Below are 116,875 nucleotides of genomic sequence, written 5' to 3'. Positions count from 1 at the left end.
ACACACATACTTGAAAGAGCTCCCAGGTGAGGTGGGGTATTATTGTAATATTTAAGCAGAGTATTGACATGAAATCTACCAACAGTTGTCCATAAGCATTGTCATTGTTGTGCTTGATGAACTTTTTCAACTATAATACGTGTATTTCTGCGTAATAGTGATTTACACTGTTCAACCTCCCTGGTTGTACACGTGAACTGTGTTACCTGTGGAACACGTACATTCCTATACACGCCTATACTGCATGCCTAGTGTATACCATTTAGTATCGTATGGCCGGCAAATTTTCAACGCCATCTACAATTTCCAAACGCAAAATTGAGGAAAGTGTAAGCCCCGACTCATTAGTAGCAGGTGCCCCAGTGTCGAGTCGTAGGAGATCGTCCCTACCCGATTTGCCCAGCATGACCTCTACAATTACTAATGAGAGTGATCCTATCAACCTAACTGAACTTATTCATGCCTCGGTCACGTCACCTACATTTATAAGCGCGCTCGTCCCGAGCCTGGCTACTGCTCTTGGACCAGCTATCAGCCAACAAATTTCTTCTGCCATGGCCCCTTATACTGAACAAATCAAAACTCTAACTGATCAACTGAATACGGTGACCCAATGTAATCGCCAACTTACAAACAAAGTTCAGCAGTTGGAAACCACAGTTAAGCATCTGGAGTCCTCTTTAGAGGATCTTGAGCAGTATGGGCGCCGTACCAGCCTCCGGTTTCATGGCGTACCCTTACGGGAAAATGAAAAACAAACCACCGATGCGAAGGTCGTTGAGATTTGTAAACGTATTGATGTAAATATCTCTACCGATGACATCAACAGATCTCACGTGATTGGTGACATACGTAATGGAAAGTCTCAAATCATATGTAGATTGCGCAACTGGAAAATCAAGAACAGTATATACCAGTCGCGTCTCAAATTAAAGAATCTCCAATCCGACCAGTTTCGTGTTTTTATAACTGAAGACCTGACATCATTCCGACAAAAGATCATCGCGGGTTTGTCAAAAGCCAAAAGAGAGAAGAAAATCCACTCATTTTGGACGAACGACGGTCGAGTATTCTACAGGGCTACATACAATTCCGCGAAAATCCTAGTGAAGCAGTACGAGGATATATCTCACTTGACTTCCTCTAGTTGAGCCAATTCATATACAAGTACATTGTACCTGACATCACGTGTCTATCATCATGTGGACATTCTATTGTGTTAATAAGTAACAATGTCTTCTGGAAATAAGGCTAACCTTGATTATACATCACTTTGAAAAAATTGAAAGGAAAAACGAGTACACATACCTATACTGAATATATTCATGCAATTAATGCCCATTATGCCATTATGCGTATATATCTATTTGTATTTACAAGTACCAAACTTGGTCTTCTGGTGACAAGTTTAACTTTATATGCGTACATTACTCTCATGCTTCTGTTTTTTTTTTTTTTAGTTATTACACTTTTGTACAAGTGCGCTTACGAATGCATACGTAATACAAATATATACTAAATATATACTTACCATCTGTGTTCATTCGGCGTACTTTACTCACATGTTAAAAATAATCAAAAAAGTTTTTTTTTTTTTTTTTTTTTAATCATGAATACGGAGTGATATTTTTGTACATGAGCGCTTACGAGCGCATACAATATACTATACATATACTGAATATATAAATACCATCTGTCTTCATTCTGCATACATTTATCACACGATAAGAAAAATCCAAATGCTTTTTTTGAATCATGAATATGGAGTTATTACATTTTTGTACATGTGCGCTTACGAATGCATACATTATACTATATTCATACTGAATATATACATACCATCTGTGTTCATTCAACGTACATTCCTCACATGATTAAAAAAAAAAAAATGTTTATTCTTTTTTTTTTTTTTTTTTTTTCCCTTTTGAATCATGGCTATGGAGTTATTTTTTCGTTCATGTGCGCTTACGAATCCATACATTATACTGTATATATACTTACCATGTGTTCATTTTGATTCCTCACATGTTAAAATAATCAATTGTTTATAGTGTGGTATTATTAATACGAACTATATTTATACATGTGTGATATTCATCGGATGGATATATACTTTGCGCATATGCGTTTTTCTAATGTAACCCATGTATATAGTTTTGCCTTTAGTATTACCAACTATTCCTTACGGATATCCAGTATATAAACATACAATTTTGTTATATGTCTTTACATACGTTAATATACCCAATACCTACCCCTCATTCCTCGGTATTCGACATGATACTTATCTGTTTCATTGTTATACCTTCCCTTTGCTGTCTACTATACTATAGCTTCATCTTTCCAATGGCGCATTGTCATCCTCCCTCTCCACAGTTATTCTCTTTTCTTGATTCCTCCCCAACCTTAGGATATGTCTGTGCACCCCTTTTTTCGTTGGTAGTCCTCCACCTATTTCTATTTTTTGTCAACTTCCAACCTCCATGACAGGTAACGACGTGTGTGCATGGAGGGCTGCCATAGGTTGTTTTTATAGTAAATTATCGTGTATTTCAATCACCTTTGTTCTTAAAGTTAAAAATTGTTTATTTTTATTTCTAGCATTGCTCTCCAATCTAAATTGCCTCCATCGGATCTATCTTTTGCTTTTGCAGTTGTCCCATTGCATCCACAATCCTTATAATTCAGCTTTAATTGTTTTATTGATAGCGGGCGATATTCATCCAAACCCCGGACCTAGTTCTAATAGTAGTTCATCTATCAGTGCTCTTAGTATATTACACCTAAACATTCGTAGCTTACGTAACAAATTAAATTATATGTCCTCACTAGTAGACGATGTTGATATTTTAGCCATTACTGAAACACATCTCGACAACTCTGTACCAAACTCCGACATCATAATTGATGGTTTCTCTGAACCATTCCGGAAAGATAGGAATATGTTCGGTGGTGGAGTTGCCATGTATTTTTCTGAATCCCTTATCGCCAAGCGTAGAACTGATCTTGAATTTGGAAACTCTGAAATGATATGGTCACAAGTCAAACTCCAAAATTTTCTTTATTTAATATGTAATATTTACAGACCTCCCTCATCCAACGCCAATGTCTTATGGCAGCATCTTCGACATTCAGTTGATATAGCACTCGAAGAAACACCAAACGTAATAATTACAGGTGATTTAAATATCGATTTTTTGAAAAATGATAGAGTTGATCTAAGTAATATTCTTTCCCAATATAATCTAACAAATGTTATTACCGAACCAACCAGACGTACTGATACTTCTTCTACACTCCTTGACCCCATTATTGTTAGTGATACTGTAGATGTAGTTTTCTCTGATGTGATCGAAATTGAGCGAGCAATTAGTGACCATGATGCTGCTTTCGTCGTCATTAATATTCCTGTAACAATTAAACACAACTTCAGAAGAAAAGTATGGCTGTACAATCAATCCAATGTGGACGAACTTAAAAATATGATCAATAGTATTCCGTGGCTAGAAAATTTCACCCATATGTTAAACGTTTACGAAATGTGTAATTATTTCACCGAGAAATTCTTAAATGCTGTAAATACGTGTATACCCTCGAGAGAAGTATTAGTGCGTGATGGTGACAAGCCCTGGATGAATGGTCTGCTAAGACGCAATATCAGAAAAAGGGATAGACTTAAAAGAATAATGTTTAATAATAGTACTGAGCGTAATAAAAATAATTATAAGTACATGAGAAACAGAGTAAACAATATGATTAAAAGAGCCAAGGAATTATTTTATGAAAATGTAAATACGGTGATTGACAAAAGTAATAGCAATCCCAAAACGTATTGGAAACTTCTACGAAGTATTCTTAAGGGCAAAACAAATATTGAAATTTCCCCCCTACTAGACTCTTTTACAAACGAAATTTTATATGACAATGACAGTAAATGTGAATTGTTGAATAACTATTTTAGTTCTGTATGTAATCTATCAGAAAATGACATAGACAAAGATTTACCTTTTTTTGAACGGCGCACCAACTCCGTTTTATCTGAAATCCATATAGCTCCTGGTGAAGTTGAAGATATTATAAATATTCTTAATTTAAATAAAGCAACAGGTCCTGATGGTATAAGTCATAAAATGCTCAAACTTGTAGCCAATGAAGTTTCTGTACCACTGTCTATTATATTTAATCGATCACTATCTTCCTCTGTATTTCCTGATTTGTGGAAAATTGCCCACGTAATGCCCGTATTTAAAGCTAACGATCCAAGTGTCACTTCTAATTATAGACCAATTTCACTCATAAGTTGTATAGGTAAACTGTTTGAACGTGTGATATATAAGCACATCTACAATTTTTTGATTGAAAATGATCTTATTTACAAGTATCAGTCAGGATTCCTACCTAATCATTCCACAACTCATCAACTAATTGAGTTATATCACTCTATAATTACCTCCTTAGAAAAATTTGAACATTCTATTTTAATTTTTTGTGACTTTTCCAAGGCGTTTGACAGAGTCTGGCACAAAGGCCTTATATTTAAACTAAACAACTACGGTATTTCTGGATCACTTCTCCGATGGATAACCAGCTATTTGTCTAACAGAAAGCAGGCCGTCTTTATTAAGGATTCATTATCCTCGTTCAAGACTATTAATGCTGGCGTCCCTCAAGGTTCTGTACTAGGCCCTCTCTTCTTCTTAATATATATAAACGATATTTCACATAATCTTTCTTCTTTATCTAGACTTTTTGCTGATGACACTTCCCTCTCATATTCATCACAAGACTTAATCTATATTGAAAATGTAGCCAAATCTGATTTGAGGAAACTTGAAATTTGGTCCAAAGATTGGCTTATGTCCTTCAACCCTAAAAAAACTGAAGCAATGATTATCTCTAATCGGCAACTTCCTTTTATCCCATCCCTTACCTTTGATAACACCCCAATTCAAATTACAAATCAACACAAACACCTCGGAGTTATTCTTTCTAACGATGGTAAATGGAATGCCCATATTCAGTATATTCTAAGCAAAGTAACCAAATATGTAGCAACCCTCCGAAAGCTTAAACTTATTTTAAATAGAAATAATTTGGAAAAGTTGTATCTTACCTATATCCGTCCCTTACTTGAATATTCATGTGAGCTATGGGACAACTGCGGTGTAGTAAATTCTTTAATTCTGGAAAATATCCAACTAGAAGCTGCAAGAATAGTCACAGGGCTGCCCATATACACAAAAATAGATTTTTTATATCAAGAAACTGGATGGGTTCCTCTTTCCAAAAGACGAGAAGCTCGAAAACTTGCTCTATTTTTCACTATTATTAATAACACAGCACCGAATTTTCTAATAGACTTATTGCCAAATACTGTAGGAAATGCTACTCCTTATAATCTACGTAACAACCATCTACTCAGAGAACAGCCTCTTCGTTTACAACTATCACAACTTTCTTTTTTTCCTTCTACATCAAAACTTTGGAACGATTTAAATGTTACTATCAGAAATTCTCCATCCCTTAACTCATTCAAGAATAATGTTAAAAAATCCATACTAATAGATACTAATATCTGTAAAACTTTTGTAAATCATGGTCCTAGGAAACTAAGTATTCTTCATTGTAGACTCAGAAATCGAGCAAGTCCCCTAAATTATGACCTTTTTAGAGCCAATTTACTAGCTAGTGCTGAGTGCCGTTGTGGGCATCCCTGTGAAGATTCCTATCACTTCTTTCTAATCTGTCCTGTTTATGCCAATCTGCGTCGATCTCTATTAACAGAACTAGCATGGTTTGAAGGTAATATTACAATAGATCTTCTATGCAAAGGTGACCCGAATATATCTGATGTTAATAATGCAAAAATTGCAAAGGCTGCACAGCATTTCCTCAGCAGGTCGGGTAGGTTCGACTGATATATAATTATACTTCTATATACAAAATAAGGAGTTTCTCTCTCTCTCCCTCCCCCTCTTTTCCCGTCTCTCCCCCACCTCTCTCCCTCTACCTCTCGCCTCTCTCTCTCCCTCTCTCTCATTATCAATATTATAACTTAAGTGGCTATTCAATTAGTTTTTTTCATCTCTTGTGTATGATAAGCATTCATTTATATATGCCACCATGTGACTTGTTTTTGTACTTTATTGTATATATATTGTTGGGAGAAGTCGTCTATAAGTTGGCAAAACTTACTGACCAATCCCTTTGACTTTTCTTTGTCAATAAAATATGTTTAAACTAAACTTTAAACTAAACTATAGGTTAAAATTGGATCTTATTCTATTTAAAGACCTATCAACATCTATGCTCATTAAACGATGACTTCTCTGTGTATGCGAATCGAGTGTACGAGCTGAATGTATGTGTTTGTGATAAACTCATTCAAGTTTCTTAGTGAAAATTCAAGACTGATGCCGAATTTCTGGTGCTATAACACTAACGTTTATTATCCGCAAGGACCATGTCCCATCTGGTCACGTTAAAATCGATAACAATACATCAGGTACTTTTTAGATATGTATTTCACTTTGTTTTTTTCTATTAGTAATAATTATCCAGTTAATTTTTCGTTAATTACAAAAATGAGAGACTAAACGAATAATTGCATTTAATATATTTCGAAGAAAATTTTTGATAATGCATATTCGAACAAGATTGGAGGCAATTGGTAAATCTCTCTTTCAAGTTTAAAAACAATTCCCAAATGAGATCAGGGGATTATAGTCAATCAAAATGATGAGTTTACAATGATCAACGAAAACAAGAATTACAATGGGAAAAAAAACAAAAATCAAAATGAATATCGAGATGTGAATCGAAGTGAAACAACGCGTCTTAGAAATAACAGAAAAGATACTTTCTAGAAATGATATCCAATAATACTATAAGTATGAAACGGCTCTAGAGAACTGCACTTAATATACACACGTGGAGAAGATCTTTTAATACAGCGACATCTAGAGTAAGATAAGTTACAACCACGTTGCTCTTAATACAAGGTTTCTATTCCGGAACGATTTTTATCGTTATATGTCGTTCGACTAGTTCATCAACGTTGCTTAGGAGATAATAAAAAATTTTGAAAACAACAGAAAAAATTCAGATTTTGAATTGAAGTGAGGTTAGATAAATTGCTGCTTGGTTTCAAAACATTTCTTGTTCACAGTTACATTTATAACGGGAAAATATGTTATAGATACCTTCAGATAGTGCTAAATCGGTCAGTTGAGATGGTAATCCTGCTAAAAAACTGAAAATTTCTAATAAAAATGTGATGAACCTAAATCGGTCAGTTTAGATATTCATTGTGCTGAGTTAATGGAAATTTCAAATAAAAATATTATGGCGACTGTAACTCGTATTTTTTCTTTGTTTTTATGCATATTGTCAAGCACTGTGCCTTCGTGGTTATATTTGTCAAGAATTACTTTACATAAAAAGGGCGTAACATTAGATATCGATAATCAAAGGCCGATATCGAACATTCCAATTACTAAAAAATCATTAAAACATCTTTACTTCCATGGATTTCATCAAAATGTCTTTTGGGCTGTTTATCCACTCCGTGATGAAATAATTTAATACATTAAACCGCAGTCTCATTTAAGTCAACTAAATTTACATTTCATGTTTTTTTTTTTAATTAAGCTGCCGATGAAACTTGCTCACTATGTTAAGATCAGAATAACAACTTTTCGTGGTGTGTTGCAGCATATTTTTCCTTATCGTGAAAGGCCAAGGTTAACATCAATGAATCATGTGACCTGAGTTACAAATTGAAAAGATCATTTGCATTTTTTACAGAGTTCAGCAACTACACAGTCTTGTCAATGTAAGTCTCAGTCATGCGTGGCGCAATTCTAAATCAATTTAATAAAGTCCACAAATGTGGTGTTTTTTTTTTTGTAAATTGGTTGAAAGAGGACAATTTAATGTTCCTGTTCGCCCTATTGTATTAGCGTCGACAAAATCTTTTCAAATTGTGCTATAGTTTTTTTATCTCTAGGAGTAACACATCCATGTTGTTTGAAAGTATCAGTACTCCGTGATACACTCTATATATAGTATCTCATGTAAACATTTTCCTATGTCGTTAGTAAATGCTTGCAGACCTTAAGAACTAGGCCAAAACGTTGTGTACAAAAATGCCTGTTAGAGTAGACTGTTTGTGCAAAACGTAGCATACGAATATATATACAACGCTACCGACCGGAACTTTAAATATTAAAACAGATGTAAATGCAGTAGTGATAGCAAGAACAATTATGAAAATAACAAGAAAAGAGCAAGATATCAAAGTTATTATAACCCAAACTCAAATTCAATTAAACTAGGGCAAATTATGAACAAGGAAAGATGTACTAAGTGACTCCTGAAGTAAAAGAAGTAGGAGATTAGGACTAGGTGTTCCGGAGGAGTAACGTCTTCTGCTTTATTGGCGACATCTGCCATGTTAATTTTGATCAATACAAGTAAGTAACACACTCACAAATGAGAACAAAGTATACAAAATAGGAACCAACTTGTAAACTAACGAGCATAAAAATATCCAGTTTCATATTTCTATATGTGATAACTATAACGACCATAAACTGTTTCCGTAAAATTTAAAAAGCATTATGAGTTTGTCCCTCAGTTGCCGACTTGTTGAACAAACATCATGAACAGAATCGTGAGAATTGGAACAGGCCCTTGAATATCGGATCAACTGCGACAAGAACTTCATGGGTTGGAGATACTGACATGTTGCCATACAAAAATGGAAACTGACAATAGGAAACTTGAAATCGTCACGCTTATCATACTCATGCTCATCAGCTTAAATTCCAAACGATTTTGGCGGTTGTTTCTTCACATATAACTTTGAGGTTTCTCGTTTTCACAACATGGATTCACATTTTTTCTTTAAATAGAACAAACGCAATAGCGGATGAACACTAATTTTTTACTGCAGTTGTATAACGTTAAGGCTTCCTATGTACCAGACGTAACGTTTACCGAAGTGTAATCATCAATTTTGTTGGTAAGACAAAATAGGGAATACAGACAGGAAATGAAAATATGTGTGTGACCAAAAACATGACCAGCATGACAAATCCTTGTGTATAACAGTCAAACAGCAGTGCCAACCATCTGTTATATCTAAGATTGTAGTAAAGCACACTTGTGAATAGTATCTTTCAGTTTAATTTAGAATTAGACACAGCAGAGTCATATGATAATGTATGAAAATGGATCGTTCTCTTGTTCCGTCCTGCTATCCTCGTAAATGATGCTCAGGGCCTAAAATGTGAAACCGAGGCAATGAATGAGAAAAAATATTGAAAGAAATGTCAAAATATTAATATGGGAGGAATATTTACCCTACTCTAATAAACATTAAAATATCAAGCGTGCAATGCTCGCATTCTCTTAAGTAATCACTTTGTTTTAACGAGAACACTTCTCTTTGAACCTGATATAAAGCGAAATGATTATATCGTAATGCTTGAATACCATGGCAACCTTGACCTAAATCAACTCGTCAATCAATTACTCCTTGAAATGTGACAATCAATATCAAAAATCTAAGACTATAACCTTGCTATTTTTTTCCTATAAATTAAACAAAATCAATATAAAAATACTATGAAATCCATACAATGGACCAAATTCATTATAATCATTCGTGTATTGACATTTTTCTTTGAAATAAGGTATGGCACAGATTCATTCCCGATGTCCTGATTAACGAACTCACCAAGATTGAAGATAACGCTTTCCTAAGTAGTAAAAATTGATTCAAAAACGGTTTATCAGAGAAATTACGAGATCGCCTTGATTATTCATTCACATCCTCCATGCTTAACATTACAGTTGGTCCGAGATGATAACTGATCTGCATTTATCATTGGATCAATAGACTTGGTCAGCACTCTGTAATCAACATAAATCTTATTATGAAAGAGGCTATAAACGACATGTGATTGACCGTCTATCTTTTCTCCGTCTTGAATACACCAATCATCACTGATTTCCTTCTCTATTGAAGATTAGATCCAACAAATATGGTCATTAAAGGACTGGTGCATTCCTGCCTGTGTGTAATGTGTGCCGTACCTGTTTTATGCATGCTGCAATATGGTGGCTCTTGTTAGCCTCCAGGCAAAAAAAGTCGGCATCAGTTCCATACCCTCACAAGGGGACTTACACGAATATATCTCAATCTATAAACGTCAACACTTGTATTGCATACAATTATTGTAAGTCAACCACTTAAATTACTGAAATTGTTGCTAGAACGTTGAGAAATAAAAAAAAGTTCTTGCCATAGTGCTGAGTCAAAACGAGGAATCACTTTAGAATCCTTCTGTATGGTATACTTTCGGATGTCATAATGTTACGCGATGTTTAAATACGGTTTGTACAATGTGCGGACGATTTTTGCTCGATATGTATGTATGTCTTGGAGGTTATAAAATTCAACAGGTAGATACAAAATTACTTCATCTTTTTGCATGTACTCATTTCTATACTGTCTAATGCACACATGCACGCTTTAACACTCAAATACGCATCCATTTGTACACTACTAAAGACAGAAATATGTCGCATTCTGTATCCTAGCCATTATCATAACTTTTTTCTAAATTCTTTTAAATACATGAATAATACAAGATACTGCCTTGAGATAACTACTTTATATTTGCAAGATATGATTGAATGTATTAACTTTGTGTCTCTAGAAGACAGATGAAGACATGACCTACACTGTGCAGTATCAATAGTTATTAAAGCATGTTATTAAGTTGTTGTGAAAATAAGCAAAAAGATCCGAGAAGGATCTTGGCATCAACCTTTGTTTGACCTTCATTTATTCTTTAAAAATGGGCTCTATTTACCCTTATTTGCTTATAGTAAGTAAACTCGAGAATTCCTCTCACGAAATGGCAATAGTAATTTTTAATTATCGGAAAAAAAATTGGTCGCCCGTCTGTATTTTGTTTTTCCTTACAGTTACAAAATCAATAGAGCACATGGGACCACACAGTTCTTCTCAAGAAAAAAGTGATAAAAATATTGTGAATTTTCCGTTTCTGGATAGCAGTATTCCTGGCTCTCCAACCTATGGTATTTACACACAGTTCGATATTCAAGGGATTGCTCCCATTACCATGAAGTTGTCAACTGATAGACAAACTCGTAACACAGAGGTGCATAAGAAGCAGGTTGATTAAAAATATGGGGAAGTTTTATGTTCTCTGTAGTGATCTCATTGAAAAATAGTTTATTTCTTTTTGTGATATGAAGCTGGGCGTGTTTCATGCTCGTCCAGTTGCCTGCTGGTTCGATTGTTGCATACCGTGTTCCATTTGAGAAATAGGAACCACGGGAAAACTGCCATATCTGTTTAAGTACTTCTCAAGGCATAGTGACAATCAATTTTCATAGTCATGATCCCAGATAACCATATGTCATCAAACTTGTATTTCTGACTAGTTCCAAAATCATCAGGGGACAACAAGGTACAAAGGAAACCTAGATATGAAATTAAAAACGCAATATTGTCCATTTGGTTTTCTATCAGTCTTAAAAAAAATGGAATGAAGCTTGAGAATGATCTATTCGACACTTCCACAGAAATACCAATAACAAATACTCAATGTGAGATCCAAGCTGACCACCCATTGTTTCTCGAATCAGTCCGGAAATCAAAATAACTAGGGACCACGAGGAACTTATATATGAAATTTTAAAAGGGTCCAAGGTTCTAGGAGAGACAGGCAACGGACGCAGGGCGATTTTGAAAGTCAACCATCTGATCTAGGTGAGTTAAGAATCTTATAATGCTTGTACTATTGTTACAAAAATTAACCATACTTGGCTGAAAAAGATATACATCCAATTTTATTAGTTTTGTTTTTTCTTATTTAAATATATCGAGGAAGTAATTTTTTATGATATACACGTCCATGTGTATGTCGTACTCCGAATTGTATTTCAGAAAAGGTCAACAGTGAACTTTATTATTGCCGGGTGGCACTGTGATAAAGCCTTCGCCTCTCACCTAGATGTCTCGGCTTCCTTAACTCTCCTTGACTGCGGCCGATGATGGAAATTAACGTCGTTAACAATAATCAGAATACACAATTAAAATCGACAATTAAAATGGCATCATTTACAGGTGAAATGCTGGACGCTAATTTCGTTTCATACTGAAGTGTCGAAAGTCACGCTCGATGCACATTTTTTTTTTCTTTTTCCAGTTTAAAAAACAATTATAAATGATGTAAATTGAGTTTTACAAGTAACTCTCGTCATTAACTCAGTTGGGTTTCAGGAAATGTCTTTTTTTAAAATAAATATCCCGTGAAGATATTGACTTTTTATATTATAATATTTATTTTTATCTTGCACTTGAAAAGTGTATGATTCACGTAATCTTAGACTTAATACGACTGTATTTTGACAAAATCTGTTTAGAAGCATCCTTAAGGAAAGAGGAACCCATTTATCGGTCCAAGGACACGAAATGTGGTACCCTATAAGGATGCATTAGAAAATTCTATAATATCTTTCTTCTTCAGGTATGACGACATTTATCAAACATAGGTCATTAGCATCCTTTGGTGAAAAGAAATATATTCTGTTGGTAGCTTGACGGGGCCAGATAGGGGAATTGCATGAATTCCTGATGTTGAAAAAATGGGATTTTGTGTTCATCGTTTGGTGAAGGGGAACCAATTTTGTTGAAATGACTCCGAATGCCCTATCGGGAGAAATTAAGCAAATACGTTAAAATCTTTTTTTTTTCAAAACGTCAGGATTTGTCTGATTTTCTCTTTCGAGATCAAGAAACTAACTTCGGGACGACGATATTTTGACCATATTTATTAAAATTCATCTTTTTGTGAAGGGAAAGTAAATGTATTTAAATGGCGGGTCTTGAATAAATAATGCCTTATGGTGCCTGAGGATTGGATCTTTGTAGTGGACATCTAGCAAGTTCATAAATTTGCTTCTTCAGTTAAAAAATGACAGTATTTGATGGAAGCATAGTCCTTAAGGGAATTCTATATTGTATTGTAGGTCTCACCCTCTTGAGACCTGAGGGACGTGGTCCAATAGAGTTATAATGGGAAACAGTGGTCGAAGTGTGAAATTAGTTTTAAACTTGAAGATACCTCATGTCAATATAATTGTAAATAAATATGGTTTGAAATGAAAGATGTAAAATCCAGATTACTTATACAGGGCCTCTAGCCCTCTTGTTGGAAAACGTTTTCTGATGGATATCGCACCATGCCATAAGCCCAACTGGTCCAAAACAGCTAACAAGACTGAGATGCGCAGCTTTCGGCAACCACTTGGTTGTATTGACTACAGCCCTTACGTAGGTTAGTGCTCGGCTTATGACAAAACTGGTGCGCGGTTCACAGTAATTCTTCAGGATATGAAAAAAAATAAAGTTAGTGCGCTCATCGTGCATAAATCGTCGACACACACGCACTATATATAATCTAGTGCACATCATCGCGATAGGATCGCACATTTGTGGCAGTTGTGTAAAAATAGCTTATCAACATTACCGATTGAAAATTAAACAGAAAACCCGTGTAGTTATGACTAAATAGCGACCGTAGTGTGATTGGTGATGATAAAGGTTATTTTCAATATGACAGTTATCGAAATACAACCAGTACGTACCTGTGTTAATAAATAGTCTCTGTAGTGTATAGATTTCACGCCTCAGAGTGTGGCGAGTGGCATGCCCCAGTCAACAAAAACTACTTGTGTAAGTGAAACATTTGTACTGACTAGGTCCACAGTGAACAAAGTCAACACTTAAAACTTACTCGAGTAGATATTTTATCCTTTACAAAACGGTACACAAAATTAGAGTTATAAGGCAGGAATGTAAATGAAATTTCCTTTTTGGAGCTTTTCCCATTTCGTGAAAACGTTTGACTGGTGAACATATGTATACGGCTTGTTTATTGTGATCAACATCCATTTCCTATTGTCATAGAATCAGTCATTGGGGTTGTACCCTAACATTCTGAAATAGTTGATAAACAAGGTTAACCAGTTCTAACTTTGTTTTCTCACAAGACAACGCTGTTAGCCACTATCTCAAGTGGTTACTAGGAGCCAAGGGCATGTCACGCAGCAGTATTAAGTCGAAGCATTTAATACGCTTTAGCTTCGGTACAGACAATGTGGCACTTGCATCTAGTCTAGAACATTAAAACTATGTAAAACGCATATAAAAGCTCTTCTCGAAATCCTTTGATTCTTGAACATTAACCAGTGGTCTCCCAAGTGGGGTATCAGTAACATTATTTGTTAATCTTGAAACTGACGTTCGAGTGCATGCTATATTCTCTTGCAATGCTTTCCTTAAGTGGAAATGTAGGATGAAGCCAGAACGAAATAAACAGAAAATACCAAAATGTCAACATAATCTCAACCTACACCCAAAAGTAATAAAACTAGGCAGAATATGAAAAACATTACACGAAGACTCCTGAAAAAGGTACTAGGAGAGTAAGACCAGGTGTTCCAGAAGAGACGCCTGCCATGTAAACCTTGGCCAATCCAAGTAACAAATGTGACGTTCTCAATAGAGAACAACAAATATCACAACAAACCCAAAACGCAAACTAACAACCATCAAACACGTCCAGTTTCATATGAAAACAACAGAAATAGAATGTTTTTAATTAGATCATTATGACGACCGTCAGGCTTCCCCATAATATTATAATTCAATTACCAATACCATTTAAAGGCGCAAGAAAGTATGCAAGTATATATACATATTATAAATAAGCATTGAATTTCAATAAGAAAATAATTAAACAGTAAGCATTTAATTTCAATTATTTTATTTTGTCGAACATGAGTTTATTAGTATCGGGACAAAATACGTCAAGTCATGAATAGAACATTCCTCGGGGACAGCTCTTTTAAATTTGAACTCCTCATGTTAATTAGTTGTATGTTTATGGATTTATTTGTAAAAATGGAGATCCCAAGCTAAGATGTAAGGATATGAACATGCAGTGTTTTCCCAAGTGGGATGCTACCGTTTCAAGATCATATCATTCCAATGTTATGGTACTTAAAAACTTAAATAACAGCAGTTTTATATGAGTGTCCTGGTGAAATATATGGTTATGATACTAACTGTAGTTTGCCTTGTCTGTTATCTGTATAATGTGGCTGGGTAGAATACCGGACATTTTCGGTATTTTACAAGTCCGCGCTATCACAAGTAGGTTTACAGGAATATCTATGTCGGCCTCTTACAAACACATATGTCATACGTGCACTCTCCCCGCATTCATACTCAATAAAGAAATCTGAAAGACAATTAAAGGAATGTTTTGCCTGCATTTTTTTCAAATTTTTCACTAAAGACGGGCCAGTTACTTTGCAACAGTACAGCTAATACAGCTAAAACTAATAAAAAAAAATATTTTGACAATCTATATTCTATTATTTCCCTTGCTGGTTCTCCGTCCGGTTCTTTTTGAGGAAAAAATCATTACGTGCTTTTCCAGCGATCGTTCATCCTCTCTCGCCTGATACCTGGCGTTGACGAAGCAGTGTTACATGTGCGTCCTTATCTCAGCTAGTCATTGACTCTTGTGATTTCGAGTGAACAATTTAGGATGTTAAAAAGGAAATGCATATTCGACCTGCCTTCAGCAGCTGGGTCGATAATAAGAACTCTGAATTTCAGCCCTGGCAATCGGTTAAAAAGATTCCAATCAAGCAATCATGTGGAGGTAAAGACGTGCAAAATGGTTATATAATTCAAATCAAACTGACACAATGTGCTGATTGGAAACTCGCATTGTCAGGAAATTTTACAATTTTATATAACCTAACAACAAATTTTGCAACCTGCTACTTTGTGCTGAGTTTTAAAAGGTCGTTTTGAAGAATTATACGAAAGTCGTGATTAGTACCTTTCAGATATTGTAATATCCCGCATAACCAAACGAAGGATGTAGTTGTATCATGTATAATGATAACATACTTGAACAGGAATAGGGAAAATCCAAATGCATTGATGAAAATTATTTTTGACATTAATGTTGATCTCTTGTTGGACCCAGAAGGGCAGATGAGGAGCAACTGATTCTCTTAATGATAACCGTTAGAAATTGCCTTGATCTGAACATAGCATACGCAGACTGAACGTTAAGATGGCGGCATGGAGACGTGTATTCAAAGGTCAGTCAACAATGTCAAAACTTTTTTCATATATATTTACTATTTGAGAATTTAAATGATAATTTTGTATTATCGTGTCCACTCCATAGATATTTGATAACTCCATTCATACAGATTTACAATGAATTTAAGATGATAATTATTTGAATACGACCATCTTAAAGTATTATCGAACTTAGCTGTAAAAATAATTTCATGCCGAAGATTTACTGAAAATAATTTAAATAATCAGTCTTTTCGATAGGCAAGAAATCGTTGCGAAATATTCTAAATTAAATGGTAAATAATTCCGAATATCAATTTATCTAATATTGCCTGTATTATGCCCTGAAACCTTATGATAAAGGCGACCCAAGCTATGAGACCGTCGTTGTAGCTGGCGTTTTCAAATTAAACAAAAGGGTGTCATGATTTTGGTTAGAAACTATTCGACTTTCACTTCGTGTCAATTCACTTATTGTCCTAAGCGAAACTACAATTTCAGATGACCCATCTCTCTACAAAATAGAAACTGGTGAAACTGCAGATGATGTAGTGAACCAGGATTTTGCAGACGTAAGATCAAAGCAGATCAAAGCAAGTCCTTACTCTTTTTACAAAGACAAAAGTCGACGGAGATTGGATTGAAGAACATTTCCAGTTTACATTATAGCGCCTTAATGATCAAATACAATCCGTGTGGAGTTCATTAATCGATTCTACAGACTTACCAATATAAGAACAAATGCCAGGTCTAACTAATGCCATCTGGAATGATTGGAGTATATAGTGCAAAGTATAAGTGTCATCGACGGCGGGTACCGCTTCAGAGAACAAAATAGATTCCGGGAGCATCATGCAGCGTAGCAGGGAAACACATTTCAGAAGAATAGCAGACTTTGGTGAGAATATGTCAAGTAAAACGAAGAAGGAGACTTTCCTATATAATCCTATATAATCAGAAAACAAGCTAGACTTTATCAATCTACTCAGTTCCAAGTTCAAGGAAAATGAAAGGGGCTGTAGTATCTTGTGCATGAAGGCAGCCTGTTGAGGAGATTGGAGTGAATATCAATATTCCTGTCCGTTTATGTTTCCATGCAAACTATTATAGAAGCAAAACATTACGACTTTCGGAGTAACTGACAATATGGAATATAAATCACACAAAAACAAGCGATAATAAGAAGTAATAGGAAGTTTCAAGAAGAGTCAATATTTGATTTTCCAAGCTACTGATTTTGTGTCTCCGGATGCAACTTGCGGTAGCGTCAATTCATGTGAAAACGTTTAAACTGCATTGCATGGTGGAACCACAGCAGAAACGCTTTATATACTCCGTTATCGTAAATGTTGTTTGAAGTTGAGTAGGAACAAAATCCATCCGAGTATACACACTGCCGCCAACTCCGGATGCAATCCTCATCTTTACAGTGTCAATGCTAAGTAGCAGAGAGAATCCTAGAGTCAAAATATTGAGGATGTTGTTTGAAAGACGGAACTTTGCTTTCAGTGAAGTCAGTGAAGTGTGCCATAACAACTGTTGAAAATCATTCGATGCAGCTGCAAGGTCAATGGTGATAAGAAGAGGTGCAACTGTAGAAAGTGTGACTTGGAATTTACCATCTTCACGTGTAGAGGAACCAGCAGTTCAAAGGTTGATTATGTGACAACTAGTAATATCATTGAAGACCTTTAACAAATGTACGATAGATTGATAGTTTGTAATAACAAATAATGATAATAATATGACCCCAAACACTCCCACATTCGTTGTTAGGGAACGTAGTGTAGAATTAAGATTGATACGAAAATCCGATAAAACCGAATACTATTTCAATGTGACCGCATGAGTCGTCTGTATCGGACAGTGATTTTGTCAAATAAGAAAAAGAATGTAATCGCTGATTGTTGTAACAGACAACACATATGGCCTCATTTTCATAACTTTCTAACAATAAGTAAAATTTCAAACAATCAAAAGCTTCCCTTGGCCACGTGACCATTTCTTAAAATAAGCAAGTGAACACATCATTGTGTTTATATCAGACAATATATATACACCAACTTTCCTGAAAACTTGACAACATCTTAATTTCAACCATTTTAGTGTATATGGCGGTCATTTTGTCAAAACAGAAAACGAATGTCACCATTGTGTTTCTGTTATACAATTTCACCTACATTCATTTTTTCGTTAATCGAGGATACATGAATTTTTGTCAGATTACTAACGATTGGTGCTCATGTTCGAGTGCAATAACGTGACATTGTAATATCAATAACAAATGATGAATAAAGCCAAAAATATGAATCCTTTTACCAATCTGTAGTGCCAAATTGTGGGAACAATAATGATGAAATGAAAGGAGGTAATTTTAATCAATAATTTACTTTTAGAGCGTGTGAAATATGGCTTTTGGTTTGTTTTGTTTTGTTGGGTTTTTTTTTACAATTTACATAAGGGTTGATTTTGTGATGAAAAAAACTAAGGTTCTTTTTTTACCGGCTGCGATCAATATTTAGCAGGTCCGCTATCACATTTGTCAATCACCCAACACCATCTATAAAAGAGATACATTTATACTGTAAAATCCCAGCGAAGCATTAATCATCATCAAACAGTTTTAATTTCAATCTTCATTTGAGACGTATTGACACAGAACCAAACACAATATTTTCGTGACTTTTTTTATCTTAGATATATTAAAACATGATAACTTATAATATCGACATTTACCGATGAAATTTAACATTGGTATCGGTGTGATCTAAAAAGGATTAAGAAATAATGGTTATGTATCGCATTTTTCAATTGGACAATCCCCGATATGAATTATGAGACTTGCCCAAATATGGTGGCCATCTTCATGGTTGAGGCAGATGATCGGCATCGACATTGGAGAAATTAATCATAACGACATGTTGAAATGTGTGATCGAAATGTGACGATGAGAATACGATGATAATCTTTGTAATACATTCCGATATTGATATTTTCTCCTACCTTTACCGGATGATTCTGCATAATGATATATCATCAGGCCCAAATTGAGCTTCTGCCGTGGTGCGGCATCCGTCGACCATCGTCAATATTTCCACTTAAATATCAATTAGGTCAAGAGACATAATATTTGGCTGGAAGGAACTTTGGGTGACGTCACACAAAGTTTGCAAAAGTAAATTAACTTGACTTATATCTAAGGTAATATGGGACAAATTTGTTGAATCCTTCAAAACACTTCTGATTATCCTAAGTCATAAAATCATGATATTTAAGATCAAGATTTCTGGGGTGAAGCAGAACAAAGTTAAACAGATATTCAAAGTCATCAGGGTAAAAACATACTTAAAACATCGCAGGCACTGACGACAATTTGGAAAATATGACCAAGTTTGATTAAAATTCCAATATCATGAATGTAACTTAAATTCCTTGACTTATCCCTACTGTATCTCTTTGCATGCCAAAAAAGCGGCTAAATATGGGACACATCGCTTTCGGTTATTGGGAAAACGAACACACGAAAAAGACTATCGACTGCATTCCACTAAAAGTGGGTCACCTGCAGAATCGAGATTTTCCTCGTGTCTTCTGCCAAGTGGACATGGAATGGAAACGAAAAATAGATATGCTGTCCCTTAGGTGGCACTCTATCGACACCCATCATCATATAACACTGGCTGTTGCGAGGACGCTAACAGGAAAAATAAATGAATAGCTTTTTTTTCCGAGTGATATATTTAATTACAAAAAATAGAAACGACGATATATAGGAATTCTAGAGTTAATAATGTTACGTATTGATGAAAATTATACCACAATTCCCTTCATTAGGATGATATTGCCGTAAAGAGTTTTCTCTCTGAAAGTGATGAAATTTTCACCAGGAACTGTCTAAACAGAGATTAAGAAAGAGATGTAGGTTATTGTTAGCGTCTAGCCAGATGGCTTACCAGATTACTTCTAATTTCTCATATACATAAACCTGCTTTTGGTTACTATTAAATAAAAAAGTATAGTATTTTTTCTCGAGATATTATTGTATCATTATGCTGCTATAAAAATATAACTTCTCATAAAAGATAATTTCAATTAATCAAAATTGTAATAGAGATTTTTATCCTTTTAAACTTCTGGTAAAGAACAATCGTTGAATGTTAGATAGAATGGATATCACGTGAAGAAAAATCTTACCCAGTATGTACGATCGCGTAAGCGTTTTTACACCGTTCGTAAAAGCTGGTACGCTCCATAGTTTCAATCCCCACCTGAAATAATCCGACAATTTATTTCAATAGGTGCAAGTGCTACAACGTACATTCATGGAAGTTGACCATACTTTGCATAATATCCCAGTGACACGTACTTCAGCTTAGAATGAGTCACTTACTAATTGAATATATGGGTCTGTTCTGGAAGCTTGATATCGAGTATATTAAATTAATTTGTTTGAAACAAAAGGAAACAATTTATTCTGTTAGATGAAATATATTTAACTTGTCTCAAATACTTGATTAAATCATTACATTTTTCCTTTGTTATAACACTTCATTTCATTAAACGAGTTTTTTCTTTGAATTTTAGATTCTTGATACGAGTTGGTGCCAGCTCCAGACTGATACCCAGAGCTAAACATTTATATGATTTCAAACGAAACAACAACATGAACGTCATTAAATTAGCGTGACACGAGGACACATTCAAAATATCCACATATACAGTTCTCCAGACTATCAATTATAACTAGTATTCTTTATTTCAGTGAATTGCATTTTATATTAGTGTGGTCAAAATATTGGGACAATTTGAAAATGACATTTAACTGGCAAATTTGAATGCACTGGAAACTCGCTCTGCCATCGATACATGTATATGTGAAACAGAGAGCGTTTTTTGTAGTTACATGTCTTCGCAACAAGTTTATATCTAAATGAAGGTGTAGAGAGATGTGATATGAGATTAAAATATCTGGGGGTTTTGTGTTTTAATTTCTCAGTCCATGGTATGTTTAACATCCGCCCTTATATAACCCTGGCTGTCGAGGAAGCGTCGTAATTTATTTTGAAAAACGGGATTGTTCCGCTTACCTCTTCTGCATGATATAATAGACGTTCCTACAGGGCGATGTTAATTTTCATCCAAAACGTCATACACATTCATATCCACATTTTTATTAACTATCTAGTATGTAGATGTGAGAACGTTCTTTTTTCATCTTTTGTTGATATTCTTTCACAGCTTTTTATTTACCTCGTGTTGGCCATAACGGCATTGTCTGTGTTATACGCCATTAGGAACATCAAATCAATCGACTATATGCATTCTTTAATTCTCTACAGTATGCATGTTGCAAGTGAAACCTACAGTCTATCGATTATCAAAAACATTTAACTTAACGCCTTGAATGTTGAAAACAACAGTAGATCTGCTGCCGCTATAGCAACACTTTTAATAATGACAATTCCGTGCTTTGTTTTCCACTCTTGGGGCATTTCTTTACATCAGTCCCCTTTTGATCCTGATTATTACAAAAACAATAACCCCGTAACACAATACAAATACATAACCCCTGTGACAATGAAAGGATGTATTTTATATAAACAAACTTGGCAGCCTTTAATCCTAAAATGCTACAAATCCAATATCATGACTTGAGGCATTTTGATGATTAACTCTGTTTGTAACACATCGGGTCGAGGAAATTCATTGTGACAGAATTGGTAACCATTCTCCGAGGCATGATACTTGCTCAATATCATGATCATTTGCCTCTTGCCCATTGAAAATGTGTCGTTTAAAAACGCTGCCACATTCCCCATTGTGACCTAAGAGGTCGATCAATGTCGTTCATTTGAACAATCCTGATACGCCTAAATCCCAGCAAGCTACAAGCACAATATCATGATACTGATTTTTAAAATTTATATATTGTTTCGAGGACTTGAAACTGGACCACAGTGTAAACGCACTTGTCATTTGGTCAATTAATTAAAAAACAGGAAAGAATATTTCATAATACCGAAGATATACACGAATTATAGGTTATGGTTCAATGTTGTGTTCCGTGTAACTTGACTTCAAATTACTTTTGGAATTATACAAAGACAAGTGGTAAATATCATACCTCTTTTCCTTCATTCTTGTTGACCAGTGCTCGAAATTTGTCTTTTATCGGGCACGGGAAATTTCGCGCCTTATCGACCGGAAGTAAATCCATGAAGGCTACCTGCAATGTAACGTCATGCAGAGCTCAAAGTCAATCAGGCATTCTTGGATTGTTTCTCTGATAATTTTACTGTTACATGTGTCGGCCAAGTTAGAGACATTATCAATACATGATTTAAAATAATCGTTTGTTACTTGAAATTGTTCGTTATCAACATATTGCATTAAGACAAATTGGTTGACTGCACAGGTTTCTTTCGTGACAAATTTTTGATGTTCCATCCATGAAACAACGCTTGCTGCAGTTTGTATGATTCTAGTATTTCATCATCTTTTATGCTATGAATTTTTTCTAAACCCTTAAAATTGTTACGTTATAAAATGTTCTCCGATCACCCTAATGCACTCCTCTATTGTACCATAAATTACTCAAAATATAAGATTAAAACATATAAACATGTGTATCATTATTACATTTCAACACCATTATATCTCAAGCTTACCGGCTTATCCACATACACATCAACGGGAATAGCTCCAAAATAGCGTCTAGCATCGTTGGACCATCAACACCTTGCATACACAAAAGTACATTATTTATTTAATTTGTTAATACCTGATATCGACATTTGACGCCACATTTTGCTAAACAAAAATTTCAGATTTGAGTTTTCAATTCAAAATTGCATTAGATATTAAAGTTTGTCGCCAGAACTGTCCTACAGCAAATAGTATGTGACTTGGATATGTAACAAGAAACAGAACCACTAGAAGTACAGTAAGACTCTGAATAACTACCGTGTCATACAAGTTTAACGTAGTTAAATGTTTGATATCATTATGTCACACTGCCCTCACCAGCGTCTTGACGTCCTGAACACTTTCAACCCTCAAACCCCCTATACAGCTCTTCATCCGTTTAATAAATGGTAAGTAATATGGCATTTTTGATCGAAACTCGAAAGTTAAGAATTGCGTACAGTGTACATGTTATAAAAAAATCAATTTCAAGAACATTTCGCCCGATACATTATCTGAAAATACACCCTTAGGGTTTGCAGAGTTACGTACTGACATTCTGTGAGTAACATGAAAGCATATCATATAATGAATTGACATTTGGCATCATCTACAAGGTATCATTTTATCGAAATCTAAATATCAAATTCCTCTTTCATACGTCTATTAATTAGGCGAGGAGTAAGTTTTTACGTTTAGTATGTTCACCATTTGCCAGACGGTTTGGATGTAGCCAAAAGATGGCGTGTCATTTATGGCGGCGTTTTGATGTAGCTACTTCAACTTCCGACCGTCCCAGGAGCGGCCGGCCACGAGTTACCACCCCTAGAGAAGACTGCAACATCTTGGGATCGGTTTCTTCCAGTAACCGTTACAGCAGAGACTTTGCTTAGTCGACAGGTAAGCAGCCAGACAAACTGTAACTTGCGGAAACGTCACCGAACGTGTGTGCAAAAAGCTCACACAGAAATTAGAACAATCAGAGATGCTATGGCTGAGCAAATGTGCGGAAAAAATCAAAATAAATCGCTAAATCTACGACCTGACAATGGAGGATCAACACAACATATCCAACAGACCAGGTAAATGTTGACAAAGTAAAAAGACCGTGTGGTAAGCGGTCGATGGAAGAATGGAACACCAAAGAGCTGCGGAATATCACGTGAAATAAGTAGGAGACAGGTTATACATTGACGGTCAACTCCACCAACGCGATTCGATTTGGAGCTCAGCAGAATCGTGACCTGGAGACACGTATTTCTAACAGTTAAATTACCCATTGGAACCCACTGGAAAATACAAGTGCTCCAATTACTACAAACAACACGCGATTGCTGAATAGAGCGTGTTCTGCATCAATCCCTAACAGTACGGACGACCATCATCAACCTCCGGCTTCTAGGGTACGTACATCAGCATCACGGCTTACAATGATCCAAATATAGATAATTCTAGTGTTCATAATAAGTCGCCGCAGCGGGAAAGGACAAATAGCCCTGGTTGATCGTTCCGAACTATGTGGTAAACTCAGTGAATAAGGATGTCTCTAAATCATGCAAAACCGTGATGTAATATGTTTTAGTGAATTCTAGCTTACAGAGGAGGATACATTTGAATGTTCGGAGTACTCAAAATTTCCATAACCAAAGAAGAAGGGTAGGAAAGGAGGGATTGTTACTTTACATAAACATTGTTTGTAGAAGAACATTAGTATTATGTGTAATATCAGTGATACCATTATTGCAGAAACAAATTGCCAGACAAAATTGTATCATTCACTTTTCATTCATTCAAGAGAACAATGTCTTTTTTATGACAAATAATATTGTTTCAAATTTAACAAGAAATTTATGTAAAGAAATAGTTAACAAGAAGCTGATGGAATGGGATAGAGAATACAATATCATAACAGATGCTCAGTTTGGATTTAAACCTGTTTTTTTTACGACAGACGATATACTTGATCAACAATCTTTGGCGAATCTGTTGATTTTTAAACTTCAAAAAAGTATATAATTGATAAAAGTCGCCTATGGTTAAAACAGAGAATTGGCGGGGAAAATGAAAAGCATAGTCTTTACAAGAAAATTTTAAATCTGGTGTTATGGAGTTTTGTCGGAATACTACAAAGACACAATTGGTGTATTCCAGGAAGAAATTATGTCCCTAAAATTGTACAGTCTTTATGTTAATAATTGAAAAAAAATGTGTTTTATTAGAGAGAATTGTCCATCAGTAGAAATTGGTTTAATTCATATTTCTAATTACGTATGCTGATGACACTGTTTTGCTTGCAGAGTTACCTCAATCGCTTCAAAATATGTTAGATGCTGTGTATATAATAATGAATGCAAGTTGACACTGAATGTGGAAAAAGCAAAAATAATGATTTTTTCTAAATGGAGGAAAACAGCGTGACAATGAAATGTGGTTTTACAATAATGTAGAAATAGAAGTGGTCGATGAATTTAATTATCTTGGAATGGTATTTACTTACAACAGAAAATTTAATAAAACACAAATTGATGTTGCTAATAAAGAAAGGAAAGCTTATTTTGTTATAAACCATAAGTTAAAAAGTCATTCATTAATACAAATTCACAATGTGTTGTATTTGATACATATATCAATAGTATTCCTGGTTATGCAAGCGAGATATAATGGCATCATAAAGTTCAAGATGGCGGAAAAAATACACATAAGTTTTTTTTTTGCAGAAATTTAGTTGGAGTCAGCAAAACTACTGTAAAAGATTAATTATATTTCGAATTAGTCATTACACAGTACAAGAAAACTGAAAATTTGAAGTATTGGTTTAGATTGAAATGTACTACAAACTTTTTAAAACCATGCTTGGATCACAAGATTGAATCGAATAATAAATGGGTAATAAAAGAAGTACGGAACTAGAAAATACAGGATTAGCTTATCTATGGGATAAGACAGACGTAAAACATTGTACATATAAAATAACAGAAAAATAGAATTAGTGATGTGTACAAGCAGAAAATATTATCTATAATTAGCCAGGTGGCACAAGGAGAATTATATCCAACATTTAGTTGATAACTTCTGTTAACAATTTTACCTCATTAAACGGTATACAAAAGATGTTTTTCCATAACTAGACTTTCGTCACATCATTTAAATATTGAAAATGGTCGGAAACAGAAAATTACAGACAAAATATATTGTGTAAATGTTGCAACTTAGAAGAAATTGAAGACGATTTCCACTTCCTATTGCAGTGTCCATTTTATTTTTATTTACACATTTATTAAGTGTCTACAAATTAGTAGAATTATTAAGTTTTAACAATGTGAATGAATTAAATAAAAATATATATTTAGGATCTAAAACAAGGGCAGAGAAATTAAGTCAGTGAACATTCTTTGATATAGTATGTTTATACTTTAATTGTATACTCATCACCCTACTTGTATTTGTATGTCTGTGTATGCCTATACATGTATGTTTTATTTATGGACCGAAAAGTCCTTGGAATTAAAATAAACTTAAACATGAAACTTGTGGAGACCTTACTTCGGCTCAGTCCTTAAGCGATACCATCGCACCCACCGCCTTGAACGGTCTAGGTGATACCAACGATACCTCTAACGATGTTTTGTTCACATACGAGTCGAGATTTTGTTTGATGTATAATGCGTGATGGCACAGTATGACAGATTTGGTTGGGAAAGTGTGATGATATGAGTCGGCATATCTAGTGGAAATCGAAGCGGAACTATCATTGCCAGTGGTAATTTAAATGCAATTCTGTATTTAGACGGTATTAACCCGTCGCCGTTCTGTTTTCACAGCGTCAAAGAGCTGGCTCCATATAGCAACATGATAATGCAACGTCACAACAGTCACCTGACTTGGACGTTCTTACAGCAGAACAATGTCCAAGTTTTGGCTTGGCCTGCAAAATTTCCCCAAAATCAGAACCAATAGAATACATTTGAGATGTTCTTCTCAGACTAGTACGGCGTCAGTAAAATCCCCCCGCGTAGTTACAGGGACTTGTAAAGGCATTGCATGAGGAGTGGAACGCAACATTCGGCAATATACAGGCTCTATGCGCCGGTGTTGTAATGCAGTGATCCTAGACAACGGTGGTCACACAACAGAGTCATTAAGTGTTGATGAGTTACCCTGATAGCTCAGAAGAAATAGAACCAAGAAGTCCATAAGGGCAAAAGGATTTCACTCCTACAAAGTTATTCATGCCTGAAATGAGCTCACTGAAGTGATGATATGAATTCCATCTGTCTTTCAATTACATGTTTAAGTTGCATCATCCCCGCATGTGGACCTAATTATTCTGCTCGGTTTTTTTATTTCAATAATATGTTTTTAGGATTCGTTATATCTACTTGCCCATCTTGACGACTGAAGCAGGAATTCAGTTGAAAAATAATTGTCTTTAAACTTTTACTTTTGTGTGGTGACCAGTTTTAATACCCTTTCCTCCTTGTTTCGATCGATTGTTTGGTATGGGATGGTGCTGATTGTCCACACCACTCTCTCCGTAAGTAATGTCACATCCCTAACAAACTAACCAGCGTCAAACACATCCAGTTTCGTTTCGCTCAGAGAAATAGAATATTTCTACATGAGATCACTAAGGCGAAAACTTTTCCTCTGCCTGCATCATTTGAAACCCTGTGTTACGAGTTTGTCTATCAGTTGACGACGTCTTGTACGAAGAAAGTGATAATGAAAACAGCACTGTTTGCGAGAAATGATGATACAGCTACCAACATGCGTGGTCAATTGCAAAGGAGTTGCCCAAATCTTATAAACGTATAATTAAGTATTGTTTTCAACAGGAAATATTATAAACTAGGAATCGAATCAGGAAGGAACAGGTGCTCTGAATAAGACAGGTCAAATAGACTGTGTAAACATTGCTAACCCTCTCCTCTGTATAACGATTTGAAGAAACTCCTTCTTTTAGCATCCTCTGACACTTTCGTTACTATTATATAGATATGTGATTGCTCGCCTCAGAGATCGATAGCATATTAGAAGATAAGGATCACCTATTACTGAAGCCTCTCCACTAAGAAAACAAAAACTAAACTATATTGAACTAAGAATTATTGTGGTTGAACCATAGTATGTATTCATCTATACATTCATAAGGCAAAAATAAAATTGATACTAAATTGGTAATGATGCCTGACAATTATTCATGTGAAGACTAATTTGTAAATACATAATAAACATTCTCCAGATTTTGGTCCTATCTTATGTCAGGTATTGAATTGTATTATTGTAATGTAATAGTTCATCCTGCCTAAAAGGGTTAATAGTCAGGATGACCTATTGCTGTGTGCTGTACGTACGAGTTCCACCGGTAGGATGGGCATGAAATTTGCCTGAAATGGCGAAAAAGCAGATTATAAACTTCCTTTCAAGTTCAACTTCCTCATTTGAGCTGAAAATTGGTTGGGGGATGTGAAAGAAGGGAAGCTGGCAAATCGTTGTTACTTATTGGGCCCCGTCAAAAATTCACTATGACAGCTATGGTTGTAACATGAATGTGCAACACGGTTTCTCTGAATAACACTCATATCAACTTCTCAAACTGCATCTGGTAGAATGGACAAACACTTATTCAACATTGTTTTTCATTTTTTTTTTTTTTTTTTCTATTTTGTCTATTTTAGTCCACTATCACCAGGACAGATAAATGAGGGTGATTTATCGAGTAATTTTAACAAAATTGACTATTCAGATAATGTCATGTTATCCACAAAGACATATTTTCTATATCTATTCTCGAAAACCAAATAAAGTAAACGATATCGTGTTCATTATAGGATGTGACGTATTTAGTCCACGAAGGAAGAAATTTGGTAGAAATGTTTGATGTGTTACTCTTATGCTAATCTGTTTCGTTTTATTGATCGCGTGTGCCTAAATGCCATTGTAACACAAACAAGTCGTTTCTAAACTATTTCGTGGAACTACCAAAGCGTATATATTGCGGAGATCAACAGGATAATTGCTTACATTCCTGGTATTGATATCGTCTCTTATGTCGTACATATTGAGGAGATCTACTGCATACATGACATATCGACTTGTTAAAGTGGGAACATGATATCACCTCGTTCAAATCCTGCATCCGGAAAAGTTTTAAGTAATGGGAAACGAAAACAGCGTGACTGACTCGCATATATAAACTCTAGGTGCGTGTAACGATTTTCTTGCAATATTGACATTTTGGCTTTCAAAAATGAACTGACGATTTGAGGGAAGTTGGTACATATTTCTAATCAATTTCTCTTAGCTTAGCAAAGCAGGTGATCAGGAATCTCAAGTGATGTTATTTTTTTTAATAACAACACCGAAAAGGACTCAATTACCAAAAATAATACAGAAAAGATAACTGAAATTCTAAATAATAATTTTGAACGCTCTCAACTCATACATCGTGTGTCATGACTCCACTTCTCATTTTACATGGATTTATATCCCGTATTTAACTTGAAAGGACTCAATATCAAAGTGTAATTTACTGGAAGCAGGAAATGTTCGATGTCACTCTCACGAACCAGTATATATCCGAATCCTACACTAAAGAACACTGTGGTCTTAACAGAGCTAAGGGAAATTATATTGTAACAGCTTCGGTACAGTGACGTAGAGGAGATTCCATAAACAAAGTTCGCGTGACTATTATCTGGAGGTATACTTTCTCTTCCAATTCTATATAATTTTACATTGAATCTTCTGTCTACTTTACTAACCTTCTGCACGTATTTCTCTCGGTCCGTACCTACAAGCTGAATTTGTTGGGAATCCCTAGTCCACCAGTACTGTCATTTAAACATGAAAAGTACATCATGATCAATATAGGTACATGAAATAGTACAAATAGTGGCAAGATGGGTTATATATGTGTATACAGTTCAAAGTAAGTTGTCAATTTTTTGTGCAAACCAAACATTAAGACTATTATTACATAATGGATGAAAACAACGGACAAAACGTCTTGCACTGTATTTGTATTGCAATAGCGCTGAATTAGACCTGGTAGGTCTAGTTTATAACGATATGCATCTCTATAGGTAATTGTCTGCAATTTAGATCCTTGCAAACAACTGATCAGAGCTTAACATAGGCGGTATCCTTGGGCTTGAGGCCACCAGATTTGGACCCGAATGCCAAACCTTGTTAGTATCCAGTCGTCAGTGACCCGATATTTTGTAAAACAATATCAATGAATATTTCGAATAGCACTATTCGAAACGATTTAAAATCTTCGATCAAGGGAGATGTTTTGATGTTATTTTTGCTCCCTAATGTTGTATGTGTTTGTCTTTTGTAGTATTCCGATATCGATTGCTGATTTAACTTAATCATTTTACAGCTGAATCCTACCTCGACGGAAGCGGAAACAGGACACCTCGGACATTACATTAGTACTGTACAGAAAAACAAAAATAGCACAGGCTTTTCTCACCAATTTCGTCGCCATGACCCATGGCGGATAACACATATAACAGATCTGGGCTGAGTATCTTGGGAATGTTCTTCCGAGGCATCGTGTTGTCTTCTCAATGACACAGGTGACAAAATCAATAGCGTGGTAGTCCACTGTAAAATAGATCAGAAAAAATCATACTTATTTGCTTAGACTGGGGAACTGATATAAACAAATCGCTATTAGTCAGCAATATGTTATAAACCTTGAACATTTTTTTTCTGTGAGCCAGTAAATGTTAGATTGTACAAAATCATTAAAAGATTAAATTTGATGGTGACGGTTAATCATATCTTATGACATACCTTAACCTTTAAATAACTTTTAGAGGTATTAACAAAACATGTCATAAAGACCCGCATCCCCAACTTATGGTGTTTACGTGTCGCAGTTGATTGAAAAACCTGTTCCCAATACCACGATTTTCGTGCAAGATTTCGTCAACTGAGGGACACTTGTAACACCGGGTGTCAAATTAGGAGAGTTGGTGAAAATTATAGGGAAGTTTTACTGTCGTCATAGTAAGCTCATTGAGAAATATTTTATTTCTTTGTGCGATAGGAAGCTGGGCGTGTTTGATGCGTGTTAGATTGTCCGTTGGTTTCGTTGTTGTACACCTTGTTCTCATTTGAAAACGTAACATTACTTACTTGGATTGACCAGGGTTTTACATAGGGGGTGTCGTCAACGAAACAGAAGACGCTTACTCTTCCAGATCACATGCTCTTATTATCTTTGTCCTTTTTGAGGAGTCTCCGTGTAAATATTTCTATGTTCTTATTTTGCCCTCTAGTTTTATTGAATTTGACTTCGAATTTGATTTTGCTCAAGTTTTTTTTCTGTATTTGCGAAATCCTTTAAACAAACAAGTAAATATGAGATTTTCTTCACAGAGGTATATCAAGTTTATACTCTTGAACTACGTCTTATGAAGATAGAGTACATACTTCATAGTCAATATATCGTACGATACTAGCCATTTTAACTGATGCACGGGAAAGATATATATACATATGTGGAATTCGGTTTAAAAACGGATACCTGGCAAGATTCACTGTCCAAATATGTTGAGGCTTCATTGTCCTGTCGACGAGCAGAAATATTATATATGATAATACTTTGGTAGACAGAAGTTAAGTTATGACCGAAAGGGCTTGCGGTGCATGTCTTCACACCAGAGATCTTGTTCTTTGTTATAACTGTTATGGTGGTCGGAAAACACATTAAAGCGCAGAAAAATGGAAGGAGGGTCGACATTCACACTGTCCTAAATCAACCAAAGACAGATATGCCCGTATAGGTTGTACAAAGATCGGTGGGTTATGTATCAAAAGTAGGTCATTTGATCTATATGTTGACCCTTAACCTACATCGAGGTAAATTGTATGCCGGTGCTGTCTCGTACACGAGTAGTTACTGGTATTCCATACATGGCATATGGGTTCACCTTGGTGAGGTGGTGTGTTTGTTTAAGTTTAGTTTTGTATAAGTATCGTTGTAATCACGTGTAAAGGGTAGCTTGAAAAAAAACGGTTCGGAGTATACACATGAACTTGATGTTATAGAATTATGTCATGTATGGAAATTACAACATTTATTTAATTCTTGGTCTGGATCTAGATTTTGATTTTCATTACATCACTTTGGGATTAGCACAGTCGCCTACTAGACTTCAAACTTTAGGCCCTTAGCATCACTGACGAGTCGTGGAAGGGAGGAACAGCTGTACGATGCAGTTTAATTCATTGTTTAGTTCTACTGTATCTAACGCTTAATGTGTGCCCTTGGTACAGTCTTGGTGCTGATACTCAAAGTAAACCATTTTTCTATAGCTTTCCAGAATGTCATTGTAAACAAAATTAGTACCAAAGTGCCAAGGTTTTAATTACCTGGTAACCTTTAATTAAGTCTTTGTTAACAAGACTTCGACATAATTTAAGTGAACTAAACGTTGATATTGTTATGTCAGACTAATCAACTCTCCCGGCAGTGCATGTGGGTTTCCTAATGAAACTATCAGCAGTTTGTTATTTTCACAAGCTATATTTTACTCCACAACTATTACGAATGTTCACAAACCTATAATATATTTTTCCAATGGTAATTTTTTTCATTTCTCAATTTGTATACTGTTACCTTGAAAATTTTCGCGGGAGTTCATTTCGCGATTTCTATGTGTAAACTATCGTCTAATTAAGGAAAATTTTCAAAACATCAATAAGAGTTGTCTCCCTTGTTCCTTGCTTGACAGATTTCATTGCCTGCGGGCACTTGAGTTTCTTACTTGTGTGCAAGTACAGTGTATATTTAAAACAATAAAATATGATTACAGGTCAAATGATTTGCTAAATTCAATTAGTAGGTCTGTACTATGCATATACTTATTAAGTGTTAACGAAGTGCGAGTGTGCGGAGGGTGCGTCGGTTCGTATGGTTAAGAGTCAGGATGAAGTTGTGTGTTCGACCCTCTGTACATAGTAATCACCTGTACAGAACGTGTGAAGGTCCAGGCAGTGGCAGTGGATGGAAAAAGATATCTGAGAAAGGAAGAACTTCACTATAGTATTGGATGTGATGAACATTTGAACAGCTTGACAAACATTGTTTAGTAGTGTTTTGTAGGGCTGGTACGAATCTGTTAATTGTTTAATTGCTAGAGGAGTCAGTGATACAGTAATGAATGTTCACAATGAGATATGAGGGAATCTCTCTCTCTCTCTCTCTCTCTCTCTCTCTCTCTCTCTCTCTCTCTCTCTCTCTCTCTCTCTCTCTCTCTCTCTCTCTCTCTCTCTCTCTCTCTCTCTCTCTCTCTCTCTCTCTCTCTCTCTCTCTCTCTCTCTCTCTCTCTCTCTCTCTCTCTCTCTCTCTCTCTCTCTCTCTCTCTTGTATATAAATGTATCGGTAAGAATTATATACCTTGTGACCAGTACTTTTTGTATTAAGACATAGGATGTTTGAAACACTTACCTCACGTATGCCTACCTGAGGAGACACTGCTAACACTAGATGTTTAAATGGTTAAGGTTACGGTGCCTGCATGATTTATCTCGAGACCGTGATAACGGTGTTTATCTATAAAAAAAACATTATATAGAGATTCACAGAGATAAAAAGATATAAAGAGAGTCCTAAGGTGGATGGTATTCACCAATAATCCTGTAAAGGGCAGATGGACACTTCTCTGAAACCTACACTCCAGTCATGAAAACTTTACTATAATGTTTACTTTTAACTCAGAGGTCTGTTCAGTTTCTATCGATATGTGTCGTCAGTAATATGAGAAATTCCTATGAGAAAAGACAGGACTTGCTGAATATGGACCTAATGTTTTGTCTCGAAACGATCTCATTACTTCCTAAAATAGTTTATTTCTTGATTTGGCATTGGTGTTTAGTGTCTACATAGTCTAAGAAAATTGTGACAGGTTTCCTGTTCCAGTCGATATGGTGCAGGTCGTTGATTTCAATTTATTTTAATTACATTCAAAGATCCCGCGTTCTTGTCGTGTGAAGTTTTATTCATACAACTGTATATTAACAAATAGGGTATTAATTGGTCGACTCTGTAAAATGTTTGATAAACTACATATTATGGTAATAGGCCTGACTTAGTAGAAAATTGATTTGGGCTTTTCCTATGTAACTGTCTTGTTGGAGATATATACTCCAAAAACTGCTGACTGATCTTAAGGTGAGAGGGAGTATGGAGCCCAAGGGATCAGACGTTACTTTACAAAGTATATATATATATCCCAGTCAATTGCCTATCTAAATAATTTCTGCAATATTTGATCAAAATCAGAAACGCCTGCATATGACATTGGCTTTTACGATCTCGTGGCGTTCTTTCTGACGTCTGTACACATATGCCTCTGTTTTAGGGACTTTTAAGCTCCCGAACAGGTACGTTGAGATCCTTTTTTTCTAATTTCCTGTGGACATTATGACTCAGACTCAACTACACAGTTCGCAAGCTGACAAACAAATACCTTTACACTGCTATATCTCCAGTGTAACATCAGACAGGATAAAAAATTGTTGTGCCAATTGAACTTTCTTGATTGTCATCACAATTGTACAGTGGATCTAGCGTCTGTGATTTGGCATTCCATTGCTAATATCTTGAATGTATGAAGTACACACTTGCGTAGTTTGGACACGGTCATCTCCATCAGACAAATCACCAGTGTTAAGCGTCCTTGCACTGACGTACACTAAAGTCGAAAACAATGAGACAAAGTGATAAAAAGATTATAGGAAAAGTGTTTACAAGATGGCAACAAAGTGCTGTAGTCGATTCGGCTTTGTTTAACATTTGTGACTGCCCTCGCGAATGTTGTTCAGTAAGGTAGCCAACAGCTACGACAAGGACATCCCGATTTAACATTTATCGTAATAATTGTTACACAGATATTATGTCTCGTGGCATATACGATATCAAATTAGCTAGTTTCTTTTGTAAGTATAATGTACATCTGTATGTAAAGATACAAATAAGTATCCCTTTACATTCACATATGGATTTTAAGAAGAAAAATATCTATGCAGATGAAAAGTTGTTGCTTCTATGCGTATTTCACACCACCAAGAGGATACCACTTACTGTACACTATCGATGATAATTACTCGATTTGAAACTAGCAGAAATAATGACAATGAGTTATACCATGATGGTTGCCTACCTCTTATCCCAAGCCGTTGGTTCTTAATCAACTTAGCTGGTAATGAAAGTCATTGTACGAGCGACCCTTGCGATTCAGTAAAGTATGATTATTGATTAAAAATCAGATCTAAAGTCTATTATCAGGGAATTAGACACAATTCTTGTACTTACAGCACGTTATCCTAATGATATTTTATGGTAAATCCTTACGGAATATGTTTTGAATACCAAAGTTATACTTCCATTTTAGGACACCTGTGGTGGCAATTAAGAGAAAGTTTACTTGAAGAGAGAAAATGGCAATCGTTATGAATTTGCAATATTTCTTCGTATCATTTGCGGAGGGTCTCCTGCTTGACATAAGTTCTCTTCTGAACGAAGGTCTCTGTTTCTTGTGATAGGTTGAATACGCGTAAACAGTACTTGAGGTTTTCTAAAAATCGACATAGACGGCAATAGCGCAAGTTTTGATCATTTTAGTTAAAAGCATCATTAGGAGAAAGAAAACCAAGTTTGTATAAACCTGATACGCGATTTACGATACAATACACAGCAATTTATTTAAATTCCTTTCGTCGGAATGACGGGAATTGACCCAAGTTTGATATGAAGCATTCTAATTGGTCTTTGCAAGACTGACAGAAATTTGCCGAATATTGCTTTGAAGCATCCTTTGGTAAAGGATTGACCTGAATGGCTGGATCCAATAGCGGAAACAGAGTAATTGTTGCCAAACCGAACTGGGTGAGCGATACGGGGTTCATGGGCCTCTTGTTAGTAAATGAAAAGGACCTCTCCATATGATACCCGAATTCTCAAATGTAATGTCTTCTGGAAGTTGAAAACTTGCTTTAATTGTTCCAGCAATTGAAAGGAGAAATGAGAAGAGAAAAATCACTATCATTACTCATTTTCTGAAAATATCCTTGAACGGAAACTTTTACAAAAAAATTGTATCCACTTAATAAATTGATTGTTTGCTTCCTTGTATTATTGAATGTTTGAAGGTCAACCATCAAGGTCATTTTTAAAATAACTTTAAAATTGTTTTCTACTGAAAAATTGATGAGGGTGAAACATCAATCATCCATCATAATTTTAAAAGCTACTTGGAGCGATGCATGCCCTTTAGACTTCTTGTTGTTATTTCTTAAATTTAACTTTTGTTAAAATGTCAGTATTCTCATTTCTTTTATATTGCTTCCTTAAGTAGAACTTAATTGTCTTTAGTTCTCTTTGGTCAGTCACTCAAATTTCAGTATTCTCACTTACTGAACTGCCTGCTTTGGATCACATTGAAAGTATGCAGATCAAATCCATGTAAAAGACAAAAATGGAAGACAGATTAGCCCACAATATAAGCAAATCTTTTTTAATAGTCATAAAAATCAACATGGACATAAGAAAGGACAATATTGGAATTTGTCACTTTAATTGCTGATGTTTTAATTTCCATTCAACTTTTGATAAAAATTTCTAGACTATGAAATTATTTAATGAATCTTTATTTGAAGTCACCTTGGATATTCAATTTAGCTATCAGTTAATACTGAAGTGAATCACTGTGTTTATATTTCTCTATTTTACCACTGACCAAACAGCAGCCACAACACATTTACTATTATAGTGAAAACTCCTATATGCCTACAGATGATATGTATAAGCTTGATAAATTGACACACAGATAAAAAATTTTTAAATCATTTGCATTTTCTTATTTTTTTTATTTTTAAGCATGAAATATTGCACATTTACAAACATGATAATTGAATTCTGTTTCAAAGTTTTTCAACTGATATAGAAATGCTGCATGCTGTAAACCCCTTTGAATGATAAATAAACATGGATTCAAAATCTGCTAAGAACCATATAAACAATCCATACTCCTACCTCCTACAAAAATACTGATAAAGGGACATAACTGTGTATAATAAGGTTCTTGATCAATATTATAAGTGCTCTCTCTCATCCCCAATCTTTCTTAGCTTTCTTCTCACTTTTCTATTTTTTCCCCTTTTTCATTCCCTACATATCTTTCAATTACTTTCTCACATAAAATCATTACAATCTACATAGTACCTGGCCCTGGTCTACTCAGAATGAAAAAAATCCTAAAAATTCCCTTTTTTTCAGTTTGTCTTTTCTCATGTGACTGATTTACTAAGTACATCATTTCTAAACCTGTATGCAGTACATATAACAGAATGTCTTGTTATGTCAAATGCTATGCATATAGATGTATCTATGAAATGTACCATGTAAGTGGATTTGAAAGTATTGAACAAATATTGACTGTGTTTTTTGCATGTGTTTGATTAGTGTTTACATATACATATATACATACAGGGAAGAATGTCTGTTTTTTCCATTGCTATTATGTAACTCATCAGTATGAAGGTGGATATATGTTGTACCTTGCTGTGTGAGACACAGCATTACAAATGTAATTAATTAAAGTACAAACATGTGTACATGATTGAATGTCCAATGTTTTCTTTTTCTGGTGTATGGTTAGGTTTGTGTACATGGGTATGAAATACATAGATAAATATTAGAAATTATGTGTACAGATATGTGAGAGTACCATTTGTATAAATATATAAACTAATGCATGCATATTATTCATTACATGTGGAAGTGTGTGTAGGAGGAGGCAGTTATTTGGAAGTGTGGACATTGATACCATATACAAACAAGTGTATATGTGTGCTCGCTTGTAATTATGCATATCTGACATTGGGTATGTAGGCATATGTGGTAAGATAATGTGTATGAGTCATCTCTGTTGCCTTTTGTACATTGTGTTGATGGAAAATTAGAAAATGAATTATGACAAATACATAAAAAATAAAATAAATGTAGGTACTAAATAAAGAACATACCGGTAGGTACTTGGCAATGCTATACAGATTGAACCTTTATCAGGTATGAAATTTCACTTTAGTAAAAGACTGTCATTCTAAGATCATTACACCCATAACAATTTCTGTGTAGGTGTCTGTATATAAAATGTTTTTATCAACTAACAAACAAATCATCCATGCATACCTACCACAATCAAAACCTACAGTCTACACTGGTAATTAAGATAGGGCATTGACTGGCTCATGTACAATTGTTCAGCTAGTAATTTTAATGGGTCAAGGTTTTTTGAAACCCTTTAATTAAATTTTAACAAATTAAAATTTCCTGATCTGTATGTAAAAGGATCTCCAATACACATGTGTCTCATTGTTTCATGGATTAAATTTTTGCAATTATATTAATGTACTGTGAAAAAGCAAAAATATCATCCCCATGGAAATATCCCACTATATGGTGACGATACCTTAAATTGAGACAATGACAACTGATCTGTATTTTACAAAAGGTAAAGTGTGTCATTTACTACAAAATCTATAATGCATATTCATATAAATGGCTCCCTGTGTAACAGGTATTCTTCTTTACTGATTATCCATGATAGCTGTGCATCAATGAAGAGTTCTGTTTCATATAATAAAACCTGCTAACATTAGATTTTTACAGAATAGTATTATTGCCTATATGAAATGTTCAAAATTAGTTTGATCCTAGTATAAGCTATGACATTATTTAAAGTGTATGTTTCGTAGATTCTATTTTGTATCTGAAGTCTTACGGATTGAATTTACTTTGTGCAGTATTTCTAAAGCCACAAAACATCACAAGTTGGAACAAAATTAAGCACTTTATCTTACACTACAATGTATATTCAGCATAATACATAACCATGTAGTACCTGTTGGCAGGGACATTCTCATTTAAATCATTTGAATCTAAACATTAAAACAGGAAAAAATTAGGATGACCTTCCTTGCACATTCATTTAATCTTAAATTGTTTGTGCATGAATATTTTTTATTTGTTTTAATCAACTATATTTAAAAAAAAAATAAAAATCTAAAATCAAATGAATTTCTCAGACAGGAAAAAACAAAAGATAAATCTTTGGTTTAGAAGGAGGAGATATAAATTATTTAACAGTTGCACTTGATTCTTAAGCAATTCAATCTGTCTGGCTGTTCTACTAGAATCATGCAGATTTCTATCTAACCCATCCTAATTGTTCGAACAATCAATAGCAATCACTTTTTAATTACAAGTAATAGAAAATAGCAATTCAAGTAACATTCATCTCACAAAGCAGCTTTGATACACAGAAATGTATTTTCATAATCAATATTTATGATGACACTTAATCATTGTACCAATGTAAGAAGAGTAAGGAGAGTGGTAATACCAGGAAGAAAAATAAAATCCACACACGTAATCCAGCACTATTCTTTATAGCCTGTAAATAGAAAAAAAAGGATTTAAAGAATTTAATGTCATTTCTAGATCAGTGTTTGCGAAATCATATATTCTTGAATATCTCTGAAGAGGTAAGATTGGGAAATGAAGTATTCCTTAAACCTAACTCAGTTACAGTATCAATCTTTAATGATTGTTGAAAGAAAAAGAAGTCAGCTATATTTTGTCACACAAACAGCATGTATAATGCATTAAGAAAAAATCAACTTTGAAAGGAGAATAAAGCAAGTTTGAGACAAACCAACACCGTAATTAATAGTAACTTTTAAAAAAACATATCAGCTCCTTCATTAGATCACTATTTGCAGTCAAGATAAATGGGGATGCTTCAGTATATTGAATTAAAGATTACTTTGTCACAGCTATTAAAAAAATTGTGAAGCAAGGATGAATTCTTGCAATGCCAATCTGTTAATGTGGCGTAGATCTTTTAAGTTTTAGATGGGACTCCATTTCGTCATTATGTCTTCATTCAATGATTTAATTTAATGATTAATGCAAAAATAGGTCACACATTAAGCTGTATTGGTGGATAATGTTTTGTTCAGAAATGACAAGATAAGCACTTAAATGCTACATGTATTTAAAAGTTGGTGTCATTTGGGAACACCTCAATAAAATAGATTTGCTCCCTTGATGCAAGTAAAATATGGAGTATACTATGCTTAAAATCCTTTTAAATCAAGTTAACAAGTAAAAAGCCAAACTCATCATAAAATTTGTCATGACAGTTTGCTTAACAGAACATTAAGGCTTTCCTTGTTCATTCCCAGTGAAAATCAACCTCAATACTCCAGGGATTACTTTCACTTAACAAGTGAACAATATAAAAATGAGTCACTTAACTGATCATCACAAATAGCTGATAATTACAACCAAGTTTAAACCATGACAATTACAAACAATGCTTTTAAGAATTGAAAAAGGTGCTTTGCACTCACTGAACCCTTATAGCTCCTGCCCTTTGACCTCTTTGTGGGTGAACCCATCTCTGACTTAGTTATAGGTATTTTTGATCCTCACTTCAGACTGATGATGAGTTTTGCCTATTATCACCAAATATATAAGAACTTATTTACCTCTCTAATTTCTTCATTTCCATCCTTGATATTTTCTGTAGCACCAACAACGTTCTCCGCTATTCTGTCAATATCTTTGTCCTTCAGATAGAATGAAATATATTTTCAAAAGTAAAATCAATTTAATGAAAAGTGATAGTTGATTAAATACCTTGTAGATATAAGATTTAAAGTCCCAAAATATGCACCATTCACCAAAATACCGAAGATAAAATGTAACCTATTGATATTTATAGAGCAAAAATTCAAATAATCTCAGAAATACTCTAGACTATAACATGTGTTGAAACTGATATAAAAGCTGTTGATATTCATTTACAATAAAACATGCCTCTATTTACAATTTGCCAAACAGTAGTCAGAAAATCATGCCACATCACATTTTACCTGGAAACACATCTACTACACCTGTGCGGTTTTTGTGTAACGGCCTTCTGTTTGTGTTTCCAGTTGGACCCACTTTCATTAATTTTCATTTGTTTTTATATTCCCTCAGAGTGTTCGTTTTCATCTTACAATGCATAATTATTAACTGGAAGTTTTCTCAGAAATTTTCTGAATCATGTAAATTTGCTAAATGATGCATATATTGTGGCTTTAATTTACCAACAGACACTATTAAAAGTCTATCTTAATGTTATTTGATTATCAATATACCTGTGTAAGAGTGGACTACTACCCTTCTACAATTAAGTAGTTAGGAACATGGACCTCATTCCAGTACCATACAAATTCAAAACATAGAATTCTCATATCAAAATTTTCATTTTTTAAAGGGCAAGCCTAATCTAATCCAATCAAGGTTTGTGCCATGTAACAAATACTGCATTGAGCTTTGGGTAATTTATCTGTTTAAAGACATGTCTTGTTACATTCCTGTGGAAGCAAATACAAAACTCGTTAATTTGTTTTTGATTGTTAACATTTAAATCCTTCCATTCTGTCATTCTACCACCATCATATAAGTCTGCTGAGTTTCAAAATGAAATCAATTGGAAAATGAGTAAGCAGATTTCAGATCAGGATTAATGCTAAACTACATATGTAGATGTCAGCAATTTTGTTTTTCATATCTGTCTCACAATTCAACGGGCACAACTAGGGACCAAGGGGCACCTAAAAAAATTTGAGAAAGACCCATACATTTCTCAAGAAAAAGAGATTTTTAAAATCCAAGATTGCCACTTATCAGCCATTCTGTTTTTTTCTGATCAGTCTGAAATAAAAAGGGCATAAATACTGAGCAAGGGGCTTCTGCACTTGGAATTTGAGAAAGATCCATCTTGTATTTTTAAGAAATAGCCATATGAAGAATTTCTTATTGACACACCAACTTAGACCACAATCACAGAACAATTTTAAAGAAAAAGGGACAAAACCCTCCCAAAAAGGTCATGAGATCAAAATATTGCACAGGAAAACAATATCCTGGTTACAAAGCTGTCCAAGTTTCGAAAATGAAGTTTAAACCTGATGAAAATGGAATCCTGACAAGAACCAAAAATAAAAGGGCAATAACTCTTACAATGTACAGATGGATAAATGCCACCGTTGCAGAATATATTCATTGATATGTTTTAATTTCATCATTAAGTGAGGTTCGATACAACTACACTTATTTTCACTTACCGATATGTGAGATCACCAATAGCATTTTACATACAATACCATATCTGTAATTCAAAATAGGGCAAATATCATATATTTTTATATGTAGATAATGACTTTAAGTCTTACCTGTTCTAAGACTTTTTCTGTGAATATCTCCTGAAGACGTGCTATCTCCACAACCTGACCTTCAATATGACTGTAGATATAACATAATAAATTAATATTCCTTCAAGAGAACTTGAAAAAAGTGCTAAATTCAATCAAAGATATGGTACATCAGATCTACATATCAGAAAAGTTTCTTTGTCCCATCACAACAAATATGTTAAAATAATGCAAAGTAAAAAATATAAAACATCCGAGGAGATTCCTAAATTTTATACAAACCTCTTAACCACAGAATTTAGTATATCCATACTTAGAATACTTAATCAAAAGTAATCAAGGCTTAAAGTGAATTGACTTGAAATCCAGAAATTTCAAACAATGAACAACTTTGGAAAAATATATATGGGCTGTCGTTTTTTTGGTGGTATAACGACACAATACCAGAATACAAAGATAACCATATAAAAGACAAAAAACTTACCTAACTTCCTGAGCCAGACTGTTCATTTCATCAAACAGTGTCTGGTTCTCTCTCTCAAACTGTAACAAATAACAAGATAAGTAAATATATTTACATTTAATGTGATTACCTTACAACAAATTTCCTCCAATAAAGTCTAACTGAGATGTCACCAAAATTGTATAAAGCAGTCCCTTCTCATAGAAAAATAATATCTCCAATGCTTTTTTTTCTCACAATATTTGCCTGTTACAACTTATACAAAACTCATTGACAAGTTTACTTCTGTTGAGGTTATTTGTTATTGTTTATCGATCTATTTATTTTTCTAAATGTCTTTGGATCAAACTGATCCCTACTATCTTATCTTCACTATTTGTTAACATTCTATGTCAAAACTAAATTCTCCATGATATATCTAGTTAAGCCAAGCAGTACAAAGAGAAGTAACTCTACATTGTAGAACAAGGTTCCTACCATCTGAGCATCCTCTGGTGAAATATCACTATCATCATCATCAAACATTGGATTCTCAGGTGGAAGAGAACTCCTTGAGGACTTTTCTGATTCCACAACTGTAATGTAGATTCAAACAACATCTGAGATGGCTATAAACAGCATCACCTATTTTCTTATTTGGATACTGTAATCAATAGTATGGGAATGTGTTCAGTGAATGATGATTATTGAAAATTGTTGGTTTTTTTAAAATAAAAACAATGGTATGGAAAAAATAACACCAGCTTGCATATCTGTCAATATGGTAGTAGCAGCAAAGGACTATACCAATTAAAACAAATTTCCAAAAAGTCTCGGTCTAGGCTTCATTATAAAGCAAGACAAGTAATAAAGAAATTGTAATATTGCAACATAAAGCCAAAATATGCAATTACAAGGAATCAGTTTTCAAAATGTTTAACTGAATGTTTCTTTGTATGAATATTTGAAATCAAGGAAATTTACTTTACAAAGCAGGTAGGAAGGAAAAGGGCAGGCACCAATTACAAATTCTAGTTTAGATAAGAAAAACAATCCAAAACTTTGTGTAGTTGATGAATTACATACTGTCCATGTTATTTTCTGTTTTCCTTTCTTTTGCCTCTTTTGCATCAAGAAGTTCTTTTCTCTTCTTTCTTTCTGGCTCCAATTTAGAACTGAAACAAAGGAGAATCTGATTGAACATTACCTGTTTTCTGTATATTACAGAAGTCTGATCACAGAGCATATAAGGTTAATTTCTAATAATATTCAACTGGAGTTCTTGACTTCATTCAGATTCATATGTCCAACAAAATATGAAATAATCACTGTAAGGTGTGATGGTGGGATTTATAATATCAACCTTATGATATTATACATGTACAGAAAAATCATGGTTATTCCAAAAAGAAATATTGAGGACCATGATTATCAGTATGAAATAAGCAACTTATTACACAAAATCAGAATATTTTTCATAAAGAATATTTAGGTGAGTGACATAACAAATTGTTTAATGAGTTTAATAAAGTCCATATCACAATAGCACAAGTATAAGATATTTATCATATAACCTGTTTTTCTTTTTAAAAATGTAGTAAGAATTCATTAATTTATTTCCTTATTAAACAAATTTATTTTGATGTTCACAGTGTGTTTCTCGCTACCGTGACAATTATGTGACACCAAAAAGATAGGATGTCACAGCAGCATTATTACAAGTGTCTTAGCATATCTATGCAAGGCTATGTGACAGGACAAAACAGGCCATTTATGTAATAGATCAGGGTTGAAACCAATAAAAATTCATGGAAATCCACTCATTGGTGAAGTTAATCAGAGTTGCTTGTTTGTAAAATCTTAAGAAAATATCAAGAAATTCTGAGAACCAATCAGATCATAAAATATCTACTTACATGCGTTTCCTATCAACAACTCGTTTTACACGCACAGCTTTCTGTTCACTATAAATTTTGCACACAACTATAAAGATAAAATTAAAACACATTAAAGCCAACCATTAAAGTTATTTGGTTTGTAACAAACAGGCTCTAGCTGTACATTATACGCTCTTCATGATTATCAATTTGTATTTTCTAGTTGTGTTTCGGCTACATAGCAGACAGAGTTGACCTTGATATGATTTAGGATGTTTTAAAGGGAAAAAAAACATGCTTTGAAAATATGACTATATGACTTTCTAAACATTTTAGGAGTTATACAGTGTATGGAGAAGGGGTAAAGAGTGGCATTTGTAGTTTCTGTGTACTTTTTTACATGGAAAATTTAGGTGGACAGATTCTAAAACATTACATGTAGTTACCATTTTACACTTGAAAAAAACAATTGTGGTTTGTAGAAAGGAAGGAGAAAGTAAATCAGTTGGTAGGGCACAGGAATTTGGAACAAATTCCAACCACATGTACAGTTAAATAAATCCACAAAGAGTACACCTTCTTTCTATGCTTATCAATACATTAAAATAACATTGTTTGATATTAAAATCTGTTAAAAATTATACTTGAATTTGTTATAGAGATAAATGTTGAATATCATATGTAGCATTAAAAAAATCCAATTCCATAAATGTCATGTAGAATGATAAAATCATGTCCCATTCAAAGTCTGTTAAAGATTCCAGAATTTGAGGTTTGGCTGCTATGTATATACACTGCAAGAGCAACAGTCAAATATGTCACCTTTTAGATATTCCTCTATCAGTCGAATAACTCCATCTCGATGATCTTTCACTTGTGGGTGGACCTTCTGAACTTCAGCTGTAAAGATATTTTGAGGAACAGTTTATTAAGAATAGATTCTGGTAAAAAAAATCTTTTCAAGAAATAGCGATAGCAATCTTAACTTTCAATCTAAGACTGGTACAAGTTGGCCATTTTGGTTTTTCTTTCAATTTCAAAATTGGTTAGACACAACAGGTAACCAGGGGAACTTTCAAAAAACTCAAAAAGAGCCATTCAATTGCAAAAACAAGATTTATTTAAGGACAGACAACAAGCAGTTTGAGAGATGATGGCCCACAAATGATTTTAACAGTCAATAATAATAATAATAATAATAATAATAATAATAGTCGTCGTGGTCGTGGTCATGGTTGTTGTCGTCGTCGTCATCGTGGTCATCGTCGTCGTCTTTCTGAGGCTGTGGTTGTGCTTATTTTCTGATAGAATAAATGAGTTTCGCCCATATAGATGTATTACAGTGTGTGAGGAATAAGTACCATCAAAACCTATACACTTACATTCAGTTTTCAGTTTCATGATGGTTTCCCTACATGTTTTGATGATATCCTGAGCATCTGAATCGATCTGATCTCTCTCAGCATCTGTCATTCTGGATGCTTCCATAGTCACGTGGCTGAAATACAGTTCAACTATGAACCAACATTATCAACTGACATTACTCATTTCATTTGTTATCTTGATATACTAGTTACTGCCTAGATCGAAGTTCTTTATTTTCCTCATACTAAATATTTCAATGCCAGTATTTCACTAAACTAAATCCTGGTACATTCGAGATTCTGTTTTCACATTTTTGCACAACTATATCTCATATATTTCAGAATCTCTTTGATCATATATCAATCATCTTTGTAACTGTTCTTTGACTGAACTATTTACTTTGTGAAGACATTCAACAGTAGTGTCCTACTGCAAGTTGACAGTACTGTTGTGGTACTACATTGGAAACAACAGAATATTTAGACACACTATAGTAGTTGATACCAATACATGTACAACAGAATCAGATCATCAGATCTTATTCTTCTACAGGTACATGAAAGTTGTCTTTTTCTGCAGTATGTTTCCTGTGGGACAACATGTAACTTCTCACTTAGAACTAAGTAAGAAGTTGGGCTTATTGCAGATTAACATCTATTTTATAGTGAAATGTTGTGCCATTAAATTAACATTTATCTATGTGTGATACATGTATTCACTTTTTCCCTTATTATATGGGAACTCAAACTTTACTTCTAAGATATTAAGGAAAATTCAAAAGAGTTAAACTAAATAATCTCCCTCTGGTTCAAAGACCCAATCTTACCCATGGGTGAATGATATTTATTGATATGCTTTACTCTATATGTCAATATGTGATTTAAGTATAACTCACCTGCCTGCATTTACATACTCTTTCCTGTGTTCGAGCAGAAAATCTCTCAGTCTAGTTATATTGGACACCTAATAAGGAAAAAAAACACATCAGTCTACTCAACAGAAATTTAAATTGCATTAAACCAACCAAACAAACAATGACAACAAATTTCATTGCATTTTTTTGGTATTTAAAATTGTTTCAATACCAAAATATGTATAAACAAACATAGTTACCATTAAAACAAAAGTTCTTAAAACAGAAGAATGGGAGGCAGGGGTTGGGGGCGGCAACTATGACCAAGTGTTAAACAAAGCATAGCCAAATTGACTACAGTGTTTACCATCTCGTCACTCTCTTTTCAACTTTGATGTACCTAGGATTATCATACTGCCAAAAATTGATTCCTTACCCTCTCTTACAGTATTTCAAGTATGCTTCAGAATTGTCATATGTCTGATGAAGGTGACTGTGTAGTCATTTAAACATAATACTTAAATCTTGTACCGGTTGTGTTGTAAAAACTTTTATTTGTACATATTAATTTCCAACCTGAAGAACATTTCCACAAATAAACACACTGATGATTACATACACAGTACAGTGGTTATGTACTCTTAAACATACATGTAAGAGGTCGTTAGACGGCCGATTTAACAACTGGTGTTAAAGCGATGACTGTTGTGTATCTCGCCGTTTAATATCCTCCAAATGTTCAAGGTGAATATTTGTCTCATGTTAATAGAAGGAATGTGTGTACTAGAAAGCAGGAAATGGTATTTGGTATATGGTTAGATATATATGCAATCCCTGCTATTTTTTATCAAGATATATGTGCCACTGCAGCTGAGCATTGAATCTCATTAATTGGGATGGTAAAAGTAATTCTAACCTATCGACAGGCCTACCATTTCTATAATTTGGACATTTGTTCCGATCAATGGTATAGAATGTAAATGTGCAGTGTGAGTAAATCATAGAATAAAACAAAATAAGTTTGCACTCAAACAAAGGGTGATATTTCCGAATATAACAATCAAACTGCTAGTGCACTCGCAGTGTCATTTATTCTTTATTGGGCTCGGTAACGGTAACAGAGCAACACATTTACCATTTCCTTCGCTTTTTGTTCGAAATCTCCTTTCTGTTTCGACGCAGGGAAGATGGAATTAGACGAATTGTTTTTCTTTCCTCCATTTGCAAAATCGCCCAGAACCTTGTTCCTTGATTTTACTGTTTTAATCGTCGCCTTGAACAGATTCGTTACATCAGCCATTCTCGCTGGTACTTTCGACGTGTTTTTTTCTCAACCGGAAGTGATCGAATATAGTCAGCAATGTACGAAATGCCACAAAGGTTACCAAGATGTCGACAGAGAGCGTTAACAGTTACCGCCATGTATCGATTTTCTGATGAGTAGCTGAAACACCCTTATTATTAGTAGATTATTTGATAAACAATTTTATAAATTGTTAGTCGTGGTAAATCAAATATGATCAGCGAGTTATGCCTTTTTGAAAAAAGCAAAACACAAATTCTCAGCAATATAAATGACTTGAGTTTATAGATAAGGAAAACATTACAATATATATAATTTCACTTACATTTATGAAGCATTTCCATAATGAAGAATTCATATTATCACATGAGGCCAAGTGAAAAAATATCAGATGTAAAATTTTGTAGCATAATTCTCAATATAAAGTAATATCCTTTAAGATCACCACTGTTATATGAAGTTTAAGCCTCTGCATTTTATGTCTGTTCTGTTGACAACTTTTATCATAATTGTTTAACCTGATAATTTTTTTAGACCTTAAAGCTTGATTAACGTTATTTTATGTTTTATGAACACTTTCCTTTCAGAACTGGTCATGACTCATTAAAGAGTCATCTTAATAATCTCATTGCCAACTATTCTATTTCCTTGTGCGATATGATGTTGGATATTTATGTTGCTTGTTAGTATACCAAACTGTTCCATTGTTAATCTGTTTCAGAGACATACATATATACATCTCTACTTGTTTTCATTTGGTAATGTAAAACATACTTGTATTGACCTAGATGTACAAGGCAGGTGTCGTTGATGAAGCAGAAGATGCTTGCTCTTTCAGACCACCTGGTTTTATCCTCCATGTGCTTCTTAAGGCATCTTGTTGTAATCTTTTTTCCTCCTTATTTCTTCTTCCAGGTGTTGCCCTTATTTCATCAAATTTGACTTTGAATTCAGATTTTATTGACATTTTTCAAGTTTCATCTTCAAAAGTAAAACAGTTGTGGTCTGGACAAAAACCATTACTTCTACACAATTTGAGGGTTGAAGAACAACAACAGACAAGATCACAATTAACAAATTTTAATAACAGCTCAAAGTAAATCCAAACTTTAACATGGCACAATCACCTGTGCCTGAATTCTCTATAGGTTGTCTTGATTGGAGAGTATTGACAATCATGTCATTTAGTACAATAAGTTACTATTCCTGTATTTACATATAAAACTCTTTAGTTTACATGCATCAAACATTTTGAGGATAAATGAAGTGACACATCAACATGTTGGTGCTATATTCCTTGCTTTACATTAAAATATTACGGATCATGCATATCTAATTCTCGTAACAGCATGGAGGTCAGCAGTAAATGCCAAAGAACCAAACACTCTTCACTTCCTTAAATTTTTGCTAAGGTGGTGGTATCTAAATTGGATAACCAAGCCATCATTTCATTCGTTTATTGAAAATTCAGAAGATGAATGAGATACATTTTAGGCTGTACCACAAAATGTAGAATATCAAAGAATGCTGTGACGTTATCAATTTGTTTTTTTTTCATTTTTGCGAAACATCAGTATCCCAAATCCTAGCTCAAAAAATTGAGTATTTTGATTTCAAAATTAACAATTTTATTATGAATATAAGTATTTGATGGTTATCTTTAGAATCTGTGTCAAGTTTTAATATTTTGTTTGCACAGATTTGTTCCAATTTTCCTAGAACAAAAGCAGTCCTAGCATGTCATTTCTTAACAGTGAAAACAAATAACATTTGCCAGTTTCAACAACATTGACGTCATAAAATGATCAACTATGGACCAAAAGTGTTCTTAAGTCATGTAATTGGAAAGCTTAAGTTGTGATGTAAATACAGAAATAGAATTTCCTTTGAGAAAAATGCTTCAATTTGAGTACTGATCCAATTTGGGAACTATAACCCAAGATGGACAAAACCTGCCCTGATTTTTGTTTTTGAAAGAAAACTAGCTGAAGCATGGATTCGAATTAGACTTGACAATATTTCATTCAACTGTTCACTTTCAAATTTAATTCTTTAATTAAAAAAAAAACCAACCAACACTTTCTTCAGCTAGGAAATGGGTTGGTCACTGTCACCATAAATTATTTAACCTGGTAGAGCTGGTCAGCAATACAGTATTGGATTCAACTGGCTTGTGTTGATGTCTATGCCAGTATTAGTCATCACAGTAAACATCAAGAATAAGAGTAGATGAAAGCTACTGAATCATATAGTGTAAAGCCAGTAGGATATTGTCTGAGATTTTCAACACTGGAGATTACTTCCATACCACCATTTACATTTATATCTAGCTTTCACTATCAACAGTATGCAAAGCAAGGAATATTTACAAGAGTTTGTTATTTTACTAAGACTCGGGACAACAATACATAATGCTGTACTTACTTACATATACAGAAAGCAAAAACTTCACAACATAGACAACAGTATTAAATTTAACTCCAGATTATTTTTAATAAATCCAATTAAATTTCAACATACGTCATTAGATGAAGATGTTGGTGAATCTTTTAACGTATCATTGAACAAGAAAAACAATTAGTTCCCTTTTGTTTAAAAATGAAGTGAATGACTCATATTCAGGTATTGCAGAAATTTTGTTGTCAAAAGAAAACACAGGCAAAGTACAATTACAATAAATGAATATTCTCTTAAATAATGTTAAGTATTTAAGTGGAGAGTTTTATATTTATTACAGTGTATTTGTGGCGAGATCTGTTGGTAAAACCTGGGGAATACTAATTGTTTGAAAGGTGTGCAAGTGAACACAAACCCATTTACTCATATAGGAAAACTTTGCTGTCTTTCATGATAATTAACAGCGCAGGTCTATATCTACTGTACCCTGAGAAGTACAATTCAAGTAGTAGCTTGTGTCTGTGTTCATTAAATTTTATGGCGAGGGAAGCAAACATTTTCTTTCATTAGTCTAATATCAATGTATTCCTTAGCTTTTGGAAAATTTTAGAATCTGACATTTCAAATTTCCATACTAAAATTGATCTTTTCTTAATCCAAGAACAGACCAGTATAAACTTTTCGTCAGTACAATAAAACATGTAGACAACTTTGAAAATAATAGTGTAAATGAAGCCTTTGATTTGGTGAAAGCTTCTTAGTGCCAAGTATAGCCACCTTGACAGCATGTCAATCAAGTTTCTTTTAAATGCATTTCCAAGTCTGTCTCCCGAACAAATATCAGAGCAATTACTAAACATTTTCATATTTAATTATCAACCTATGTTATCTCAGGATACAACTTGCAAACGCCTAATACAGATATTTCAGAAAAACAGATAAGTGGTTTTCCCATCTGACAATTTAGCAATTTTGATGGTACTACTAGTCAGTAACATGTTTACAACATTGAGACTAAATTTAAATGTTGTTTCACATTATTTTTCAATCTTTAAGATATATACAAACACCTAAATGACATTCATCAAAACCAGGAGTAATTGCCTGTATCATTTCTCTCTATGTCACACTTGTATCTTCACAAATCTTACTGAATGACTTGTCACTAGATAGTTAACACATGCATACACACTCTAACTTGACGAAACTAGCACACAACCCTCTGGCAAACCTGAATTAACATACAGGTCTCATTCATACAATTATCATCATAACTCCTGTACATGAATGGTCTGAACAGGAATTTCTGAAGGAGTGGCAACTAATCTATGTTCAATCTGTCCATTTCTTTGATGTCCATATTCAAACTTGATCCTCAATTCTCCTATTCTGGTCTTTGGAAGGATGTCTGGTATCCATTCTATTATAAATGGAGTTGGTTCCTTTTGGTCTGATGTAGAATTTCCTGTATGCAATAAAACAGTGGTATGAAAACAATTATCCTTGTTGTAAACACATTTCAACAGCAATAACAATACCACAACTTTTACATGATTTGAAAATTCAGGGAGTTTAAATACTAATATTTCATTCATTTCCTTCAAAAAATAATTTTTTGCTTGAATTTACAATTCTCAAGTTATATTTGATCAATGACATGATTTTAAGTAAATATAAAAGTGGATTTCTGGAGTTCCTTAATATTTCAATCTAGCCCCAACAATGATAGCAAAAGATTTATGGAATTTATCACTCAAGTTTACTTACCAACTTTGAGGTAGGTCTTGAGCTCAAATGGCCTGATAGGCATAGGACTCTTCCCTTTAAAAGCCTCATCAATGTTTTCAACTTCTACTTTGGGAACTTCATATAAATCATAGGTCCCATCTCGATTCTCTACAAAGTTTCTAGTAATGTCCAGGGGCATCTGGGGAAAAATATTAGTATAAAGAGTAAATGACAATATTAAGAAGAAAGTTCAGCTGCAGGTCTAGGACACAATAATTCATATGATGTCTATGACAATGTAGTTTGTACCAAATCAATGTCAGTAAATAACCTGGTCACTGACGAGAAAAAACAGTGGCAAATTACACCTTTTTTTGAGGTATCTCCAATTACTGATATTTTTCCATGATCACATTACACCGCACACGTAATGCAAATGTGTAGGTATGTTTTCACTTATTCCTGTTATTAAATATAAGTCATATCAACTGCTCTATCGTAAAAATGCAAACTTATTCCTGTTATTAAATATAAGTCATATCAACTGCTCTATCGTAAAAATGCAAATTAAGTTGGTTATTCACAAACCCGAGTAACTGCAATGATTCCTCAAAGATCTTAATAAATTGAAAGAAAGTATTTTCATTTTTCTTTTCAAAAACATGAAATTGTGATCACTGCATTTTTGAGTTTTTAATTGTATAAAAGACCATTGGTGAAATCCTGATTTTCATGATTGTTTCCGACTTTATTAATTACTTTTCCCCCCGAATATGGAAGTCATGATGAGTACAACTGCTTACAGTCACCATGTTTCTGTTAAATAGATTCCATCTCCATGTTTCTATGAAACTGGCAGTCATGGTGAAATCCTGATTTTCATGATTGTTTCCGACTTTATTAATTACTTTTCCCCCCGAATATGGAAGTCATGATGAGTACAACTGCTTACAGTCACCATGTTTCTGTTAAATAGACTCCATCTCCATGTTTCTATGAAACTGGCAGTCATAAACAGTTTTTGGTTTTGAAGTAATGTGCCTCAATTGTAACCACAAGCTAATCATTTATTGGCCGTGATAATGAAATTAACAGTATGATCTGATTATCAACTTCCCTTAAGCACCCATGCACGACACCAGGATGTATTAGGCCTTACCAAAGGCTCCACACCTCCTGTGCGTGTATAACTAAATGGTATGGAGAAAGAAGCCATCTCTAAAGGCCCCACTGTTATGGCAGGACTTGACTGATTGCAAAGTTACAGAGCAGACACAACCTTCTCTAGTTAATCATATTGGCTATCATGAGAAACTAAAGTTTTTCACCTTTGCCTTTAAAGGAAAATACAAATTAAATATGCAACTTGTCACTTTACAGTAATTCATATTATGTAAAATTTCACTGCTCTACTATGAATGATTTCAAAGTAATGAAAGAGACAACTTTCTATACTTCAATATTTAGGACCCATAAAAACCCCAAAATTTGAGATCTTCTGCAGTACAAACAAGAATTTGCTATGTCACATACGTGAGCCTATAGTCACAATAGGGTATCCACCACTATGTGATAAGGCCCGCATTATGGTAGTGTCACAATTCATAGCGTCTCCTTTGGAATGGCTGGCCTAGCCAGAATGTTGACTGACAATAATTCCACGCTGAAATTCTCTGTTGAATACATACATTTTTTTCTGACCTCATGTATGCTTAACAGTAATTAGGCCAAACGTAACAAAGCAAAATCCAAGCGTTACAGTACCATCATGCTAAGTCAGCCTTAGGAAAACAGTGAAGTGTTTATATACTTTCATAAATCTAATGTAATTTTGTTAATCTAATGAAGTTAATCTAGACAAACTTAAGAAATAATCAACATAATTAAACTTGAAAACAATTTTTGCAAAAGCATAATAATGAAGATAATTACCGCTTGTGTGTCAAAGATCTGCTTGACATGGACAATGTTAGTGATGTGCCATGTGTACTTGGTGAAAGTTCCTAGCGGAAGTGCATCCTTGCGTACAAATCCTGTTGTAAAGTTCGGAAGTCGTTTCTTTCTATTACCAACAGAAATTCTTTGTTGTAGACAATCAAAGAAAACCTGTGGAGCATGGAACACCAGTGGATCTGGATTACCTGTAATATAAGAAAAATTACATACATCAACAGATCAAGAACTGACAGCAAAATTTTAATCAGATAAGTGTTCTTATGTGTGATATCTGAACTAGACCTAATCCTTAGGTTATTTCTTTACATAAGGGATTTAACCATACAGTACTGTAATATATCAAGATGCACAGATATTGTATATATATTGCGATATAACACCTTTCATAGTTTTGATATAAATTGTGTCTCTCTGTTATGAAATGAACATTTTTATCACTGTGGCTATACTTTACAATTACTAAGAGTAATGACAAAGGAAATTGAGAAATCAAACAAAATCTGAAGAAATAGCATACTGACATACCATCAAACTGATAATGCATAGTCTGGTTGACTCGCTCAGTGACACTTCCAAGCCACTGGTAAAATGACACCATTACCTCAGACTCTTCAATAGCAGACAGTGTTGCTGCAAAAAAAAAGAAAAGAAACTTTGGTGCCTTGTATCGCATTCAAAATAAGCAAATTCGCATGAAAGACATCAAAACTCTTTATAAGTTAATCCACTTTAGGTGGAAATTAAAAAGTAACACACTTAATAGTAAAACTTGTTCTAATCCAAATCAATCTAAACACCCATACACATTTATATACTGTAAACTTTGTAAAATATAAGCACAATGAGGATAAGTCAGTTTAACATTATGCCAAATGGTAGAACAATGGTCATATCAATTTTCAATAATAGTAGTGGTATTTGACGTTTATTTAACAAAAAAGGTATCAGTTTATCCTTTCAGGTGAGCTTTTTTTCTGGGATATCATAATTCAGCCTTAAACCATAAACCTATTTGTTGAACCTAACAATACAGCACAAGGCACATGTACAATGGTTGAGATAGTGTTAATCAATCCTATATCACAAAATTAATGTAATGAGCAAATATGTAATATCCTTGATATTTTAATACATGTATTATAAATAAGTGGTGTTTAAATTCAATACATATACTATCAGCTATATACCCACCACCATAGGTTGATCAGATTGTATTGCACAAAGTCAATAGGCATCCTGGTAAAATGTGTTTTATCATTCCAGTAACCTACATCAACTAAAGTATTGAAGTTTTCCTTAACTTAACACAGATAAGAAAATATCAAGATTAATTTTAGTACAATTGTATATGACATATCAAAGTGCTCACCTGTACCTGGCTTTTTGGCATTAGGAGTTGCTGGTTTGTTCTGTAGTTGGGCTGTTTTATTAGGACTAGCTTTCTTTGGACTAGGTGGTGCGGGTGTGTTTCCCTCTTGTAACGTTAACAAAGCATTACTTGCCTGGACTGAAACAACCATTTATCAGCACATTAAGAAATAATTTTAGTGCAAATGAATCCAGTTTTTACATCAAAATAAGCAAACATTTTATAACAGTTCAACTTCTTAGAAAATGTTTCTCTGAATGAAATCATGTATTTCAAACCCTACTTCCTAAGTAGCAGTATCTAACTGATTCTGATTTCAAATGATAAAAAAGCACTGAGCTCCATAATATACCGTAACCCTGACTAACACATACTGCACACACTGTTACTTGATTGGAGAGCTGAACCAGCTTCCGTAGCTGTGTGAAACATCTATCACTTGAATTTGGAGTAAAATTAAAAGCAAGTGGTTCAATGATAAAATCAATGATAATTATGACTCTTCATTAACAAACACATAAAACACAATTATCCGGTTGCAGTTGAATTGTGTGTAAGTTTGAAAACAAAATATAATATCAACCCATTCTCACACTTGCACAGAAATGTGGCATAAAGATATATTAAAATTTGTATTTAACAAGCAGTGTTATCACAAATGCCTATTTTCCTATATTGAGGATGCTCTACTCAATTTCTAAAAACTGAACATGTACTGTAATATAAACAAAGGAAACATGTCACTCATTGGAAGGATAAGACTTGAACACAAGTTGGAGTAACCAGAAAACAACATATTTTGCAGCACATAAATTTGAGGCTCATTTATCATTCAAAAAGCTTTTGATTTCCAACATAGTAAATGCTCTGCTGACAAAGGTCATTAGATGTTTCAATCACTTTCTTTTTCTTTAAAAAGACTTCGATCAAATTCACATAGAGATTGAATATGAGGTCATTTCTAAAAGTAGATTCATCATTACTAAACAGTATAAAGAACTACTGACATTAATAATCTGATCATCTATCAAATGCCTCTTGTTATTCACAAAGGGAAATAACTACATATGACCAGTCATATGCCAAAGTCAGCAATCTAGAAAAAAATTTAGTGTGGAACAGAGGTATCTGGATTGTCGAGGGTCAAATGTATAACTCTAATTTTATATTGGGTATTCAGGATCATGACAATATTGCTAAACTATATGAAAGTATCTGCACATGCAATAGTCTACATGAAACAACCCTTGTCAATTGAGATCACTTTACCTAATGTATCATCTTTTTTCTGTTTTTTCATCACTGGTGGCAGAAGATCCTCTTCTGCTACTACTACCTCTAGTGTAGTCGGGTCTCCAGTGTCCAGTCCAGTGTCCTGGGCCTGATAAATTGTCACAATCTGACGCTCTGGGGATGGGGCTGACTCTGCCACTGTGAAGAATTCCCTTAATGTACTAACAGTATAACAGTTCATACGGAAGGACTGTCAACTACTTTTATTTGAAATCATGAAAAGACAAAATTCTAAAAATATCTTGCTTTGTATAAGTACTTCAACAGCAGTTAAGAATTGAGAAGACCTAGATGAAAAACTCACTTTGGTTTACATTCAACTCTTGTCCATTGAACATCCAATGCCAAATTACCAGAAGACATGTGATAGCTTGTGTACATGACAGTTTGGAAGTTCTTAGTACAAGTATCATAAACAGCACTACTTACAGGCATCAACTCCAGTAGAATCCATGTTGATGTAATATTCAAATTCTTCAGCAAGCTTCTCATCACTAGCAAATGCGCAAACACAAGCATACAAATGGACACATCGTCGCATCATGTCGTCTTTTCCTCCTGCTTTGGCATTCTAAGTTTAACACAATGGACATCACATATATTCAATGAATTCATTTCATTTGAATTAAAGATTTATTGTTAAATTGATTTTCATTTATTGAAAGTTCTCATTGTTATAACATCATTTTGCATTGTCATTTAAAAATTTTGTAATAATGATAATATCTAGTCATAAATACATTAGATCTTCAGTGTACATGTGCACATTTTATGCTCATGTAATATCACTCACAAACGTTCAATTGTAACAAAATTGTTAAAATATCAATACACCAATATCATGGTCTCTAAATTGCTTATTATTTGCCTAAGAAGTAGGGAGAAAAGAGTAAGAAATTTAAACTAAATGAGAGATGGGAGTTATTTATTTTATAACTGAAATTGCCTTGATGGTCTTTTAGGATGACTAAAATTCTTGGTGCTTTACCTGATAGTTGAAAAAAAAAAAGATTTTTTTGTTCATTTTTTTCCCATTAGTAATAAATAATGATGGGACAATAACAGGTTATAATTGATAAATAATTGATTATCTAACCATTTAACCTCATCTGATACCATATTTGATCGTAATTTTTTCATCATCAACCATCAGTGCTATGATATTTTGTGCTTTAGCAGAAACAAAATTCATATTCTTCACGATAAAGATGCTGATTGTCAATAAAATTAATTCTAGGTAAATGATCAGGAGATATTTTAAGTTAAAGATACAAAAAATATATTACTGCCACAGAATATGCATTCATGTTCTATGAATACACTGTCAGCCAATGATGTAATCGATTAACTGCACCAACCTAATTTGATTTAAAGAATAAATGAATATGAATTATACCTGATTTATTATCACAACTCATGAAATGGCCTCTAATTTCTTCTGTTAATTTTTTTTTCAGATATTTCATTTTTCCTTGTTTTATTCCTCCTTAAAAGTAACCGAGAATTGAACCCCTCAAACAGAACAAGTCTTAGTATAATACCAAAAGAAAATGTTACTGTAACCATTAAGTCAGAAACTGCAAAATTCCAAATCAGTTTCAGCCACTACTTACTCTAAAGGCTTTACAGCTACATTGGAATTTGTGCTCTGGCTGTGAACGATTTCTTGAAGTTTCAAATAATGAAAAGTGTAAGAATCCAAGTGGCTGTTTTGTAGTAGCTTTACACTTCACAACCATAATGTTCTTTGTCACTCTCTGAACAAGAGGACCAGTTGTCTCTGTAGCCAGAAGCCAAATGGCTTGTTTGGTATCATTTGACACTTGAAGAGAATTAAGTACAGAATTTTTTAGTGTCAGTGGGTGAGCTTCCTGGTTGCAGTCGATTGCAGCTTTTATATGAGGGCATGCATCTTCTTGAGAACCCAATGGAGTACTGTGTGAGCAACTTTCAACAAAGCATCTAGCATTCTGAGACAAAATTGCTGGATCAACCACTTGTGCTGGATTGCCATCAAGGTCTTGTACCAATGGCAATTGTACAAAGCCTCTGTAGTCTGGACCACGATCCCGCAGCCTTACTGAAAAAACTTGAACAGTAGATCCAGTGATAATCTTTACAGCATCTGCACTGTGGCCTCTTTTTTTCTCCTTTTCTTTAAATACAACATCACAAGTCTTGTTCTTACAGCTGATGCCTCTAGTGCCATTGTATGTCCCACATTTCGGACATTTTCTCACTCCCCGCAAAGTGGGCTTGCCTAGATCTTCAAATAAAGTTTTTAACTTGTCTGGGGTTGTCATCCTGCATTAGAATATCAAATATCAAAATTTTACAATTATGAAATAAATATAGTTGTATGACACACAGGTTAGGTCAAGTGGGTGGTTAAATTGCATGTATGCTTCTATAGCTTATCTATTATCTGATGTTTCACTTATAAACATGATGAATGAAAGAATTTTGTGCTCTATTTTCTGACATCTATGCAATCTAGATTCTAGATTAAGTCAACTTTAAATCTTGTGTACAGTTCCAATATTGTTCGAATAGCTTGCTTTTATTCCATATCAGATTATTCAAAATAAACACATCTCTCTGAAACTGAAATTGATAGACATATCAGAGTCCAACCTTGTAATTTTAAACTAGGCATACAGTTCATCCCTAACAATGTCATAATTAAAAAAAACATGGGTACAAATCTTGAATTTCGCCAATTTCAGGGTGGGGGCAGGGGTAGTACTCTCATTCTGGGATAATGGGGAACAATGACACATACATGCTATACAAATTATTCAGTACAAGGTAATATAACTTGCTACATATATGCCAAATTATGGCATATGCCATCAACAAAGCATCAACTCTGCAAAATTAATGGATCTGATCATTTCTAATACAGATTTTAAATAAAAACACCCAACAAAAAATTCTTTGAGTAACCAATTGATTTCTCTAATCAGGCCTACCAGTATGCGGGATTTTGCACAAACTGAAATGTGGACATAACAGCGTGCATGATCACATTGTACAGGGATTCTAACAATTTACCTTTATGCATTACTGATAGACTTCCGAAATCTCAAAAGTATTTTCACACCTCTGTATATTGTGTCACTTTCGAATTTATAATGAATGCATGCCCGACATTACGTCTGATTTCACTGCCAACTCTAAAATCAAATTAAATAGGATACGTTTTGGTTCAACGTAATTGAGAAGACCATGAAACAATTTTGCTAAAAAAGCAACTAAACTGTAAATCCCGAAACCAGAAAACGGGTAAACGCCCAAAGAACCGTCCGTGTTGTTATGTCTTAAAACACTGTTGACTACGCAGATTTCAGTCAGAAATAAATTATTGGGAATACCTGAGTCTGTTGAATACCCAGACAGTTAACTGTATTGTGCCTCTTCTTTGATTCTGCTACAATCTTATTTCACTGCGCATAAGTTAGAAAGCAAACTACAATTATTCAATGTCGGCCTTATATTGCTGTCTGCTGCTCGCTATCTTTCCGCCATGATACCTGTCTCTTCTAAAGGCGGTCAAGACGGAGCACTGCATTGGCTGGGAAGTGACACATGATCTGTGGGAGCTTTTGATTGGTGAATATGTTAGACGGGGAGATCAACATTTTACTTCCGGGTTAAAACATCCTGGAGAACCATGGAAACTTTTTTTAAAACTTAAATTGTGACGATATTAAAATGTACGTTAGGTCGGAGGTAGCGATCGCCATTCATTCCCCCGCTACTACAAATTGCAGCCGTCGTTGTGCATTGATATGCGCTTGACTTTTGATTTGTCCTTATGTACTAATTTTTTTTTAGTTTTTCCCCCTTTCTTTTCATTCAGTACTATAATTTTTCTTTTAATTACGTTACACAGGTGATACTTTCTATTTTATTGGAAATGACATTTTGTTAAGGTTAGAATTCACATTATTTATATGTTAGGTATATTTTATTAATACGATGCATTTTATTTATTACCGATATTTTTGTACGATAAGAAAGAAAGTATAGCATATTAAATTTTCTAAATACACGTTTATCGATTTTCATACAGATGACCCACATTTAAGCTCGTATTTTCCATGCTTGTTTTAAGCTATCAGTATTTGTTTTGTTTTTACTTTCTTATTTATTTGTTATTTTATTTTTTTTTTATTTTTGGGGTTTTGTTTTTTTAAGCAAGGATATCTTCAGAGCTTCAATGTTATCATGCCTAATATAATACATTGGTAACCTTCAAAACAGTACTAAAATGAAAACGAATGTACTGTTTGTAAACTAAATTGATTATGTCACCGAAAAAATTGGCATTTGAACAATAGCAGAAGAAAATATTGAAATATATATATATTTGTACCCGATGAATGACAAAATCCTTTGATTCATTATTACAATGTATATTGAACAGTACATAGCATTCGGTCTTATATTCATCTAACCTTTATTTAAATACTGGATAAAAAATATAAACATGTTAATTCTAGTACAGCGTTAAATGATCTCTACAAAGAAAAGAGGTTTCATTTATCCATTTTATGACAGCTGTAGGGAAAAAAAGCATCGTCATATCAGCGGACTTGTATGCGAGTAAAGAAAAGAAAAAAATCTTTGTGGTATATGACTAGGTTATTCACATAAATAAATAAATACAACAGTCGGAGATGAATATGTACTCGCAACTTAGATATGTATGTTCAGTATAAGAATAACTATATCATATTTATCATATGAGGAAGCTTATTAAACTTTACATACAAAGCCATGCTGGGATAATGACGGGCGTACTATATTTACCATGGCGGTATTCTTGTTATTTGTATTATGATTGATTTTTATGATAAGTTCCTCATTGTATTGTCTGTAAATTTATTGCTGACAAAGGTTTCCAATCTGATTGAAAACTCTACATGTATATAAACCGTGTTGAATTCCGAAAGGCGGGACTGTAACTTCGTTTAATGGTTTGATGTGCATTTTAATGAATCACAATATTCATAGTATGGCGGATATGTGAAATGGGCGTGCACTTCCGGAAAGATGCGTGATAATTTGTCCTAGGGGGTTTTGGGTATGCTGATTTCAAAAATTGCGGGAACCATGACCTCACTCCAGCCGTTCCCGCCAAAAATCTGGAAATTAAAAATGGCCGCCACAAAACATGATTTCGTCCATGAAATTCCTCTCAGTGTCCCGATTTCAATTATCTTGATGTTTATACCTATATTTTGAGGTCAAGGAATGTAATAAAACGCAATTCAAGACTTATACAGTTTTCCTTCATATGTTTATTTTTTTTAAAATGTCATAATCCGAATCAATTAGGTGACAAAATGTCTTTAGGACGTACCATTGTTTGAGTTGGAGCACAAATGTAGCTGTGAGCTGAGGCATACTGCCCAAGCTGTTTTCTTTCCAATTCCGAAGAATGCAGAAGCAGTATCACATCCTGATATCGCGTGCATAAACAGAAGACCCCATGATGTATCATTGCCTAGTTCAGTTGAAATTAGGTCACAGGGGATGTATCTCAGTTTAGAACCACATTTCACAATCTTTTACAACGCTTGACACAGCAACTGCGAGAACCATCACATCCGTACCAGTGGCATGTATCATCACTTTGGTTAATCCTTGATGGAATGCATGGGAGGCATGAAACAGGAGCCGGGTGTCCGCTTCTTCATGAGTGCAGGACAAGTCTCGAATTTGGTTACCAGTTCCACAATTCTGTCGTGTTTGTGACTTTAGGCTGTCTTCCTTATAGATATTCCAAACAACATCTAAATGGGCAACATCCTGTAGCATGCGTTCTAAAGAGGGCAAGAACACCAACTGTGAATAGTTCTGGAATGTTTTCACAATTTTCTTTGACTTCTTTGGATCAAGTGTCTGAACAAGGGCAGCGTCATCAACAATTTTAACATGAACATGTGGTGTAGATTCTGATTTTGGTGCCAACGATTCCAAACATTCCATCAAATCAGACTTCTTCTATTGGTACATGATGCGATTTGATGCTAGTGATGGAGGCCAGGCATGATTTGCATGCATGAAGATATCACAGTCTCGAGCTTGGCATAATATGTACATTCGTGAGAAGAGATTAGCATCATCACACAAGTCGGAGATTTTGGTGGCGGACTTGGTAGGCTTCTTTCCCAAACTAGCATTAAACAGAGGCAGTTTGGTTTTGTGAATTGTGTCATTGAATGATGTGCAATCAGCATTAATACGCTCTGCAACGAACTTCTGGTATTGTGTTTTGCGAATATTTTCTGCCGACTTTATTTCATTTACAAGGATATCAGGCATTATCCGTTTGGTGTCAAGCGTATACAAATCTGTGCCAGTATCTGCAAAGGGGTTTCCTAGTTCCTCCATCACATCAGTGACGTTCTTGACTTGTGATATGAACGCCTTCTGTACACTTGGTATCTCTTCATGGTGGCGATCTGTGTCTTTTTTCATGTAGTGTTTTTCATAGTACACAATCAAAAGCCTAGTTGTTTCTTGGCCCGTCACCATCCATCGTGTCAATGCAGCTTCATTCTCTGTGATACCTATAGCACCACCATGTCCTTTCACCATTGCATTCAGCTGTTCATGAACCTGGTCATGGGCTAGTGCTGAGAACTTGAGTGTAGATTTCTCTGAGTGACGAAGTTGCCTTTAAGGAACTCTGCATAGGTGTCTGGACTGTTAATCTCCAGGGCAAGAAGATCTTTGACATGAATTGTCATCCATCGTGAATAGTGGAAGTGGTCAAGGGTAAACATCCATGGAATAATTTTTCCAAGAGAATCCAAGTAGGACATAAAATTTGGTTGACGCTGTGATCTAAGGAACTATAGGAGTAGGCATTCCAACTGCCAGACTTTAAACCAGTAATCAAACATCATAGCATAGTTGTTCATCTTCTGGTGTGTTCTTTTGATATTCACCATATGAACTCTGAAGCAGGATGAACAGAGCTGCTGCTGTTATTTGATGAGCCCACTGACCTCTGGCGTGAACGGCTGGAGTAAGGTCGTGGTTCCCGCAATTTTTGAAATCAGCATACCCAAGACCCCCCTAGGCCAAATTATCATGCTTCTTTCCGGAAGTGCACAACTCAACAAAAAAATGTCACATATCCGCCCCACTATCACGTGTTGTTGTAGATATTCAACATATTCAACATATACAAAAGTGTATGTTACTATAAATGTGAGTTATTATCAATAAATTGTGTTTGGTGAACTCTTTGATATTTAAATGCGCTGATCAAGAGTACACAAGAATAAGCTAAAATGAAACCCCCACGAAAATTAATCTTTTTACAGTACATGATTTACATTCTAGGAATTTACAGGAATCCATGATGGAAGTCGAGGGCTCACTTTTTTGGTTTTTTTTTTAATGAGAAGTCCTTAAAGATGGAGCACGAAGAAGGTAAAAGGGGAAATTATAGATCAAATTGATATTTTCAGGGGCGGATCCAGGATTGCAGGTTAGAAGGGACGCATTTTTTTTTTAAAGTGAAACTACTTAAAAGAGTGAGAAAATGGAACATGGCGAGGGTGCTCTCAGGCACCAGGGCATTGTCTGGGCAACCTGTGCAGGGCGGTAATGTTTGGGAACAACCCATTTCCAGAGGATTAAATGTTCAGGCGGCAAGGGGGAAAGGCCTATAGTGAGAGAGAAGATACGCGAAGAGGGAATCGGGAATAGAGGCGAGGCCTGTGGTATAGACTTGTAAGTAGCTAGGACAAGATGGATGCTGTCAGACTTGAAACTGACAAGCCTATGACGCTCTTAACCTCTGTTTACGACACCCTCCTGTTGCTAACGCATTCTGATTATATTACATGATGTAAATAGGTCTGCAGTTCATACAAAGATGTTTCATGTTTATCATTGCTAATGGACTTAAATCAGAGCCCTCCTCAATCACGCACGGTGTAAGACAAGGCTGCAGATTATCTCCCGTTTTGTATGCTCTGGTCCTGGAACCCTTTGGTAAGAAAATCCATGACGATTCCGGAATAAAAGTGTTTCACTGAATCAGGAATTAAAAACCTCTCTAAGCAGATGGCAGTACTGGTATTTACTGTAGTGATTCATGTATCCGGATATCATATCATTGGTTTGGTGTAGAACGTCAGGGGCTCGTTGTAAATAAATAAATAACTAAATAAAACTAGGTCTTTTGGCCGAGGGAATGGAAATCACATTCTGATAATCCTTTCAACATTAGTTGGTTAGGTATTCATAAAATCTGCGGGATTTGGATTGAAAATTGTATATAACGCCCGACGATATTTTGCGGCGCTCTCAGGAATCGAAAACTTGTGGAAAATCATAAATTCATCATTAACACAAAAATCTGTCGTCTTTTTAAAAGACAATATAGACTAGATTTCCCTGATTCACAAATAGGTGTCATTGACAACCACGGATTTTTATACAACTTTAAATAGTGTTGTCAGGTCAAGTATTATTTAAACGCAAACCCGGGTGAATTTCGGTCCGATGTTTCGTAATTTCTTCAAATGTATAGATTATCCTTTTGTAATATTGAGTTGTATGATTTATTTTGGGACTGATCTGAGGAAAATATGGTCATCTGGCAGCCATACTGGATTTTACTTGAACCAGGGACGTATTTTGATAACTCAGATATTTCTTCACTGATCTAGCGATCTATGCTAAGCTTGAAAACATATTATATTATTGAACATCCGGATAATTTGAAAATCGATTTTGATTGATCAGTCATGGCAGGGACGTAGATAACAGTTATCTACATCCCTGCCCTGGTCATGGGTTATAAACACTTTTCACTTTCAAATAAAGAGGTGTAAAATATTGAACACTATTACAAACAAATATATAAGAAACTAACATTTCAAATGAACGTGTAAGATATATTTACATTTCATACACGATAAACAGTAACTTCTACGTTTGCGTAACATTGACTTCATGTTTACCGCCTTTAAACTGATGACGTAGAACTCTTTTGAATGTGGAGGCTGACAAAGGTTATACTGTAAACAACGTGTAGTTTGGTGGAGAGACGGCAGTGTGATGATGGGAGAGAACTAATTGAAATTCGGTATACGAAATTCATATCACATACAGTAGAGAATTTCTGGCAGATTACAGAGAGTTATAACATAATAACAAGCAAATTTGTTAAAATATATAACAAAAAAAACAGTGGTCTGTATGACCGCCGAGGGCAAAGAGGGGGATGCCAAGTATTAAAGATTGAATTATATTGTCACTAAAATCCTTCATTAGGGATGCATATTTAATTTGAAGAAATTGTATTGAAGGGGATTCATTTTTGTATTAAAAATGACTGTGGCCTTGCTATGGGCAGTATCCAATTGTGAAAATAATTGTAAACCTTTAATTTTCTTCTACATCAGTTTTGGAATTGTGACCAAGCGTAATATTCTGATTGGTCCTTTATATGGGCCTCTTTTATAAGAATGGAAACAGATGTACAGATTCACCTAACACTGATATTGAGAGACCAACCATAATTTGTTTAAAAGCCAAACATTCCTTTAGGTGTGATCTACTGTGTTAGTTGCATTTTATTCAAAATAATTGTGGAGAAACTTTTCATTGCTATCACAGGAGATTGAATTATACCTTTAATAAAATGACGAAACCTGTTGTACACATTTGCTTATTATAAGTAGCATATAATTATCACATTGAAGATATATAGATGCATAGTAGACTCCTGAGATCTTTTGAATCTCCTTTTTCAGATTGATTTAAAATAGGAATTTGTTAAAACAATAATAATGAAAGTTTACTCTATTGCATTTTGGTCATTTTCTTGTTTTAGAAATACATGAGTCTTCAATATTTTAAATCTATATATGCAGAGAGGGTGAGATTGATTGAAGATGGACCTCATTACTCTGTGTCGACACATGATCTGTCTGATCATCACCAGCCATCTTTTGATAGCTACTGAAGCCACTCTCTCCAAGGGTCAGAAAAAGAAAAAGGTGATTGGTCCTAAATAACAAATATATTTCAAGGCATAGATGTATGAAAATGAGATTTAAAACTTTGTGTTGTCATTACATGTAACTCCTTAAAAGGACAAGGAAATAGAGATAACTAAATCAGCTTTTGCCACAAAATCATCTTTAGGTGGTGTCTTCTCGCAGCTGGTGGATTACCCACTGAACAACATGAAGACGACTTACTACATGGTATATAGAACAGCTTGGGTAAAATGTCTTGCCTAAGGACACAATCATGACAACACATGACAGCCTGACTGAATTTAGCTTCCTGAGAAATAAAAACTGCCCAAAGTAGCAATGGAATCATACACTTCTTTCTCAGAGAGGTTACCAGATAAACACCAAATCAAATGGAATGAAAATATATTGATGAGACAGTTTTAGTGATCTTCATATGGAATGTATTAGATATTGAGGCAGTCATCCTTTAGAGGTGTTGTCATGAAATGTTTTCTCTAGGATTATAGGATAGCTGGGTGCTCGGAAAATATAACTGGGTACATATACATAAGTTGTCATTTTGGTATTCTGATATACCCCAGTTTTGCAAAAAAGAAAATATGTATTAAAAACACAAGAATGGTATTTATTTCTTTTACTGCTTAGATTAAGAACAGGTTTACATCCACTAGCAATAATGGCAACTATATACTGGAGGAACAGGAAACATTTTAAGTCAAAAATGTTCTGAAGCTCTGAAAGATATAACCTAATTCAAGTCTATAAGTGGGTGTTGAGTCCAGCTATAATGGCCTGTGGTAGGCATTCAATGGAGGTTTCCCTGTAGATATAGAAGTTAAGGTTGTGTAATGCTGCTTTATCAATATTTGCTCAATTTTGCAAATTGGTGCAAAGTTTTCATACTAGCTATTTTCTGTTTCTGAGTAAGTGGTCTCTTTAACAATAGTGTTTGGCTTCTTGTCCTCCCAACTAGATATTTTGAAACTTTGTAAATACAATTTCTACTTGAAAACATCTACTATTTATTCTTATATTTCAATGCCTTTTCTACAAGAATTGCTTCTTCGTTTTTATTGCGTGATTTCATTTAGTGTGCAGATTATCTGAGACTTTTAATTCTTATTTTGGAAGATATGCTTTTACAAATGTTAAGTAAGTTTTTAAGTAATATATATATGATCATCTATGTTTCCATAATATTCCATTTTAATTTCATGTTCAAGTCACAGAAGGAAGACTACAGCAGTAAGAATGTGTTTGACAGAGACCTTGTAACAGAGGATATCAAAATTAAGGACATCTTGCGAGAACACAAGGCTTACTGTGATGTAGAAAAAGAAATCAAGAGGTTTCCGGGTAAAACGTTGGCCTATGTAACCCCTGTAAGTCAACAGTACTGTATTTGAGCTTTTTCATGCTTCAAGTATTGTGCTGAATTATGATTACACTAATTGCAGTTCATGTATCCTTACTTACATTGTTCCAGGTAGTATTGGATTGATGAATTTATCATTGTACTAATTTACCAAAAAGTAATGAACTGAAATATGAATGTGCCAAAACAAATGTTTTCAATGTTTCTTGCCCTGGCTTTCCCATTTATCATACCACCTGTTAATGCAAACTTCCACATACAAGCTTTGACCTGATGACAAGACCACACAAATTATTTGTTGTTCAGTAGAGTTACCAACAAATGCTATTTGATTGTCCTGTAATAAGCCCATTCCCCAACTTAAATCAGAGGTTGCTTATAGGCCCTCAGGGATTACCAGTGTAAGAATGAATGCTTGTTTATTATTATCTTCAGACATACTATAAGTACATTATGGCTTGCATTAACAATATCAACAATAACTCCATAAGTAAAAATCCTGACCTCCCAAATTTAATTTGATGTACCTTCGACTTTTTCTTTTATGTGATTTTGCAGTGGAATGCTCATGGTTACAACATCGCCAAGAGGTTTTCACAGAAGTTTTCCTATGTGTCACCTGTATGGCTTCAAGTCAAGCGCAAACCTGGAGGTGCCTTTCTTATACAGGGTTCGCATGATGTGGATCGAGGTAAGTCCATCATTGAGAGATAACATGATGTTGATCATGGTAAGTCTGTTCTTGAAAGATCAAATAATGTTGATCAAAGTAAGTCTGTCATTGAGCGATCACATGATGTTAATTATGGTAAATCTGATAATGAGAGATCACATGATGTTGATCATGTTAAATCTGATATTGAGAGATCACATGATGTTGAGTATGTTCTTGAAAATGATATACAATGTTCATTTATTTTATGATACACATCACAAATACTTGAAAGATGAATTACCACAAATTCAAGTAATTTGTCATCAAGACATCATACAATGCAGTGCTTTTACCTTAGAAGTACATTGGTATGCAGAATTTTGTTTATAAATACAATGTATAATATATGTATCATATTTCATGGGTAATATATTTGTAAGGTGTACATGTGTACACCATGTATGTGAGAGAATGAGTGTCATTACTTGTGTAACTAAGGATATCACAACTTCCTTTAAAGAGGGACAGTTATTCTCGGATACAAATTATATCTATGAATTATGACAGTTGTATGACATAATGATTTTTGCCAATGTGTAAACTGAACTACGTTTTGTCTAAATGTTGGATCCATTGTAACCTAATAATACTTTCCAAATACATTTTAAGTCCATTTTATTGATATAACTTTATATTGTGTACAGGCTGGGCAGATGAGGTGACCGCAGGAAAGCATGCCAAAATTTGTAAGAGTCATATGAATCAAATGATATATTTTCAGCATAATTATCATTAATTGTCATGACGATGAGTATATCAAAGGGATTGAACACAAATTACTTGAACTTATTATCTAGGAATGCCTGATTAACATATGACACTGAAAATTTAATGTATAAATTAGTTATATCAAATTATTTTAGGAATACTTGGTCTTTAAATGTAATGTTTTCCTCATTATTGTAAATTATGAAAATTATACTGAATTTGTTGCAAATACCAGTATTTCAGCAAGTTGTAACTTCAGGTCGTAAATTCCTGGCTTTTAAAATATCATATATCATGATATACACAGATATTTCCATAAAGGTACTGATGTTTCCAATGTGCACTGGTATTATTTTTCATTACAACTCTAATGCATTTGTAAAATTTAGCACATAGATATTGGTTTTTAAGAAATTTTGTATCTTTTCAAAAGTGCCCCGTGTGTTCTTTGATGGCTGGAATGGAAAAGATTATGGTGCTCTCTTCAGTAGTGAAGATGCCATGGAGGATTGTATACAAGTTATTCTTGACTTCATAAAGGTATATACTCCAGCATAACAACACCATAGATATTTAGACTCTTTATAGCAATTATGAAACTATGAATAAATGTATGACACTTTTAAGTAACTATTTACTGTAACTTATCACTACTTAATTAAGCTTCTGTTGATATCACATTGTCTTTTTAAAAAGAAATGAGTCATGATATTAACAGGCTTACTTTTTATAAATTGACATAATGTTTGTTCCGTCTTGCAGAAGAACAAGTTTGCAGGAGTAGTGATTGAGATCTGGTCACAGCTTGGAGGACAGGCTCATAAGTATGTACAAGGGTTCACTAGGTTATCTAGAAAAGTTGACAGCATGCTCCTGGTAGATTTTGAAATTAAAAAAAAAAAATCTAGTCCTGGCTTAGCGTCAGATAGTAAACAATAAATATAACATTAAACTCTGAGATGTATTACATGTACTAAGAACTATTAAAATTAAAAAGTTTATCATGTACTAAGCCTTTGAGTAACAGGTTATGTACAGGACCTCAGGACTTTTTGCAGGATGCAAATAAGGTTATCACAAACGTAAATAGGAACAAATTTGAGGGTTTTATGCTGATTTTGTTTCTTAATTCCTCAGAGAGATGCAACACTTCTTGAATCACCTAGGTGAAATGTTCCACACAGCAAAGAAATTGTTCATTCTTGTCATCCCTCCACCTATGTATCCAGGGTAAGTACCTCGGATCATATTTCACACTCTGTACTGACCCTATCATGCACCTATTTTCAGGAGAGCATTTTGATTTTGTTTACCTCTAAAATAGGGAGAAAATTTCTTTTTAAAGAGATGCAGAAACAAAGAATGTTACCTTATTGGGTTTAAAGATATAGTAATAACCTTGTGTTACAGTCATCCTTTATGTCCCATTTATTTTTTTACCCATTTTCATTCGTACATACAGCCATTTCCCCACATTGAAAATTGTGGTAGAGCATCCTCTTTGTTAACTCAATGTAACTTGGTGCTGATGTACAATAGTCTATTTGCATACATTTCAAACTTATCTCTATCATGCTGCTTATATGAATACCTTGAGCCATTCATGTGTAGATTGAGGTTAGTAATCCCTGTAATGAACATGAAGCATGCAGCTAGTACACTGTAGTGTTGCTTGAGAAGATAAGAAAGATACATGTGGGATATAGATGGCAAACTATAAGAATCTTAAATCCTTCTTGCATGTACACTGTATATTATATATGTGAATTCTAGTACACTTGATTGTAAGATATATAACTGAATCTGAAAGCAAAATTTCAAAATTTGAATTTTCTACTTTTGAGATTTATCATGATTCGATATGATAAGAAAATTAAAAAACTGGTAGTACATAATAGTAATAATTGGTAACCCACATTGGTTACACGGTACTATTACTTATTGTCGTAAGTAAAGAGAAACATACATTTAACAAGACTACTGTGTGTTACCAATGATGTATATAATAGACTGTAACTTAACTTACCTACCAGTAACCATACAATTACTTGTTACAGCGGAGTGATAGGTATGTTCACTAAGGAGGACTTTGATGCCCTAGAAAACAATGTTGATGGTTTCAGTCTAATGACGTACGACTTCTCCAGTCAGAGGAAGTAAGCAAAACAACTGTTTTAATGTTCCATTAGGTTTCTCATCAGAAATTGTACAATAAGACCTGCATCCTTGGGTGAAAGGGAATCAGTTTTGTAAAAATGAAAGGCCCTGGCTCCCTTGGACAGGAGGGGCAGGATCCAGTAATGGTCTATAGGACAATTTCTTAAAAATCCTTCTGTTTTTAGAATTGTAAGGATTCTGTACCAAATAGGTCTGAAACATGCCAGCTAGGTTCATGGAGAATCAATTTTGTATATACTTTGAGTCTAGGCCCCCAGGGGCATGAGGGACAGGACACAATATGGTAAATATAGCAAATTGATTGAAATTATTCTTTCTCTTCAGGAATAGTAAACTTTATCCTATTTTTGGTCTGAAACATCCATTGGTGAAGAGAACTTGATTTTATATAAACGATGCATCTCATTCCTCCAAGATTGGCAGGCCTAATAGAGGAAATAGCCATAGATCTTCTAATGCTTTTCATTTGATTTAGATGAAGTAATTTCAGTGAATTAACCAGGTGAGCATTACAGATTTTATGGTTCTCTTGTTAATCATATGATTCCATTGGCTTTCTTCAATATCAGATGTACGCCCTGTCCATCCTGTTTGACTGCTTTTCGGACTTTGCATATTATAATTATCCTCAACACATGGGGCTGTTAAGAAAACTTATGGGCTTCCCAGATGTATCTGAGAGTTAGGTCATATTTTAGTTAATGAGACTAGGTTGCATTGCATTGTCATCAGAGATCTAAACATGAGAACTAATGATAGTTATCTGCAATCATATCAGCAGTATAATTTTAAAAAGAAATGAGATAATGGATTTCAATGTTGTATTTTCACAAAATCGTTTTAACATTTGTATACCATTTTGATAAAAACCTGAATGTGCATACAGAGCTAATCCAATAACACATCTATCTTTACCCAGGACTCCAGCCTGTGTAGAGGGTACCACCCATAGATTTTATTTCTTGCTTTTCTTAAAAGAAATACTGGTATGTAGTAAATAGAGACCATAAGTAGGGGTGATTTATCTTAGAAACTTGGGGTCATGTTAATGTTTTACTCGAATATCTCCAAGTGATCATAGATATCACACTGAAATAAAGAGAATACCATTGTTTATCCACAGACCAGGAGCCAATAGTCCTATTGACTGGGTCAAAGATTGTGTTGAGGCATTGGTGCCTGAAGACGATCCAACATCTAGGTCAAAAATTCTTTTAGGACTCAACTTTTATGGTAACGACTTCACAATGGTTAAAGGAGGTGAGGGAGGAGCAATTGTGGGCAGTCAGTAAGTAGCCTAATATTTTAAACATTTATTGTTTTTGTGGTTGAATGAGTTTATTTATGATAATTACCAGTACCATCTTCGAGGATCAGAGGTCAATCTTGAAAGAAAAAGTTCTAATGCATCTTCGAAAGTGTTAAGAAATTATGTTTGGCTTGTACTTTGCATGGGTGAAAGATCATTAAGTTTGTGTAAAACAAGACACTCTCAACCTCTTTCAAATGTAATAGAATATTGAAATACATCGTCTAACTTCCATGGCTTGTTATAGAGAAAAGCACATTGAAAATCTGAATGTTTCTTAATTTAGATACATAGATATACTGAAGAAACACAAGCCAAAGCTACAGTGGAAAGAAGACACTGCTGAACATGTTGGTGAATACAAGTGAGTAATGTTTGTATCAATGAATGTTTTGATTTTCAGAAACCTCATACGTTGAATATAAAAATCGTTATTTCAACATTGGCTAAAAGTAACGATAAATATAGTTTAAACAAATATGACTTTTATGGTTTTACGTTCAGTAATGTACAAAGAAAAATTTTCACTTGTCCCTTTTAATTATATGTCATTTAAATTTATATTTGTGTGATGCCTGTTTAGTCTGTAGCCTTGAGTCACTGTTCACTGTATGTTAGATACTAAACCTGTTAACTTTGACCTCATTAACTCTGGCATAGAAGACAAACTTTTGGACTGCAAGAAAAAATTTACTTTATCAACTAATGTATCTTTTTGACAGGAATGTAGCATTCCAATACATACTCAACAGAAACCTTGGATATATAGAATAAAATGTCTGCAACCTACTATTCCAGGTCTTCAGGTGTGACACACAATGTCCATTTTCCAACACTGAAATCTATACAAGTACGACTAGACCTGGCGAAGACAATGGGCACCGGGATCTCCATCTGGGAAATAGGTCAAGGGCTTGACTACTTCTATGACCTCTTGTAGAAAATTCCTTTTTTTTTAACATTTGGGTTTTCAAAAAGATGAAAATGGAAAAGTGATTAGCTTAATGATATATCTGTTATAACAAGAATTGTTAATGGGGTTTGAATACAGTTGAAATATGGGTCATTTTAAATGTTGATCCTATACAAAGCCTATTTGGAAATCATACCTGAAAATATAATATGCATTTTATGTGATTCTTATTACTTTCCAATACATATAGAGGATATTTGATAGTTTCCCATTTAATATCATACATATTTCACAAGAATGACAGAATATCTATATTTCATTCATGCTTTGCACTCATGAAAAGTATAGGTACTTTTCATGAGTAATGGGTAAAAATGATATGATATTAAATGGGAAGCCATTAATATTTGTTTTCTTTGGTTTAAAGGAAATCCAAATGAAAAAAGGCTGCTCCAGAAATGTAATAAAGTGATGTTCAAAAACTTTTAGATTTGAAATGTTGATAGAACATAAGAATAATTCTGACTGTGTACATAATTGTAATTTAACTTGGGCCAGATTTGCTTTTAGAGAACTAAGTTTATTTCTTTGATTTCATTATGGAATAATTTAGTGTGTATAAATGATCGAGGTAAGAAAAGGAATATATAGATTACCTTATCGTAAATAACAGTGAAGATAATTGTGAAGTGAATGTTGATGATTATGCAAGAGTTTGTTATTAACCTGTTTTGTTTGTTGTGTATTTATATTTTTTTTTTAGAAGATGTGATGATTTAAAACAATTGGGATTGTACCAATATTAGATTTGAATAGTGCAAGTGTAGCAGATTTTTACCATCTTATATGGGAATGCCAATCCCCAAATGATATCATTTTGTTTGAGATTTGAAGGCATTCTTGCTGCTACACAGTGCATTGCTTAATAGTGCTAATATATCTCATTGTTTTATTTCATGCAAGTTTCATATTTATTACAGCAATCGTAAATTTTCTTCAAGCAAATTTGCAGTGCTTTCTTCATTGGGAAACATGTATTGTATAATAATTATGATAATATAAGTAAACAAAATATACGACAAAAATTTCAATTCTGACTCGTATAGATTTTGACTTCCAATCAACTCAAAGAATGTGCACATTTTAGTTGACATGGACAAAGTCTTATGGTGACCTATTGCAATTGCCTTTTGTCATCATTTGTCTTTTACTTTTATCATTTTTCTTTCATTTTCAATGAAACTTTGCAGAAACTTTCCATGGCTAAAGGAGGACCAGATTTGTGAATTACATGTAAATGGTGGGCAAAAGAGTCATTTTGTCTCAGATTTAAAAAATCTTCTTCTCAATGCCCAGGTATGGTAGAATCAAATGCCCTTCATAGATGGAAGGGTCCAAACGTGTTTTAGGTATAAAATTGTGAAAAAAGGAAAATTACATTATTTAGCATAATATATTTTATTTCCATTCCAAATATTTTCAAACTGGGTTGAAATGATCAATAAAGGAAGACAAGTTGATGGTATGCACAATCTAATACTGGCTGACCCCCAAGGGCTAATAGGTGAGGCCAAAAGGGGTCAAATTAATTTAATCTTTATGGTAGAATCAGATGTTTCTTCATAGATCTAAAGGTGCTGTAGCAAAGTTGGGAATTGGATGGGGTCTCATATTTCCCCCTGGGAAGGAGGTAAAATGTAGTATACCTGTAGTTTACATAGGAAAACTGCAGTTTTCAGCATAAATTATTTTACCCGGTAATTCATTCTAAATTAGCATCTTTATCATGGGATGTCAGTTAATATTATACACTTACTTACATAAGCATCTTACTTTACAAGCAGAATTGAAATTATTCGTATTATATATATTACAGGACCAACAGCAACAGTTTAGAACTTAGGTGACTGTTAAGGTCCTTGGGTCTTTTGTTTGTTTTTCATTTTTAAAGAAATCATACATAGAGAAGTCACATGTTTTAGGAAAATTAAAATAGAAGTGGTAAAATATTGATGTCGTTTTGGTATAAAATGTTATAACCAGGTACATTTAAATTATATTATATAGTATGAAACATGGTGGAATAAATTGTTTGAAATCAGAATGCCATACTAACATGTGTGATAATGTGTAAATGAAATATTTGATGTACATTTCTTGTATGTGCTTGGGAGTGGATTTTATTACAAATGTGAAGTGCTCATTAAATCTATTTTTGTTACAAAAAGGTGTTGCATCATTTTTTTGTACATAAATTTGGAAATTTACTGATGACATAAAACTATGAATGAACTTCTGTAACAGCAGGAATCATAGATTTACAAATATTTCCAAATATAAATATCAAAACAAAGAATAACATATTTTGTTAAATTAGAAGGAATTTTTGGGCCATTTCATCTTTTCACCAAACTTTGAACTACCTGTTTCATTAATTTTGAATACTTTTCTGATGATATAAGAAAAGCATTTATTTTTCTTAACATTCATGATTCTCATAAGTTACAAACTGAAATCTGTACGTTAACATTTGAATATTCAGTCAAAATTTTGTCAGTTTTAAGTTTTCTATTGTTATTTCTTGATAAAGTTTTAGCTGTGTAATTCTCAAATTTCATATGTATGGAATCCATGAACCTTAATTTTGCATTGATGATTTGACAATTTTGTGGCTAATCAGAAAAAACAAAATAGATGAAAGACAGCCTCCTAGGATTTTGGCTGTTAGAGTTTGTTACTGCAATTTCTTGAAAATTTCTGGATGGATCCTTTGCAGATTTTATCAGTTGGCACCTCTTGGTTCTCTATTTTGCATATTTGATTTTTGTGGGGATCAAAAACAAGAGATAAGAAGGGAAACATTCCAACTTAAAAGTCCTGTGATGGTGGGTGCACAGTTCCCGCTGGAATCTTGTTTATAAAAAAAAATCCTGGTCAAATCATGCCATGCCATTTTGTTTAACAAATGTGACCCATGATACTGAAAAAGTGTCAAGCTTTGCAGACTTTTCAGTCTTCATCACAGTGAACTTTCAGCAAATTTGGTATAATGGCATTTTTTACCAGCCTTTGATTTTCCTCTGAAGATGGCATGGCATTTATCTAATAACCAAAAATAACCAAAATTTCATTTGAGAATGACTTACATTATACAAATCATAACACAACTGAAATCTATTATTTTAATTGTGACACCAAATCAGGAAATTTGTTGCTTGTGAAATGAACCTGTTATATAGTATCATGATATGTCTTGTTCATTCAGAAGTAATTTTGTTTTCTTCATAAATTTTATTCCTTTAATACTGAATATTGCTCAAAGCTATTTTTTTGACAAAATGCTTTTTGATCAAAGATGAATCTGGCTTCATCCAAGAAACCTTTTGGCAAAATATTACTCCTGACTAGAACTTTACTTTGCCAAATATCATAATCCTTCACTAACTGGTTCTTCAGAAGAAGTTGTTAAAAGAAAAGCTGATGGATGAAAGCTGTGTCCAGTGATCAGTTTCTGTACCCCTTTCAGGTCACAAGAACTACAAATGGTTGTGGATGCGACTCATACATTATAGGTGACAAGAACTATGTGTGGATGTACACTAGATGACAAGAACTACATGTGGATGTACACTATAGGTGACAAGAACTACATGTGGATGCACACTAGATGACAAGAACTACATATGGATGTACACTAGATGACAAGAACTACATGTGGATGTACACTAGATGACAAGAACTACATGTGGAAGTACACTAGATGACAAGAACTAAATGTGGATGTACACTATAGGTGACAAGAACTACATGTGGATGCACACTAGGTGACAAGAACTATGTGTGGATGTACACTATAGGTGACAAGAACTACATGTGGATGCACACTAGGTGACAAGAACTACATGTGGATGCACACTAGGTGACAAGAACTACATGTGGATGGAAACTATAGGAAATAAGAACTACATGTGGATGTAAACTATAGGTGACAAGAACTACATGTGGATGTACACTAGGTGACAAGAACTACATGTGGATGTACACCATAGGTGACAAGAACTACATGTGGATTCACACTAGGTGACAAGAACTATGTGTAGATGTACACTATAGGTGACAAGAACTACATGTGGATGCAAACTAGATGACAAGAACTACATATGGATGCACACTAGATGATAAGAACTACATGTGGATGTACACTAGATGACAAGAACTACATGTGGATGTACACTAGATGACAAGAACTACATGTCGATGTACACTAGGTGACAAGATCTATGTGTGGATGTACACTAAAGGTGACAAGAACTGCATGTGGATGTACACTTTAGGTGACAAGAACTACATGTGGATGTACACTAGATGACAAGAACTACATGTGGATGTACACTAGGTGACAAGAACTACATGTGGATGTACACTAGATGACAAGAACTACATGTGGATGTACACTTTAGGTGACAAGAACTACATGTGGATGTACACTAGATGACAAGAACTACATGTGAATGTACACTAGGTGACAAGATCTATGTGTGGATGTACACTTTAGGTGACAAGAACTACATGTGGATGTACACTAGATGACAAGAACTACATGTGGATGCACACTAGGTGACAAGAACTACATGTGGATGTACACTAGATGACAAGAACTACATGTGGATGTACACTATAGGCAACAAGAACTACATGTGGATGTACACTATAGGTGACAAGAACTACATGTGGATGTACACTAAAGGTGACAAGAACTACATGTGGATTCACACTAGGTGACAAGAACTATGTGTAGATGTACACTATAGGTGACAAGAACTGCATGTGGATGTACACTATAGATGACAAAAGAACTACATGTGGATGTACACTTTAGGTGACAAGAACTACATGTGGATGTACACTAGATGACAAGAACTACATGTGGATGTACACTAAAGGTGACAAGATCTATGTGTGGATGTACACTATAGGTGACAAGAACTACATGTGGATGTACACTAAAGGTGACAAGAACTACATGTGGATGTACACTAGATGACAAGAACTACATGTGGATGTACACTACATGTGGATGTACACTAAAGGTGACAAGAACTACATGTGGATGTACACTATAGATGACAAAAACTACATGTGGATGTACACTTTTGGGTGACAAGAACTGCATGTGGATGTACACTAAAGGTGATAAGAACTACATGTGGATGTACACTAGATGACAAGAACTACATGTGGATGTACACTATAGGTGACAAGAACTACATGTGGATGTACACTAGGTGACAAGAACTATGTGTGGATGTACACTATAGGTGACAAGAACTACATGTGGATGTACACTATAGGTGACAAGAACTACATGTGGATGTACACTATAGGTGACAAGAACTACATGTGGATATACGCTATAGGTGACAAGAACTACATGTGGATGTACACTAGGTGACAAGAACTATATGTGGATGTACACTATAGGTGACAAGAACTACATGTGGATGTACACTATAGGTGACAAGAACTACATGTGGATGTACACTGTAGGTGACAAGAACTACATGTGGATGCAGTATGATAAATCGTCAACTCCACAAACATGAAAATGCAAAATATTTATTGAAATATTAAATACAAAGGTATTGAAAATTTACAAATGTAAAGCCATTGATAACATTTTCAAATGATTAATGAAAATTTAACAAAAAATAGATAACAATGAACAGTTGAGTTGAGGTGCCCCATCATAATTTGTATTTGCAGACTTGATAAGTAATTTTGATCTTCATTGGACATAAATAACTTGCATGATATTGGCATTGGTTGTAATCAATCAAGTGACTTCAACTCTTTCACTGTGGAGGAATTTCAGTGAAATCAAGGAAATCATGCTGGTTGTTGACAATGACTTATTTAAAGTCACCTTTGGTTCACATCTTATTTTAAAGAATGGTTGTAGTTCTTTCTCCATAACTCCATGACAAAAGCTGATTCAAGAATGCCTTGACCTGATTTACATCTCGTCTTCCAACTGATGAAGAATATGAAGGTTGATGTCATCAATATTGTCCATATCAAAAGATATATTGTCTTGTTCTTCCTTTGGTTCCTCGTCTAATTCATTAACCTGTATGATAATTAATATGTCCATTACAAATTAAGGTTTAGCAAAGCATAATATAAGATATCAACACCAAATGCTTTTGGCTTTTAAGTCAGCATTGGAGAAGGTTTTATAACTTAAATTCAGTCACTCTCACACTTTCAACTAAATATGCGAACAGAAAAATGTGTGTCACAGTTACTTCCATGTTTGGATTTCTTCTTAGACAAATAAATCTTGTCAGTGAAAAGAAAATACAAGGTTACATTGAAACATATCAACTTCTAGCTGGCAGTTAGTTCCAATGCCTTATTTTGATGGACAGATGTGAAGGAATGTGTATACGGTTGTATGAATGGTTATGGGTGTCCTGGGATTTGGGTCTACATTATTGGTGAAGTGATTACAATGAAAAGTAATCATGGATTATAGATTGTGGATTTAAAACTGTGTGCATTATTTTTCATCCTACAAATACATGTAATTTTACTATACCTTTAAAACAGATTCTGCATTGGCTTGTTTTTGGGCCAGCAAGGCATCTGGTCTAGTGGTATCTATCTCTACAGAAACTTTGCCATTGTTCAGAACAATAAGAAGGACCCTGGAGAAAGCATCTTCCACAGCTCTCTGGTAGGATAGTTTCTTAGCCTTACAGACTGCCTTGGCCCTGCTTGTGGGATCTGAAGATACATATGACAGACGGTTAAAATGTGGAAGGGAGGTAACTCTGGTAACATTATTTTACAAAAGTTTTTTATCATTATTTCTTGCCATTTGTTTCTCTTCAGTACTTTAATCTTCCTGCAGACTTGTTCTGTCAGTTGTTCACTAACCTCTTTATAACTTGCTGTGCTTTATCAGCAAAATTTAAAGCACTATTTTACCCAGAGGCACTCTCAGTTTTTGGAAGGGTTATTGCTTTTTAATCATTTTGACTGAAGGTTTTTGTCTGTAGATCCCCTCATTTTTTTCACCGATTTCTTTTCAAACTTAGTAGACATGAAATTGTGCATAGGACAATAATTGTTTCTTCATTTCCTTTTTTTGTTTTCCTTCAGGTAAAACAATGTATTTGGCATGGTTAAAGATTATCTTGTACATGTAGTACTCCATGTTGTTATGAAATGGCACAGGGAGGGACCATCCTACATAATGAGATCACCTGTAGTGAGACAAGCCTCTTCCCAAGCCCCGAGACCAGCTGTACTTAAACCATGTACAGGAATGTCGAGTGTTACTACACACATAAACCTCAACCTTTTCAAGTCACCATCTTGCTCCTCTGAGTCACTATCAAGCTGCAATGGAAAAGAGGTATGCTTCTAAACATGTACTAAGAATAAATTCTTGTGACAGACAAGTATGGTTTGGCTTCAATCTAATACTTATTCTGTGTTGCTGGACCTTATTTTCAGAATTCATCTACACACTGATGCAAATATGCAGTCTATAAAACGATGACATGTGAAATCATTTGAAAACACTTTGCTCTTTCTCCTACTGCCAAATCATGTCTGTTTAATGTGAATTTATTTTATATACTGGTATGTTATATAAAATGGTGTTCCACTATATGTCATTAAATTTGGAAAAGTAAAAAGCAGGTTTTTTTTTCTAATAACAAAATTAGTGTGATTAAATTCTTACCTTGAATTAAAGTATTTTAGTCGTTTAAATGCACTTTATATCATGGAAATAATTTAAGGGATTCAAACCTGTTTTGGAATTTCTGTAAATCATGTATATTTCACCTGGGATTTATTTTTGTGTTAATACGCGAGGAGAGCCAAATGTGAATTCAAACCTTTTGCTGTATGTTACAAAAATGGATGGCATTCGTGTTGACTTGGTAATAGATATCACAGTATTGAAGAGTTCAGGTATCTAATAGCATATCATTTGTGAACTTAAAGTCATTTCTAAGTCAGTGTTAGGGAAATCGTGTACTTATGAGTATCCATATGTCTGAAGTGGAAACTTTGTGAAATAAAGTATTTCCAAAATCTGAGTAATTTTATAGTACTGAAGTCAAAACAATAAAAACAAACACATTTGGCATGTTACGGTACCAGTTTGACTGAAGTAGACCATCCGTTGAAGCCTATGTAGTGGTTTGCCAGTTCCTGACACTTAGTAAAGTGTAAAGATGCTCGAATCATCTCCTTCTTTCTCTTAGCTGTGGAAATCTGGAATATCACAATATTAGAATATACATGTAATGTTAAATTATTGAATAAGTGATACATGACACAATCATTTCATAAATGCACTCTAATATTACAGTGTACGGTTACCAATGTATAATATTAAGCATGTGTAGACAGACTTTGTGGGAAGCCTTCAAATATGAAAATTTTACATTCTGAATAAGCCATTGGTAATGTGTTACCACCCTGGTCTCCATTACAGGATCATTGTAATTGATTAGTTTGTAATTTTAAGCTTACTGAGTACATATGATGATCTATGTGTTTGTTACAGTAAGAGAGTTTAAAGCAGCATCCAAATAAAAAAACAAGAGAATCAATAAATTATACTGTTTCCCACCGAGTATGACATTATGTACCAAGAATGCACAGCAGATGAACCATTGCCCAAAGTGTAAAGTTCAAGTGACCAATAGTATAGAAGATAGATTAAGGAAAACCTTTTTTCTTGATTTAAATCCAATGTCAAAATGTGTGTCAGAGTGGCCTATATATACAATACATGGCACACTGCCTCACCAAGGTAAACTCATACTCTAAAAAAATAAAGTTCAAGTTAGTACTAGTGTAGGAGATTGCACTCCACACAAGAAACACAACATGACAAACAGAAAGAATGCAAAACGATGTTGCCCCGGTTCCCAGAATGGGACTAATTACACATGTAGGTCACAAATTTTAATTCATCTTCTGTACTTCATAACATAGTACATTGAAATCTTATCAGGAAGAACAGAAAGTGTGCAAAAGAGTTTTAAAGAGAGATTCTACTTAAATTCAATTATCCTTTGCAGGTACTTTTTTTACCTAACATCTCAAGAAATGTTGCATCAGCTTCTTTCACACTACAGATTTGTATGTTCAATAAAACGTCTTCAAATTTACCTGGTGTTTTATTTTTAAGATCAGCACAGAGTCTTAAGAAAATAACAGTCATACTGTAAGTATGTGTAGCATCCATGGGTCACAAACTGGTATAATAGAGGTACATACCTTACATTCATTCCCTTGAATAACAAGACGGCAATTTAAATCATCCTTTGCTCGTTTAGCACTCATTGCCAGATAAAATGTCACAAAAGCATAGTACCCATTTTGTTCTTTGTTATAATCAGGGGGTGTTGATTTTTCTTTGTCACTGTCAGCCGGTGCCTCCCTCTTTTGACTATTGAAAGGTGGAGTGTCTGGCTCAGACACGGGTCGGGATATTTTTATGCTAGCTGGACATAGACGTATACCATATACAGGGCCAAAGACTGTAAAGAGCTGATAGAACTTATCCTGTAAACATGCAAAAGACAAAAATGTTAAGAGACTTAATGACAATAATGTATGATCTGAAATTTTTGAGAATTCTGAATTATACAGGTACAATATACATTATGTTTAGCCTCATTGTAATGTAGTTATCTACTCCTAAAATGTGTAACTTAAGGACTGCTAGTTGTCTGATCTTTAGCGTTGTTATTGCACCAATTGTGACATATAAGCACTTGTGAAAATTATTTGACAGTATTCAGGACTGTCAGTATATGTATATATTACCGATAAACAATTACACCAATCACCTGATTTCATGTCTAGCAAGAAACTTCTGGTTCATCCATTGCGAATAGAATCATCAATACATTCATGTTTATAACAAATATTATGATATGAACCTTATAGATACAATGTAAATGTAGGACTCTAGGTTCTGGGTTTGATACCCAGCAGAGGGATTGAAATAAATGACCTCTGTTACATCGGTATCTATTCATATATGTATACTAGATTTTCTTAATGTGGGAGTAGTTGTACATGTATGTATGTTTGTTAATTGTAACAAATAATGACCTATGACCTCTGTTTATGTATTACACTTGTATCTGATATTTAACAAAGTTCATGGCTAATTATAGATGTTTCCTTGGATTATTCATTGCCAGAAATTAGTGCCAGTGTAGATCAGATTAGATATATAGGCTAATATAAAATCTCTAAGAATGATAAAAGCCTTGTGGCCCAGTAACAACGACAATACAACTTACATTTATTATGCAATATACAAACGTGTACGTACGTATTTGAAAGTGAAACTGAAAGCAAAATAAATCCAAGCATCTTTTAACATCTACACATCTTACTATTATCTCAGCTTCTTCCATCCATGGTATACCGGTAATATATAAATTCTTATTATTTCCTTCTGGACGAATGAACTCTAAAATTTCTAGTTCCAATCTTGACATGCTGAGAGTATCAACCACTTGCTTTGTACTTCCCTCTCATTTTTATATCTATAGTTAGTTTCAGAAAATCAACTAAAAATTCAAAAATCAAAATATCTATCATGTATAAAAAATTCACACTCATTAAACGAATAATAAATCTGTATTCAATTTCAATATATCATCGTGACTCATGTTGCATTCAATATTCCTTTATCAATTTTTAAAACAAGAATATATGGTGCAGACTATACATAACCGGAAGTTGATCTTTTCAATATGTCTGCGCCCATAGAAAACACATTCATTCGTGAATTAGAAATGAAAAATGGCCAAATCCTTAAAATACATCAGTTAGAAGTGGGTGATGTTGGTTGTGTAGTTTGGGATGCGGCGCTAGTGCTGTGTAAATACCTCGAAACTGCCGACTTCGACGGTGGAAATTCATGGCGCGGATTAGATGTTGTGGATGTGGGAGCCGGCACAGGTGTACTTGGTGTGTACGCTGCAGTTTACGGGTAAATAAATACTTGAAATAGATATCTACGTTAACCATTTGTTCCTTTTTAACACAACTCGGCTGACTGTGACTTCGTCGATTGCAAACTAGTAACGCGTGTGAAATAAACTGAAAATGGATTGTAAATGTCAAGTCAAAATGTGGCCGTACAGATCCGGAAAATCCAATGTCTGTTATAGTTAGTTTATTTTTACTTGTGTTCTGTGTTTCTCGTCCCAGGAACAGACAAAGTCATTTTGATACAGGCTTCTTTGTTGTAGCTGGTGCCAGTTACCTCACTAAATAGCATCTAGTACAGAAGTCTGAATTATTAGGATGTTTTATCCACTTTTTAATATGGGTCAGGAGTTCATCGGCTCCAGACTGATATAAAAAGTCAATAGAACGTCAAAATAATTTGGTCTGATAGTACAGGGGACATGTTGAATAAAATATAAAACAATTAGTCTGAAGTGTCTTTCCCAAGGACTCAATGACGACAGCATGGACTCGAGTTAAGGTTGACAGTGCCTTAACATCTTAATTACCAATACACTAACAGTAGTTTACTGTTTGTCAACCTTGTCCAGGCTCAAATAAATGGATATGTAATGAGCTGTTACAGTGTTTATCTTTACATTTTCATACTCCACAGAAATTTTCTGGAGAGCATATAGTTGCCTTTCTGCCCATTTGTCTGTCCTTTTCTTGTCCACAGTTAAGCAAGAATCATAAAAGTTGGTGTGTACATTAGTTACTCAAATTTCATGTCCATTGTACTGGATTCAAGGCCCACAACCCCTTATTTAGGGTTATTGCCCTTATTATAATTTTGTGTTTCAAGCATAACTTTGTTAACATATGGAAACTAGAATAATGAATGGTGTTGTATACATTGCTCATACTAAAATTATATGCATTAAACCAAAGAAAGGGCATGTAACTTCCTAATTGCAGAGTTGTCTTTTGTTAAGATTTGTCTCCAGGCCATAACTGTATCTTAAATTGATGCCTAGATTGAAACAAGATAGAACAAGATCTTAATGTGCTATAGTTATATAATATACCGTAAGAACCATTACTCCATAAGTCTAAAAAATTAATAATATTCCAGGTAAAATGCCATGTGGTGTTCACTAGATATCTCAGCTGTGATGGCCACATAGCAATGGAAACATCTCTAAGTAATCTTATCCAGAATAAACAACAAAACTGTATTTGGATGTTGAGAATCCTTTACCACATCTTTATGTTTATTATTATTATTTTTATAGTACCAAAAAAGTACATTTTTTAAAAACTGTTCCAAAGTCTAAAATCTTTGAACTCCCTCACAACTTACGAACTCTCCATTGTAACATGTCTTAACAGTAGGGTCATAAATAAGACCAAATACAAATTTCACGGAATAACCTGTAATAAATTTGTGTCAGGGATCATTCGTCAACCCCACTATATCTATTGCTTCTAATGTAGTAAATTCACTGTAACATTTTATCTTCATAGAGCTGATGTAACTGTCACAGATTTACCAGAGTTCCTGCCACTGATGAATCTGAACATCAACACCAACAAACATCACATAACAGGGACTGCTGTAGCCCAGTCCTTACAGTGGGGAGAAGAGTCACTGGAACGGACTGTTGACTATGTTCTCATGGCAGACTGTATCTACTATGAAAAAGTAGGATTCTCATGATAAGATTGAGTTTATCTTGTTGGGAAGTGATTGTAGGGTATTTTGTGTGGTTGACATTGGTTTGTTGTTAATATTAATTCACTTGAATAATAGCACACTTTAGAACATTCACAGGTACTTGACATTGTTCTAAAATCAACTGATATATGAAAATTGTAAAACAAGAAAATTAGTTTTGGGGCTTGTACACTTTCCTGTTTAGATTTGACTTTTCTTTTGATCTCTCCTTAATGGTTTCCTAGGCTTCAACATTTAGGCCCTTAGCATCACTGACAAGTCCTAGAAGGACAAAACAACTGTATGATGCAGTTTAATTCATTGTTTGCTTGACTGTATCTAACTCTTAACTATGTATTAAAAGGAGCTATTCACTTGTGTGTTTTTTGTACAATCTGCCAAATAGATACAGTACCTACTGGTACTTATAACTAACCTATTTGATCCATGTAGTCAAAAACATTTTTTCACCATGATAACAATTTCATTGCATTATTTTGATGTTTTCAATTTTTTTTTGGTCAAACTCTGTAAAGAATGTGTATCTATACTTATTTTTGCAGTCTCTTGGTCCATTAGTGGAAACTGTCTGTTCTCTCTGTTCAGACAAAACAGTTGTGTTATGTTGTTATGAGCAGAGAACCACAGGGAATAAACCCGAACTGGAGCGCAAGTTCTTAGAGGTAGGTTCTCAGGTTCATTACATTGTTAGAAGATAAAAGTTTTTTGACAAAGTTTGAATGCAATTAGCAAATGCCTTACACAGTATAGTTATATGATATCCCACTTCAGAATATTGTCGTTACCATGGGCAGAGTGTTTCATAAACACATCTTGCTCTTTCTGATATAGTAAATTTACCACTTACAAAGCCAAGTCCTTGTCTTGTCTGTATATTGCTGTAGGAATTACTTGCCATAATTCAAAGACCCATTGTAATAAATTTGACAAGTCACCAATAAGTTTACTATAACAAGTTATCAATCTTTCTGTGTCAAATGTTGTCATATCTACATATTTAATCGTAAAATTTTTAAATGTTTTGTTTCAGCTGATGTTGGAAGCATTTGATGTCGAAGACATTCCTTTAGAGAGACAAGATTCCCTTTTCCGTAGTGATGATATCCTTATCAAACGGTTTCAGAAAAAAAAGTCACATACAGAAACATGATGAACGTATGTTTTAGATTTTATATATGATGAATTTATTTTAATTTACAGTATATTTGATGTTATTTGCTGTTATGTTTTACAATAAAATATGTTATCGAAAAATTGATATTGAATATTTTGTTCGAAACAAAACAATTTGTAATTAAAGAGTGAGTCCAATGCAATTTTTTAAAAACAATTTTATGTGTCAACTCAGTATTATGATGTAACAAGAAATGTCAAATCATAATCGTGTAGCTCTACCAAAAATAAAATGTCTAACCACAATGCTACAGATGAAAACCGTGCTGTATGCGATTGACGGTAGGATCAAATATACAAAGGTAAAAGTTTCCAAGAGATCGTTTGAAACATGAGAATAGATTTTTGGGAACAACTATAAATGTTATTGAAAAAACGAACAACTTTTGAAATTATTCGAAAATTCTTAAATCAAAATATTGTTCAAGAAATTACTATTTTACTGTCATTACGGTTATAAATCGTTTCAACTTTGTATCGAAAATGAATCTGTCAAAGGACCTGATCTCCATGCAAGAGTAAAATTATTATCATTTTATCAGGAAACAACTAACAACAGCCACATCTAGAACAAAAATAGCCACACATCATGCCCCATTGAAGTCTTGTAGGGTTTATAGCGACATTAAGAAGGTTCAGTGATTGTTGGAAAGTGAATTGTCCTTTGTATAGGACCAGAATGATCACTTTGAGGGGAGGTCTCTTTGTGGTTCGTAGAGGATACCTCGCTGAACAATGTACACGAGTCCCGTCACATGCCATCCAGAGGTATTTGGCTATAGCGTCTTGCCCAAGAAACACAATGTCACAGGTTGCAAATCACAAGTAAAGGATAAGACGGCCCTTCAAGGGGTTAAAATGTACATGTTCGTACCTTTTTAAAATTTCAACTGCCTTTCTATGCAGACGACACTCATTAACCCAGAAATATTTCAAATTTCACGCATGCTCAAACAACTTCAGAAATCGGCAATTGACTGGTTATCGCTATTGGAGACATTTGCACAGATTCAAGGGAGTTCGTCTATGACATGAAATTGTCAATGGTACATGTATATATTACGTCAGGATTAGCAACACCAGGCCATACAGTTCGAAACGTCTAGTGATGTGTTGTCATTAAAGCCACCAAGATGGCTTATCTGGATGACAAAGGAGGAGGGTGTGAGAACATGAGAACGAAGCACTTTACTAAGCCATTCCGCCTCGTTCCGCCCAATAGTCCAACCCAGTACCAAAAGTATTCGCCTTTCATTACGTCCTGAAATATTTTCATACGGGTTTAATGTCTTATACTTATCTTTTTTCGTGTACATTTCTTCACAAAACCGTTGTGGGTTGAAACATTATCGACCAAGACACGTGGTTATAGTTGTATTTGGTATGTTTCATTTCGAAATAAAGGTTTCTGAAGTTTTCCCCCTCAAATAAATGAGTAGACCCGTTTTCCGACACAGATCTAGTCAAATGTCTTACAGCTTCATTGTTGATCTATGTAAAGTGTGATTCTTTGGTACAGAGCTAGAAATTTTGTACATGTAAATGTGTTTTATATTGACTCAAATTCAGGATTACAAATATTATGTGCAGTTCGGCATTTTGTCTTAAATAAGACGATGCTGTTTTGTTTCATACACAGAATGAAAGGAGACTGAAGTTGTAAAATAATTGGAACAAAGCAAACACCGCGTACAATGAACATAAAATCACAAGACGAAAAAATAACATATTTGGAGCTTTATCTTATATTTATTGTTGTATGTACGTTTTGTTCCTGACAAACACACCGGTTTGCGATATTAGAATGGAAGTGATGTTGGCCATGCTAGTTTTATGCGTCACATCCGGTCTGATCGGACACGATGAATTGAGAAGTATCAATCCCAAGCCTTCTTAGCTTCCTGTACAAACCAGACCTCTCGCGACCTGTTAAACTTTTTCTCTCACGGGACATAATCCATGCAAGTTCTGGAACAGTGAAAAGCATCATGTCATTAAGATTTTTCCTTACGATCTATCAACAAAGAAAAGGTAATCAGTAGCAAATTAACACTTTTATTTTGATACACCTTTAGATGAATACGCCGGAGTCGACAAATTTTACTTAAACTGAACGGCTTATTGTAAGGCAAGTTTCACTTAAAGTCACAAACCCTGGTGATGGGCAGCGATACAATGCGGGTTCCTAGTCTAATTCAGATCACGTGGGCGTTCTGTAAAGTCTTGGAAGTACATTCCTAATGTCTTCCCTAACAGTATAGGGAACTATCTTTTAATGTATTGTGAGGTGTCCTGCGGGATGTAATCGGAAGTATACTTCAGTGTGCTAGCACTTTAAAGTCAACTTCAGATCTACGAATCTCCCACCAACTCACTAACCACATATATAGCGATCATAATGAGATGCTTAAATAAGGACATAGCTTTTGATAGAATTCGAAACTTGACCAAACCTTTCAATAAAGTTACACCGTAGAAAATTTGGAACGATTTTTCTGTCAATTATAACACCCGTGAATGTATCATTTATAGTGAGTTGCTGATTGCCATTTTATAATAACTTTATTGACAAGACTGCATGCAAACCGTTTTTGATCCCGGAAAATAAAAGTATGTTGTATCAGCCCAGATCTGAAATTTATTTAAACTACTGTTTGGCTTCATACCAAGTGTAAATGTGTGTATGCAACCAGAGAAACGTATCTCATAATGACTCATAATAATGATTAATAAATAAAATAAAAATAAATAATAAATATTTAAAAAATTTCAAAATAATCTTAAACGTCTATTTTTAACGTTGAAAATTGAATCGAGAAGCTGTGGTAATTGAAATTAATTAAGATAATAGTATACTTACCGATTTGTGTGATTCCAAACATGTCGGAGCACGAGTACACAATGGAATAGTCATCATAGTCGGTATCAATGATGTAGTAGTCACCTGATGGAATCCCTGATATACAATAAACCTCAGTGTTATTTTTCTGACATCATGACAGGTTTGTGTTTAGGTCATTCAATATTACCACATTCTCTCATATGGAATATATACTAAAGCTTTATTAATTCTTTCCACTTAAGCAAGTCGAAGTTACCAATTAAATGAGTAATGTAGTATTTAAACATAGAGCATATTGTTTTAACATACAAACTGATGTTCTTAAATTTATATATGGACTATAACTTAACAAACTCGTAACACAGGGTTTCAGCAGATTCAGGTAAATTAAAAGTATGGAGAAGTTTTACAGCGATCATAGTGATTTCATTAATAAATATTCTATTTTTGTTTTGTGTGCGATATGAAGCTTGACGTGTTTGATGCTCGTTATTTTGCCTTGTGGTTCAAAGTAAGCGTCTTCTGCTTCATCGACGACACCCGCCATGTAAATCTTGATCAACCTTGTTCTCATTTGAGAACGTGACATTACTTGCATAGATTGAACTTCGCGTGTAAAATAGTCCAAATAAACAATGTTCCGACGCCGAAAATATGTACAAAAACAACAAATTTGACGTTAAAGGCGCGTGTATCGCTTTATTATGGATATATTTTATTATACATAAGCCGAATTCTCCATTTCCCGGTGTAACGAAAATGGTTACCCGGATTATTCGTTTTCTAGGATTGATTAATTATGTACCCTTCAATTTGTTTTTGTGATATGACACCAAACAACAGTTACTTACATCCCGAAAATGAGGCTATGAAATACCCAGGGTGCGTGTCGTCGACAATGTCTAGGGCACCTTCTGTTGTTCGGTTCGATCCCGTCCTGCAGTACCAAACACAAATGATGGTATCAGTTTTGGGGTTTATTTTAACACGAATGTTTAAAAAAATTTAAGTGTTCTTTAAAAAGCACATTGCTAAGTTACCTATCAATGATTAAACCAGGCAAGGATATAAAAAAAATATAATGGTCTCAAATCTTATATCAATATCTTGTGCATTGTGTAATATCAATTTTATATTTTCCCTTTTTAAGATATTGTAAGCCAATAATTTAAATTGATGTTTGTGTTGTTAAAGCTCGGGGTATGTGTAACGACATAAAATGAAAAGGAAAGAGAGAGAGATAAAAAAAAAATACAAAAACAAAAACAAAAGGTATAAAACAGAAAAAAAAAATCAAAATAAATTTCTACTAAGTACAAGTATGGCCGACTAAATGTGTTTATAAAACAAATGGCTCTACAGTTATCTATATTCTCTGATTCTTATGAAGGATTGATACAATTAATATTGTTTCATTCTCCTAACATGAGACACTGCAAAAACAATATAGTAATTTGAAATCATGACGTCATATTAGTATTACATTTCCAAATGATTCTTACCACGTGCCTATTCTATTGTAGAGGACAGTGTAGCTGCCATCTCCTCGTGAAATGTACGTGTCAGACACACATCTTGTATACCACTCAAATGGATTGTCAAACCTCTCCGTCTCGTACCACGTGCCTGCGTACTGTCGATAAGATACAGAAAAATGACGCTTCTGAATATTGATGTTGTTACATACGTACTGACTCTAGTGAGTGTAATGAACGACCACTCTGGATAATGATTAAGGAATTGTCAAATTCAACGACGAGAATCCCTCCCCATCTCCCAAAACGCAGTTACATAAAATGGACTAATGAAGTATGACTACAAACTTCAAAGACCGGTACAATGTGTTAAAGAAATAAATATTTTAAAAAACTTCAACGTTCGATACAATGGGTTGGATAACTAATAAGAAAACTTCAACTGCCGATACAGTGGATGAGTGAAATACAAAAAAAATTAAAACTGGGGCCTACACGTACAGCTAGAGAAATAAAGTAATACCTCAACAATCGACTGAAAAAGCTGTCGTAACCCTTTCATACAGAGATATTAAAACAAGGGTGGTCATGGTACGTGATCGCTGTGGGCCAACGTGTGAACTTATATAACCAACGTCTGGTGCACGTGACCAAAACACTGCCATAGGTTCAGAAATAAGTTTAAATATATCTGTTTTCTGTTGCCATCTTATCAAAAGGAATAAAGACTTTCTATCATAACAATTAATGGCAAGTTGTTTTTAGATAAATTCGGTGATGTAAGGAACCTGTGTTTTTTGTCAATTTAGTTGAATGCCGCGATATCATCTTTGCATTGATTTTGCACTATTTCTAGTCTAATGCACACGTGACTTACCCGCTCGGTGTTAAAGTCAGCCATCGGTGGGATGGTCGGACATCCTGCCTGGAGGAGGGCAGCCGTCCCAAAGAGGAGCAATATCTGTATAGGTCCTTTCATGTTCGTGGTCTGGTCACAAATGCTAGAACCACATACGATGTGGTGATGATGTGCTTATATCAGTACAGTAAGACTTCATACAGTATCTGATATCATATTTATATAATGCATTGACTTTACTGATAACTACTGATAGACGTTGTTTACCAACGGTCGTTTGCACGTGTTGTTGGTATTTATATAAAACCTCGGCCTTGTGTAGATATATACACTTGACATAACGGAGTGCAGTGATTGAAATATAAAGGGGAAACTTGCTTTCACATCAAAGTCACAAACAGTTGTAGATTCCTGTCGTTTTTTTTTAAAATCAGAAGTCATCCAAATTATCTTAATATGAAAAGAATTACGTCTACAATGAAGGGGAATAACTCGTATACATTTGGAGTTTGAACTGAATTTTCAATGAATGCTAAAGTTATACTTTTTACAAAACTGTTGGTTATGTCTAATTATATCATATTTTACGGCGTAATATGATATAACTCCATTCCGGAATTTAGTTGTAAACCAAACCATTTAGATTTTTATAAAGGATGAAAAATAGTAGTTTTACTCTCTTTTTCTAAAGTGAATGATGAATTCTATTGCCTTGTTTTCACTGACCATTTTTAAAGTTTAATGATAATCCAAATATGTGTTTCACTTGAAAAAAGTCTCTAGATAAGTTCTCGTGATAAGAAAAAAACATTATCCGGTAAATATTGATATCTAAATACATATTGCCACCTTTCGTTGAGAGAAGAAAAAAATCAAATAAGACACTAAATCAGATAGAAGTTTTTCTATGTTGGTGTATATTCCACAAAAAGAACAAAATGCAGGTAATATCGAATGAGTACTTCGGAACATTTTTTACCCATTTTCAACAAAATTTGCATTCGAACAATATACATGGTCATCATGTCGACTGAAATATGTTACTATATGAGGCTGCGGATTATTACAGCAAGGAATTCACATTTTTAATTATCAAAAATCAGGTCGTAATGTACCGTTGATGTAAACAGGCATGATACCTACCGTTGTCTATCGGGAGTGTTGCATCGGGCATGGACTCGCAGTATAGTTAAATATATACGTCTTTTGTCCTGGCGACACCAAACATCTTATCAGATGGGCCGAGTCCGTCCACATTGGTGAATCTTTCCTTCTGAGAAAACAAGTCGGAAATAATGCATTTATCTATCTTATACTATCATGTTGATGTGGGAATGTGACAAGCCATGGTAAAACACTTGTCCGTGTGAATCTGACCCACTGGGTCAACAGTTAATGCGATAACTTCATGAAGTCGCTGAAACTGTACCTTATTAGCTTGACCATCCACACTGTGTTTGCTGATGTCATTACTGTAAGTTGAACTGTTTGTACAAACCTGACTAGAGTCAGTCCTGGAATGGCCATGGACCTGGTAACTGTTAGTTGTGGTATTCAGACTACACTGTATACCAATGTATATGGTAAACATTTATACTAAGGAGCAAACGTTGCTGGTTGTTTTATTCTACAATAGATACATATAAATATACATAAAGGTGTCTAAGTGGGTGGTCGGTTGGCGAAAGTAGTAACACACTCGCCTTTCATCTAGGCGTCCGGGGTTGGATTGCAGGAACGAACGCGAAAAGGTGGGGGTTTCCCCGGATAGTCCGGTCTCTTCCCTTCGCGCACTTCCATCTGGGCCAACAAGAGATGCCGCACCCGACAGAAATCTGCTCAATGATAATCGAGATATAACGTTTTATTATCTACTTTAGGGCTTTCTCTTCCTAGAATAACGAATAACTATTTTTGATAACCACGTATTTCCATAAGTCATAAAGCCAAGGTATATACGTGTACTTTATACTTATCTTCGTGATAGCTGTGAGTTCATTGTACCGGACGAAGTAGATAATAACACAGGAGCGTCGTTGACAACGGCCATAATGGAAATTAGTTTCAGGAGTAAATGATTAGATATATGTCGATAGAGAGAAGATAAGATACTGGGAATGGGAACGTCCAGAAATGTATACAAGTGCCGTGGCATGACAAATGTTCGTGCAATATACTACTCTATCATATTGCTTTTTACTTGGCGAAGTCCATGAACTAACAAGTGCATTTATATGGCTGATATGTGTGAAATATTTAAGACTTTCTGTTTTCAAAAGACCCAAAATCCCAACCTATGAGTGAATAGTTTTGTAGTCCTGGTCAACAAAAGTAAAGATATATACATGATCAAGAAAATATTATTTCATTTGAATTTTTTTGTATGAATCAAAATATATGATAGTCAATTTTCATTTCTATTGGCAGCTAAGGATGAGGCAGAAGGGTGGTCGGATGGCGCTGTGGCATCGCACTTGCTTTTCACCTTGTCGTCCGGGATACGATTACTGGAACGGACATGAATAGGTATGGGATCATCTGTCCGACTACGTGGGTTTTACCCGGGTACTGACCCCTCGCTCTTCGATCCGGGCCAACAAAAGTGGTTGTTGTAAAATAAATAAAGCCAATTCATTTATCATTAGGCGTAAATGTTCAATGACATCATTGAGAACACAATAACTTAATTTATACTTCCTGTTAAAATGTTTCTTTTAAGTAAAATCTACTTTCGATCATTTTGGAATTTTCCATAGTCGACACCTATATTTTAATATTGAGGTTCTTAACATTACTGACTAGTATGAAAAAAGGGACGAAACAGTTGTATGTTGCAGTTTAATTCATTGTTTGGCTCTATTGTGTGTCTTTTGGTGTGGCGGTTGTGTTGTTTATGTCCGTTAATAGTTTTAATTAAGACTACCTAATTTCTCATTAATACAATCTATCGATTAGAAAACTTCCCAAGGTTTGGTTGTAGCGATTCAGTGTTCAATAATAAAGACGTTGTGCGCGTGCGGACTTATGAAATTGGAATAAGAACATACAATGTATTCATACATATATATCAAATTTTACTTCAACAAAACACACTGCTGTAAATTAACATTTAAATCAGTCCTCGCTATGAAAATAACACAATAAGAAATTGGGATCACACCATTCAGTTTTGACGATTTCTCGAGTTAATGGTCATAGACTTAAAGTAGTTGTATATACCGCATAAAACAAATGTCATATAAAGCTTAAATGTTATTGAAAAAAGTAAGATAGTATGCTCAAGCCGGATGCTTTGTTTGTTTGTTCAATATGTAAACAATGCAAATATATACATATGGTCAATGGTATGTGATGGATTATAAAATATAAATTATCATGATATGTTGAAACGTATCAAATATACATACGAATAAATTAAGATAAGTAATGTGATTGTAGACAAGCTTTCACACTTAAATATGACAACATGGCAGTAAAATGTACTTAGGAAAATAATTATGATTGCTAGATTTATTTATTCAACAATGGAAGCTCGATGATATATTGTAACTCATTGTATAGCCTTCGTTTGATGCATGATGCCATGATACTGGCATTGGCTCCGTATAGTAGGCGAATATCAGATCCAAAGAATGCTGAATTCAGAGCATGTTTTCGTATTTCGATGTAATATACCAACGTAGCATATTAATAGGTAGTCCAATCCAGTTGTACCGTTACTGAAGGTCATTGGAAAGTGAGTTGCTTCCCATATATATATATATATATATAACAGTTACCATTGAGACAAGTAATTAGGAGATGCGCCCTCTAGTAACGTTACGTCGTTATATGGTACTTTTGATTGAAACATGCATTGAGATCGCCCTATAGCTGACTCCAGAAACACGGAGTCCGTGCCAGGAGACTACTTTCCGAATGTCCAGACTGGTATTCTATTTTCCTTCCGTCATGTTTGAAACTCAGTATTTGGGTGGTGGTCCTGTGTAAGGCGGAGGGAGAAGTGGTCCCCTGTCACCGATGTGAGGTACGTAGCCGGGAGGGGCTGTTGCCGGAGGTTGATAGGGAGGGGCTGGCGCGGAAGGAGCTCCGTTTGGTATTGTCTGGTAACTGGAGTAAGGAGGAGGCGTTGTCATCATCCCGGGGGTTTGTACTATAAATAAAATTGCACGTTGTCAGTCAAGCAAGAAAACACTAGATCGTACAAAACTGCACTAAATGTATATTGTGTCTTTTTCTTAAAGCAGATTTACATACATCTTTTTAACGTGTATACTTACTGATTGTGATATTTCCAGACGTAACTTGAGGTTCAGGTTGATGGGGTCTTACTACTCTCCGAGACCGGAAGTAACGTGATTTTATACAACATGAAATAGTTCCTATTATCACTACAATACATAAAATCCCACCAACAATGGCTCCCGCCTTCGCTCCATCACTGAAATCAACAGGAATATGTCATTTACTATTTAACTCTTTACACTTTTGTCAAATTTAATTTACTGTAGAAGCACGAATTAAGGAGATGAATCTATGCAATTCTTGTAACTGTTAACCAAATAAGGTGAAGTATATTGTAGATCTCGACAATTTCATTGCAAACATACAGTGGGCATGTTTCATGTTTCTTTCATTTCCCACAGGTTTGAAATAGAACTATACATACGACGAAAATAAAAGACAAGAAATAACAACATTTCAACATGATTTTAATCCAAACTCAAATTAAAAATAAACAAGTTCAAAATATGACTAAAAGAAAGATTTACAGGGAGACTCATGAAAAAGTACAAAGATAATAAGACCACGTGTTCCGGAAGAGAATGCGTCTTATGCATCGCGTCTTCATGTTATGCAATATTAATCATGATCAATACTAGTAAATAATGTCATGTTCTCAAATGAGAACAATGTATACAACAAAGGAATCAACCGGCAAACTAACGAGCATCAATCATGTCTAGCTTCAAATCGCGCAAAGAATTAGAATATTTCTCGCTGAAATCACAATAACGACTGTAAAAATTCCCCGTGATTTTTATCAACATGCATTGGAACCCCGTGTTATGAATTTGTCCGTCAGTTGACGACTTCTCGAACAAAAGTCGGGATAATAGGAGCAGACTCTTAAATATAGGATCAACTGCGACATGTGATTACCATATGTTTTCACACCCGATATGATATTTAAGTATCATGTTGTACCTCACAACGCCAGCATAGATAAATAGTGGTGACAGATGAGTGGTTATTTTTTCATTCGGGTTAGTTATTTTTTCAAGATACAATTAAAATGAACGTAAACGACCTTTTTATTTTAAATTTTTGAAAATTACCACATTAAAAAGACTGCTTCTGATATTAATGGAACCTTTGTACCCATGCGTTTTGATTACGGTTTCAGTTGAAGCGTAATGATAAGCAGTGAAATGTCGCTAACTAGTATACCTACAATTTCACAAATAGGTGGTAATATCGCAAATTATTGCAATCAACAAGAAGTCAGTAATTTGTTTGTTATCTTCAAAGTACATGTAGTAAGTTGGTAGAAACCAAAACTAAAACAAATTAGTACGATCTATGTACTACTTATATGAAGCACTGTTCCCGCCAAATTGCCCATTAACCATCAATCACTACGTAAGAAATCATGTCTCATTGTCTCTATAGTAAACAACTCCACCGCGGTTATTGGATTCAGATGAATTAGTGCTGTGAGTGTTGTTGTTGTGTGTTAAATGTGTCACCATTAATCGGAACTCCAAACAGATATGGAACTGGTTTAAAAAGTGTGCCAGCCTCGTTTTCAACGGGGGCGCATGACATGATTGCAGCGACGATCACAAATTTGTCCCGGTCGACGTTCAACGTATCAACCAATGAAAATGGCTTTAGAATGTGTGCCATGTGTGGATTAAAACAACAATTAACTGATGTCTTTGGAGTACACTGTGTAACACTCACCTATTGTGGTAAATATAGAAACTTGAACGTCGTTTAATACTGTCGGGCATTAGGATTATGTCGTACTTTTTAAAATTTTAACTTGAATATAAATTTTAGGGCATTGATACTACAGGATGGCCTCGACATTGAGATAAAGGAATAATAATACATGTATGATGACAGTACCAAAGTAACAGAAAAATACAGGTTAAAAAGTATGGTATTCAGTATTGTAATGTTTACCGTAAATGGTGATACTTAGGATAATTATAGTATATAGTGTTACTTACTAGGAACAGCAGTATCTGTTGTGAGAATAACCACAACATGCAGTGTCGCAATAGTTATGTCCAGTCTCACGTTTACGGTACACGTAACTGTAGTAATTATAGTTACAATAATCCCAAGCGGCACTGACTGAAAAATATAAATAATAAAAAATGCATAAAAACCATGATAGAATTTAAATACAAAAATGTAAATAGGAATTCCACGAATAAATCGCGACGACCGGGATGTCAGAAGACGTATAGTGCGAATCAAGGGGAACAATCTTATCAAAAAGAAACTTGACTCTAGTTTTTAAAATGGAAATCCTTAAATTTCTTTTCTTTTAAAAACCAAACAGAGACATTTTCAGAAGAAATAAGACCCTCTCCCTTTATCTCAGGATTCGGGTCAGTGTCAAGGGGCTGAATAGTTTGAGATATATCAGGGTTTTTTTTCAACTTACGTAGAATATCAACGATGCGTTTGTTTATCGGTATCCTCGCTAAGATCCAATACACCTCAAAACATTATGTATATCTTTATATAAAAGCTTTTCATAAAGTACCTCTAAATTGAAATTACTTTTTTATAGATTATATTGACACTACGTGTGGTGGTGTCACCAGTTTCTATATACATGGTTTCTATGGCTGCATATAAACAAATTGTGCACGTGACTTTAAATTAATGCATGCCATTTACTTCCTTATTCGTAATCAATTTCATCTGACATTATCACATTAAACTGTTGGAATTGGGGTCACGTATTAACTTGCTTGGTACATGTACCAATTACTTTCAAGTATGATTATAAAACAAAATAATTCATTAACTTTCATAGATGCTCATTCTTAGAAAATGATAATATGCGGTCCTTAAAAAGACTAACAATATAATTTAGTGTTGATAAAAGGATTTAAGAAAAAAAAAAAATGTTTAGAGGTTATATCAACAGTGTGACACTTTGAGTCAACAGAATGTACATGTTTCTGTAACAGATCTTCTACATCCTGCGTCTTGTTACACAAACAATCGCAGAATTATGTGCATGATTACGATGATCGTGCTGTGAATGTAAGCAAATCACACACATAGATACTTTGTAATAATAATAATGACAAATATGAAAATCATAGCATTATGAATATTAAAATAGTATAAAACATTTTCACCTAATGTTGACCCTATCTGTATTGTCTCCTTCATATCATACAAAGGGGTGTCATTTTTATTTAACTTATCTTCTAAATCGTCTGTTTTATACAAGATAAAGAGATGTCTTGATCTCAGCATTAAAAAACTAACTAATGATAATTTATATATAAATTTCGTTATACAATATAAGGAACGACAAACTCCCCAAATTGTCAGCTTCGTTATACGATATAAGGAACGACAAACTCCCCAAATTGTCAGCTTCATACACTGTTAAAGGGATGTCATTTTTACGAAACCTCTTGAAATGTCTAGCTCCACCATCATGTCGTTCCCATGTGGATTGGTTTCGGACCTCTGATAAGGTAATTCAAGTTGCTGGCTTACATAATTTGCTGAATTTTGTGGAAATTAATATTTGCAATGGAATTGAACGTCGTTTTAGAACTTTTAAACAATTTTATACAAATTTGATACTGTCTTCTTAACCTCATAAAAATATATAGCAGATTGTTTTATACAATGTAGAGGACACGGGTGGCCAGAAATAGAAATTAATTCTACATCGTTTGCTTGATTTAATGATGGGCTTAGAATAGGGAATGCTCTAAAACTTTTAAAAATATAAGTTGTTCTCTAAACCGTCCAATATAATAACATAAGACTCTTTATCTGTTTTTGCTGAATGTTGACTGTACTCTCTAAATCCTCTAATGCCGTCTTTGCCTATAGATCAAGTTTTCAAGTCCCTAGTGTCACGCCGTCTTGGAAAAGGATATATATATATGATTAGAAAAGAAATTTAAATTGATTTTTAGTTTCATATAATACCATGTAAACATTTGAATATGAAATTATTAAAGTTCTTAATTTAGAATCACGCTGCTTTTATGATCAAACTAGATGAAACGTGATAATATTGCTTAGAGAGGGAAGAATTGCATGTAGGTAATATACCTGTAGAGGAGATTATATTTATTGTGACGTAAGATATACAAACGACATCGTGACCTGAGTATTAAGTTTCACCATCAAAAAATGGTAACGATGAATTAGCTTTATAGTTTCACTAAATAATAACCGTCACGTGACTACAATCGAAAAGTAACATGTTACGTAATAACAGTAGTGATGATTTCTTTAATTTAGTAAATTAATATTTCAGTGTTATGATGGATTTCCGTACAATGCTATTGATTAATAAGTAATTAGGTGCGGTAAGGGTCTGATATTTTTTGTCATCTTTACAATCGTTTATATCGTCAATAACAGTGCTGTAACTAATACTTTAATTGTTCATTCTCCTTATGTCGTTTCGTGTCTTTTTGAAAAAGACAAAGTCACTGTCGATATGTGTAATGAGATTGAAATCAACACATCTGACCTTACGGAATAGTGCGTTATTGTACACGAACTATTTTTATACTTTAGACTCACGAATTGTAAACATGTTCAGTTTGAAACTAATCTATAAAAGGGATTCAGACCAGACCGAACCATTCAATATATGCATTGATCTTTTTTTATTGAACAATAAATTTCTAAGGATCTGGATGAGTGATGTAATATACAGTTCTTTAAAATGTACCGAGATTTTACTTGATTTTCATATACTTTGATGTTTTAAATGGCACGGACAGGCACGTCTTTTGAAATAGAACAAATAAACAAACAAATCCTGTTATTTACAAAACACATGACTTCCTGTCCAATGAATTTCTTTGATTTCTAGATAAATATCGATAACTATACACATTTTCGTAACTGATGAAATGTTGAGGTTTTTTTTTCAAAGAAATGTTTTAAAGGAAACGAGTATTAATACTTAAAGCAAAATTACATTCAAGAAACTTCCATTTTGTTATTGTGCTTAATGTATTATTATTCTTACTTCAGAGCACGTGCCGCTATTCTTCTTTGCATATAGATATGTTTTGTTTTGGTTGAGTTCGTTTTCCCGAGATAAGAATGCTCTTTTAAAAGTACATACATGTATATCAGATCAGTACTTAAGCACTTACTAACTATCAGTTCTTACAATATTTGTTAAAATATATTCTACATATTTTCCTGATAAATTTACTTGTATGAAACATTATTTTAACGTGATATTTATTTATATAATTTGTAGAGAGAGAGGTCATATAGTTTGGGTCTTATCTACCCTGCTATCCTCTACACTAACTGATAAAACGCCCAGTGAAGGAGACAGTAGGTTATCTCTCCCTGAATCCATCACCGATGATACATACCTGATATAAGAATTAAAATCATAAATGTGATTTCCAACGCCATGACGAAACATTCAGTCACACTTTCTTACACTTTCTAGCACATAACTTCATCGTTGTAAGTTTTTCGTGGTGTACGGAACATGTATGACAAAATAATTTACACAGTGCCCACAGCGAATATTGTCGACCCGGTTCGTGTATAAAATTACCAGTATATATCGTTATGAGTACTTGTACATAACATGCTTATTTTTGTCTATGTAAACACACGTAAGAGAAAAAGCAAGCCCGGGCACATATACCCGAGCAGATCGATATCATTTGTTGTTCAAGTATCCGTTCAATAGGCACGTTGTTGAACATATAGACTTTAAATCTACATAAACACGCTATCTCTAATACACTTATGCCTTGTACCTTTAAATTGTAATTTTACCTGTGGTTATTTTCCTCGGGCCAGGCGTTCGATTTTGGTTTGAATTTCCGATATAAACCTGTAAGTGATACAAACATGTCATAAATGTTAGATTATAATGCAATTTTCCTTTGTGTCATAAATTCAATTTTTAAAATACTCTCCCAATTATATTGTGATAATGTAAATATTTGAATTCATCTGCAATGAGACTGTGCACGACACGCCTATCGGAGTGATTGTAAAACCCCATTTAAAATCAATAGTAATATTGACATACATTTGTATTGCTATGTAACTTTTTGTATTTTCTGGATTATATGCTGCCTTTGTGTTGAAGTACTTTTTCAATATACGTAAAGTGTTGATTATAGTTCCCGTATATAAAATTAGCAGCTATTAATTTTGTATAAATATTTTGTATGCAGGTTTCCAAACGATAACCTGTAAGTAGACTTTGAGTAAGTACGACAAGAGTATCATCAGGGATGTAAAAAATAAATGAAAGCTCTTATAACAAAACCAGTAGATGGTAAGAGTGTGACGTTTCGATGACAACGCGGTCACCATTATCAGACAAATGACCAGTTCGGAGAGTACTGGCACAGCCAAAACATCAAATACATAAAGCGTTACAAAAAGTTGTCAGAGAGATTACTATGACGACAGTAAAACTTTATTTTTATCAACCTGCATCTGTCTTGAAACCCCAATCTATTTATCAGTTATTGACATCTCGCACTAAAATCCTGATAGTATGAATAGGTCCCTAAATATTGTAATAACTGCGACATATAAACATAGTTTGGTGACACAGAAATGTTGCCTTCCTGAAATGGAAATGTGACATTAAATCAAATCGAATTCCTCACGCTTATCATATAGCTTAGTGGATAACTGTTCATGTTGGATTCGTTGTAGGAAAATATCGAGAAAAATGTACCTGGGGTCCCCATTATATCGTAAACGGTGACTATTTCTTTTCCTATGTAATTTTATTCTTACCAACATTTCACTGAACAATAGATGTACCTAGATAACGAGCGATCAACTGAGATATGACTATTATTGATTCTGTCCGTTGTTATCAGCAAATCAAAGTCTATAAAATTTATATGCGTCGGTATTGTCAATATAACGTGATAGACTGAGTGTCGCGCTACCATGTCTGGCAATGACAAGTCAGTGTGATATCACTATAAAACTCCGTGGCTCCACCACCCGCTGAAACCATCTCAATGCCCTCAATTGTTGCATAGACGTTAACCCGAACATGCCTCTCTAGTTGAAACACGTCTGTTTTATTTGGTGTTGAAACTAGATAATACGTTAAGATACCTTGATCAGGATTTATTCAAAGTTACAGAGGAGTTTAGATAACACCGAATAAGCTTATATCAGGACATTTCAAGTTCAACTTTAGCAAGCATCAGAAAGGCAATATTTTCATCATTAGCGTTAACACTTCAACTGTACATGTTATTATAGATAAAGATTTATCGTAACTGTTTATTGAGGCATTGGGACACTAAAAGATCATTTTAACTTATATATATATAAGAACTGCTTGGACAACGTGCCACAGAGAAAACGAATACATATCATGAGAAGAGTTGAAGGAGAAAACAAAACAAAGAGTCAGAAAAGAATGTAACAGGAACATTGTGCATATCCCTAAATGACAGCTTATTGTAAATATTAAAAATTGTCATCGCAATATTGCTTGTTTGACAATCATATTAATATTGACTCTAAAATTACTTGCAAACATGTTGTTTAAACAGTAATGATTTTAACATTTCAATTTCCCCGTATTTAAATATGAATATAAAGACATACGTTTGCATGCGTCTATTTTCAGATTATCTTGCATAGCGTTATCCTCACAGTTCTGTAAGAATGAAATGTGTGTTAATGTCACACACACACACACACACACACACACACACACACACACACACACACACACACACACACACACACACATCATATTAAATATCTTATTTATAGACAGAACATTTACCGATAAACTATTAGTATGGAAGATTGTGACAGAGTCATCACTAAACCGGGTTGTGCTCTAAACTGTGTAAAACGGAAAGCGCAGATAGAAATAGAACCTTACGGAGATATAGCACGGCTTTATAATGTAGAAAACTATATCTATTCTATTTCTTAAAATTTTACATATGTAAAAATGGCTCCAACTATTAACCTTTTAACTCACTCGGATCCATGATCAAATCGAAAGTAACGTATCAAATTAAAATGTCAGTTTTGTAATTTGGGATGATAGTATTATGCGTGATACAACGGATTGCTATATGTAGTTACAAGCTTATGTGCAGGCAATGTCCTTCTGGTGGTAGAAAAGGTAGAAAGACGTACTCCAAAGTCAGGATTCACTGGTAGATTGTGGAAAGGAGGAAGAGGACTTGAATGAGGTCGTCGTAATTTATATTTAATATTCATGAAAGTTTTCGGGAACATTTTTGTGCCTATGATAACATGGCATGGCAGAAAACAGACTCCGTATGTGTAGGGCTTCCTTTATGCAAATGATAACATTTGTTGACCTGTCGATGCTGTCGTTGATAGAAATTCATACCATTAATTGTCACATTTATCTCTTGTGCTGGTGAGGCCACCGGTAAGACCACGGTTTACACTTAGAAAGTGTTGTAGTATACAGGTGACCTGAATAATTAACGAAAATACGTTGATGGACGCAACCTAATAAATGACAAAAGAGGATATGTGCCGTTGATTTTGGCATGTATCTGGGCAGAAGGAAAAATAACTAATGAGAGACTTATCCCGCCTGTCTAAAGGAATTATAAGGGAAGGTTATCGACTAAACACGATTCTTTCTCTGCCTAGAGGGGATATATAACATATATTACAAGATATTTTAACTGCCATTTGATAGTTTGACTAGTAAACTCCAAGCGACAAACGTTAGCTATTCTTTATAAACGGCACAACTCTTCAATATTATGGAATTACTGACCACATCATTTCAATGTTTGGCGTTTCTGATATATCTTCGCGTTAGCATTAGTCAGACAAATCAGCCATGCTTGGTTGACCAGTTTAAAATGCAGGAAAACGTCACATCAAATGATTTCCAAGGCGAATGGTTTGTCATATCAATAAGAAATCAATGGACGGCGCAGAATGGTCAAGGCTTAATGGATTCAGACATGAGGTTTCGATATACGATAGCCTCCTATGGAACAATCAACATAGAAACAAGTAAGTAAGGCATATACATATATATATTTTAAAATTCTTTTAGATTGGTTATATTATGTTAAATACTCATATTGTAATATTTAGATTGTAAACGTCTTTGTAAAATAAGCAGTCACGAGTCTCATCAACCACTCAAAGCATTAACATATATGTAGGTATGCAAGTATGGACAGTACTAGAGCAACAGTTATGTGATGCAACACAATTTTGTTACATTCACAAATGCATTCAAATTTAAAGCATTTTCAAGATTGAAAGATTGTTTTTTAATTTCACAATAGTATTTTAATTATCAATATAGAAACGAATCCGTATGCCATTTGACAAATGCTCTGTTGGTTAGTCTAGCCACTACGAATCAATGTCGACTTAGTGTCACATCTGGAATGTACTGTAGAAATAACTTAAACATTAAAGAAAATGGATTTCGTCCACTTCTTTCCAAATGATTGATTAAAAATATTCAAATATAAAATCATTCAATAAATAAAGCAAGTAACATTTACTATTATTGTTATTGATTATTCAGACAATAAATATGCAATAGGTACATTTACATACACTTGCACATTACATATGGATGATATAAAGTGGCAACATTCATGAAATAAACCAACCTGTTAGTCGAGCAACGTTTTTTCTATTCAGCTGCAAATGAAAATGTATATGTCCAGACTAACAAATCTGTACATAATAGTTTTCTCGTAGGTAGCCAATGTCCTGTGTGGTCAGTTTAAAATCTGGGGAAGCCCACGCCAAAATGAGCGTTAATCCAAATATAGCGCGAAACGCTGCGCCCTCTGACGGGAAAAAGACTGTTTGTAAACAAATGCACGCGATATGGAGGCATCAAGTGACGAAACGGTGAGTCTGATTTAACGTTAACTCATCATGAAAGAAATTGCGTTGTAAACCTTTGTGAAATTGTTATTTGATGGTTTAAATCTGCCAAACACGGTATGACATACAAAAATATCACCAGTGATGATAACTTATCACTTACCAACAGTCTAGGAGAGTCTTCACAACTTCTTCATTACTTTGGGAAAAGTTTTCTTTCTTGAACTTGTCCCACCTCTCGTACTGCTCTCTTATTGTTATTCAAGGGTGAGCTTTCTGTCATGGGCCTTTTCTACATTTTGTGTGCGATGACGTGACCCGTTTGCCACGGACACGCTCCGGCCTGGAAGCCATTTTGTTTAGTTTTTAGACGCGTTTGCACAGGTCAAAGTGTGCATAGGCGGCTCGCGCATTTGCATTTTATCATGCTGTACAGACGATTAGGATTTCCCATATAATTAAGTAAAAAAAAAAAGATGGAAAACACGCGCTTGTATCAATATGTCGGCGAGGATAGTTCATAAGGATTATAGAACCACATTTTTTACGGATGAATTTGTAACTAGTAAAAAAAAGGGTAGCAAATTTTATGTTCCATATTTATTCAAGATACATAATATTTTCATCAATAACGGAAAAAATATATATTCGTAAGATACATCGTTAAAGTTATTTGTATATAAATTAATATATTGAGAATATCCATGTATATTTCCTATTTAAGATTTCCAGGCTGTGTGGATTGGCTGCATGAGACTTGAAGGTTCACGACTAGATCAAACGATTTGTGGCGGCGTGTTTTCGGAAACAACAACTGGATTGTCCGGACAGATCACAAAGGATTTGCAGTCATTTACTCGGCATTTGCAACGAAACAGTTGTGTATACATTGAACAGAAATTGGAACGGACACACACAAGAAGAGATGAGACATATTGACGAAGCTTTAGCATCGGTGTGTGTACATCCATCTACCCTTGTACCAGTTGTACAAAATGGCGAATGTGGTTTAAACAACCAGGTAAATCCATTATCAGATGGAACCATGAAACAACACGAAATGTTATATAATCTGTGTTTATCGCTTCACTAGACTTAAACCCATTGCATTTCAATAAGTAAACCTGATAATTTTGCATACAATTAAGGTGTCTACCGTTTGATACACTGCTTCATAAAAGTGCATCACTCGTACTGCATAAGGGCAGTTGTTTACTGCACAACAAGAATATCATGTTTACTTCTTTTTTTTTTCACAAATCAAAACTTGAGAATTTGCCCAAACAAAATCTTTTTATAAAGTGACAAAGACCTGATTTTATGCATTTGAAAAGAAAATTTTATAATTGAGACAACTGCATCGTGACGTAAATAAGTTGCCAGAGATATACGAATCCACTGCTTCTTGCTTGAACATGGAGGTACAAAGTGATACACTCAATTTGTCATTATTTATTCAGAGGTAATATATATGTAATTTTGATTAGACAATTTATGATATAATGTATATCGGGAAATTTTCGCTCATGTTTAATTTTTCCACATTTAAAGTTTTTGCTTACAATGCAAATGTAGTTAATGTTAAAATCACCACGTTAAGCAAGGTATGATCATGTGTTTCATTCACGGTTAAAAACGTTAACACAGATCAGTCGTGATTAAAATAAAGCGTACATCTTAAGAATGATACAGTCCAATCATCAGGTAGATTTTATCAGTTCTCGATCGCTCGTCCGATAATATTTTTGGTAACATTTTTACGGCTACTAGAACTGAGTCTCCAAAGGTCAACGAGTTTCCATCGGACAAACAAACAAATATATTTACCAACCGATGTTGTCGTTGATGGACATAAAAAAGTATTTATTTATAGATACTCGTCAACACACAAGAATGTCACAATGGTCAGTTGTACCTTACAAGGTCACGTATCACTTGACACATATTATTTAGCAAATTATATAGTAAATAGACACAGCCACTAGCAAATATAGCAAATATTCTGACGAACACAGCTTAATAAATGACTGACAGAGACAAAAAATTGGTGCACGGGGCATCAGGTAACAAGACAAATAATATCACCACAAATGAATATCATACACACACCTGTTCCCTAAAAGTATAAATGCATAAATAACTATCCACTTTCCCCCCTAGTTGGCCAAGTATTATATAACAACTCAAGCTATGGGGTTCCCAGATTGTTTACATTTCACAATGAGTGATTTTCAAGGAGAATGGTATGTTATATCGATAAGAAACCAACTGACGGCGCAGAATGGCCAAGGGTTGCTGAATTCGAACATGAGACTTCGCTTTTCGATGGCTCCTTACTCACGCCATATCGGTCATCATACATATCTTTGATTATTTATTCATTTTGTTTGAGATCTTGTGTAAACCTACCAACAAACATAATCACACGATTCAAGTTATATTACATTAATGTTTTTCCTATAGCTTGATTAAAATATATATTAAAAAAAAAAAAAAAAAACGAAAACGAAATAAAAAATATTGTATTATTTCAAACAGATTATTGAAATTGAAATGCAATTTTTTTTATATTGATTATGATGCGTTCAACCTGAAAACAATTTTATGTACTAAACGTTGCAATTCAACATATCGTTAAAAAAAAGCTGATTATGGAAACCGGCGTGATTTTGTCTTACACTTTGTTCACTTTTCATTAAGATTGAGAAGTGATAAAACATGGAATATAAAGAAAACAATTGTCATAATAAGAATAGACATAACGTTGTTATTCGATTACAAGGACGGTCTGTGTCTCGCAGGAGACAGGCCTTGCATGAAGGAATTAAGAATTCTACCTACTGCATATGTTGTATGATTCCTAAGAGGACCCTATTAACCCGTAATGTCTGCCCTGACTCTGCCTTACTTTGGCCTTTACTAGAGCTTTCGCTCTGTGTTGAAAGTCTTGGGTTCTGCATATTGCCTTCGACAGTATAGTCCATAGTGGTAACACTGAAAAGGCTTCAGTTGCGCAATGTCGTAATGTGGTTTAAATGAACATTCCAATCACCCCTCTCCCCCTACCCTTAAAATATCCGCTCAAAAACATGCACACGCTACGCAAACGAAGAAACGCCCTCCTTTATTTTATGAATTAGAAATGCTATTGATTGGATGTTAAAGCTTAGTTTTGTCTTGTACCCAAATTTTTGTTGATGCTTGAAACAATTAATTATGCTAATATCTGAGTAGAAGGCGTCGTTGGAGTCGACTATGTTATCAAAGCCTTCATATCTACAGTAAATACAGTTTCTTGTGACAAAAGGATTTATATAAGGATTTTCGTGACTGCAAATGTTATTAAAATGCCCTTGATTGTAATGTACAACATTGTTGTCTCGGCATTCTGCTGATGGACATTTAGTGTAAATTTGACTCTGAAATAATGAAATGCTGTTATATTTCTGTTCTTAGTAATGATTAAAGTAAGTGCTTTCAAAAATAATTCAAGCTGTAATTTCTAAACAATTAGTGGAAAGGGGCGAGCTTTACTTATCATATCTCTCCAGACAGACGACAGAGAAACGGAATAAAGACATTTTATTTATATCTTATAATATTGTTTGGCCTTAATGTACATAAGTCACCACAAGGGTTAAATGTTTGTTTGTGCTTTTTAATGAACCTGTTATCATCACAAAATAAACGGAAAGGAATGAGTGCATAGTCTGGTGTTGTGGCAACAGCTTGTGTGTCATATATAGATAAAGATATCAGTAAGCGAGATTACCCTGCCGCCGAGATATTCATGAATGAAAAGACACAGTGATCACTATTTGCATTTTAGAAAAACACGGTCTTGTACTCAGAGAATTACGTTGTTAACAAACACTATGGTCAATGCAACACTTTATTCCCGCCTGTCATAGCTGCTACTTTGACCATTCGGCAATCACGGCAAAACATACGAGAAATTTCACTCTCAAAAATTCTTCGGGTCAAGTAGTTTATACGCCTTTATGATGAGTTGTCGATATTAATTATGATTTTTCTTAATCTAGTCCTCGATAATCGTATAATAATCTCATTTACGAGTTCGTTAAAAATTCCGTCGCGTGTATACGCCTCAGTGATACGGACCTGTTATAAAACTGGTTTTACCTCGGAAACTGACAAGCCAAAGTCAATATCATCTTTTATATACGTATAAGTATATATAGTGTTATATCAAAACTGTTATTTAAACGGTAACAGCGGTTCCTACCACACATACATATCTAAGATGTACGCTCATTTCATTTTTTAATTAAAAAATTTGAAGGGTTAAAATATATGGTAATTGCTATCTAAAGCTTATTTCAAGAAGAAAATGTCAGTGTCAGTCAAGGATATCTCCATCATTTGTGAGTTGTCCTCTCTATTGTTTACGAATTGACAAGGCCGAATGAAGTAGTCCTTTAACGTCACATATACTATGAAACCCGTTACCTTACTAGCTTCCCCAGGGGCGCTTATCGAGGGTTTTCCTCATGTGTAGCCTCCTTGTGACAGTCTGCCACCGACTCTTTCCTTTGGCATTCATATCTCCAACAAATGCCCTTTTAAGCAGTTCAATATTAATTTCGACATCTGTCTCGGTTCAAGGGAGGCAACTTTCATTTGTTTATATTACTTTAGATACTCGTAAATATGCTGTTTGAAGCTGTTGAGCTGTTAGTACACGACTGGTTTTTAGTTAGCATGACAGATTTATATTTTATATTATTTTATGCTTTCCTGCTTTACGATTTGTATTGTGTTTACACTCCTTCGTAAAACGCCATAGCTGTTAATAGGACACTGAACGATATAAAATTATAAAAGAATGTTTGTGGTGTAAATGTATTTTTCGATGTTATCTATACGGTTTGCCGTTGTTCATGCTTATTGGTCCTTTTTAAATTTCTTTTATACACTTTCCGCTCATGTTGTTCCTATTGACACACAACATTACATGACCATGTCTATCAGCCCCGTAGCATCACTGAATAATAAGCTGGAATAACGAACTAGCAGCACGTCACGTGGTATTGCATGCCATATTCCTATATCGTTGTGTAAAATGTGCTTTTCGCTTTTGTACAATGCTTTCAGATACTGAAAGAAATTAATTTTAGTGGATCATTTATGTTTTAGATCTCCGGACTGTCTTGATGGGTTGCATGCTTCTTGAAGGTATAGCAGTATCGGATCCATTTTCAAATATGACCAAGTTCACGATTATTTCAAACAATCTAGCTTTCAGAAGGCATATTTTCGGAAACAACAACTGGATTTTCCGCACGGATCACAAAGGATTCGCAGTCATGTACTCGTGTGATTATGTTCGAGCAGACGGCATTTGCGACGAAGCAGTTGTGTACACATTGAACAGAAATTGGAACGGACACACACAGGAAGAGATGAGACATATCGACGAAACTTTAGCATCGGTGTGTGTACATCCATCTACCCTTGTACCAGTTGTACAAAATGGCGAATGTGCTTTCAACAACCAGGTAACTCCGAGAAGGAATACGTTTCCAGAGGCTGCCATGTCACAGTGGATGAATATAGCTAGGCAATGGATGAACACTATGGGTGGATTCGGAATGTGAAAGGATTTGTCACGCATGAGCTGACATTAACATGTACATGAACTGATAAAGGTAGTGAAACATGCTTTGCTGCATTGATTTTTTTATTGCTGTATATACGTGTAGCTTACACTGGTACCGAAAAGGAACTGAAGTTTCATTAAAGTTGGCAGTGGTGAGTTTAATTGACCAGCCATGTTGTACCGGAAGCAGTAGGTGACTCCACATTTCCGTTATTGACAACGCCCGCAACAACAAAATAGTAACAGGAACAAATATTAAATAACGTTCTGATGTACACTTTGTACTCTTTGTTAATAAATATATTGTGTAATGAATATGTTAATGTTCGTCTGTTATGTCTCTTGACATTTTAAACAGTGATGATATCATATTTAGGAATGTTAATAAAGATAGTACATATACATATTATCGTAGTGCCAAGTCAAGTGTATTTTTGCACAATGCTTTGATATATTTAACGAAAGTAATACAAGTGTAAGAATTACATTCTCTAATCCAAATGCTAGTTCTAGTATTAACAGGTATGCCAAATATGTATAAACTTTGAGATTGTAAGTGCTTAACACAGCTGGTGGACTTTTTGTGTCCATGGTTTGCTTGCATGCCACGTTTTAATTTATTTGCGTTCGCAAGACACAGTTACGGATATTCGCTTCCACCAATCGGATTCTACTCTTCACTCAGTCACTTTCTAGCTTCCAATAAATTAAGCAATATGCATCGATGACGAGTATAGGTGTATGAAGCAGTGATATTCATTATTTTGCTCTTCCGTATCTAATTATAAATTTATATTGAAAGATAATATCCACGTGTGTGTCTTTTAAAAATTCCTTGTGTTGGATAATTAAACATTTTTTAAAAAGTGCTTGACCTATTAAGGAATAACATCAAGCTTGTTACATTTTGTTTGTTCTTTTGTGTATCTGTTGATGAGAAAAACGCAAAATGTGTATGCGCCATATTTCTGAAAAAAAGTACTAATGTTGCTTGTGTTGTTGGTTGTTGTTTAAAGGCAAAGTCAATATTTAGAAAAAACCGTATATGTATGAAATGTTTGCAAACCTAAATGTCCAAAGCAATTTAAGATATGTTTCTCATTGCTCACCTACGATAAGGAAATAATTGGTATGCTATTATGTAGAACGGAAAACTACACATATGGAGTTTAATAAGGAAAAAATGTATTTATCCCATAGCTAGCTTCTTATCCATTTAATTCTCAACTATGTAATATTTTTTCGCATGTCACTAGTGTTTTTCATTTGCCGCGTTAGTCAGAAATCGGCCGTGATATCATAGTGATTGACAAATGACATTACGTCAGGAATTGAAAATGGTGCATAGAAATAGCTTCCTCTGTTGATTTTGCCCACAACATTCAGACTTTGTAATTTGTCAAAATGTATCTCTTCAGTTATATAAAACTTAGCAGATATTGATAAGATGATTGTCAGCTCCATAATTTAAGTGTATGTAACATTTTCTTTATTTCGTCATTGACACAGATTCAGGGAATGCTACTGTTCATAAGTTGTTGATGAAAAACGGTGGATTCAATTAATTCAACTAAGACACAACATAATAAAGCCGGCAAAAAGTTATAAAGAAGTAACATTTTATTTAACACAATATGAAGTACGAAAACATACATTGCATTGGCTTGGTTTTCGAAATTTCAATTTAAAAAAATGCATTAAAATTGAAAAAAATACAAAACTTGGAATGTTTAAGTAGACACAAAAATAAAGGGTTGTTTCCAACTGATACCGAGTAAAACACTAAAGGCAAATTGCAATTATTACAAGTCATGGCAATATATTTCCTAAGGAAATGTCAAGGAAACAAGTTCTTGTTGAATGTTCATTTGGTTGGTTTCTCCTCAGAATAATGTTTCCATTTTTTGATAATTTCATAAAGGTTTTTTCCGGGACAGTCTGTCGCGCCAACATCCCGGTGTCCATACAATTTATAGTCATTCGAAATTTTGCCTTTGTCTACGCCCAGCTGAATCATACCTAACACTGCCTTGATAGCCCTTTGGTCCGGGTTAGACTCATTGAAGTTTCCAATTACAGAGAATGCAACTGAAGCGGCGTTCCAGCCTTTCGTATGAGCACCGACTCGGTCCCAGCCTCTTGCCTCAAACACCTGACCAGAGTTATTTACCAGGAAGTTGTATCCTATATCAGCCCATTCTGTTGGAAAAGAAGATAGAATAGATCAAAACCCTTGCCTATACATAGAAGGTTAATAAAAATTTCACGAAGAAAGGTTCAAAGTAGACTTAATAGTTTAATGTTATTTAGAATGAATTTCCGTTGTTCATTTAGCCAAATAATCACTGGATACTTATATAATGACAATTTCGGTCGGAAGTAACCTCATAATTATTCAACCCGTTAAATACAATGGTTAGGTATATCAGCCAAATGGTGGATTCATTTTAGACATTTAACAAAACATCGAATACGAGTATTCATTAATTTGGATCTTACAATTATAAGGAAGAATTTAGTTTGAGCAAAGAAAAATCAAGAGCAATCGTTTCTTTGATAAGATCAAAACACGCAAGTTTTAGGTCCAATACAATCTGTCACTATCATTATAATAAAATCAATATGTCCGTGTATGTGAGTGCATTTAACAAAATAACCCGGAAAAATTTAATCTGATAAATATATTCAATCCAAATCTAATTTTGTCCTTAAAATGGCGATATCTTTTTGTGACTACCAATATCCGGAAGTATTTACTGGTTAGTTTAATTATTCTTTACGGCAGTGATCTACTACACAGTTTATCAATAATGACAACGAATACATTTATTTTCTTCACATCGGACACAAGATACTAATGTGTGACTTTTACACCAGGATATCAATATATTTTAAATATTCTCTCCACTGGCATGGTGAACACATTAAAGAAGTTGTACTTCGTTCGTCCATGTGAAAATTCTGTATCCCTTTCACGGTTTTAATGTCTTCCTCCGGTGTTGTACAAGGTTTACCAGCTGTGTGATGGATGAAGACTATCTTCACCGGAGTCTGCATTGTTTCGGTCTCTTTAGGGTCTCGTGCTCCCCATTTAGTTCTAGACACAATATCTGAAGCAAATGACATTCGTTGTTCTGTAAGCGAGATAACGAGGTTCGACTAACATATTTGTCCGTTATCGCCCATAACAACTGTACTAGACTTCGAATGTAATAATGAAACTAAAATTACTACATATCCTGTTGTATCGTGACGTCACAATATTCTTGCTGGGCATCCTATCTCCGGTTACCCACAGAACTGGACTTGATGATAGGGTTAACTTAGACAGTCTAGCACAACAGGGATGCTGTTAATAAGACATATATAGTTTTTTAATAATCAAAACAATTCAATGCTATGCTTTAGTGCAATGAGACATTCAATCAATCTTAAACAGTTATTCATAAACCCAAAGCAATGATTTAATGACAGTTGCTCGTCCTCATGTCGCTTTTCAGATAAAACAGATATACTGCAAATCACTTAGATTCAGCGAATACTTTATATCGTGAACTTACCTCTTCAGACATATTCGCGAATACATGATTTCGCGAACGGCGATTTAGAAATGAATTAACATTAGTGACATGGACACGTGAAGACTCCGGTCGGTTACCGAATCAACACGGATGTCATCCATAGTTATTTAAGTACAAGTAATAGCGAGAGATTAGAATTTGTAATTGAGTGTATTAAAGCGAAAATAAATCCCACGCGAAATATAAGTCATTTACAGTATATTAAATACCGATACGTTTATGGCTTATTATGAATAATCAAATCCATCTGAAAAAGCCTGAGTTTCTTAGATATAGACTTCAAATAGAATTTCCAATACTAGACTTGTAAAAAGGGTAAATTCTGCATAAGTTTTGTTCTGTTTAAAGTAGGTGGTACATAATAATCAATTCCCATGAAAAAGATCATAGTGCATTAAGCCACTGATCCCATTTTCTGACTCGAACTCGAGTAAATAATAGATGGCTTTCTGTTGACGTGTCATTTCACAAAACAAAGCTATCT

At 34.3% G+C, this 116,875-nt stretch overlaps 9 protein-coding genes and 1 pseudogene across 9 annotated transcripts; 3 read left to right on the top strand and 7 right to left on the bottom strand.

Annotated features, from left to right (window-relative positions):
* Positions 1 to 20,020: 20,020 nt before the first annotated feature.
* LOC132552822 (fucose mutarotase-like) lies at positions 20,021 to 30,456 on the bottom strand (annotated as a pseudogene).
* Positions 30,457 to 36,486: 6,030 nt separating this feature from the next.
* LOC132552785 (syntaxin-18-like) lies at positions 36,487 to 48,021 on the bottom strand. Its single transcript, XM_060216978.1, has 11 exons — positions 47,857 to 48,021; positions 46,764 to 46,831; positions 45,886 to 46,001; positions 45,326 to 45,403; positions 44,543 to 44,609; positions 43,713 to 43,801; positions 43,125 to 43,222; positions 42,669 to 42,727; positions 42,206 to 42,275; positions 40,469 to 40,549; positions 36,487 to 39,369 (listed from the first exon to the last, which is right to left on the bottom strand). The coding sequence occupies exons 1-11, from the start codon at positions 48,019 to 48,021 to the stop codon at positions 39,274 to 39,276; spliced, it is 987 nt and encodes a 328-aa protein (XP_060072961.1). The 3' UTR covers positions 36,487 to 39,273.
* Positions 48,022 to 49,088: 1,067 nt separating this feature from the next.
* On the bottom strand, positions 49,089 to 60,279 carry LOC132552782 (uncharacterized protein C2orf42 homolog). The gene is made up of 9 exons (XM_060216975.1): positions 60,142 to 60,279; positions 58,381 to 59,071; positions 57,197 to 57,338; positions 56,744 to 56,905; positions 55,475 to 55,612; positions 54,631 to 54,735; positions 54,082 to 54,290; positions 52,189 to 52,348; positions 49,089 to 51,886 (listed from the first exon to the last, which is right to left on the bottom strand). The coding sequence occupies exons 2-9, from the start codon at positions 59,068 to 59,070 to the stop codon at positions 51,690 to 51,692; spliced, it is 1,803 nt and encodes a 600-aa protein (XP_060072958.1). The 5' UTR covers position 59,071; positions 60,142 to 60,279; the 3' UTR covers positions 49,089 to 51,689.
* Positions 60,280 to 65,826: 5,547 nt separating this feature from the next.
* Positions 65,827 to 74,285, top strand: LOC132552791 (chitinase domain-containing protein 1-like). Its single transcript, XM_060216984.1, has 12 exons — positions 65,827 to 65,885; positions 66,676 to 66,801; positions 68,010 to 68,168; positions 68,720 to 68,852; positions 69,521 to 69,562; positions 70,018 to 70,124; positions 70,347 to 70,408; positions 70,722 to 70,814; positions 71,642 to 71,740; positions 72,886 to 73,050; positions 73,358 to 73,435; positions 73,870 to 74,285. The coding sequence occupies exons 2-12, from the start codon at positions 66,697 to 66,699 to the stop codon at positions 74,009 to 74,011; spliced, it is 1,185 nt and encodes a 394-aa protein (XP_060072967.1). The 5' UTR covers positions 65,827 to 65,885; positions 66,676 to 66,696; the 3' UTR covers positions 74,012 to 74,285.
* A 5,712-nt stretch (positions 74,286 to 79,997) lies between these two features.
* LOC132552830 (RAD52 motif-containing protein 1-like) lies at positions 79,998 to 84,528 on the bottom strand. Its single transcript, XM_060217021.1, has 6 exons — positions 84,424 to 84,528; positions 83,291 to 83,578; positions 82,160 to 82,276; positions 81,253 to 81,388; positions 80,583 to 80,770; positions 79,998 to 80,111 (listed from the first exon to the last, which is right to left on the bottom strand). The coding sequence occupies exons 1-6, from the start codon at positions 84,526 to 84,528 to the stop codon at positions 79,998 to 80,000; spliced, it is 948 nt and encodes a 315-aa protein (XP_060073004.1).
* Positions 84,529 to 84,786: 258 nt separating this feature from the next.
* Positions 84,787 to 87,890, top strand: LOC132552825 (protein N-lysine methyltransferase METTL21D-like). The gene is made up of 4 exons (XM_060217017.1): positions 84,787 to 85,025; positions 86,513 to 86,690; positions 87,266 to 87,385; positions 87,754 to 87,890. Exons 1-4 carry the CDS (start codon positions 84,787 to 84,789, stop codon positions 87,871 to 87,873), a joined length of 657 nt encoding a protein of 218 aa, XP_060073000.1. The 3' UTR covers positions 87,874 to 87,890.
* A 1,742-nt stretch (positions 87,891 to 89,632) lies between these two features.
* Positions 89,633 to 93,192, bottom strand: LOC132552829 (apolipoprotein D-like). Its single transcript, XM_060217020.1, has 5 exons — positions 93,091 to 93,192; positions 92,241 to 92,371; positions 91,590 to 91,675; positions 90,757 to 90,852; positions 89,633 to 89,864 (listed from the first exon to the last, which is right to left on the bottom strand). The coding sequence occupies exons 1-5, from the start codon at positions 93,190 to 93,192 to the stop codon at positions 89,728 to 89,730; spliced, it is 552 nt and encodes a 183-aa protein (XP_060073003.1). The 3' UTR covers positions 89,633 to 89,727.
* A 3,842-nt stretch (positions 93,193 to 97,034) lies between these two features.
* On the bottom strand, positions 97,035 to 102,741 carry LOC132552821 (uncharacterized). The gene is made up of 4 exons (XM_060217014.1): positions 102,699 to 102,741; positions 99,312 to 99,438; positions 97,353 to 97,513; positions 97,035 to 97,225 (listed from the first exon to the last, which is right to left on the bottom strand). The coding sequence occupies exons 1-4, from the start codon at positions 102,739 to 102,741 to the stop codon at positions 97,035 to 97,037; spliced, it is 522 nt and encodes a 173-aa protein (XP_060072997.1).
* A 3,350-nt stretch (positions 102,742 to 106,091) lies between these two features.
* On the top strand, positions 106,092 to 112,808 carry LOC132552819 (purpurin-like). Its single transcript, XM_060217013.1, has 2 exons — positions 106,092 to 106,350; positions 112,348 to 112,808. Exons 1-2 carry the CDS (start codon positions 106,092 to 106,094, stop codon positions 112,806 to 112,808), a joined length of 720 nt encoding a protein of 239 aa, XP_060072996.1.
* A 1,731-nt stretch (positions 112,809 to 114,539) lies between these two features.
* On the bottom strand, positions 114,540 to 115,936 carry LOC132552824 (peptidoglycan-recognition protein SC2-like). The gene is made up of 2 exons (XM_060217016.1): positions 115,750 to 115,936; positions 114,540 to 115,009 (listed from the first exon to the last, which is right to left on the bottom strand). Exons 1-2 carry the CDS (start codon positions 115,934 to 115,936, stop codon positions 114,675 to 114,677), a joined length of 522 nt encoding a protein of 173 aa, XP_060072999.1. The 3' UTR covers positions 114,540 to 114,674.
* Positions 115,937 to 116,875: the final 939 nt, after the last annotated feature.

This window comes from Ylistrum balloti, unplaced genomic scaffold (assembly GCF_031769215.1).
Source record: "Ylistrum balloti isolate Yb309-2 unplaced genomic scaffold, AGI_CSIRO_Ybal_v1 Utg370280, whole genome shotgun sequence".
NCBI lineage: Eukaryota > Metazoa > Mollusca > Bivalvia > Pectinida > Pectinidae > Ylistrum > Ylistrum balloti.
This window is presented reverse-complemented; position numbering and strand designations above follow the sequence as displayed.

What these genes read in the sequence shown, in the direction of transcription:
- LOC132552785 (XM_060216978.1), bottom strand. Translation starts at nt 48,021, where the DNA reads ATGGCTGATGTAACGAATCTGTTCAAGGCGACGATTAAAACAGTAAAA. An exon ending in AACAGAAAATAACATGGACA is followed by an intron (nt 43,223 to 43,712) that starts GTATGTAATTCA and finishes TCTACATTACAG; the next exon opens with TTGTGGAATCAGAAAAGTCC. An exon ending in AGTCTGGCTCAGGAAGTTAG is followed by an intron (nt 42,276 to 42,668) that starts GTAAGTTTTTTG and finishes TTATATCTACAG; the next exon opens with TCATATTGAAGGTCAGGTTG.
- LOC132552782 (XM_060216975.1), bottom strand. Translation starts at nt 59,070, where the DNA reads ATGACAACCCCAGACAAGTTAAAAACTTTATTTGAAGATCTAGGCAAG. An exon ending in TGCCAAAAAGCCAGGTACAG is followed by an intron (nt 54,736 to 55,474) that starts GTGAGCACTTTG and finishes TTTTTTTTGCAG; the next exon opens with CAACACTGTCTGCTATTGAA. An exon ending in CAAGACCTACCTCAAAGTTG is followed by an intron (nt 51,887 to 52,188) that starts GTAAGTAAACTT and finishes TATTGCATACAG; the next exon opens with GAAATTCTACATCAGACCAA.
- LOC132552791 (XM_060216984.1), top strand. Translation starts at nt 66,697, where the DNA reads ATGGACCTCATTACTCTGTGTCGACACATGATCTGTCTGATCATCACC. An exon ending in CGTTGGCCTATGTAACCCCT is followed by an intron (nt 68,169 to 68,719) that starts GTAAGTCAACAG and finishes GTGATTTTGCAG; the next exon opens with TGGAATGCTCATGGTTACAA. An exon ending in CTTGGAGGACAGGCTCATAA is followed by an intron (nt 70,409 to 70,721) that starts GTATGTACAAGG and finishes TTAATTCCTCAG; the next exon opens with AGAGATGCAACACTTCTTGA.
- LOC132552830 (XM_060217021.1), bottom strand. Translation starts at nt 84,528, where the DNA reads ATGTCAAGATTGGAACTAGAAATTTTAGAGTTCATTCGTCCAGAAGGA. An exon ending in TGGAAGAAGCTGAGATAATA is followed by an intron (nt 83,579 to 84,423) that starts GTAAGATGTGTA and finishes GCATGTTTACAG; the next exon opens with GATAAGTTCTATCAGCTCTT. An exon ending in GGTCTACTTCAGTCAAACTG is followed by an intron (nt 81,389 to 82,159) that starts GTACCGTAACAT and finishes TTTCCATTGCAG; the next exon opens with CTTGATAGTGACTCAGAGGA.
- LOC132552825 (XM_060217017.1), top strand. Translation starts at nt 84,787, where the DNA reads ATGTCTGCGCCCATAGAAAACACATTCATTCGTGAATTAGAAATGAAA. An exon ending in GTGTACGCTGCAGTTTACGG is followed by an intron (nt 85,026 to 86,512) that starts GTAAATAAATAC and finishes TTATCTTCATAG; the next exon opens with AGCTGATGTAACTGTCACAG. An exon ending in TGGAGCGCAAGTTCTTAGAG is followed by an intron (nt 87,386 to 87,753) that starts GTAGGTTCTCAG and finishes GTTTTGTTTCAG; the next exon opens with CTGATGTTGGAAGCATTTGA.
- LOC132552829 (XM_060217020.1), bottom strand. Translation starts at nt 93,192, where the DNA reads ATGAAAGGACCTATACAGATATTGCTCCTCTTTGGGACGGCTGCCCTC. An exon ending in CTGACTTTAACACCGAGCGG is followed by an intron (nt 92,372 to 93,090) that starts GTAAGTCACGTG and finishes TCTTATCGACAG; the next exon opens with TACGCAGGCACGTGGTACGA. An exon ending in GTTTGGAATCACACAAATCG is followed by an intron (nt 89,865 to 90,756) that starts GTAAGTATACTA and finishes TCACTGTTCCAG; the next exon opens with AACTTGCATGGATTATGTCC.
- LOC132552821 (XM_060217014.1), bottom strand. Translation starts at nt 102,741, where the DNA reads ATGGCGTTGGAAATCACATTTATGATTTTAATTCTTATATCAG. An exon ending in AACAGATACTGCTGTTCCTA is followed by an intron (nt 97,514 to 99,311) that starts GTAAGTAACACT and finishes TGTTGATTTCAG; the next exon opens with TGATGGAGCGAAGGCGGGAG. An exon ending in GTCTGGAAATATCACAATCA is followed by an intron (nt 97,226 to 97,352) that starts GTAAGTATACAC and finishes TTTTATTTATAG; the next exon opens with TACAAACCCCCGGGATGATG.
- LOC132552819 (XM_060217013.1), top strand. Translation starts at nt 106,092, where the DNA reads ATGGAATTACTGACCACATCATTTCAATGTTTGGCGTTTCTGATATAT. An exon ending in AACAATCAACATAGAAACAA is followed by an intron (nt 106,351 to 112,347) that starts GTAAGTAAGGCA and finishes TTTATGTTTTAG; the next exon opens with ATCTCCGGACTGTCTTGATG.
- LOC132552824 (XM_060217016.1), bottom strand. Translation starts at nt 115,936, where the DNA reads ATGTCATTTGCTTCAGATATTGTGTCTAGAACTAAATGGGGAGCACGA. An exon ending in TTTTCACATGGACGAACGAA is followed by an intron (nt 115,010 to 115,749) that starts GTACAACTTCTT and finishes CTTTTCCAACAG; the next exon opens with AATGGGCTGATATAGGATAC.